Below are 144,179 nucleotides of genomic sequence, written 5' to 3' on the forward strand. Positions count from 1 at the left end.
ATAACTGCAGTTATGAGCAGGTCCGGCATCATTGCAGCGACCTGCTTCACAATGCCCATCGGCATGCTGCTGCAGTCCAGGGGGATCACCTTGCCACAGGGGGGTCCATGCCATCCATCCCTCCCGACATGTGTGGAGGTGCTCCTGGCCAGCCTCGTGGCACCTGCCTATCCTGAACACCATCAACCACTGAACCCCTTTGTGGAGGTGGGTGTTACCCACACAACAGCCATGGAGCATGCAGGTAAGGACACAGGGCACATCAGTAGACCACTGTTGTGTAAATATCCACAGTGATACAGATAGATTATGCATATCTGATATGTTATACAAATATTGTGCTGCTGCATTATAGTGATAAACAGATGTCCAGATGTGGTAGTATTGTGTGAATTTACAGTTGATGTATGGTAGTACTGCACCCAGCCTGTAGCAGTGCCACAGGTGTGGCCACTGACATTGCATCTCTCACCCACTTATGTAGGTCCCTCTGGGGTAACAGCAAGGCAGCAGCCTGAAGCTGGTGAGTATGTCTTATGTAGATGCATGCCAACACACCGGACATGTAATGGTGATGTAATATTCCATGCACACATCTAACACACCTACCCTGAATGCATGCTGTACATGTGCATGTATTTTTGCTGTGAAATGCATGGTCTCACAGGGGTGAACACGATGGGGTATTGAAAGGGTATGTCACACACCTGCATGACAACTAACATCCTGTCATTGCTGAATGTGTCCAGGGGGGGTCACATACTGTTGGTAGACATGGGAGTAGCAACATATTCTGGACAACACCCATATACAGTGCAACACCAGTGTACATACCTGTAGGGCAATGCCAACTGCTGCTGAGATACACTATGGTATACGGCATTACAGTAGTCCACATTATCAGCTGGGTCTAAGCTGCAACATGTGGTGTGCCGTATATGGGACACTGCAAGCTGACACATAAATGTAGGGCTTACCTGTCATGCATCTGCATAAATGCTGAGGGGGGATCTCAGCATGAAACACCAGTGCACTGCAGCAGGGATCCTAGTAGGAATGGCTCTATCTGCATATAGTCAGGTCCAGGACCTGTGGCAGCCATAACCCTACCCACACTGCAATAGTGATGGCATTGTGTGAACACCATGGGATGTGCACATGACTGGACCTTGCAATCATGCAGAATAGGGGAACATGTGTAGGGTAGGCTGAACATACATTGGCAATTGCAGAAGGCCCACAGTGGTATACCCCTGCCATGAGCAGTGACTGCTGTAGTACACACAACAAGAGGTGTGATAAACTGTAATGATAAGGGTGTGCACACACATCCCCACATGGTGTGTATGCATTGTGGTCAGCAACCTGTAGACACTCCATGTGAATGTACAGGACATATGTTACATACCGGGTGTGTGTACAGCTAAGATCTGCAGTGCTGTGGTCTCATGCCAGATCATGGATGTGTGTGTAAAAGCAAATAAAGGTGTGTACACCCCAATAACCATGGTATTCTCTGATGGTTGTCAGTGTAAGCATTTCTGCAGTGGTCATACATGGTCTGTTGATGCTGACAGCTGTACATCAGGCATCTGGGATTCACCAATGACAACAGTCCACATATCATCCCAGGTATGTGTTGCTGAAACACTTAGGGGCTGTGAGAGGTACAAATGGCATAATTGACACGGTACTACACATTCTGCAATGGGTTGAATGCCTGTGAGTTGTGGTGCACAGTGCATGGCAGGGTGCAGAACAGGTGCACAGCAATAATGTGTACATGGGTGCAGAGGTATCCAAGGGAAGGGGAATCACCTAGTCACAGTACATGCATTATACACATGCATACCACTGCTAGCATGGTGTGAGTATAGCTAAACTGCATGCTGTTCTGTACCATATGTTCTGCATGTTGGTAGATGGGTAATTGGAGGACTGTGTGTACGATCATTGTGCAACCTCACCTGTGTGTGTGTGTGTGTGTGTGTGTGTGTGTGTGTGTGTGTGTGTGTGCATCCTGGGGGTTAGTTTGCCTGCAGGGTCACTCTGGCAAAGTGGTGGGAGGTAGATGCATGCATGATGCTTGTGTGCATGTGTGTGTTTGTGTGTGTGGCCATGTATGCACATGTGTGATTGTGCAGTGTTCAAATGGCTGTACCCTCCTTTGGGACCATGCAGTACATGGACATGGAGTGCCACATTGCACACCAGGAATATCTGTCATGTACTCACAGGACAGCAAATAATATAATATGGCCTGTAGTCTGGATCAGGCATCCAGAGGGAAGGTAGACCCCAGGTACACAATTAATATTGCTGTCAGCAGAGAGGTCACCTACAGCCCACATATGCAGCTCTACAGATGCATTGGGGAAGTAATAGTCAACACCAGGGAGTATATCCACATATTACAGCTGACACTTGATGGGCCGACGGAGCAGCATATCCGGCATGTACTGAGCATTGCATACACATGACACACCAGTGGGAGCTATTATGGCTACAACATAGTAGCCCACACATATAGGGGCCATGAGCATCATTCTGGCCATACAAAGGGTGCATACCGAATGACAGCATTGAGGCCATGTTATTCCACTACACACAGGTCAGGCAGGTAATGTAGCAACAGGCCTTGTGTTGTGGCCGCTTGTGTGGGCATTTAGAGGACTGTGATGTTAATCAGTGGTAGCAATGTGTGCATGTTAACAAGTGTGATGCAGGATGGGGTAACACATGGACATATACGTGGGGCTGTCTGCAAAGGCATAGAAAGGTAGGTAGTATGGAGATGTGTGTGTGTGTGTATGTGTGTGTACTGTTAAGCAATGCTGTACAGTTTTTAAAGTGCAGTTATTGTTTTCTCCCACAAGTGGCAAGGTGGGTCAGGGTCTCTCCTGCATTCAATCTGATGTAGGTGTCCATATAGACACCGATGACGATGATGATGATAACGGTGAGGCACAGGTGGAGTTGTCAGGGGCAGACATTGTGCAAACATTTGACATCCCCCTTTCAGTCACCCCACTCCCACACACAGTTACAGTGCCTATACACACCCCAGCACCAGTGGTCACAGCAGAGGGACAGCTGGCATTCAGTGGCAGTGCACGAGAAAGTGTGGTAACCATGCCTACTGTGTCCAGTCGCAGCAGGCTTAGCCAGATGTCCAGCAGGCTGCCACATAGGCAGATGTCCCAGGGTGTTCATGGTAGGGCCAATGGACATCATGCCTCTGGCATAGGCAACATAGTTGCAACCAGCAGAAGCATGCAGGCATGTACTGAGCGTTACACCAGACAGGGCCTTAGGCTGCAGAGGGCTGCACTTGCTACTGTAGGTGACAACCTCCGTGAAGTGGCAGCTGCCATCCGTGCTTCTAATGAGCACGTGGATAGATGGCATGATGAGCTGATGGCCCTCATCAGCATGGTGTGTCCGTGCTTTGACATGTGGTGGGGATGCAGTGATGCCCACATGGACGTGGCCAAGCAACACCAACAGCTGACACTCATCATGGGAGTGCTAGGACACCAAGGGGCTCCTGTAGGGGCAGTAGCAGCCCCGGCAGTATGGGTGGTGTGCTGTCCACACCAAACCACAGCAGGCCACGTGCATGTGGTCTGGCCAGTCCCAGGAGGGATGTGTTACCAGCAGACAAATGTCATCAGCAGGTGAGAGTAGCACTTCAATGCCTGTAACTGCACATGCCCACGGAACCCCTGGCAGGCACAGTCCACATGTCCATGGCCAGAGGCAGTGAACTGCACACCCTGCCAGGTATGGTCTGCAGCTGTCCATAAAGACCTGTGTAGGGCAGCCACAAGGCAGAACTGTGTGGATGCATACCCACACACTATGCAAACACACCTAGGGCACCTCATACCTCCACACACCACATCACCTCAGCCAGCTCCCCAGAATACACTCCTCATCCACACATATGGTGTCAAATGTATGGCCCACCCTCAGCCTCTGGCAGACCAACACCACACCCTGTGCATATGATGATACTTGTACCCCATCCCTGTCATCCATACCATTGATGCAGGGACAGGCTGATATGGTTCTGATGCACACAGTGACTGTACACCAGTGTACCACAGTCCTACAGGGTAACATGTTGTAGGGTGTAGAGTGTGAGGCATAATTGGCAGGTAGTGTAGCCATCTGGCAATGATGCCATCTAGCTGTTAGTAACACTGCTTGGTTGTGGTCTTTAAACTGATATGCAAGTGTGTTGTAGGTGTACATGTGTCAGCATGAGGATGGTCTGCAGTCATATTGCACAACGGGGTATGTTACTTTGCTGACACCATGGCAGTGACATTTCTGGGGTACAATCGAACACATTTCACAGGTTACTATACCAGGTATTGTCTGTGCCACATGGACAGATGGCCCACTGAGGCATGTACACCCTGCAACCTGATGTAGACCCATCCACATACACGCACACTGTTACTTGCCAACACTGGGACTAGACATCTACCTAGCAATGTTGTGATACTGATGTGTGAGGCCTACATTGCACAAGCACTGCCTTAACCACTCTGTATCCAACAGACCTTGCTCTGGCCAGCAACAAAATGAGCAGCCCTTGCAGGTCATGAACTCAGGGCGCTTTACACTGAAGTCACAACACATGACCACTATGCCATGACCACTGTGGGGACAGCTGTTGTGTTACCAGTATAGCTGTCATTACCCAAATTAAATGGTATTGAACACTTGCCTTTACGTCCTAGATTGTGTAGTCCTTGCCATTAATATGACTGTTGCATCACATGTGTTGTTTTATCATAATGTACACATAGCAGATACATACGGTGGGATACATGTGGGAGGGTATACACAACCGTGATGTTTACTCAAGACAGGTATATGGTTGTATACATATAGGTGTATAGATGTCTACATGTACATACACAGGTATACACATACATATGTCTGTATACACATCTGTATAGTGCTACATATATATGGCCATGTATACACCTCTTCCTATGTACATATGTGTACATATCTACACATATATGTATCTATACATATGTGCATATATAGGTATACGTATAAGTACTTATAGATATATGTGTATATAGCTATATATGCATGCACATCCTATGTGTACAGATATGCGTAGTTATGTTGGTATATATAGATATAGATATCTATGACTATATGTGCATACATATCTATACCAATATACCTACTATTGTCGATATATCTGTAGATATCCATATGTTTATGTGCATATGTATTGCTATCTGTATATGTGTAGACATATATTGCTCTGTATATGTATATATCTGGGTGTGTATATGTATATCTATGTACATACACATACCCATATATATATATATATATATATATATATATATATATATATATATATATATATATATATATATATATATATGTCGATATGTATATGAGTAATCATACATATATATATCTGGATGATTATATGTACAGATGTTCTCACCATATGTCCTGGACACGGAGTGTAGACCAACCGCAGCCCCTATAGTCCCAACGTAGTAGTGCAAGTGGATGTCAGGTATGTATAGCAGGTATATTGGTAGACTATTGCTACTGTAATTGGGATTGTCTTCACAGGCATGGTGTGTGTGGGAGGTCACATCTGCTTTCCACATGTGTGCCATTGACTACTGACAGACATCCTAAGGACATTCTGGTAAAGTACCACTGCTAGCATGTAATGCCCCCGTGGACTGCAGCACAGATATTGGCCAATATATGTGGACATTCTGAAACACTCTTTACAGTCCGGAGGTATACATAGAACCCCTTAGTGCTAAACATGTGTAGCATGCATGACAATATGGATGTTAACAGCCATGTAGATGGGTATAACACATAATGACTGGTGTACATATGCAACCATAGGTTATGCATTCAAACACCTCTGTCTGGCCTGACACATAATAACCACCGGTACAGGGGGCCATGGCCACATACTACCCATTAGATAGTGACATACATCTGTACAGCATCCCACTGCTCTGTCTGACATACATGACTGTTAAGGGAGACCCGGCAGCAGTACATCCGGCAAGTATGTCCACATGACATCTCACTGGATAAGTACACTTAGCTGCTAGACATGTAACAATGCACTGTCAGGCTACAGGCAGACTGGCTCAATACTGGCCAACATCTCCTATGGGGGAATGCACATGTACCTGCATATATAGCAGGCACTGCAGGCATGTCACACCGCAGGATAAGATACACCTGTGTGAAGATGCATAACCACATCCAATGTGAACACAGCCACAGCCACATATGGTAAGCCAGCATAAAAGTACAATATATGGACTATCTGTTCAACACCATCCTCATATGTGCCACTCACAGACTAACCCTATATATACTGGGGTGCTACATGGTGTGGTCTGCTGTCTGTCTGTGGTATGGGACATGTATGTGTATGGCCCTACAAACATGTAAACCAGTACAGTAGCATACAGTGGAGCAGCATGTAACATCAGATAGGATGGGACCTATAACAATGACATCTACCACAGTCTGTACACAGGCTAAAGAACATGTTCACAATACACACACTGTCAACATTTACCATACTTACACAGACCTCAATACTGTACAAATGTCCACAGAATGTCCTGGTAATGTCATCAAATATTACCTATACTGTACATAACATGTGTAGCAGTCTGATATCTCCCTGGCTTGCTATCAGATATGATGACACTAATGATGGTGTACAGTACATATGCACCTCTTAATGCATGACATATGTACAAAGGTTGACAGAGTTGTGGATGGAAGCACATACACAGGGCCAATATTGACATGTTGCTGTGATAACCTCATACATGTACTACCTAACAGGAGTTGTTGCAACATGTGTCCTATAAAGGATATGAAGTCAGTAACTGTCATGGCTTTCATCATCTACAGACTGTAATCCTCACATTACCTTCTGCAGTTCACAGATACATGCTCTGTGGGTAACACATGACACCAAGGGCACAAAACACTGCTTAGTCTGCAGATGACCCTGCAGATGCGGATTCCTCATAAACATTACAATATGTAGGACAGCCATATCCACACACGCACACTGTTAAACCAACATTACTCCACATGCAGTATAGCAGCACTTACAGTCTGTAGTCAGGTCAGGCACATCCCCCTCCTGTATGTTGCTCTGTTTCCACAGTATAAGTTGTTAGAGGTGAATCTCCAATCCACCTGAGATGCTGTTCGCCAAATGACAGATCTAGTTCCTGCCCACAGTGGATGTAAAGGGCCAACACCAGAATGATATTCCTAGATATTGGAGTGTGTTTCCATGAAATTGGCTATGGGAATGTTACCACAGCTGTTCCACATGCATTCAGCTAGAGAAGGATTGCAATTGGTGCAGAGGCCATCAGCTGATTATGACCATCACTTACAAAACACAAGCTGCTGCCTAGCAAAGCAGGTGTACATCCCACATCCACCAAAGAGGGTGTGGGTGGGACAGACAGAGACAAAGTTTGTCAGGGAAGGTGTGGGTGAGTAAAACTTAAGCATGTTTGTGTCACACACCTACCAGTACAGAGTTTCAAACACCTGACTGACTATGCATAGCTATCACATGTGTATGCAGTTATTGCATGTGCCGCATAGCTTACATGTTGGTGAGCTGTCCAGATGTATATGTGCTGGTGAGTGACATCTGCAACACTGTTGCGATACAGTAGGTGTAGCACATGAGCCTGTCCACATGAACAGGTGTCAGCATCAAGGCAGCCACACTCTGTAAGGGACTCATACACATTGCCACACTTGGCAGGGTAATGAATACACTTCCTAATCAGTTACCTTGCCACAATACAGTAATGCATAGGTATCAGTTGGCCCACAGGGGTTATCCTGGGGTTCTGTGGTCAAAGGGTATGTGACGGTGTCTGACATTAGACAGCATGCTTCAGTATGCCAATGGGGGTGGTACTGGGTGTGAATGCGGTCGGAAATATCATACACCACGCACACAGACACAGGGTGCTAGTACCGGCGTGCATGTGTTTATTGCTTCACTGGTGTGTAGTGGTTGACAGTGCCAGACAGCTGTACAAGGCAAGGTGAGGGGTATACCTTGGCATCAGGCCACATAGGAATGGACTGCATTATGGCTAAGGGGTGGTGTCTGGAATGGCCTACACAGGTGGGCATAGTATTCACCATCCAGTCACCTGGGTTATTATTGTGTGTGGCCAGTGCTGTGCAATGCTTGGCATGTATGTGTTTTATACGCCATGACATGAACAGTGTTAGGGATGTGCACACATCCCACATTCATGTACAGTGGCATGTGGAAGTGTACCTGGTTTATCTAGCCCCTGTTGTGCACACAGAATGTTATCATCAGATGTGACAGTCCCGCCCTCATGTGGTGGCACCAGGTAATGGACAGCAGGCTGACCCTGCACCTACATTGATAGCATGCTACAGGTATTCCCTGGTGTCAGTGGCATCTGTCCATACAGGGCATGTATGTAAGGCATGGTATGTCTTTTGTGGATCACATTTGATGGAACCACAGTTGTTGCAGGCATCCAGTGAGAAACATACTGATGGTGCAGTGTCTGCAATTATGTGTCTATTGTACTGATGGACAGGGTGCCATGGCCTCTGTAGGCCACTGCATTCACACCATAGTTACTATCAGTCACCAACATGCAGTGTACTACACACATCTTGGCTGTTGCCTTGCCATGTGTGTATGTATGAGACATGGGTTGAGAGTGTGCTCTTGGTAATACTGGGGTTGCTAACTGTGATTGCCTGGCCTTGATGCCACATGTATGGGTAAGGATATGCATCCCAACCTCTCGACCATTTCACAGCTGTTTTGCCTGTACAGTGGACATTGTGATATGTACTAAGGCCACCATATAAGAAAATTGCAAAACCCGCTACACATTGGGCCCAGGTGTCACACACGCACACCCTCCTCCACACAGGATATGAAGTACAAGCACACACACACACACACACACACACACACACACACACACACACACACCCACACACCCACACACACACCCACACACACCCACACACACACACACCTGTCATGTCCGGGAGTAGAACCCCTACCTAACTAGTTTATTACACTACACCACTACACAGTTATAGTATGCACCATGGTGATTCCTGCAGTACTCCTTCCCCAAAGGTGTATACCACATTGGCTGACATCAGCAGGATTGCCAAAGTAGGGCATTTAACATGAGTGTGACTAGTCTAAAATGCATTGTTCCCTACGCAGACAGTGGAACACACAAAACATCCAGAACTGCCATGGGTGGGTATAGAACCCTATTAGAGTTCTAAATCACACTACAGCAGTACGCAGTTATGGCACATGCTACAGAGATTACTGGGCTACAACCTTCCCAGAGGTGTATTTCGGGGTGGATGACATCAGCAGCCTTACCAAGGTAGAGCATTTAAATTGTAGGGGGGGTGCCTACCCTAAAAAGCATTGCTTTCTACACAGACACACACACATACAGTTGCCAAGGCTGAGGTTAGACCTCCTACCTAACTAGTTTATCACACTACAGCAGTACACAGTTACAGCACGTGCCATGGAGATTACTGGACTAGCACTTCCCCAAAGGTGTATTTCACAGTTGATGACATCGGCACACTTGAAAAAAAAGTGGACCATAGGAGGTTGTAGTGTCTGTGAATGGACTCAAAAGCATTGCTCTCTACAATGACAAAGGAACACACACACAAACACACATACATCCACACTTGCCATGTCTGGGAATAAAACTCCTGCCTAACTAGTTTATCACACTACAGCAGTACACAGTTATAGGATGTGCTATTACTAGGTGGATGACATCAGCAGCCTTGCAAAGGTTGAGCATTTGAATTGTAGGGAGAGTGACTAGCCTAAAAAGCATTGCTCTCTACACAGACAGGCAGACACACACAGTTGCCATGTCTGAGATTAGAACAGCTACCTTACCACTTTATCATATGACAGCAGTACAGAGTTACAGGATGCGCTATAGAGATTGCTTGCCTACAACATTCCCAGAGGTGTGTTTCTAGGTGGATGATATCAGCAGCCTTGCAAAGGTTGAGCATTGGAATTGTAGGGAGTGTGACTATCCTAAAAAGCATTTCTCTCTACACAGACACACATACAAACAGTTGCCATGTCTAGGATTTACCTACCTAACTACTTCACCACACGACAGCAGTACGCAGTTACAGGACGCGCTATAGAGATTACTGGCCTACAGTCTTCCCAGAGGTGTATTTCTAGGTGGATGACATCAGCAGCCTTGCCAAGGTTGAACATTAAAATTGTAGGGAGTGTGACTAGCCTAAAAAGCATTGCTCTCTGCACACACACACACACACACACACACACACACACACACACACACACACACACACACACACACACACACACACACACACAGTTCCCATGTCTGGGATTAGAACACCTATCTAACTACTTCATCACACGACAACAGTACACAGTTACAGGATGCACTATAGAGATTACTGGGCTACTATCTTCCCAGTGGTATATTTCTAGGTGGATGACATCAGCAGCCTTGCCTAAATTGTGCATTTAAATTGTTGGGAATGTGACAACCCCTAAAAGCTTTGCTCTCTACACAGTAAGACAGACATGCACACAAACACACACACAGTTGCCAAGTCTGGGATTCGAAGTCTTATCTAACTAGCTTATCACACTACAGCAGTATACAGTTATGGGACATGCCACAGTGATTACTAGGCTACAATTCTCCAAAAGGTGTATTTCACATTGGATGACCTCAGCAGGCTTGTCATAGTAGGGCTATGGAGAGAGCAGTGTGTGTACATGGGCCATTGCCCATTCATTTAGAGGTGGACACGTCACATGCGGCCACACACAGGGTCATATTTCACAGGTACGTGTATACAGTTGCTAGATGACTACTTCCTTGTACGGTCATGTTGCACAGCTGGCACGTGCACCACATGGTCTGTAATGCTGACATATACTTGTGGCTAGTATCTGCAGTGAGTGACATCTGCACCTCATGTGTTTGGGGCCATTTGGCTGTGTGCTGGGTGGGACAGGCCTGGATGGCTCCTTGTCACAGTCACCCTCTTCCACACATCTATGTCCATCTACCTTTGGCTTATTATAGTGTGTTGTCCTTACATATATGTCTGTATTCCTATCCATTGTGTGTGCAAGGCATGAGTGATGCATACTGATGAGTGTCTGCACTAACAACTGCAACTGCCAGATATGTCTGGTCCACTGATGTTTGCAGACATGGCCTTCATGTGTTAAGTGTGTGAGCATGCCCAGTATGACCTTTCAGTATGTTGTTGTCTTACATTGTCCTCATTTCTCTAAGTGTATGAGCATGCCCAGTATGGCCGTCTGTATTGCATGCGTGGGTCAAGTCCAGGTAGTTTGTACTGCAGTGCTGACCTTTGTGTTGTACACCAACAGGTAGCATGCTGTTTCTGCAGGGTATCCATCGATCATTTGGCATTGACTGTTACTACAGTTCTGCATAGTGGGGGGGGGGGCACACCTGACTGTTTCTACATCTCTACACAGGACTGTGGGGCACACCTGACTGTTACTATTTTTCTATGTAGGTTGGGGGAAGGGCACACCTAACTATTTCTACACAGGATTGGGGGGCACACCTGACTGTTACTATATGTCTATGTAGGATGGGGGGGAACACCTGACACTAGTACACATTAGCTGGGACTGTACTGGTATGTTGGGTACTCCATTTCAGTTTGTAGTCTTACCTATCATGCTGGCTAGAGGCATACCAGTGTACTACAGATCGTGGCTTTGGTTACCCTACATATTATTGTCTGACTTCCTACCCTTCAGAACTAACATTCCACTGCCTGCCCTGCTGTGCTGAGGGGGGGAGTTAACCATAGCCATCATTCTGGGGCCATGGCACCTGCTCTGTTTGGGTTTGTCTGCACCTGTCCTGCTGGCTGACACTGTTGTTGGATATGTGAACCATCCTGACTGGCATGTGTGGGTCATATGGACACATATGTCGCTCAGCACATTTCCTGCAGTTGGTGTTGTCACCCAGTGTAGTACTGGCTACTATGGTGACTCCAGTATGTGTTACAGATGTCATGGTACCACTATGGGTGCCTACTGTCTACTGCCATAACACTCAGCCACCCAATTCCCTTGCATGCTCACATCCATACCATAGCTACAGGTAACGACACATTCTACTCCATTTGGCAATTGGTAGGTTGATTGACTTACCTTGTGGGTGTGCCAGACTTACGGATGGTGCTGGTGGGCTGCCTATGTCGGATACACATAGTACACTCCCTATACATGGTTGAGCACAGGTAGTGTCATGTTTTGCATCCCTTTTACTGTATGTGCGAGTCAGAGAGAGATGTCATTCCCTGGGTCCCTACTGTGTCAGTGCATGTGCTATGCATTGCCTCTTTGCCAAGGTCAGGGTATACTGGGCACACCTCCTTCTGCCTACTGGGGCAGGCTCAGGTTGTTCCTCCTCCAGGTCACTCTGTGCCTGTGCAGTTCTTGGCATTGGTGGGGGGCTGTGTGGCCCTGCCCCATGCTGTTCCTGCTGCAACTGGGATCATATTGTGTAGCATAGTATAAACCATAACAATTTGGGTACATGTAGCTGGTGAATACTGCAGGGCTCCACTGGATGTGTCCAGACACCGGAACTGTGACCTGAGCATTCCAAACACACGCTCTATTATATGTCTGGCCTGTGTGTGTGCCTTATTATGGCATTGTTGTTCAGGTGTGTGTGCATTTCTGATGGGTGTCATCAGCCATGGCTCTAGAGTGTACCCAGCATCCCCCACTAGGTGGCCGTAGGGGATGTCCCCATTGGCAAATCTCTGGTACAGCTGCATCAGATGCCATATGTGGGAATTGTCGTAGCTTCCAGGGCAGCCTGAACACACATTCATTATAAATCCCTGAGCATCACATATGACTTGGCAGTTGATGGAGGTGATGCCTCTGCTGTTGATGCAGGCCCTACCCTGCTCACCGGGTGGTGCTTTGATGCATATGTGCATGCAGTCTATAGCACCCACTACCCCAGGGTATTCTGCTATTTGGTGGAAGATATGCATATTGCTGGTCAACACCTCACGGGTGTTGAGGAAATATATGTGCTCAAAGGCATTTGCTGACATGGCATCCAGGAAATGGTGAAATACTCTGGATGCTGATGCCTATGAGATCCCCATGATATCCCCAGTTGTGCTTTGGGAGGTACCTGTGGCTAGTGTACTTAGGCCTACATATACCTTGGTATCCACTGGGATGGGTTTCCCTTGGTCAGTTTGGTGTGACAGGTGTGGCCAGCACAGCTCAACACATTGCTGTAGGAGGTCTCTGTCCACCCTATAGCGCTCCACTATCTCCAGCTCATGTAGGCCCTGGTAGGTTACCCTGGGGCTGTACACTCTTCTCCATCTCCTCACTGTGGGTTGTTCAGCAGCATTCACATCCTCACCACCCTCAGCCTCTTGCACATGTTGTTCTATGTTGCCTGCTGAAGCCCTTCTCATTTTGTAGGTTTGATAGTTAAAATTTCCCCGCTTGTATACACTGGTGGTGTAGAGTGTGGGGAAAACCAGAGGTGAAGGTGTTTGCATAGTTTATAGTAGTGTTCTGGGCTGGGCTGGTCTGTTGCCTATGTAACTGGCTGAGTCTGATACATTTCACCTGCCAGCTAAGCTAGTTCTCCTTGATTAACTTCCTACTGCTGTTTTCCCTTCTCATTGCCTTCCTGTTTAAGCCCATGTGCGTGCCACGCCGTGCAAACAGACAGCTTAAATGTGCACACTGCTGCTATTTCCTGGTTTAACCTCTTTTTCCTTCCTGTACAACCCAGTGCATGGCACGCACACCCACTTAGGCTTTGTAAAGACTGCTAGGCAGGTTTAGACACACACCCTTACTTAGCTGTGCTAAGCTTGGAGCAACCCTGAGCCACAGGGCTCCAATCCGCTTACAGTATGACTGACACACACTCCTATGATGTCACCTACCTCCTAGGCTTATACCAAGCTATTCCTATTCTTACACTGTTCGGACCTGCCTCACATCCTGGGGAAAACTGGCATTCACTATCCTTCCCCTCATTTGCATAGGATTGCCTGCTAATGCATAGTTACATGTCTCACACTGAGCCACCCCCTTTAGCAACTACTACTCACTGGCCAGGCTGTCTTCTGCCTGCTATTGACTTGCATGGCAGAATACTGATTTTAGTTAGAATGCGTAATTTAGGTTCATTTTGTTATTTTCCCCCGATCCCGTTTGCGCGTCGCTGCCCTACGCTTAAACAGCCAAGATCGGCTAATAAGAAATATAAGTTGATTTTTTTTTTTAATTTTTGTATTGTTTGCAATGCCAATGGCCTTATACATGGCCACTGGCATGCTTACTACATGATATGCAGCCTTTATTTGGGTGTGTCATAGCTCCGTTTTGGATTTTGCAGAAATGTACTCGGTTACTAACCGAGTACATTTCTGCTGATTGCACTAGTCCTGCATGGATGGTCGCAAGCTTCCTGGATCGCAAATTCACCTCATTTGCATGGATTTCTCCTGTAAATGGGGTGATTTGCATACAAGTGCTTCGTCCATGCAGGATTAGTGCAGGAGCTCTCGTGCACACCCCTGCAGGCTGTTCCTGGATCGCACGACAGACATATTGCCTGCTTGAGCTCCTGCACCGTGCAAGCTTTTGAGAATCCGGGGGAAAGTCTAGCCCAATTGTATGTGAAGCAGTGAATATTGTAATAGAAATGAATGAACTGCAAGTGGGAATCTTTAGAAAAGGGTAGGAGCAAATTACAGAGAATAAAATGGAAATTGTGGTAACAATACATGCAGAAAAATGTTTTGGAAGAGGAATGAAGTTTAAAGGAATGCAGGAATTGACCAACTTGTGTAATGTTGGATTAATTACATTGTAAACAAGAATATATGTGATGTATAACATTTGTAACTGTAAACGTTAATATGGGTTGTTTTCTTTTATATAAATGTAATGTTGCCTATAGCACAAGTGATAATTCAATAAAGATATTTAAAAAAGAGTTGCACAGGTAACTGGCGTGTTGGTCCCTAGCCATATCTAGGAAAGTGACAGTACTAGCTTGCTATGATGAAAACTGTGGGGAACTGAAGAATTCTACCAGCCATCCTGGGAGGTGTGTGTGTGTGTTTGTGAAAATAAGTTGTTTGAAAGGCAATTACTGTGAGTAAGGGGCACTAAAGCATATACAGTGGATATAAAACCTGATGGCAGGTGTGTACCCAAGAAGACTGAATGCTGTAAATAAATCAAAAGGAGCTTCAACAAAGTATTAGTTTAAGGGTGTGCACACACAACAACATGCTAGTTTAAGGGTGGGCACACTTAAGCAACACTTAAGCAACCAGCATATTATATGTTTTTTATTTTTTTATATTTTTCCCCTAACAGATTTGTTTGTTTTTAAATTGAATTGTACAGGTTATAGGTCACATTAAAGGAGGGAAAAGTTTTGAAATGATTTATTGTGGTCTCATTTGTTATATCACAAAAACCTGGCATTTTAACAAGGGTGTATAAACTTTTTATATCCACTGTACATATACAGACAGCGATAAGAAAGAGGCCAGGGATGCTAAGGCAAAGACTCTGCTCAGGAAATGGTCACTGTGTCATTCTTAGTCGCATGGCAGCAGTGAATACTCCCTGTATGCTGTTGAGGCCATGTTTTATTTGATGAATTGGTTAGGGAATCAGATTTGCAAGCACTTTGTTACCATTACCTATTGGGTATCAATGGTGTGAATTCAAGGACTATCCTTCATGTGACCGTTAGACCTAGTTGCAGCAGCAGAGCAGATCCATGGACCATAACCCCCTGCCCCTCACTTATCTGACATAATATTCATAGACTAAGCACAGAAGGATTTATCTCACAGTTAAACATTCCAAGATTCATAACATAATGATAACTTCAAACAATGACGTTCAGACACGTAGCAGCATACTGACCGTAGAAGATCAAAATATTGTGGGTTCCATTCTTACACTATACACTTTAGTCCAACTTTCTGATATTGCTTGGCAGCAACTCATGAGGGACCCACACTGCTCTTTAGGTGAGAAATTAAACAGTGCCCCTATCTGCTTGATACATGGCACTTCAAGTAGCTGTTAAAGAATTGTTGGATCTTTTTTGAAAAGCAGGAGAAACAGTCTATTCAAAAAGAAAACGCTGCTCTCTCTTGTGGTGTGTGATATGGTTACATGCCTCCTGTTCACTCTAACACATGAGGTTATTTAAGATTATACTGAGGTGGTGGTGCTGCGGTAGCATTGTCGCCTCATAGCAAGATGTCCGTTCGATTCTCAGCTAGAGCGTCTTCTGTGTGGAGGCATACGTGAATGGGGCGTGCCTTCGTTGAAGGTTGTGCATCAGGGCTGGTAACCCGGTATGTAAAAATCCACTACCAATCATTAGCGGACCGGAGTTCCACTGTGGCGACCCCTAACCGGGAAAAGCCGAAAGACACAAACAAACAAACTAATTGGTGATTGAGAAGAAAATTCAACAACACTGACAGGTATTGAATTTGGGAAGGAAGTAGCATTACAACAGAGATGCTAGCTGAAACAGCGACTGTGGAATAAGAAATGTGTGGTGGTGATGATAATCAAGAGGACGATCAGTCACTGCATCAGTACTCCATTGATTATTAAAAAATCAATCAAATGCTATGGAAATTACAATAGGTTTAAAAGAAGTTAATTTTTGGTACATACATGGATTTGTTGGAAGTATAATTTGAGGGCCTAGCAGTGCTTGAAGTTGACAACACTGAAATTTTACATGCCTACCAGCTTGCCATGATGTTTATTCAACAGCAAGTAGATGAAGTGTGAAGTAAGATGGAAATTTTGAGTGCCCAAGTGGAACATCTGCAATGCTGTCAGCTGGAAATGAATTGATGGTTCAAATAAAAATATGAGACTGACCGGAGTATTGGAAGAAGAGGAGGGATTATATTTAATGAATTCTGTAAAAACCAAGATGATGCAACGAATACGCTTTAGAAAATCATCACTTGGAACTAAGGGTGTGTTTAAGTTGCCATTTTCCATGTTGAAGATGTTGTATGGTAAATCCAGAGTGAGTTTGTTGCAATTTATGTCTTCATACTAAAAGTAAAAGGAAGTGTGACAATTATGGCAACTAGAAAGAGAATTTATGGCAGGAGAGTCAATGGTGTACATGGATCATGACTATCTGGATGCAACTTTACAGCAAAAGCTGCAGTTTATGTATACTACCAAGAGAGCAATAAACATAGATTACAATATAAGTGGACATTCTCAGCTGTGTGAAAGCCTATTTGGCAGAGGAAGTTATGACATTTATAGATGCTGAGTAGAGGAAGTTATGAAATTTACAGATGCTGAGTAAGCAGTGTCTAAGTTAAAGGAGTTTCCATTCAATTATTCTAACAGGCAATGTAGACCGAACACTTGGGAACTGAAAATCTGTGCGATTCTTCCAATATAGTTGAGTTGGAAGAGGGCTGGGAGGATATGGATGGGAAAATAATTTTTTTGTCCAATACATCTAGATAGAAATTATATCTGGGATTTCATTTAGCAGTTTGATTATATATGTTTATGGTAAGAAGTATTTTGAGAGTGCAACATTGCAATGAAACATGCTATGGAAATGGGCTACCACTGATGGATTTATATAACTGTTCTTGTAAGTAAGAAATATGCTGCTCACTAATATCACTGGAATAGAGGAGTATGTTAGTTGAAAGGAGGCTCCATACATGTTATTAAACATTTATATTACTGCTTTAAAAGATTGCTATCAGTATATCTCCACAAACACTTTTTTAATCTGACAAATGTGACAGTCTATACATACTAATCAATTATGTATATCTTTTTTATGGTGACGCAGTCTAATTGATGTACAAAATACATAGATTGCACCATTTTTTGGGAAGCATCAGTTTAAATGTTCTTAAAAATACAAATATTAGGCATTAGTATTATTATTATGACAAATACTCTGTTATTTAAGAACTATGCATACAATATTAAAAACAAAGCCCTGAGAGTACAAGCCTTGCTAAACAAGAATATAAGTACTAAATCTTCACATGTAGCAAACCAGCTTGTCATTACCTGCCTTAGGTCTACTTTAGAATATAATTCAATATTTTTGCATATTCCATGGTTGATTTGTCAATACCAAAAAGCATACAAAAAATAAAAAAAGGATTGCTGAACTTAAGGAACATTCCTATAATCAGTGCCTCATGCAGTTAGAACTACATTCCATACATTATATATGGTTGAGGGGAAGGTTGTGTTTAGTCTATACAGGCATTGTATAATGAACATCAAGCAATAGTAAACATAGACATATTTATAATGAATAAAAACTGAGGAATAATGATTTCAGTTACAAAAGTGGAAATTAGGAAAACTATATAAAGATCTAAGTTTATCACATATTCAGTTGGCAATGTCTTAGAAAAAAAGGTTCTCTGGTAATTAGAAAAAGTTCATCACTGTAAATGTTTAAAACTTATTTTTTATGAAGGTAAGTTTTTTCAGCAACTACAGGGTGTAGCAATGGGGGCTAGTTGTGCCCCCACATATACTAATATAATTTTGTCTTTTTGGGAAAATAAATATGTTTTGGGTTCAGAATTTGCTGGATGTTGGAATTTTGACTGACCTTTTTTTGATGACATTTGTATATTTTGGTTAGATACAGAGGAAATATTCCTTGATTTTTTTTAACTACATTTCTGGAGCCACTTCCTTCCTAAAGTTTACCTATAAGGTTGAGTATAAACAAATGAATTATTTGGATATTACCATTGCAAAGGATGAAGGTAATTTTGTTTCTAAGGTATATAGGAAGGAAACATTTTCCAACTACACAGCATCAATGGGACCGGATGGCATCCCCAGCTGTGTGCTACACGAACTCAATGAGGAACTAAACCCACATATAAGGCAGCTGTTTAGCCTTACCACAGGATACGTGCCCAAGGAGTGGCGTACAGCATCTGTGGTCCCACTCCACAAAGGCGGTGCCTCTACGGACCCTGGTAATTACTGCCCCATAAGCTTAACAAGCCCGGTCTGCAAAGCTATGGAGAAGATCATAATGGAACTCATAAACAAAGACATAGGGGACTTGCAGACATTGGACCCGACCCAGTTTGGCTTTGTCAAGGGCAGATCATGCCTTTTGAACTTGGTTGACTTCTTTGAAACAGTCACCAAGGCCATTGATGAGGGAAAGGCAGTCCATACAGCCTACCTTGACCTTGCAAAAGCTTTCGACACAATACCCCACTCGGGTATTATAGAGAAACTTACCAGCTTAAATGTAAACCCATATGTCACAAGATGGGTTGCAAACTGGCTAAAGGACAGAACCCACAGGGTTAGAGTTGCTGGCGCCATGTCAGACTCCAAGCCGGTCACAAGTGGTGTCCCACAGGGCTCAGTCCTTGGCCCCCTGTTGTTCGGCTTCTACTTCTCAGAAGTACAGGCAAACATAGGAGGACTATGGCTGACAAAGTTTGCAGATGACTGCAAACTGGGCACCATAGTAGAAAGTACATCGGACACAGATATCCTTCAGAGGGGTTTCACGGAAACTGATAACTGGTGCCAGAGCCATGGCCTGAAGTTAAATGCCAAAAAATGTATAGTCATACCCTTCGGGAAAAACAAGGTAACCCCAAGCTACCATATAGGTGGCAATCCATTAAGCACAGAAGAGGTTATCAGGGACCTGGGGACCCAGGTTGACAGTGGCCTTTCTTTTGACACTCACATTGCTAAAGTGGTTAGAAAGACCTTCTACATTGCCCACCTGATCATGAAGGGATTCACATCCAGATCAAGTGAGGTCATTGTTCCCCTGTACTCTTCACTTATCAGACCAATGATCGAGTACAATGCCCCATTTGGGATGTATCTCACCCGACACCTGCAGCAATTGGAGAGACCCCAAAAGTTCCTCACCAAAAGGATAAAGGGACTCCAAAATCTGTCATATGCTGCCAGACTGAAGAAACTCCAGCTCTATTCAGTCGCATACCGCCTGCTCAGAGGTGACCTGTGCCTGACATACAAGGCCATATCCAACCCGGAACTAATGGACATGCTCCACCTCAAAAAATCCAAATCTACCAGATCCACTAGAGCAAGCGACTTAAACCTTAGCACAGATATAAATAGGACATGCTGGAGGGATAGATTTGTCACCCAGAGACTCCCTATGCTGTGGAATAAAATCCCGGTCCATGTGAGGCAGAGCACCTCGCTGGCTCTGTTCAAGAGAAATCTTGACCGGTGGATGGGAGATCGTAGGTTTACCCCGGGAATCATCTCTGTGTCACTGCTGGACAGAGGCACAACAAACTAATGGGCACAGTATTTTTTAACATAAGGGGTGGCGTAAGCCACAAAACTTTGGGCTAGGCTTATAAATGTCTTAGGGCAGATAGCCTAGTATAAACCTATGAACCTATGAACTCATACCTTTTCTATACTAGCGCACACTCCCCTTATCAGAAAAGAGGCATAGTAAAAGGACAATTTGTATGTACTTGTAAAAATCACCAGTAAAGATCAAGATTTTTTAGAAGAATGTAAGCTTTTGGCTTTCATGTTCCTGGATAAGGGTTACCCTGATAGCTTAATAAAAGATGTTGAGCATGAAGTTCTTGGGGGAAGGAAAGGTAGATTTGAGCCCATTTTAGGGGCAGGGACACCCCATCTATGAGTAGGGAACCAAGATAAGATTTACAAACTAATGGCTTGGATGAAGCTTTTGTGGTAGATTTTAGTGATGACTCAGGAATAATAAGGGGCATTCTTGAGAAAGAATGGAATAGGTTTAAGAACATCTCTGACCTAGAAGGGATTTTTGATGAGCCTTTTAAATTAATTTATTGGAAAGGATGGAACATTAAAAACATTTTTAGAAAATGATACGAGTAAAGTTTTAAGTAAAGAAGGAAAGGTGGGCAATTTTAAATATGGTCGTTATTCACCACCAGTAATCTCATGTCTCTGACATAACATATGTGATTGTGATTGTGAGTGATCATAGATGGTTCTGCACAAATACACTTTTACAACTATTATATGATGTCAGCAATCTCTGAGGGTAATCAAGCACACAGTCTAGATGCTGCTATACCTGTATGTGACATTATGATCACTCCATGTGCATGGTATGTATATATATGTGTGTGTGTGTGTGTGTGTGTGTGTGTGTGTGTGTGTGTGTGTGTGTGTGTGTGTGTGTGTGTCTGTGTGTGTGCGTGTGTGTGTGTGTATGGCACAATTCACACTGTCATGAATGTAACTCATGCCATCAATGTTGTCAAACAGCTCTATATGTACTGTTTGCATCACCAGAACAGGTATCATACATGCATCTGGTATAACACCCTGATGGGGGTTCCGCAACATCAGACAGTAATATTTATACACAAAAAACATACCTGGGTATGGCCAATAAGGTGTGTGGGAGCTCACTGTGGCAAAGGTGGTACACTTGAGTTACACATCCCTGGAAGATGTGTAGGGAGGTACATGAGGAAGGGTGCATTGTACTCAGTTACTGATGTGATGAAGGCTGCGAACTGTGGAAGTATTATGGCCTTTGATGTGGATGTCCTACACATACTCAAGAGTTGTGTTACACACAAGGAATTAGTTACCACATTGGATACATACTGGTGGATGTTCTGCATACCATCTACTTTAGTACATAAGTCACATACCACATGGTCTGCTCATAGGGGTGTGATGTCTAAATTATCATTGGGTTGTGCATTTGTTTTCATAATGTAACAAATCCCCCATGTTTTTGTTTCATCTCATGTGTCTTCATGGCTGTGGCAGCAATCTTTGTTGTGTGTTGATACTGCCTGTATTATACTAATACCTCATTTAAATTCAATAATTGTCCATAATCTGCAGTCCTCCAGACAGCTGTTTGGACCCAGGATGTGTATGTCATTCTTGATGTCTATGACTTAAATAATGGACAGGAAAAGGCCTAGCACACAGCCCTGATGTATGGACCTGATGACTGGACTTGATATATAGGTCACTTCATGCACGTCACCATTTTTAGATGTCAAGTATGCAATCCAATGGTCTACCCACTTGATGATATACAGTAGGTGTTTATGGCCACTTGTAACAAAGTTGCAGTAATACCTCAGTGTGCATTTGTGTCAAATGCCTTGGCCTGGTTAAGTTCTGCAAAATGATAGTGTTGTCATCATGCATGCCCTTGATAACTTTCTTGAGGACATCTAACAGATGCAACAGACATGGATGTAGTATGAACAAATCACATGTCTTTCACACACAGCCAGGGATATTTCCGGTGTCTATTTAGAAAAGGTCCATAATAACATGCTGGTCTACCTCACAGATGAGGAGAGTCAGGATGTGTCTATACATGCATGCATCAGGTGCTGCCCCCGCACACACACTTAGATGGCTGCATGTTGATGTATACCCTTCTAACGGGAACATATTCTGTCTGGAGGCTGTGTTGAAGTGTGGATTCAACCATGTCAGGTAGGTCTATGTTTTAGGTCATGGTATAGGCAATCTCTGATGTTGTCATGATCCATTAATTCTGTGTTATTAGTTGTACAGAGCACACACTTCTTAGCATAGACGCTGAGTAATGTTTGCATGTATACTTTGGCTGATGAATTTGTGGTGACAGGGAGGGTGACTTGTGAGACAAACGGTCAGCAAGCGGATTGTTAATTTCCTCTGGTTGGGTTTGTCTGGTGGCATTCACATGCAGAACTGTTCTTAGTTGTGTATTCCATTTAAAATTTCAATTGTGCAGGAATAAATGATTTGTGTAAATACCTACAAATAGAACCGTGCTCATTCATCACATTCCACACACTGGTACTATGTACAGTCATACAACTGTAACAGTGTCATGCACTTACATTAACTGCACAGCATATGCCTATATGTGTTTCATGGGCAAGCTGTGTTTGAGTAGCCTGATGCCATTTCAGGACACATTAAAGATCAGTTCTATATGGCTCATGCAGAACATTTCCTGACAAAAATGGTAATAGTCACACAATGGTGATGCTGACCCCCCCCCTCAATAATCCTTGGTTCTAGCAACTCAACTGCATATACAATGAATTCCATAAAGTTGCAATTGTATCAAAACATGATACACTGTTGTGTATGTCACAGATTAACAACATATATATGAGACAAGACTTATGTAACAATGTGATCAATATGAATTTATATTGATGTGTGTCACAGAGTATTCAGTGATGGTATGTAAACACTTGCACACCTATGCCATACTGTAACTGTCACTGTGATTCTAGGAAGCGAACTGTGTTGATGGTTTATCTGCTCCACTACAACACATGTCCTAATATGGCAACAATATACATACAAGTGTATCATACCATGTCACTCACATCACTCAGCAGGTACCGTTATGACTTTGTCATAGTTCATGTTTGGGTGAATTACTTGAGACATACCTCTCTGGACGGGTCTATATTATTACCTCAAAACTGCATTTCTTCAAACACCTTAACGTCAACACTTAATCAGCAAAATCCGAAAAGCACAAACGGCCACTTCCGTGAATTTTTTCACAGGGAAAGAATTCACTTGGCCGAACAACAGGAAAACAAACTTTCAAACCCTAATCAAGTGGGGGGCTTCACCCCCCCCACACACACACAACCCCCGATGTAGGGAGCTGTGCCTCCCACACCCCCCCATAACTAAATATACCAACTTCGAGATTTCTCTACATTGGAGAAAAGGGCAAATTTCCAATAACAGCCAAGCAAATTATTTCCCTGTGAAAACATTTGCGCAAGTGGCCGTTCATGCTTTTCGGATTTTGCTGTTTAAGTGTCGACGTTTAGGTGTTCAAAGAAATGTAGTTTCAAAGTAATAATATAGACCCTCCCTATATAAAGATACAAATGACTGAACTCTCACATTATGTGTCCCAGGCAGGTATGACCCTAGTCCTAAGCAGCATTCTACCTTCATTCAGGATGATGCCACAATATAAACAAAAATGGTGGACTTCAACAATTGGCTTAGGTTCTGGTGTCAATCCAGGATGATCAAGTATCTCTCAGCCTGGGCTTACATGATCAACAAACCACTCTGATTTGCCAGAGATGGTCTGAACCTGTGTCCTTTAGGCTGTCAGATACTGACAAAGGAGATTGCCTCCCCCATAGTGCCTTTGTTAGGCAATGTGAAAGCAACAAAATTTCCAACATAACAACATCCTCTGGAGGCAAACATAAAGTTCTGCTGCTTAATGCTAGGAGTCTAAACATGAAACTGCAAGAGAGGAAACGGCCAACTTGCTAGCTGACAGATTTGGCACAAACTTCAACCCCCTGGCCCCATCGACCATAACCCAAAGTATACCTGACACCAGTCCACTGCCTATTATCACTAGACATCAGGTCATATCTGTACATTTATTAAAAAAAAAGAGAGGCAGAAACACAGCAAAGCTGTTTAATTTTCTTTTACTTTAACACACTGGTACCTCGGCCATTTGCCTTCAATGGACAAAATACAAATACAAACAACCAACTTTATATACATAGGTCCAAACCCCAATTAATCCAATTAAATATTAATTAAAAAATTGCAACTTATTTAAAATGCTACATACACATTTTTACTGCATATACATTTTTAAAGTGATACATACACATTTTATTTTATTATATCAAACACAGCCATCCTAAACATTTTAAATAACCTATTTAAATGATTCATTTAAATGCAATTAATTCAAAATTGATTAATGAACTATTCTACTAAACTTTTATTTATATATATATATATATATATATATCCTTTATATAAACCAAGAAAACATGACAATGCAAATTTCATTAATGCAAATATTTATAAATATGAAGGAAATACATTTACTAAAAATTTCATATATTAACCTCAAGATTGAGACCCCTAGGAAATAAGGTCCCATAATTGAGAATGAATTTACTTTCCAACTCATTCAACCTTCTCACCATATCACCCCCTCAACTAACACAGGTTGTGCCAGAATACTAAAGAAAAAGGAACTAGTGCTCCCCCCATGGATATTCACAAAGTGTTCAGCAGCTGGACTCTTAAAATTTCTATTACTGGTATCCCTCAAATGTTCCATGATCCTAACTTTTACTGCTCTTTTTGTTTGACCAATATACCATTTTACATTTGCACATCTACACCCCACAATATAAACTACACCACAAGAGTTACAACCAAAATTACCCCAACACGTAAATTTTCTACCATTTATAAATGTACCAGAAATGTTTTTAATAAAATTGCAAACCTTACAGCGTCTACAAGTAGAAACACCTACATCAGCACCTGGGCCTTTAGTTAAGGGCATATTCAATAATTCCTTTAAGTTGGCATATCTACCATATGAAAATCTAACATACTTTGGAAACAAATTACCAACTGTAGCATCTTCACAAACTATATACCAAAGGTCCAAAAACGCCCTTCTCATTGACTCTGAAAAAACAGAATATCAAGAAACAAAGAAGAGCATTTTATCATCACAGGCATTGGCAACTACTATCATTAGCTTCCCTTACAAATTTATTTTTAAACCTCACTTCAGAGGTGTTTCTGCAAATGTGCTTAAATTCCCCCAGGGGCAATGATTTTAACAAATGGGGAGGATGCATACTATCCGCATGCAGAAAATTGTTAACTGATGTATCCTTCCTGAATGGTCTATATTGAATTTTCCTCCAACTGTCCACATGCAGCACTACATCCAAAATTGAATGCAAGATTCACCTTTTTTTCATAGAAAACCTTAAACCATGACTATTTGCATTTAACTCATTAAAAAATTGATCAAATTTACTAGCATTACCCCTACACAAAAAAATAAGGTCATCTATGAACCACTTGTAAATCAATACATACTTCTTAATGAAATCAGTACTATAGATGAACAGTTTTTCAAAATATCCCATGTACAAAATTGCATAAGTTGGAGCATAAGAAGCCCCCATCGCTGTTCCCTTATGTTGCACAAACACATTACCATCAAATTTAAAATAATTGTGAGTAAGGCAAAATTCAAGCAACCGAATAACAAAACCAGTTTTAGGCCCACCCCCCATGATATTCCAAATGGCATCAAGACCCCATTTGGTCTGAATGTTAGTGTAAAGTGAATTTACATCAACAACAACCCAATAACAATCATCATACCATTCCACTGTATTAAATACCTTACATAATTCCACAGTATTTTTAACATGGGCAGGTACTTTACTTAAATATGTTTTCAATAAAGAATCCAAAAACAAACCTACATTTTGTAAGTACGAACCTACCCCAGAAATGATGGGCCTACCAGGTGGTTTGCTTAAGCTCTTAACATTTCCCTTGGTTAGAAAGCCCAAACGCTCTCCTCTTTTCAAAATCTCAAGCAATTCAGTATTATATTCATTCAATGGGTTGTGATTAAGTTTGATACAGTCTTCACTAACAGCCAATAAGTCACAAACCATTTTCTTATATTCTTGCTTATTCATGAGAACCCAATTACCCCCTTGTCTGCCTGCCTAAACACATAATCACTCAATTTTGTCCTTAACACATTCAAACTTTCCCACTCACATTTAGTGATGTTAAAGGTTTTTTTACCCTTAACAAACATTCGATAGTCATGTTCAATTCTCCTATAGAACATTTGCTCAAACAGAGTTACAGCAGATGAAAGCTTAGGTGGCATAAAATTACTTACATTGGGTAAATGGGGAACCAGCAATTTCTCATAGCCAATAGAAAAACCACCACCATCAGAAATAGAATCATCATTAAAAAAAACATCACAGTTCAAGTCAGGAACAAACATATTTTCTTCATCACCAGGGATATCATAAATAGAAACATTCAAAAGTGAATCATCCCCATTTAAGTTGACTTCATTATTAACAACATCTTTATCTTTACCAAAAAATACAGTAAAATGCAATTTTCTACAAAACTTTTTAGCTTCAATTAATACATCAGCCAATGAAGGCACCTTAAAAGGCACACATTTGTCCCCTTCATTAGCAAAGAAATAGCTGAGCTACATACCTGCATATCAGATAAATTAATTATTTTTAAATTATCTGGTTTTAGAAATGCACTTCCATTACTTACATTAATAAAAACAAAAGAGTTCAATTCAGCATCAGCTGCCGCTTCCACAGCAGCACTCTGTCCCTTATTACACAAATCAAAAGGTGAGCACAAAGTTCCTTCATTTAGACAGCTGGTATCATAATTACCAGATAAAAAGTTCAGCAATCCTTCTTCCCCTTGTAATGACTCTTTCTCAACTTTCCCTGCTGTTGAACATTTGTCCCAGCTGCCACATTCTCATTAACATGTGATTGCGAGGAATCCAGCACAATTTTGCCATCAATATTTTCAAAGGAAACACTTTTTTTAGATGAAATGTCTAGTGACGAGGCTGAAGAATCATGAAATGTTGACATCTGACCAACTTTCTTCCTATTTTTCAACGACCAAGAATTACGCTGCCAGCCAAAGACCAAACCATTATCAAAGTCATTTAAATCATGTCGGAGCTTCTTTTTCTTTCTATCAGTTACCTCTGACTCATAATCGCCCAATTTGCTATTCAGCTTATTTATTTTCTTAGAAAAAGACTCACCAGAAATGGAGGCACGCAATTTCTGCTGCAGATCGACTATTTGTTGTTGAAGCTTCTCACTATTTTTATTATTCCTTTTTATCAGCACACAAATCCACCCTAAGATGCAGTCATAGGTTCATAGGTTCATACTAGGCTATCTGCCCAAGGGCATTTATAAGACTAGCCCATAGCTATGTGACTTTCGACACCCCTTTAGTTTGAAGAAAACTATGCCTATTATTTTGCTGTGCCTCTGTCAAGCAGTGACACTGAAGTAATCCCTGGGGTATATCTGCGATCTCCCATCCATTGGTCAAGATTCCTCTTGAACAAGGCCAGCAAGGTGCTCTGCCTCACATGTACCAGGATTTTGTTCCACAGCATAGGGAGTCTCTGGGTGATGAATCTGTCCCTCCAGCACGTTCTATTAATAACCGTGTCAAGGTTTAAGTCTCCCACCCTTGTGGTTCTGAGGGATCTAGATTTTCTGAGGTGAAGCATATTCATCAAATCTGGGTTTGACATGGCCTTATATGTCAGGCACAGGTCACCTCTGAGCAAGCGGTATGCGACTGAATAGAGCTGGAGTTCTTTCAGTCGGGCAGCATAAGACATATTTTTGAGACCCTTTATCCTTTTTGTGAGGAACTTTTGGGGCCTTTCCAGCTGCTGCAGGTGTCGGGTCAGATACATTCCGAATGGGGCATTGTACTCAATCATAGGTCTAATGAGTGATGAGTACAGGGGGATGATGACCTCCCTTGATCTAGATGTGAATCCCTTCATGATCAGGTGGGCAATGTAGAAGGTTTTCCTAACTACTTTGGCAACATGAGTGTCAAACGAAAGGTTACTGTCAACCTGAGTCCCCGGATCCCTGATGACTTCTTCTGTGCTCAGTGGATTGCCACCTATATGGTAGCTAGGGGTAACCTTGTTTTTCCCGAAGGGTATGACTATGCATTTCTTGGCATTTAACTTTAGGCCATGGCTCTGGCACCAGTTATCCATTTCTGTGAGGCCCTTCTGAAGGATATCTGTGTCAGATGTGTTTTCGACTATGGCGCCCAGTTTGCAGTCATCTGCAAACTTTGTTAGCCATAACCCTATTGTGTTTGCTTGTACTTCAGAAAAGTAGATGCCGAACAAGAGTGGTCCCAGGACTGAGCCCTGTGGGACACCACTTGTGACAGGCTTTGAGTCTGACATGGCGCCAGCAACTCTGACCCTGTGGGTTCTGTCACTTAGCCAGTTTGCAACCCATCTTGTGATGTGTGGGTTAACATTCAAGCTGATGAGTTTTTCGATGATACCTGAGTGGGGTATTGTGTCGAAGGTCTTTGCCAGGTCGAGGTAGGCTGTATGGACTGCCTTATCCTCATCAATGGCCTTGGTGACTGTTTCGAAAAAGTCAACCAAGTTTAAAAGGCATGATCTGCCTTTGACAAAGCCAAACTGGGTTGGATCCAAAGTCTGCAAGTTCCCTATGTCTTTATTTATGAGTTCCATTATGATCCTCTCCATGGCTTTGCAGATAAGGCTTGTCAAGCTAATGGGACGGTAATTTCCAGGGTCGGTGGAGGCACCGCCCTTGTGAAGTGGGACCACAGTCGCCGTGCGCCACTCCTTGGGTACGTATCCTGAGGTGAGGCTAAGATTAAACAGCTGCCCTAACTGCGGGTTTAATTCCTCATTGAGTTCGTGGAGCACACAGCCGAGGACACCATCCGGTCCCATGGATGCTGTGTTTTTTGCCTTGGAGAGAGCAGTTCTCACCTGGGCGTTGGAGATGTTTGTGGGGCTACAATCCTCTGGTATAGATATCTCTCCTTTTGGGGGGGGGGGAGAAGTTTGCACTGAACATGTCAGCCAGTATGTTGGCAATGTGTGTAGGTTCAGTAATCTTCACATCATTTTGAACTAATTCTGAGCATATCTGGGGGTTTCCTCCTAGGTTTCTAACATAGCTAAAGAAGGCCTTATGACTGTCTTTTGAGTCCTTGGCGATTTTCCTCTCAAAATTTGCCTTGGATGATTTTATGAGAGCTCTTAGTTTTTTACTTATAATGATCAAAGGTGTCTTACCTTTCAAGGATTTTGCTCTATCTTGTAGTAGCTTCCTCCTTTTGTTGTAGAGCTTGTTTATGGCTGGGGTCCACCAGACTGGACGCTTGCCTTTGGTACAAAGAGTCTTAGTTTTGTTTGGGATTGCCTGATCCATGCAGTCCTGTAGGTGCTGGTAGAAGGCATTTGTAAGTGATTCAGCGGTTTGAGTAATGTTTACCACTGGCTCAGGGGCTTTAAAGGAGACCACACTAGTTTTTAGAAGTGTGAAGTCGGCTTTTGAGAAGTTTTTGAAGTCAGTTGAAATTTGCTTTCATTCATGCAAAAGATCCTGCTCATCTTCTGTGAAGTTACCAGCCAGCAGCTTATCAATTCTTAAACATCTCGGTGTCACTTTCATACCTATATACTTTTCAAGTAGCTTGGTATCATAGTAAAGGTTCAGTTCTTTAATCATCAGACGCTCAAGTTGAATAAATTGAAAGTTACAGTCCATCTCACCAGATGCTTGCCAAAAGTCATAATTTGCAAGTTTTGCTTCTCGTTCCTTAATCAATTCAGCAAACAATAGCTTATTAATATCTGTTGGGGTTTGAAATACCCCAGGAACTGCATTTGCCACATCCAAAGACATTGCAAAATAAAGTATACTTCACAACTCCACCACTTCACCAAAACATATATTAAAAAAAACAAAAAAAAAAAAAGAGAGGCAGAAATACAGCAAAACTGTTTAATTTCTTTTACTTTGACACACTGGTACCTCAGCCATTCATCTTCAATGGACAAAATACAAATATAAACAACCAATTTTATATACATAGTTCCAAACCCCAATTAATCCAATTAAATATTAATTGAAAAATTGCAACTTATTTAAAATGCTACATACACATTTTTACTGCATATTTTTTTAATATATGTTTCAGTGAAGTGGTGGAGTTGTGAAGTATACTTTATTTTGCCATATCTGTACATTTCAAAGCTAAAAACACTCCATCAGTGGTACCAGATAACATCCCAGGTTGCTTACTAAGCAATCTAAAACAGGACCTAGTGGACCAAATTAGCATCCTATTTAACCATAACCTGAGAGTTGGCTTTGTTCCAGCAGAGTAGAAAAGAGCAGCCAGTAATCCCTTTGCACAAAGGGGGGCTATCAACTGACCCTGGGAATTATAGACCTATAAGTCTAACCAGTCTCATCTACAAGGCAATGGAAAGAAACATCATACACCTTATCAACAAGGACATAGTTGACCTTCATACTCAAGACCCAACCCAATTTGGATTCATTAAGGGTAGATCATGCTTATTAAATATATTATATTTCTTTGAGAAAGTCACCAAAGGCCTGGATGAAGGTAAGAAAGTGCATACGTCCTATTTTGATCTAGCCATGGGTTTTGACATGGCCCCCAACTCAGGTATCATTGAGCAACTCCCCCAGCTGGGGATTAATCCTTACATCACTAGATGGTTACCTAGTTGTCTCATCGACAGAGCATATATTGTGAAAGGTTGGTGAATCAACCTCTACCAGTAGAGCTGGCACCAGTAGCGTACCACAACTATCTGTGATGGACCATTTACTGTTTGGCTTACCATGTTTGCTGATGATTGCAAAATGGGTGCACTTATTGAGTCAACCAAAGATGTTAGCATATTACAGGAGGGACTAACACAGACAAATGATTGGTGCCAAAGCCACACGGTCTAAAAATAAATGCAAAAATGTGCCATTATTTTTTGCCTTTTGCAAAGTGAAATTCCCCACTAATTACAGCATTGATAACACCCCCCAAACCCAGTAGTGAATGATCTGGGAACACAAGTAGATAGCAATACAAACTTTAACCACCAACTTTCCACAATGGTAAGGGAAAGCCTATGTCATGCACCTAATAAGTCAGGCCATGTTAACCAGGTCTGAGGATGTTATAACACCAGTGTACTCAGCCCTCATCAAAACACTAATAGAGTACAATGCATGAACCTCACCAGATAATGACAGCAGCTGTAGAGACCACAGGGGTTTCTCACCCAAACAATACAGGCCCTATGAACCATGCCATTACATATGTGGATAGACTGAAAGCTTTGTCACTATAATCTGTACTGTATAGGATGAGGTGACTTGTGCCTGGTCTATAGGCCAGTCTTTGACCCTGCCCTGATGGAAATGCTGCAAATCCAGAAATCAGCTATAGCTGATAACATCAGCAGAGTCTGGTAAGAGGAAGATGGTAATAGGAGTGTCCAGTATGCTGGTGTAAAATGTTCTCTCTAATATCAAGCAAGTGCACAAACACCAGTTGACTTCAGTGATAACAGAGCCTCTACCTAAGTACACAAACTAAAGAATTCAATACTTTACACAAGCACCACAGCACAAGTCTGACTTTTATAAGGCCACAGGACAATTTATAGTGTATACACAATTATGCTGTTCTGACAAGATAGACACACACATAACACCAGTTGACTGCAGTGAGATTAGAATCCCTACCTAACTAATTACATGGATGGATAACTCAGCTATTTACGCAATCACCACTGTACAAGTCTGACTTTTATAAGGCTGCAGGACAATTTATAGTAAATGGCATCATTGATGGATGTTTGAAAGAAGATGTTGGGAGGTCTGCTTGAAATGGATGTGTAGGCATGTCCAACTGTCACAATATTGGTATTCCGTGGGATTGTAGTTGTACCTGCAGGATACACAATTATACTCTTCTGAAAACACACACACACACACACACACACACACACACACACACACACACACACACACACACACACACACACACACACACACACACACACACACACACACACACACACACACACACACACACACACACACACACACACTTGCTAAGATCTGCTGCAGCTCCTGGAAGTCATAAAACAATTTCAAACCTCCACCCTTCCAGAGTAGCAATAAGTTCACCCCAATGACAATGCAGGCAGCTTCTTAGTACAGACTTTTTGTCACTGGCTGCATTGAGAAATGTAAGATACAACCTTTATGGCCTAAACTCAATAATTTATTTATTTATTTTATTTATTTAACATTTGCTAGCCAGGATAGTCTGAATGGATAACAAGTGTCCATTTTCAGCAGAGTCCTAGGGAGAAAAGTCCATACAATTACAAAGTAAAATCATACAAATTACAGAAGTATGTAATTACAAAATGATTGCAGTAGAAATTAAGAGTGAGAAATATAACTTGGTTACAGAGAATGGTAGTCAAAGTTTCAGCAGTTAATATACAGTATGAGAACATTGCCCATTTTGGGATGAACAGACAAATAATATAATGTACACTATATACAATTAGCATAGATAGAGAACATAGGTAGTGTTGTGAGGTATTTCCCTAGTGTAAAAGAGTATATAGCAAGTATATATAGAGGCTTTGGTAGAGCACTTTGCTTGTGTTGACCAGGGACAGAAGGGAATATACCACTACATGTGGATGTGGCATCAAGGCTTCCATTACAGTTGCATAGATGGTTGGTGTAGAGGTATGTTTTGAGTAGGTTCTTGAAAGAAGGTGTATAGATTTGTAGTCGGAGGTCAGAAGGATGGTTGTTCCATATTTTAGCAATTTCTTGGGTAAGGAGAGATTCCTCAGAATTGTTTTTACACAGCATGGTTCTAATTAAGGCTTTGTTGCTGGACCGTGGCTGTCTATTAGAATTGTAGAAGTTTAGAATGCCAATCAGGGCAGGGTTTTTTTCGGGCTAGTACAGTATTTGGAGAGGAAGGTTGAGGTACCTTAGTAGGTTAGGGAATTCTAGCCAGTGTAAAGAATGTAGGGAATGGCAATGTTGGGAGCGTTATTTGGCATTGGTAGCAAATCTAGCAATTTTGTTGTAGCTGTTGAAAAATTTATTCAAGTCAGTTTTATATAGATTTGTTAGAACTGGGGATGCATAGAGTAGATAAGAGGTGGGTTTTGGCTATGGCAATAAGAGATTTGGAGGTTAGATACCTTTTGCATTGATAGAGGGAGCTAACATTTTGTAGACTTTAGAGATGGTTGTTGATATGTGTTTGTTGAAATTGAGTTGCTGGCCAATGGTAAGTCTTAGGAGTTTAGCCTCTGAGACAGGGGTGATTTGGGTCTTGTTTGTGGAGAATATGGAGAAGGTGAGGTCATTAGTGTTAGCTGGGTGGAACAGTGTTAGGTGTGTTTTCTTGCAATTCAATATCAGTTGTGAGTTATTAAGCCAATTCTCTATTTCAAAGAAGGCTTCTTGGGCTTTTTGTTGGAGAAATTGGATATTGGATGCAGAGCATATGAGGGTTGTGTCATCGGCATATTGGACTTTATTGACTTTAGTGAAGATATTAAAAAGAAGATGGAGATGGCTTAGTGGTTAAGGTCTTTGCCTCCCTATAAGGTTCGATTCTGACCTCAGACCAATGCCTGTTTGGAGTTTGCATGTCCTCTCTGTGTCTCCATGGGGTTTCTCCCATGTCTGAAAAACTTCCTGAGTGTTTCCATCTCAAACTCAACAACAAATGGAGCTGTGGGCAGCAGCGCAGACTCTACATGGTGCCCTATAGGGGAAAGAGTTGTGGGGAAGACTTGTACAGATCAACCAGTTTGGGCATCTACTGTGGTGCACAGTATCCTCAAGATAGAACACAGATCACAGACTGCATGCCGTGGCAGGGCTACCCACTCGATGGTGTAAAATACGGCTGTAGGTGATTTGGTCATGTTGACTAATGTTGCCAAAAATGGGTAGTTACCAGTGGTAAGTGGGTTGAGGGCCTTACTCTGACCAATGACCAGTGGTAACAGTGTAACAGTGGGTGTATGTGCCCCTATTGGCATAGGCTACTAGGCTGGCCAAAGTCTATAGCTCTGCTGAGCAAAAGCTGGACGTAAAACCAACCTTAATGTAAAGCCTCTTGGGATCCAGAGTTTACTATTCAGGTGGAGGGCAGGCTAAAAATAAATAGTGGTAAGAGAGAGGCTTCAGAAGGCAGTAAGGGATATCATGACTTATGGCAGTCAGACTCCAGTGTAATGATAGGGCAGTATTAATAATCTCAGCCTATGCAGGGTGCATTCAGACAGCAGTTGCAGGACATACTAGCTAAAGCAGGACAACAATTGGTTGATAATGGGTGACTTGAATGCATATATCTAGACAGACATAACAGGATATGAGGACTGCCTGGGTCCACATGGGTGGGGCAACAAGAATAAAGAAGAAGAAGCCATTCTAGATGTCTGTCTGGCAAATGACTTGATAGTAGCCAACACATGGTTCAGAAAGAGAGAGAGAGTCACAAGAGTAGTCAACATGCAACAGGTAGACTTCCTCCATGAAAAGGCACTGGGGCACAATCCATAATTACTAATTGCCACAATCAGCTGCAAGCAGTGGTCAGAGAAGGCTCTAAAGTCAACAGAGACCAGACTGAAGACCTGGAATTTGACTGGATGGAAAGTACAACAGTTCATGGAATTACTCAGGGCTCTATCACCTCAAGAACAGAGCTGAAGAAGAACAGCATGTGTTAGGACTGATATGTGGCCGAGCCAGGTATGGAAATAAGGTACATAAGGAAAGCTGATGCAGAAGTCCAGGAAGTCATCAAATGACCAGGCTAAGAATGACTACTGGTTGGCTAACAAAGAAGCTAAGCAAGAAGTTGCAATAGCAAAGAATAGGGCATTGGAGGCACTGTACCAACTTCTGGAAAGTGACTCAGTAAGGGGCACAAAAAACTATGTCAGATTGCAAGGCAAAGACAGAAAGATAAAGAAGATGGTCAGGAACCCTTCATAAGGGATGCCAGCAACAACCTGCTCACCAGCCCAGAGGACATGAAAGGCAGATAGAAGGAGTATTTTCAGCAGCTTCTGAATGAAGAAGAACAGCACTAAGGAAGATGAAATCAGGGAAAGCAGCAAGCTCAGATGAGGTCACAGCAGATATGATAAAGATTCCGGGTTAGATAGGGGAGAAATGGCTCCTGAGGGTACTAATAGCAGTGTGGAGAGAAAGGTGTATCCCAGATTACTGGAGAATAAGCATACTCATGCCAGTGTACAAAACAAAGGGGACATCCACAACTGTGGGCAGTACAGAGGCATCAAACTCCTATCACACTGAATGAAATGTCTGGAGAAGGTGACTGATAAACAGATATGCAGAGTAGTAGAATGTAAGATAGAAGATGAGCAGTTTGGATTCAGATCAGGATGCAGCACAACTGACCCGATGTTTGCATTGAGACAGATACTTGAGAAGAAGCTAGAGATGAGGAGAGAGTCCAACTGGGCATTCCTAGAATTGGAGAAAGCATATGACAAGGTCCCAAGAGTGCTGATCTGGGCAGTACTGCAGTGGTTTAAAGTCCCAGAAACATTGGTAGAATTAGTGCAGGCTATGTACAAGGGCCCAATGACTCAAGTACAGACCATGTTCAGCCTCACAGAGGGGTTCCCAGTGGGTGTGGGTGTATATCAGGGTTCAGCTCTGAGCCCACTGCTTTTCATACTGGTGATGGACTACATTAGCTAACAGGTTAGAGAGGATGGATCAACAAAGCTGCTGTATGCAAACAATGTGGCAGTACAGGCAGACTCTGAGCTAGAACTTCAGCAAAGGATAGGAGAATGGAATGCAAATCTGAAGGCAAATGGTCTGAAACTAAGCACAGATAAAATGGTGGTAATGGCAGCAAATTGGGGAAATCAGAAGAAGCTGAGAACAGAGATAGAAGGCAAGATAGTGGAACAGGTAAACAGCTTCAAGTATCTGGGAAGAGTAGCTGAGGAGAAGGGTAGTCTGAATGAAGAGGTCAAAGCTAGAATCAGAGGGGCTGCAGCCAACTGGCACAGAGTATCAGGTGTAGTCTATGGCAGAAGAATGCCAAAGAAGCTGAAAAGTAAGGTATACAAGACAGTGGTGTGACCAGTACTACTGTATGGTACAGAAACCTGGGCAGGAAAGGCAGAACAGTTGAAGAAGCTAGAGGTGATGGAAATGAAGTGCCTGAGAAAGGTGATAGGATGCACATTGCAGGACAGATGAAGAAATGAGGACATAAGAGCAGAAGTCAAAGTAGCTCCAATTACAGAAAAGATCAAAGGGAACAGATTATGGTGGTTTGGGCACATGTGTAGAAAAGCAGAAGACAATCTGGTGAGGAAGATTTGGGGCAGATAGGAAGAAGGTAAGAGGAAACGAGGACATCCGCAAAGAGGTGGATGGATTGTGTGAAAGAAGATCTGCAACAGTCAGGCATGAGTGTTGAAGAAAGCAGGAGTGTGGCACTGAATTGAGAGTTGGCAACAGTTAACACAATATCCTGACCCCATGTAGAAAAATGGGAAAAGGGGGGGGCTGAATATGATAATGATGATAATGATGATGATTAAAAAGAAGGAGGCTAAGAAATGAACCTTGTGGAACACGTAGGGTGACTGGGAGTTGGGGAGGAATAGGAAATTAAGCCATTTGATGGACAGGTGGCAGTTGTCTAAGTACCTTTTGAACCAAAGTAGAGTTGGGTTGTTAATGGTGAGATCAGAGAGGCAGGATTGTAGTTTATTATATCAAATGCTTTGGATAAGTCTAAGAAGTTAGCTGAGACTAGTTTACCTTGGTGCTTACTTGGAGTTTATAGTATTGCTGAACTTGAGTAGGGCAGTGGTGGTGCTATGGGATGGGTAGAAACCATGTTGGGTTGTGGAGAGAAGGTTATTGGAGAGGAGGTAGAAGAGGAACCGGTGATGAATGCACCTTTCTAGGATCTTTGAGAGGGGTGAAAGGATTGCAATTGGTCAGTAGTTGGAAAGGTCTAGAGAAGGGTCACCTTTGTCGAGGGAGAATGATGTATGAGGTTTTCCACAAGGATGGAATGGTATGTTCAGTAATGGATCTATTAATTAGTAGTGAAATCGGGTAGGCTATAGCTGTAGATGCAAGTTGGCGGTATTCAGCGAGAAGGTTATATGCAGCAAGGGTGGTTGCTTTGAGTTTAGCTAAGAGTTTCTGGATAGTGGATGTTGGCACAGTCTTTAGTGAAAAGGGGATGGTGTTTATTTGGGCCTTAGGGGGTTGTGGGGTATTGCTGGGAGAAGTCTTGTTTAAGAGTTTAAGTACTGAGGAGGTGAAATAGTTATTAAAGCTGGAGCCTATGTCTAAATCTGTGGCTGTTATATCGGGGGATGTAGTGGATTTGCTGGACTGGAGGATGTTATTTATTGTTGCCCAGAATTTTAATTTCAACCTATTTTCAAAGCTTGAGATTAACCTCCTCTCTTCCAATATCCTCTGTTAAAATGTATATGTTTAATCAGTTACAATACAGTACAGTCTGATATGCATGTATATTTTGCTTCTGTCCAGCAGGACTCACTGTTGATGCATTCTTAACACAAGCAACTTTACAAATACATTTTTCAACACAAGCATCTGTACAAATCAGTTTGATATACAAATGACATATAATTCTTTACAAAATTCCAGCTAGCTGTGCTGGCATATGTTACACTTCCACTGCCCTACTTCTCCTGTCATATCTGGCACTGCCCCACATTGTCACATTTCTCCCCCCTTTGAAAACGCAAGCTAGTTTTTCAGGTGACCCTTGAGAGGAATGAGCCTATCTGGGAATATATTAACCCATACCCTGTCTTGAGAGCCCATTTGCATTGGCATTGCTAACCCCCTACCATGCTGTACTGTCATATCATATGCTTGCAACCCTAGGCTCCACCTTAGTAACTTGGCATTTTGCTGGCTGGCTCAATGTAGCCATGTTAAGGGGTTGGAGTCTGTAACTACAGTGAATTTCCTTCCATACAAATAGGTTTGAAATTTCTAAAGTGCCCATACTGTGGCAAGACATTCTTTTTCTACTGCTGCATAACATTCCTCCTTAGGTAGGAATATATGGCTGAGATACACCACTGGGTGTTCTTCTTCTGCTGAGGAAACCTAGCTGAGTACAGCCCCGACCCCATGGTTCAAAACATCCATCTGAACAACAAATTCTTTGCTGTAATCTGGATGGGCTAACACAGGGGGTCCTCCCAAAGCCCCTTTAAGTTTTTGGAATGCCTGCTCACAGACTGGGGTCCATACTATCTTGTCTGGCCTGTTTTTCCTCATCAGGTCTGTGAGGGGAGCAGCTATTGTACTATAATAGGGAACAAACTTTCTATAGCCCCCCACTGTCCTCAAGAATGCCCTCACCTGCTTATTGGTAACAGGGGCATGCCACACCTGAATGGGCTTCCACTTTGGTAGATTCTGACTTGATCTTACCACCCCTTACTCTGTGTCCCAGGTAGGAGACCTCTGCCATACCTACCTGACACTTACTGGGCTTAATGGTCAACCCTGAACTTTACAGTCTGCCCAGGACCTCCCTGACATGCTGAAGGTGCTCATGCCATGAATGGCTTTAAATGGCAATATCAACCAGGGAAGCAAGGGCATAATCTCTGGTTCCTGCTAGGATATGACCTACCAGCCCCTGGAAGGTTGCTGGGGCATTTTTCATCCCAAGGGGTGTTTTTGTGTACTCATATAATACAAAAGGAGTCACAAAGGCTGACCTCTATCTAGAGGTGGGAGTCAAGGACACCTGCCAGTAGCCATTAGTCAGATCAATAGTGGTCAGATACTTAGCCCTACCTAGCTGCTATAAGGCTTCATCTGTCCTAGGCATGGGGTAAACATCTCTGTCTGTGTGACTATTTAGTTTCCTGTAGTCGACACAGAACCCGATGCTGCCATCTTTCTTTTGCTTCCAGCTCCAATAGGGAGGCCCAGGGGCTGCTGTACAGTTCCAACATTTCCTGCATCTTTTTCTTCAGAGTCTATAACTCACTCAGGCACCCTAAGGGTAAGGGACCTACATGATAGGCCTTTGGTGCCCTGTATCCACATGGTGCTGCACCAGCTGGGTGCACCCAGGTTTCCCAAGTGAACATGCCTCCAAACACCTGTAACACTGCCTGGATTTCTTGAACGTGGGTAGAGGATAGCCACTGAGACATTGGTACCCTTTACACTGAGGTGTCAGTCTGAGCCTCACTGAGGAGATCATTCACCAGATCCCCCTCAAACCCCACCTCCCATCCACTGCAAATACACAGCACCAGGGCCTCCCTAACATAGTAAGGTTTCATCATGTTACCATGGTACAATTTGTGCCCCTGCCTCCTGCCTAGCAGATCTGCCATGTAGTTAACATCACTGATCTCCCTTACCACTTTGAACGGTCCATCCCAAGCTGCCTGCAGCATATTGTGTCTGACAGGAATGAGAACTATAACCTGCTGTCTCACAGCATACTCTCAGGCTCAAGCATTCCTATCATACCAGATCTTTTTCTACTGTTGTGCTCCTGCTAGGTTCTCCTGGGCCAAACTTTAGGACATATGCCATAACAGACTCCTTGTGGGATTCACACTCACACTCCCACTCCCACTCATTACAAATCAAATCTAAAGGCCTCCTCACCCTATGCCCATACAACAACTCAAAGGTGAAAAACCTGTAGATTGCTGGGGTACCTCTCTGTATGCAGACATCACATGGGGCAAATATTTGTCCTGCTGTCTCTTAAACTGGTCAGCAAATGGCCGTAGCATGGTTCTTAGTGTAGAGTTTAACCTCTCCACAAGACCATTAGTCTGGGGATCATAGGGGGTGGCCTTTAGGTGTTTCATCCCACAGTGCTTCCACAGATAAGCCAGCAGGTCTGACATGAAAATAGCACCTCTGTCAATCAATATTTCTCTTGGGAATCCTACCCTGCTAAAAACCTCTGACAAAATATTTGCCACCTCCTCTGCCTCAATGGAGAGAGCCACTGCCTCAGGGTATGTAGTAACATAATCTACTACCACCAGGATATACGTCTTCTCTCTGGGACTTGGGGTACTCAGAAGCCCCACAATATCCATAGCTGCCCTCTAAAATGCTTCTTCAATCACAGGCAAAGGCATCAAAGGAGCTTTGACCTAGTCTTCTGCCTTGCCAACTTTTTCGCACTGCACACAGGTCCTGCTGTACTTTGTTACATCTCTTAAAATCCCGGGCCAGTAAAACTTCTGCATAATACATCTCTTGGCAAGCTTTATGCCCATATCAGCTGCAAAAGGGAATGTCATGGGCTATGGCTAGAAGTGCCAGATGGTAGGCTCTAGGCACTAATAAATGGTGTACATCACCCTGTAGCCCTCCCTCAGGAGTCCACTCTCTATACAGTAAACCTTTGTTCCAGTATACAGACTCTCCTTTTCCATGAGAATCAGGTGCCTCCCTAGCTACCTCTCTCAAGCCTCTTAGTTTAGGGTCCGAGAACTGAGTCTGTCTCAAGTCTATCTTTATAACTCTTCCCAGCTCCCCTTCCACAGAAAGTCTAGTATCCTCTCACAGCGGTGCCTCATTGTCAGCCTGGGTACTACCACCCACCTCTGACCTTGCAGTCACCCTGTCCAAGGGAACACCAGCAAATACAAGCAATTGTGGCTCACCTTCTGGCTCAGTGCTACAGTGTAGCTCCCTCCCTGAAATAGCCACCTCACCAGCCCTCGCTTCAGGTGTGAAGTCTATCTGGTTCTCCCCCAGGCTACCAGACCCACATGCCTGTCTCCAACCCTGTCTGTGTGTAACTGCATGTACACAAGTTACTGCATCATCAAAATAATTCCCTATCAAGACATCTGCAGGGATATACTCAAACACAATATACTTCACAACTCCGCCACTTCACCGAAATATATATTAAAAAACAAAAAAAAAGAGGCAGAAACACAGCAAAATTGTTTGCTTTTCTTTTACTTTAACACACTGGTACCTCGAACATCTGCCTTCAACAAACAAAATACAAGTATAAATAACCAGCTTTATATACATAGGTCCTAACCCCAATTAATCCAATTAAATATTAATTGAAAAATCACAACTTATTTAAAATGCTAGATACACATTTTATCTGCATATACATTTTTAAAGTAATACATGCACATTTTCTTTTATTATATCAAACACAGCCATCCTAAACATTTTAAATAACTTGTTATAAATAATGCATTTAAATATAGTTAATTCAAAATTGATTAATTAACTATTCTACCAAACTGTTGTATATAAAATACACATATATATATATATATATATATATATATATATATATATATATATATATATATAAATGTATGTATATAACATTTATGTAAATCCAGAAAACATGACAATGCAAATTTCATTAATACAAATATTTATAAATAAGAATAAAAGTAAACTTACTAAAAATTATTTTCCTATATTAACCTCAAGATTGAGACCCCTAGGAAATAAGGTCCCATAATTGAGAATTTATTTACTTCCCAACTCATTCAACCTTCTCACCATATCACCACCCCAGCTAACACAGGTTGTGCCAGAATACTAAAGAAAAAGGAACTAGTGCTCCCCCCATGGATATTCACAAAGTGTTCAGCAACTGGACTCTTAAAATTTCTATTACTGATATCCCTCAAATGTTCCATGATCCTAACTTTTACTGCTCTTTTTGTTTGACCAATATACCATTTTACATTTGCATATCTACACCCCACAATATAAACTACACCACAAGAGTTACAACCAAAATTACCCCTACACGTAAATTTTCTACCATTTATAAATGTGCCAGAGATGTTTTTGATAAAACTGCAAACCTTACAGCGTCTACAAGCACCCAGGTTTCCCAAGTGAACATGCCTCCAAACTCCTGTAACACTGCCTGGATTTCTTGAACATTGGTAGGGGATAGCCACTGAGACATTGGTACCCTTTACACTGAGATGTCAGTCTAAGCCTCACTGAGGAGATCATTCACTAGATCCCCCTCAAACCCCACCTCCCATCCACTGCAAATACACAGCACCAGGGCCTCCCTAACATGGTAAGGTTTCATCATGTTACCATGGTACAATTTGTGCCCCTGCCTCCTGCCTAGCAGTTCTGCCATGTAGTTAACATCACTGATCTCCCTTACCACTTTGAAGGGTCCATCCCAAAATGCCTGCAGCATATTGTGTCTGACAGGAATGAGAACTATAACCTGCTGTCTCACAGCATACTCTCAGGCTCAAGCATTCCTATCATACCAGATCTTTTTCTACTGTTGGCCTCCTGCTAGGTTCTCCTGGGCCAAGCCCATGAGCTCCCTAAGCCTTATCCTGAGGTTTAGGACATATGCCATAACAGACTCCTTGTGGGATTCACACTCACACTCCCACTCATTACAAATCAAATCTAAAGGCCCCCTCACCCTATGCCCATACAACAACTCAAAGGTGAAAAAATTGTAGATTGCTGGGATACCTCTTTGTATGCAGACATCAGATGGGGCAAATATTTGTCCTGCTCTCTCTTAAACTGGTCAGCAAATGGCCGTAGCATGGTTCTTAGTGTAGAGTTTAACCTCTCCACAAGACCATTAGTCTGGGGATCATAGGGGGTGGCCTTTAGGTGTTTCACCCCACAGTGCTTCCACAGATAAGCCAGCATGTCTGACATGAAAATGGTACCTCTGTCAGTCAATATTTCTCTTGGGAATCCTACCCTGCTAAAAACCTCTGACAAAATATTCGCCACCTCCTCTGCCTCAATGGAGAGAGCCACTGCCTCAGGGTATGTAGTAACATAATCTACTACCACCAGGATATACGTCTTCTCTCTGGGACTTGGGGTACTCAGAAGCCCTACAATATCCATAGCTGCCCTCTGAAATGCTTCCTCAATCACAGGCAAAGGCATCAAAGGAACTTGAGCTTGTCTTCTGCCTTGCCAACTTTTTAGCAATGCGCACATGTACTGCTGTACTTTGTTACATCCCTTACAATCCTAGGCCAGTAAAACTTCTGCATAATACATCTCTTGGCAAGCTTTATGCCCATATCAGCTGCAAAAGGGAATGTCATGGGCTATGGCTAGAAGTGCCAGATGGTAGGCTCTAGGCACTACTAAATGGTGTACATCACCCTGTAGCCCTCCCTCAGGAGTCCACTCTCTATACAGTAAACCTTTGTTCCAGTATACATACTCTCCTTTTCCATGAGAATCAGGCGCCTCCCTAGCTACCTCTCTCAAGCCTCTTAGTTTAGGGTCCGAGAACTGAGTCTGTCTCAAGTCTATCTTTATAACTCTTCCCAGCTCCCCTTCCACAGAAAGTCTGGTATCCTCTCACAGAGGTGCCTCATTGTCAGCCTGGGTACTACCAGCCACCTCTGACCTTGCAGTCACCCTGTCCAAGGGAACACCAGCAAATACAAGCAATTGTGGCTCACCTTCAGTCTCAGTGCTACAGTGTAGCTCCCTCCCTGAAATAGCCACCTCATCAGCCCTGGCTTCAGGTGTGAGGTCTATCTGGCTCTCCCCCAGGCTACCAGACCCACATGCCTGTCTCCAACCCTGTCTGTGTGTAACTGCATGTACACAAGTTACTGCATCATCAAAATAATTCCCTATCAAGACATCTGTAGGGATATACTCAAACACAATATACTTCACAACTCCGCCACTTCACCGAAATATATATTAAAAAACAAAAAAAAAGAGGCAGAAACACAGCAAAACTGTTTGATTTTCTTTTACTTTAACACACTGGTACCTCGGCCATTCGCCTTCAACAAACAAAATACAAGTACAAATAACCAACTTTATATACATAGGTCCAAACCCCAATTAATCCAATTAAATATTAATTGAAAAATCACAACTTATTTAAAATGCTAGATACACATTTTATCTGCATATACATTTTTAACGTAATACATGCACATTTTTTTTCTTATATCAAACACAGCCATCCTAAACATTTTAAATAACTTGTTATAAATAATGCATTTAAATATAGTTAATTCAAAATTGATTAATTAACTATTCTACCAATCTTTTGTATATAAAATACACACATATATATATATATATATATATATATATATATATATATATATATATATATAAATAACATTTATGTAAATCCAGAAAACATGACAATGCAAATTTTATTAATACAAATATTTATAAATAAGAAGAAAAGCAAACTTACTAAAAATTATTTTCCTATATTAACCTCAAGATTGAGACCCCTAGGAAATAAGGTCCCATAACTGAGAATGAATTTACTTTCCAACTCATTTAACCTTCTCACCATATCACCCCCCCCAACTAACACAGGTTGTGCCAGAATACTAAAGAAAAAGGAACTAATGCTCCCCCCATGGGTATTCACAAAGTGTTCAGCAACTGGACTCTTAAAATTTCTATTACTGGTATCCCTTAAATGTTCCATGATCCTAACTTTTACTGCTCTTTTTGTTTGACCAATATACCATTTTACATTTGTACATCTACACCCACAATATAAACTACACCACAAGACTTACAACCAAAATTACCCCTACACGTAAATTTTCTACCATTTATAAATGTGCCAGAGATGTTTTTGATAAAACTGCAAACCTTACAGCGTCTACAAGCAGAAACACCCACATCAGCATCTGGGCCTTTAGTTAAAGGCATATTCAGTAATTCCTTTAAGTTGGCATATCTCCCATATGAAAATCTAACATACTTTGGAAACAAATTACCAACTGTAGCATCTTCACAAACTATGTAGCAAAGGTCCAAAAGCACCCTTCTCATTGCCTCTGAAAAACCAGAATATCGAGAAACAAAGAAGAGCATTTTATCATCACTGGCATTGGCAACCAAATCCTTATTCATAACTACATTATAGCTACTCATAGCTTTTTTACCAGATTTAATTTCCAATGCCTCATTTAACGCCTGATTTAAATGCTCAACCTTGTAACCTCACTTAACCAGTCTGTCATTAGCTTCCCTTACAAATTTCTTTTTAAACCTCACTTCAGAGGTGTTTCTGCAAATGCCCTCAAATTCCCCCAAGGGAATGATTTTAGCAAGTGGGGAGGATGCATACTATCCGCATGCAGAAAATTGTTATCTGATGTATCCTTCCTGAACGGTCTATATTGAATTTTTCTCCAACTGTCCACATACAGTACTATATCCAAAAATTGAATGCAAGAATCAACTTTTTTCATTAGAAAACCTTACACCATGACTATTCGAATTTAACTCATTAAAAAAATGATCAAATTCACTGACATTACCCCTACACAGAAAAATAAGGTCATCTATAAATCGCTTGTAAATCAATACATACTTCTTAAAGAAATCAGTACTATAGATGAACAATTTTTCAAAATATCCCATATACAAAATTGCATACGTTGGAGCATAAGAAGCCCACATCGCTGTACCCTTATGTTGCAAAAACACATCACCATCAAATTTAAAATAATTGTGAGTAAGGCAAAATTCAAACAACCAAATGACAAAACCAGGTTTAGGTCCATCCCCTATGATATTCCAAATGGCATCAAGACCCCATTTAGTCTGAATGTTGGTGTAAAGTGAATTTACATCAACAACCCTATAACAGTCATCATACCGTTCCTCTGTATTAAATAACTTACATAATTCCTCAGTATTTTTAACATGGGCGAGTACTTTACTTAAATATGTTTTCAATAAAGAATCCAAAAACAGGCCTACATTTTGTAAGTACGAACCTACCCCAGAAATGATGGGCCTACCAGGTGGTTTGCTTAAGCTCTTATGTATTTTAGGCAGCGCATAACAAATTGGATCAACAGGCTTTACAATATACAATTTTTTTTAACATTTTCCTTAGTTAGAAAGCCCAGACTCTCTCCTCTTTCCAAAATCTCAAGCAATTCAGCATTATATTCAGTCACTGGGTTGTGATTAAGTTTGATATAGTCTTCACTAACATCCAATAAACCACAAACCATTTTCTTATATTCTTGCTTATTCATAAGAACCCAATTACCCCCCTTGTCTGCCTGCCTAAACACATAATCACTCAATTTTGCCCTCAACACATTCAAACTTTCCCCCTCACATTTAATGATGTTAAAGTTTTTTTTACCTTTAACAAACATTCGATAGTCATGTTCAATTCTCCTATAAAACATTTGCTCAAATAGAGTTGCAGCAGATGAAAGCATAGGTGGCATGAAATTACTTACATTAGGTAAATGGGGAACCAGCAATTTCTCACAGCCAATAGAAAAACCACCACCATCAGAAACAGAATCATCATTTAAAGAAACGTTACAGTTCAAGTCATGAACAAACATATTTTCGTCATCACCAGGGTTACCATAAATAGAAACATTCAGAAGCGAATCATCCCCATTCAAGTTAGCTTCATTATTAACATCTTTATCTTTTCCAAAAAATATAGTAAGATGCAATTTTCTACAAAACTTTTTAGCTTCAATTAATACATCAGCCAATGAAGGCACCTTAAAAGGCATAAATTTTGTCCTCTTCATTAGCAAAGAAATAGCTGAGCTACATAATTGCATATCAGATAAATTAACTATTTTTAAAGCATCTGGTTCCTGACACACTTCCATTACTTAAATTAGTAAAAACAAAAGAGTCCAGTTCAGTATCAGCTGCCGCTTCCGCAGCAGCACTCTGTCCCTCATTACACAAACCAAAAGGCCAAAGTTCCTTCATTTAGACAACTGGTAACATAATTTCCACATAACAAGCTCAGCGATCCTTCTTCCCCTTGTAGCGACTCTTTCTCAACTTTCCCTGCTATTGAACATTTGTCCCAGCTGCCACATTCTCAATATTTTCAAAGGAAACACTTTTTTTAGAGGAAATGTCTAGTGATGAGGCTGAAGAATCACAAAATGTTGACATATGACCACCTTTCTTCCTATTTTTCAATGACCGAGAATTACGCTGCCAGCCGAAGACCAAACCATTGTCAAAGTCATTTAAATCATGTAGGAGCTTCTTTTTCTTTCTATCAGTCACCTCTGACTCATAATCGCCCAATTTGCTATTCAGATGATTTATTTTCTTAGAAAAAGACTCACCAAAATGGCCGAGGTACCAGTGTGTTAAAGTAAAAAGAAAATCAAAGAGTTTTGCTGTGTTTCTGCCTCTTTTTTTTTTTTTTTAATATACTCAAACACACCTACTTGCTTGCCTTCTTTTCCACCCTCCCAGTCAAGATGAACCCTGGCCAAAGGCATTTGTAATGGGGTCCCTACTAAAGTTCTAACTGGAGTGGACTGCCCAAGCAAGTACTGCTCCTCATTAACCACTGCAGGTTTCACAATGGTTATGTTAGTAGCTGTGTATCTCTTAGCAATGGCCTGTTTTCTATCCACTAAGCTAGAATATAACCTCTGGTGATAGTTTGGTACCCCTGTTGTCTCCAGACAACTTACCACTGGCATACTGTTATTCCCACTTGCTGGCTCCCCCGTATTTTGTTCCTCACTTTGCCTCTGTGGACATCTACATGATACATGGTGCCACTGGTTACATTTAAAACATTTAACCCTTGATCCTGACCATGTATCTGAACTAGTGCCTTCCCCATTTACTGGAGGACTCTCTTGGAGTGAGTTAGGTTGCCCACTATGGGTTCCCTTGTATCCATGTGCAGCACTGGGTATATTCTTCCTGTGCAGTGATGCCCTGCTTGCTAATTAAAGATCCTCCCTTTTCCCCAGCTCATCTGCAGAGTTACACTCTTGGTCTGCCAACAAAATTCTCATGTCTTCAGACAAAATGCTAAGAGCTTGTTGCTTCACCAAAAGGTCTGCCAGCCCTTCAAAAGTGGTGACCTGACACCCATTCACCCATCTATGAAAATAGGTGCTTAACTCAGCAATATAATCACAGACACTTTCATCTGCCTTGTGTCTATGCCCATGAAACCTTCTTCTGTAAGCTTCAGGCATTAACTTAAAACATCCAAAAAACACAGAAAAATTCCAACTACTACAATGCAGGAACCAAACTGATATCAAGGAAAAACTGGTCACAGAAATTTTATTCTGGTACCTCAACCTTTCACCTTTTTTGTGCTTTTCACTGCTGATGTATTTAACATAATTAATTGGTTAATGATGTAAGTAGTTTTGGCTGAGTATCTGGTGCATAAAGGGATGTGTTTTAGTCACAAATTATTCCTTGAAGATGAAAGGCCGAGGTACCAGAATAAAATTTCTGTGACCAGTTTTTCCTTGTTGTCAGTTTGGTTCCTGCATTGTGGTGGCTGGAATTTTTCTGTGTTTTTTTGTATTTTCCATTGGTGTTTCTTGTTGTTAACTTAAAACATTTAAGTAAACATTTCTTTATTTATCATAGTTTAAGCAATCAATATCAGACAATTTAGAAACAGGAGCTACAGCTTTACCATGGAGTAAGAGGGTCAGGAACCATAACCAGAGCCCTTGGTCAATATTATACTGTTTACATACTCTTTCAAATATATGAATAAAATTATCACCCTCAGTAAATTGTAGAAGAAATTTACTGACCTTTATTTCTTCTGGGGTTTGATTATTCCCTTCCCCATTACCTCCATGACACTGGCGAAGAGTCAACATCTCCCATTCATCTTGATGTTGCTTCTCATTTTCTTCAGCCTCCAAATCGTGCAGCACTAATTACATATTCATGTTGTCTACCACACTTAAACATAAATAAGCGTGGTTTCATGGCCAGCAACATTGGAACATTGGAAACCATGTAAAATAACAATAATAGCAAACTTGAACACAGGGAAACAAAAAAGGTGAAACATCGTAATGTACTGCAGATGAGGGCATCTTAATGGAAGACAGTTGTAGCAGGAACACTAATCACATATCGACATGGTACAGTACGGACTTCACAGTGAAAATGTATATTATGTGACTGTCAGACAAGGTAACATAACAATGGAGAAGATTTCTTTGTGAGATAAGCATCCTGACATGAACAATAGAGAGGACATCTATCAGGGATGTTATATACAGTTGGTGTTAGGTGCATATTGTGAAACTGTGCAAACTTATTTGCCTGAATATTAATGTAATGTCAGCAGAGGTCTCCAACACGTGGAACACAGTTACAGGCTCATGCACAACAGTAAAAGAAGCATGTATAATCATGGACAATATCAGAATACTACCAATAATCCCATTCTCTGACACAACGTACATGATCCTGAGTGATCATAGGTGGTTCTGCCTGAACACACTTGTACAACTATTATGACATATCAGCAATCTATGAGGGTAATCAAGCACACCGTCCTGACACTGTAACATCTGCTGGAGGTGTTAAGAAGAGGGACACTGCTATATATGTATGTAATACTATGATCAGTACAGGCTAGCTGACAGGTGTGTGTGTGTGTGTGTGTGTGTGTGTGTGTGTGTGTGTGTGTGTGTGTGTGTGTGTGTGTATATATATATATATATATATGGGTCTACTTCATTTGATCGAAAGACCATTTGACCTAAACCCATTTGATTGAAATTTCATTTGATCAAAAACCAGTATTCAAGGCATAAAACTGGGATTTGTCCCCCTCCCCAATGTCGTGCGACCCTGGAGTTGTTTCATAGAGTTAGGGGGTATGTGGGGGGGGGGGGCTAGTTTCCTTTAAAAGAAGAAAATAAAACAAAAAGTACAGATTTTTAACGAAATTAGGTGGGGGCTGCACTCCCCACCCCCCTAACTATAAATACCAACTCCAGGGTCGCATGCCATTGGGGAGGGGGACAAATCCCTGTTATTTGCCTTGAATACTGATTTTCGATCAAATGAAATTTCGATCAAATGGGTTTAGATCAAATGGTCTCTCAATCAAATGAAGAAGACCTATATATATATATATATATATATATATATATATATATATATATATATATATATATATATATATATAGCACAATCCGCACTGTCATGAATGTAACCTATGCCATCAATGTTGTCAAACAGATATGTATGTACTGTGTGCATCACCTGAAGTATCACACATGCATCTGGTGTAACATCTTGATGGGTGTTCCGCACCATCAGACAGTAATGTTTATGCAATAAAAAAAATACTTAGGTAAGGCCAAAAGGATATGTGATAGCTCACTGTGGCAAAGGTGTTACACTTTATTTACACATCAGTGGAAGATGTGAAGGGAGTTATATGAAGAGGGGTGCATAGCACTCAGTTACTGGTGTGATGAAGGCTTTGAACTATGGAGGTATTATGTTCTTAGATGTGGATGCCCTGCACATACTCAGAAGTTGTGCTACATACAAGGGAGTACTCACCTCTGTGGCCACATGCCGGTGGACATTCAACATGCCATTTACCCAAGGACACAGGTCACATAACAATTGGTCTATTTATAGGGTGTGATGTCTACATTATCCTTGGGTTTTGCATTTGTTTCCATAATGTAACAAATCCCCCCCCCCATGTTTTTGTTTCATCTCATGTGTTGTTATGGCTGTGGCAGCAATGTTTGTTAACATTAATTAAGGTCCTTAAAGCATTAACATTAATTAAGCTTTTAATTGTTTTATTGAATGTTGTGATGTCACTACCTGTTTTTTGTATAAAGGGAGGGGGTTTTATACTGCATTTATATCTGATGAAGCGTTGAGAAGCAACGCGAAAGCGCTTATACCACTGCAGTCTGTTTATCTGTTGTTCAATAAAGCGTGGACTTTTGGTTTTACCTGAAGATTTTGGAGTTTTATTCGGTTTGGCTTACATGGTGCACTCTTTATTGTTATTTCACAATGTTTGTTGTGTGTTGGTACTGTCTGAATTATATTAATATCACAGCTGGAGTCAATGATTGCCCAAAATCTGTCATCCTTCAGACAGTTGTTTTGTCACAGTATGTGTATGTCACTCTTGATGTCTGTGACTTAAATAATAGACAGGAAAGGGCCCATCAGATAGCCTGATGTACAGACCTGATCACTGGACCAGAGATATACATAACTTCACACATTTCAACATATTTATATGCCACGTATGTGATCCAGTGGTCTACCAACTTGGGGATACAGGTTTTCATGGCCACATCTGACAGTGTTGAGTGAGCACATCATTGAAGATTTGGGTCAAATGCCTTGATCTGGTCAAGTTCCACAGAATGATAATGTTGTTATCATGCATGACCTCTTTCAGAATATCTAACAGATGTAAAGTACATGGATGTAGCATTAACAACTCATACATGTCTGTTGCACACAGCCGGGGCATTACTAGTGTCCATATAGAAAAGGTCCATGATTTCTCACCAAGAAAATACAAACCCTACAAACCATGCCATGATGTATGTGGATAGACTGAAAGCCATGTCACTGTAATCTGTATAGTACAGGGCAAGGGTATTTGTATCTGGCCTATAAGCCAGTCCCTGATCCCGCACTGATGGAAATACAGCACATAAGCAGTGTTTGGTGAAAAGAAAATGCTAATAGCAGTATCCTACATGCTGGTGTAAAATGCTCTCTGTAATGTCAGACAAGTGCACAAACACACACACACTCCCAGTTGACTGCAGTGGGAACAGAACCCCTACCTATCTAAGTACACCATCTAGAGAACTCTGCATTTAAGGCAAGTGCCACAGCTCAAATTGGACTTGGAGAGTGTCAGACAACAGTTTATAAGTAATGACATCAGCAGTGTCTGATGAGGAGAAAATGCTAATAGCAGTGCCCCACATCCTGGTGTAAAATGCTCTCTGTAATGTCAAGCAAGTGCACAAACACACACAACACACACCCTCCAGTTGTCTGCAGTGAGAACAGAAGCATAGCACCTCTTTGGCCCTCTTCAAAAGGAACCTTGATGATTGGATGGGAGATAGGAAATTCACCCCGGGGATCATGTCAGTCGCCCTGTTAGACAGGGGTTCAGGGAAGTAAATACTGTGGGAAGAAATAGTGAGGGAATTGTTATGGCTAGGCTTGTATAGGCCATAGGGCCAATAGCCTAGTACCAGCCTATGAACCTTACCTAACTTTACAACCTAAAGAACTCAGTACTTTACAGAAGCACCACTGCACAAGTCTGACATTTACAAGGGTGCAGGACAACTTATAGTGGATAACATCAGCACTAGATGCTGGAGAGAAGATGTTGGGAGGCCTGTATGACATGGATTTGGAGGCATGTGCAAGCGTCACTCCATGAGATTGGAGTAGTAACTGCTGGACACACACACACAGAAACACACACACACTGACACACACACACACGGACATGGACACACACACACACACACACACACACACACACACACATGGACACACACACACACACACACACACACACACACACACACACACACACACACACACACACACACACACACACCTCCCAGTTGACAGCAGTGAGAACAGAACCCCTATCTAAGTACACAAACTAGAGAGCTCAGTACTTTATGCAAGTGCCACAGCACAAGTGTGACTTTTACAAGGCTGCAGGACAACTTATGCTGGATGACATCAGCACTGGATGTTGGAGAGAAGATGTTGGGAGGTCTGCATGAAGTGGATGTGTAGGCATGTTCAACAGTCAAGATACTTCCAAGTTCTGCATGTTGCCAGATTGAAGAGTATGCAATGTATGTGGTGGTTGTGTTCTAATGTGCAGGTATACTTTAAGAAACAGCTTTACAAGCCATATGCAAACAGGTATCCACATTACCACAAGTATTAGAAAATCTAAATTTAAATCGTCATTCTAAAGATTTGCATGGTATATAATACATTTGCTATTAATTTATGTAGTGTAGTTGAGAACTAGTACTTAGAGACCAGGGTTAAAGTGCATGGGGGGAGGTATCAGATGGCTGCATTGTAAATATTTGACACTTTCTTAGATAGGACCTTCATTTTTATGTTTCCACATGTAGTTTCATAGCATGAAGACTAAATGAGCAGTAAACAAAAGTAATACATGCTATTATTTACTTTGCATAGAACAACGGCGAGCAGCAGGCTTGCATGATGGTTGGCAAACTGCACATATGAGATACATATTTTTACTGCTTTCATGTTTGTGCAAGGCTCATTGCTACAATTATGAGAGTTAGTACTGAGTGTATAAAACACACCTGTTGCTTACCTGACACTGTGGCAGCAGGTGCAAATGCACTGACGGATTTATTTTTGAGTTCCGATGATATAGTTTTGAATCCAGGTGTATATAATACGTTTATATAAGTAGTGATAATGCAGTGAAATCATGCTTTACACTACCTTCACTGTGTGTTACCATGTGCTGATGTAGCGTAAGCATGTTTAAGTGGCATTGAGCAGAGGTAACCTCACCAAGAAAGAGCCATTCACCATTGCTTGGCAGTGATGCACAATGCCAAACTCCATGCAAACATACAGGCCAAAAAATGAAGGAGCCCATTGCTTTTTTGGTACTTATGTGTGTTGTGTGGGATTCTATTTTTATGACCAGATTATAGTTGTTAAAATGGGGTAGATAGGAAAGTGATGAAATGGGGGGCAAGCAGCAGGAAGTTCAAAGGGAAAGCAATATAGGAATGTGTAGGAGGAAGGTAGGAAAGAACCATAGCTATCCATTTCTTTAACAGTGAAAATTCAAAATATGTATAGAATATTAGTTGAATGTGGACTGTCACCTCCACAAAGAGGGGTGACAACCAACACAATCATGTTGTATAGCCAACTGGATCAAATCAAGTGTGTGAAGAAGACACGTGTGCGAAATGGAGAGCTATGTATGGGATTTTATATATATATATATATATATATATATATATATTTTTTTTTTTGTGTAGGACAGGTGCACAGTTTTGCTTTTTTACTTCAGTGAGAGAGGACTGCTGGGTAACAGACGCTGTTTTCTGGGTCAGTTAAGTTGAGCAGGTGAGGAAGCAAATGCAAACAAACAGGACAGACAAGAAACTGGGAAAGTGATGGACACAAAATGTTGGGGGGACACAATGATAAGGTTGAGGAAGGGGACAACACAAGCTCATGTCAGTCAAACATGGGGACAGTGAGAATCTAGTCCTCACCCACAGGACTGTCATCACTGTTCCCTTACTTCTCTGGCTGCTGGAGTGCTTGATGTCTTCTCTTCCTATGGACCATGAGGGAGAGAAGCCTCTCCATCCAATGCAGACATACACCAATGCTGCTGTGCATGACCCTAACACCAACACTGGCATCTCCTGGTGGGTGATGAAATCCCCACCTCTGCCAGTACTCCCAGAGGGCAGCACAGCACCAGCTGCCAGGGTAGTGCTACCTGAGGGTATAGGTAGTGCAGGGGCAGCAGATACAGTACTGCCAGGTTGGGTTCCAGATGTGCTGGACATCAGTGTTGGAGCTAGTGGAATGGGGGCAGGCTGACCCATCGAGGCTGGCCTACCTCACTGTGCTGTAAAGCATTTAGTCATTTGTTACAGATAGATGACATGGAGACATTTTGACTACACATAATAGAAAATAAAAAAAAAAGATAAAGATTGGGGTGAGAAAACAAAAGAGATATAATTAGTACCATCATATATGACATACAATGCATTATCACAACAATTTTTATCTGAGCTATTATATTTAAGTATACATCCTAACAACTACAAACTATAATTACGGAATGCTCAAAGTAATCCTTGCAATGTGCATATATTGCACATCTGCTTGTTCCAATTTTACAGACTACAGTTAACAGCAGGGCATTGATGCCACTTGCATAGAGTTTAATTTATGTAACAGTAATAAAACAAATACAGTATTGTATAGTTGTTACTCATGGTATTTGAACTCACAACCTCCGATTACAGTCTTACACTTGACTCCTAAAGCTGGGTTGTGCTACAGACTTATGCATCTACATATGCCTTTACACTTAGGATATGCATGCTCACTTTGCTACTACTGTATAGAAAACAAAAAAAAATCTATCTACCCTCAGTCTTTCCAGACAATCAGCATGAGCCTGCTTATGCAACTCAATTTCAGGATTAGCTGTAAAAAGAAAAGAATAGAATAGTATTATACATACCAGTCTTACCTATATTTAGCTTTTTATGTATTATAAATTCTCTTTATTAACATACTTACACAAGTGTGGGATGCCACTGGTTTGAAACCACTGGTTGAGTGTATCCCTCTTGCATCTTTTTAGGTCATTGAAGTGGTGCTGACACTGTTCTCCAGTGCATTGGATGCCAGTCACACTGGATACAGTCTTGGTCAGACTATTTCAAGACTCAGACTTGCACTAGGTGCCAGAATAGTCTCCCTGCAGAAGCCTTTAGCTGTGGAGTTTTACCAGGAGTCCAATAAAAATTCTGGACTCCTGAACACTCCACCTTTGTGCCCTAAATTGGTTACCTCCCCTCTAATGCCAGACATGTCTAATCCCAAAAGTAGAGTAATGGCAAATAATGATATCCCACCAATTCTTGTTATTGCATTTAGTGGTAGTGCGTAAACCTGAGCAATGATGTCAACCACATTTGTCTAGTCAAGATAAAATAGATGAGTCTTTGTGGGTTCTGTTCAAGCAGCCTTATTATGTACAAACACATCAGGACTGAGGCTTAATAAATTTAACTTAGATAAACTTATAAACAAGCTAGCTATTACACTCATACATGATCACTCTCTGGCTGCTCTCATGAAATGAAACTGAAGCTAGCACATGCTGGCTATTTATATACATGTGCCAACCTTGAAACACTTCTTAAAGCTACAACAGTATTTTGCAGCATATCAATGATGTTAGGCTAAGGGCAAAGCATAATGCTTTAGCTCAGCATATTTATGTTGAATCCTGGACATACGTTTTTATTTATGACACTACAAGTACAATTTGGGAGCAGAAGGGGTGGTGATATTAAACATCAGACAGAACTGAGTGAATTAAAATGGATAGCTGATGTGCAGGCAGACCAGCCATCAGGCCTAAATGGATATATGCCTTTAAAACCCTTATTAAGGGGAGGTAGGTTTCAATGGTGATTTTTATTGGCTCTTAGTTATTTTAAAATTGATGCTGACTGCATTGTTTTATAGTATCTGAAGAAGGGCAGTGGCTTGAAAGTGCTTATCCTTTGTGTTATTAATAAAAGTTTGTATTTTATTTGCTGGGGTGGCTCCAGTGGGTTTTTGTATATTTAAACTGGAACTAATAGGCAATGTTGTTCTGGTTTGCCTGAATAGAAGTCTCTGAGCAGGTGAGCCAAGCATATCATCATGGTGTATGTTTCTGTGATTAAGTAAATTCAAAAAGACATCAGTATTATCAAGCTTTGACCTCTCAAGTAATTGCATTGCACTCTGTATTGCATGTTCAGCTAGTCTATTTGACTTTGGATATTCTGGACTACTAGGAATATGTACAAAGTCCCATTCTTTTGCAAATTTCTGAAACAACTGACTGGTAAATTGGGTACCATTATCAGGAATAACTTTGTGTGGACTACCATTGACTGAGAAATGGCATTTCAACTTCGTGATAACAGCAGTGGATGTTAGGTTAGGTAGTAAATCAATCTCAAACCAATTTGAATAAGAGTCTATCAACACTAAGTAATGCTGATTGTTCCACTCGAATATATCAGTGGCTACTGTTGACCAAGGTAGTTCAGGAACTTGACTTAGCTGAAGTGGTTCTTTTTGCAAATGTGGTTTCGTACAATTGCAAACTGAACAAGAAGAAAGTGCTTTATCAATGTATTTTATTAGAGAAGGCCAAAATACTAGCTCTCTTGGTCTTTATTGGTAGATTCGTAACCTGGGTGACCACGATGCAAAATCTGGATATATTCATGTTGTAAGGAAGCAAGAACAACAATTTTAGCACCTTTGAAAATAATGCCGTCTTCCATCAACATCTTGTCTCTGTAAGGAAAATAAGTTTGTGCTTCAGGTGGTACACTAGACTACTTTGATGGCCATCGAACATTAATGTAGTGGTTGAGCTTTTGCAAAATTGGATCTGTCTTTGTATGATTTTTTAGCTCATCAAGTCTTGTGGTAGAAAAATTACACCCTTACATGACGTCAAAGTCAAAATTCTTTCCATGAAGCTGTTCTGCTGTATTTCTGGGCGATTTGGATAAGGTATCAGCCAGATAAAGAAGTTTGCCTTTGTATAGACCATTTTGAAGTTGTACTTTTACAATTTGAGCATCATTCTTTGTAATCTTGCTGGAGCTGAATGCATAGGCTTCTTCAGAATAGTAATTAGAAGTTGGTGATTGGTTTCAATCTGAACAGCTCGACCATAAATATAATCATGAAACTTTGAACATGCAGATACTATTGCCAAGAGTTCTTTCTCAATTTGAGCATATTGCATTTCAGTTTGGGTAAGAGTTCTAGATGCATAAGCTACTGGTCTGTCTTCCTGAAGAATAACTGCACCAAGACCAAATTTTGAAGCATCACATGAAAGAGTTACAAGTTTTTTGACATCATAGTATCGTAATGTAGGTGGGGTGGCAATTTTCTGTTTAAGGTTTTCAAATGCCTTCTGGTGCTATTTCAACCAAGCCCACGTAACATTTTTGCTTGTCAGCTCCCTCAAAGGTACTATCAGCTCACTGAAATCTGGTATAAACTTGCTTAAATAGTTGACCATACTAAGAAAATATCATACAGCCTGAACATTTTCTGGTGCTGACATCTCAAGAATGGCTGCTTGCTTGGATGGATCTGGTCTCAAGTCAGTGCTAGTAAATAAACGACTTACAGATGTAATAAAATAAAATACTTATAGGCAAAATGAAGTACAGTGAGCATATAAAACCAAATCATACTTTATTCAGATAAGCGCTTTCATCACATCAGTGTGGCTTCTTCAGATCTTAATAACACACACCAATAAAAAATACACTTATAAAACACTTCAAATTTAAAGCATCCATTCATATGCATCGTCCCTCCCATGCCTCAATGACATCATTCTCCATGTTCCTTTAAAGACATATAACACTTTGTTAAATGTATAGCAAATATGCAGTCCCTGCTCTAGTTAATGCAAACTCATATGTGCACAAATCACCTGGGCAAATCACTAGCTTTTAATATAGGTTTAATAGAGACCACTTCATTAAGTCCAGTTCCCTTATCAGCCCTAAGTTTCAAAATCCACCTTAACTCGGCCTCTTCTGTTTTATTTTCAATATTCCCCCTTCTGGCCATTTCATATATAACTTCAATTACTCAAAATTTAAAATCATGTTTAAGTCTAGTGTTCAAAACATACTTAGCTATAGCATTATTCCTATTTCCATTCTTAACACTATATAAGTGTTCTCTCACACACGTTCTTTGAGAGTACAATCTGTCTTCCCTGTATAAAACTTTGAGCAGCATATGCATCTCGCTTATATAAACTGTGTGTTTAGTATTACAATTGGCCCTCACATTAAACTTATACAACTTCCCAGTGTCTGGATGTAGGAAAATGCAAGGATTCTGGGTCTATATATTCCCAGTATTTACATTTACCACATGGATGTGTCCCTTCACATATTTTACTCATATCCTTACCCCTATCAGGATAACAAAGTAGTTTATTCATAGATTGACAATTCTTGTAACAATAACTTGGGTTAGTACCCACTAGTTTAGCAATTTTCTCATCTGTTAGGACAATAGGCCAATTCCTCTCAACAACCTGCTTAATACTATTAGCATTGCTAGTATAACACATTGTATACATTACTTGCCCACATCCCTCTTTCGTAAACTTAGTCACACCTGTTTCCTCTGTGTATATTTGCCTAAAATATGGTTTCGCCCTTCCTTCTCTCATATCCTTCACTTCATTCAATATTTGCCTAGTCTCATTAGTTTTATATCCCCTTGCTCCAAAGATGTTTCACAGTTGTTCTATTCCTTCCTGAAATCCCTCACCCTTATGCTGTAATCTCGACATATGCATGCCCTGTCCTTTAACCACATTTTTAAAAGTCCTTCTAGGGTGCATACTGTCTCTATGTAAAATATGATTCCTATAACATTCTTTCATATAGAGACTAGTAGTAAAGGATAAATCCTGTTCCCTAACAACCATAACATCTAGAAACTCAACCATGTCCGATGAAAACTTGATAGTAAATTTAAGGAAGTCAGATGTAGTATGCAGAAACTCCACAAAACTATTTAACTGTTGTTCGGTCCCTTCCCAAATCAAAAAAAGTAATCTACAAAACGACGATACAATTTAACAAATTTAGTGAAAATTTCAGTACAGAACACATTCTCAGTTTCCCATTGTGCCACAACTGAGTTTGCATAACTATTTGCACAGCTAGTACCCATGGCTACCCCATGTTGCAAATAATATTGACCCTCAAAGACAAAAACATTATTTTTCAATACTATTTCCATAAAACTACATATTAATCTGATTTGTTTATCATCATAACTGCTACTCTGTCTCAAATACCTTCTCATGAACTCAATACCTTGTTCATTGGGTATAACTGTAAAGAATAACACTACGTCCATAGTTACTAACAAAACAGATTTACTTAAAACATTTATACTGGTATATTTATACATATCCTGTAGAAAATGTTTGGTGTCTCTTAATATAATGTCATATTTGTCTAAGACAGGTCTCACTTGTTTCTCTATAAAAAATTGAAAATGGTTCGGTTGCCCACCCTCTACCTGCCACAATAGGCCTAAAGGATGGGTCAACAAAAATTTTGTGCACCTTTGGTGATGCTTGCAACATGTGTATAGTTGGGTACTCCACTGTAAGAAACTGCATCAACTCTATAGTAATAGAATAATTTCAGGAAAGAATAGAACTGTGAAACATCTTTGGAGCTAGGGGATATAAAACTAATGAGACTAGGCAAATATTGAATGAAGTGAAGGATATGAGAGAAGGAAGGGTGAAACCATATTTTAGGCAAATATACACAGAGGAAACAGGTGTGACTAAGTTTACAAAAGGGGGATGTGGGCAAGTAAAGTACATAATGTGTTATACTAGCAATGTTAATAGTATTAAGCAGGCTGTTGAAAGGAATTGGCCTATTGTCCTAACAGATAAAAAGATTGCTAAACTAGTGGGTACTAACCCAAGTTATTGTTACAAGAATTGTCAATCTATGAATAAACTACTTTGTTATCCTGATAGGGGTAAGGATATGAGTAAAATATGTGAAGGGACACATCCATGTGGTAAATGTAAATACTGAGAATATATAGACCCAGAATCCTTGCATTTTCTACATCCGGACACTGGGAAGTTGTATAAGTTTAATGTGAGAGACAATTGTAATACTAAACACACAGTTTATATGGTGAGATGCATATGCTGCTTAAAGTTTTATATAAGGAAGACAGATCGTACTCTCAAAGAACATGTGAGAGAACACTTATATAGTGTTAAGAATGGAAATAGGAATAATGCTATAGCTAAGTATGTTTTGAACACTAGACTTGAACATGATTTTAAATTTAGAGTAACTGAAGTTATATATGAAACGGCCAGAGAGGGGAATATTGAAAATAAAACAGAAGAGACAGAGTTAAGATGGATTTTGAAACTTAGGGCTGATAAGGGAGCTGGACTTAATAAAGTGGTCTCTATTAAACCTATATTAAAAGCTAGGTGTTTGCCCAGGTGATTTGTGCACATATGAGTTTGCATTAACTAGAGTAGGGACTGCATACTTGCTATACATTTAACAAAATGTTATATGTCTTTAAAGGAACATGGAGAATGATGTCATTGATGCATGGGAGGGACAATGCATAGGAATGGATAGGAATGGATGCTTTAAATTTGAAGTGTTTGAGAAGTGTATGTTTTATTGGTGTGTATTATTAAGGTCTGAAGAAGCCACATTGATGTGGTGAAAGCGCTTACCTGAATAAAGTACAATTTGGTTTTATATGTTCACTGCACTTCGTTTTGCCTATAAGTATTTTATTTCATTGTGCCTTGGTATATTTTATGACGGCAATACGTTTACCTGTGGACTGCTTTTGCTTGGTTACGCCTTACAGATGTAACTTACGGTAGTCTGAATTTGTACTTCAGAGGATTGAGCTTTAAGTTCACTTCATGTGCTCTGTCTAGAACTTTCTTATGGTTTCTATCATGCTCTGCTTCACTATTGCCTCCAACCAATAAATCATCTACTATTACGGCACAAGGATAACCTGAAAAAATTTGCTCCACTGCACGCTTGAAGACTTTACTTGCAGAATTTATTCCAAATAGTATCCTGAGAAATCTATATCTGCCAAATGGGATACTGAAAGTCATCAGTAATGAGAATTTGTGATCAAGCATCACTTATCAAAATGAACTTTTTGCATCTAAGACAGAAAAAACAGTGGTATTTAGTATTAGGGGTGCAATTTCCTCAACTTTACGCATTGGATGAGATGGTCTTTTTAATGCTTTGTTCAAATATCTTGGGTCAATACATATTCTGATTTAATTTTAGCCTTTTTTGTGTGCTGCTACCATGGATGACACCCATTCAGTTGGTTCTGTAACTGAACAAATTACACCTTGCTGCACCATTTTATCCAACTGACCTTTGACTTTATTCTGCATAGCTATCAGAACTTTTCTTGCTGGTCTACCTACTGGACTGACCTCTGGGTCTAACTTCATGGAATACACAACAGGAAGTTTGCCCAATTTGTCATCAAAAACATCAGCATACTCTGACAAAATAGCTTCAGTAAAATTGGAACTAGGATATGTGCTTATATGATGAACTTCTTTGGTAAAAGAAAGCAAATTCATTCCCAGACTGTCTTTGAGACCAAATAATGACTGCACAGGTCTTCAGACTACATAGAATAACAAGCTGCAATAGTTCCTAGCCAAATAGCATGAAAGCACTACTGAGCCTTCTGCTTGACTTTCTTCACCTCCATAAGCAACAAGTTTCACACAACTATTCACATTGAGTTGTTCACCAGTTCTCACCTTAGCAAATGAGCAAATGCATCTACTGACATAACATTACACTTTAAGCCAGTGTCTACTTAAGCTTGGTGGATATACCATTGATCCGGACAGTACAAAAAACCTCATTCTTTGCCAGCAAATGAACAGCATCAACCTTCTCACCAATCACTGATACACCATCTATGTAGAAAGTAGAATTGCAGCTCTCTATATGATCAACTTGCTTTTTTTGAGTGATCCTTCTTTATAAATGTGTGGTTTACTTCATTTGCAAAACTTTTGAAAATGGTTCAATTTTTTACACTTGTAGCATTGCTGACCAATTGCTAAGCATGTTTCTCTTTTAGACTCATGACTGGCACCACAGTTGTGACAGTTAACAATAAAGTTGGATTTGGGTTTTGCTAACTCACTCTTGTACTGCACTGCACATGCCCTTTTCTTAGAACTTGCTGGAAAATTACATGATTTCTCAGGTAAGCCTATAGGGGTTGCAGCTACCATGTGCTTAGGCCTGCTTCTGCTAGCCACGTGTTGCATGCTGTCTGCATTTGCTCTGGAGCCTTCTGAAACCAGGCTTTTATCACTTGCAAGCATACTTGTGTGCCTTTCTGCAATTTCATGGATTTGACAAATCTCAGTAGCTTTGCTCACATTAAATCACTGTCATGAACCAAAATATTTCTCACTGCAGCACTATTAATACCACACACAAGCATGTCCTTTATCAACTCATCTTTTAAATCACCTAACAGAAACATTTTAGCTTTGTTTCCCAAGCTGTGAGTTTCCCATGTTTTTTGATCTCTTGTGTAAAACAAATGCCTCTCTAATGTAATATTTGGGGGTTACACATTTCCTTGAATTTATGCTTCAAACACTCGGGGTCTTCCCCTGATTCAGCCTGTACAACAATATGATGGTTTTCACCTTCTCCCTCCTATACTGCTAGTGCATACACAAATGAACGCTCTCTTTCACTGGCCTCTGACCCAGCTAGGTTTAGCAAAATGAATGCCCTGCTGCATGCATCTTTTTCAGAATAAGCTGTTTGTATAAAAGTATCATACTCTTTCTCAAATATTAGAACAAAAAGTAAAGGACTCCTTCCACTAAAAGTACTGCCAAAAAATCCAAATAGTAAATCCAAAAGTAAGGCAAGTATACTTGCCTTACTTTTGGATTTGCTTTCTCAAATATTCTCCAGTTTTCTGCAATATTCTGACCAAACACCAATTGTGATGGTTTTTGAAATCCATCTGCCATATTAACACATACCAGTGAAGGCTTTTGCAAGTATGTATGAACATACACACATATACATATGTCAGAAGTTTATGCCAGTATTTGTAACTATGCCCAATAGCACAACAAGCCTCTGAATAACTGAACTTTGTGAAATGTCTCTCAGGCACTTTAATACTCTGTATTGTAAGAAATCACCTCTTATCAGTGTAAGAAACACTTCAAAGTAACTGCATTTTGCGAATAAACAGTAAACAACACACTGAAACATCCCCAAAATGTCTGTTTGCTAATAACTCTTTACAGTGCAAGAAACATTCTGTAATGGTGGTACTTTGTGAATAGACACACCCAGCACAAGAAACTTTTCGAAACTGACTGTACTTTACAAAACAGTTGCACTTTATACACAAATAAATTCTTTGGAATAAATGCACAGTAATAATCACAAACTGTAAACACTTTTACGTACTTTGAGGTACTTTGAATAACTCTAGTTATGCCTTGAATATAATGCAAAATAGTAGTTATGCCAAAACAAAGGACTTTGCCAAAAAACATGCAGTTCCCTTGCTTTATTTATGCTTAATGTGACAATTTTGCCCTTTATTATATTTGTTTTGCTCATTTAATCTTTTTCCATGCCCATTATACTTTTCTTGTGCTCATTTTGCTCTAAACATGCCCATTTTGCTTTAAATATGCTCGTTTTGCAATTCTGAGGTAATTCCTACCCCCTTGTGTGCTTTTCTGATAATTGTTTTATCAAGTATCTTAATTTTAAACATTAAGTTTAAATAATAAACTCTTTGTGCCCCTCGCTTGTTTAATAATTCTGTTTGTGCTCTTGTAATGCTCCGTTTTTTCTTTTTTATAAACTAAATCATTTGTGCAAGATTTCATTACCTTTGGTTAGTTTCTGGCCATTTTTCATGCTTGTTTACTTAGTCTACCTTCACTGTTAACTCTGCACCTTGCTGCTTTGAAAAGCAGTTTCTGGAATCCCACTTCTGACGCCATGTTACTCATCTAGTCAGGATAAAATAGACGAGTCTTTGTGGGTTCTGTTCAAGCAGCTGTATTATGTACAAACACATAAGGCTTAATAACTTTAACTTAGATAAACTTATAAACAAACTAGGTATTACACTCATACATGCTCAGTCTCTGGCTGCACACATGAAATGGCACTGAAGCCAGCACATGCTGGCTATTTATATGCATGTGCCAACCTTGAAGCACTTCTTAAAGGTGCAATATACACACACTATTTTACACCATCCAAGACCAGATAGCAGAATTATAGTTACAGAAACATAGTGTATCCTCAGTCATACATATGAACCTTCAAAACACAGTAAGAGTGTCTTATCCCTCATGCATATAATTCATATCAGCAAACCAAAGACCAGGAAGGAACCGGATCACAAAACGTATAAGCTTTCCTTCATTTAATAAAACACCATGAACTTCGTCAGAATAAATACAAAAAATTGACACCACCCTTTAAATACAACACACGGCACAAAAACTGATAAAAACAAAGTAAGGCAAACCAGCTCGTTGACTCGGAAAAGTAGTTTAATCCACAAGGTAGCACCAAAAACAAGTAAAGTCCACAAATAAGCACCAAGTAAAATCCAAACAAAGTAACACAGTAGATAAAGTGCTTTTCGTTTGTCTAATTGCAAACTTCCTCAGAACATAAACAATTGATCAATGAACAAGTCCTTTTAAATAAAAAAATGCGGGAACTCTAATTAACAAATTAAAGCTGTATACACTTAAACAATCACTATGTAAATTTACTAAAAGGTTAAATAAATTATTACATAGTTCTAACAAAGAATAATACATACATACACCATAAAAGTAATTGTAGAAAAACTGGATAAACTTATTAATTCAAAATACAATAAAATCTATTCATCTACGTAAACTATTCAGTTTAAGAATACAGGCTAAGGAACAAGCCTCATTCAACCCTGGATAGTTAAAGGCATTGAGTCTAATCTGCCATAACAATTCAAGTTCTTCCAGTTTGAATGAGGCCGGGCCACCTCTAACGTCCTGTACGTACTGGTCAATAATTAAAAATTTAAATTTATGACCAGAAAATGACTGAAGATGCTTAGCTAAAGCATTGTCCAGTTTATTATGAGACATTGCATATTGGTGCTCATAAACCCTGTCTCTCAAACGGCGCTCGGTCTTGCCTACGTAAAATGCATGGCAATCTGAACATGTAGCTAAATAAACAACAAATTTACTATTACAGTTAAATTTAGATTTTAACTTGTAACAATAACCGTTAATCATAAACTGGTTAGTACAATTGACATGTCGACACTGATTACAATTTTCGCACTTATACATACCTATAAGCCTAGAAGAAGGTTTGTGGCTACTCTCAAGATAGTTCTTGATGTTCCTACCTTTACTAAAAACCACACGAGGCTTAGTACCTAAAGTGTCGAAAATGAAAAGGTTGTTCTTAAATAAGCCCCAATTTTTTGATAAAATTTCAATGATGAATTTTGACTGTGCATTAAATACCGTTATAAATGAACGTAAAAATGTTTTTTCTGGAACTAGGCTGAAATCATCCTGACGTGGAGGACTTTCCACTACTATAGATGTTTCATCTTGTACAGGTGAACTAGAATACAACAGGGGTTGGAAATGCTTTGACTCTCTCTTCCTTCTGACCTCGTCAATTAACAGGTCAACTAAACTTTCAGGATAGCCACGGTGAAGAAACATGTGTTTTAAAGTGTCACATTCATTATTGAAATCAGAATCAAGACTACAAATACGTGAAGCCCTAACGAGTTGTCCTTTTACGACAGATCTTTTCTGATGGAATGGGTGGCAACTTGAAAAATGCAAAAAAGAGTTGGAATATGTTGGTTTCCTATAAACTTGAGCAGTGAAACAAGATGAAGAAAAATCCTTAACCAACAAAATATCCAGATAGGCTATAGATTGAGTATTAAATGAAAAAGTAAACTTCAAAAAATTAGTGGAAGAATTGAAAGTATTAATAATATCTACTGCCAAATTCTCGTCACCTTTAAAAAAAATAAAGATGTCATCCAAAAAACGAGTATAAAAAAATCATGACATCAAATAAAGGAGACGAAAGTACAAATTGAGATTCCCAACGTGCCATGACTAAGTTAGCCACACTGGCCCCGCATGGTGAACCCATGGCTAAACCTATCTTCTGTAAATAAAATTTATTGTCAAACATAAAAAAATTATTAGTTAAAACCAAATCCAACAAATCTGATGTAAGAGAAATATCAGATGGAAGAGCACCATGTTTTTTCATGATGTCAGCCACCCATTCCAACGCAATGTCGTGAGGGATGCAAGTATAAAGATCTTTGACATCTATTGTCAAAAAATTGTATCCACTATCAAAAGGTAACTCGTTGATTTTAGATAAAAAGGACCATGAGTCTTTACAAATCTGGGACTCTAGGGCCACGTATTTCTGTAAAATATCATTTACCACTTTAGAGATGGCGTAGGTTGGTGAACCTCGGCCGTCAATAAGCGGTCGCATAGGAGGATTTTTTATATCCTTGTGGATTTTAGGTATTCCGAATAGTGTTGGAAATCTCGGAAACAATGTACATGTGTAGTCTAACAGAATTTGGTCAATATGACCTTCAATAAAAAGGTCGTATAAACAAGATTTTATAAGGCTGTAAGCCTTATTTGTTTCAGACCTGGAACTGGCTTGATACGCCTCATTGTCAAGCAAGACCAACATCCGGGCTATGTAGTCTTCTTTATCAAAAACCACAAGTCCGCCCCCTTTGTCTGGTTTACAAACTCTAACATTCTGAGTTTGTATAAAGTCCAAAAAATCTTTTTCTGAACCTGAGAAGTTACCCTTAATAGCTTTTTTAGTATACACCAAGTTCCTCATGTCGAGTTCACATATTTGCTCGAACATTTGGTGAAGAGGATGCAAAGGTGGGTTAAATGTACTTGCTATATGGTATTGACTTTTCTCAGAAAATTCATTATTGCCCTTAAAAAAGATACCTAAATTCAATTTTCTAGTATAAACCTTAAGCTCTAAGATAGTTCTAGAAATATCCATATTGAACCAAGGTACATAAGTATGACCTTTGGAAAGAAAATCCACAAGGTCAGTTGACATAATACTATCAGAAAAATTGTAAATCTTAAAATCATTGTCACTATTAAATATTATATCAGGACTCTCAGAAGTAGAACCAACAGCATAGAATTCATCAGAGTCATGAGTAGCATCAATGTCACTTCTTAAATCTAGACTGTCCGTGCTAGATACATCAGATGTCAAATGAGTAAGTGTAAAATCACCCGATGAAATAGGTGACATACAAAGATATGCAAAAGTTGGTGAAAACAAAGGTGGATTAAGACCTTCCAGGTCCTCGGTAACAGGAGCCTCAGCATTCAAGGGGGTTTGCATCACCTTGGTGGTTTCTGAACCTTCTGAAACTTTGGCCTTGCTCCCATTGAGTTGTAATTGCGAAAATCCCATTGGGGATAATTAGACCGATCTGCTGTATCATGTTGGAACTGGCCACCTTGGTTATGTTGCCTAGAATTATAATTGTAATTAACTCTGGAGGTGTTCATAAGTCTTTCACTCCTCCGTGGTAGATCCTGGCAAGGTTCATAAACCGGAGTTGGAGTGCTCCCTGAACACAAAACATTGTCAGGTTGCTGTCCAACCTGGCCATTAATGTGGATCCCTGCCTGCTCAACAGGTGAAGATTCTAACCCAAACTTTAGTTGTAACTCATTAGGAGTCATATCGACCAGAGAAAACCCCAATTGCCATATTTGTGCTGGTGGAGGAGGTGGATAAGCAAGACCTTTTTTGTAAGCTAAACTATCACGCTCTAATTTTTTGACCTTATTACTATTCAATTTAGAGAGATGCTGGTTTATGCTTGAAAATGTCCTGTTATAGTCAAACTTGTATCTCTCACATTGAATGTCATTAGTCACTTTATTGTCGATATCTTGCACAACACCCAGGATTTTATCTGACATAATGGCATAGTGTTTGATCATGACCTCCATCAATTCAAACCCATGCTTGTCGAAAAGATTAATTCAACATGAAAAGCAGAGTCCTTAACGAGGCCAGTAGGGTACTGCACCTTACGCAGGCCTTTAGGAATGACTTTAAGCTGCAAACATTCTTTCAAATATGCAACTTCAAGTTGCGTTTTCTTGTATTTAAGAAGTAGATTATCCAACAATTTAAGATTAGCGACTATGTCAGTTTCAGCCGCATTGTCAGCATATTGATTACCAGTCTGCAAGTGTGTATTTTGTTCACATCCAAAGTTAAAACCTTTATTCAACCACGCCGAAATCGAAAAACTAGTTTCATCTTTGTTTTGCAAACAGCTAGTTACTGACCTTGCATTTTGAGAGACAGCCGCAGTTACATGCTGATTACTTCCACCGGATGGTGTAGTTTGAAAAATAGATGGAATACCCTCTAGGAATTCCAACTATTCCAACTCTTTTTTGCATTTTTCAAGTTGCCACCCATTCCATCAGAAAAGATCTGTCGTAAAAGGACAACTCGTTAGGGCTTCACGTATTTGTAGTCTTGATTCTGATTTCAATAATGAATGTGACACTTTAAAACAAATTTCTTCACCGTGGCTATCCTGAAAGTTTAGTTGACCTGTTAATTGACGAGGTCAGAAGGAAGAGAGAGTCAAAGCATTTCCAACCCCTGTTGTATTCTAGTTCACCTGTACAAGATGAAACATCTATAGTAGTGGAAAGTCCTCCACGTCAGGATGATTTCAGCCTAGTTCCAGAAAAAACATTTTTACGTTCATTTATAATGGTATTTAATGCACAGTCAAAATTCATCATTGAAATTTTATCAAAAAATTGGGGCTTATTTAAGAACAACCCTTTCATTTTCGACACTTTAGGTACTAAGCCACGCGTGTTTTTAGTAAAGGTAGGAACATCAAGAACTATCTTGAGAGTAGCCACAAACCTTCTTCTAGGCTTATAGGTATGTATAAGTGCTAAAATTGTAATCAGTGTCGACATGTCAATTGTACTAACCAGTTTATGATTAACGGTTATTGTTACAAGTTAAAATCTAAATTTAACTGTAATAGTAAATTTGTTGTTTATTTAGCTACATGTTCAGATTGCCATGCATTTTACGTAGGCAAGACCAAGTGCCGTTTGAGAGACAGGGTTTATGAGCACCAATATGCAATGTCTCATAATAAACTGGACAATGCTTTAGCTAAGCATCTTCAGTCATTTTCTGGTCATAAATTTAAATTTTTAATTATTGACCAGTACGTACAGGACATTAGAGGTGGCCCGGCCTCATTCAAACTGGAAGAACTTGAATTGTTATGGCAGATTAGACTCAATGCCTTTAACTATCCAGGGTTGAATGAGGCTTGTTCCATAGCCTGTATTCTTAAACTGAATAGTTTACGTAGATGAATAGATTTTATTGTATTTTAAATTAATAAGTTTATCCAGTTTTTCTACAATTACTTTTATGGTGCATGTATGTATTATTCTTTGTTAGAACTATGTAATAATTTATTTAACCTTTTCTATTGCATATTAGATAGAAGTAAATTTACATAGTGATTGTTTAAGTGTATACAGCTTTAATTTGTTAATTAGAGTTCCCGCATTTTTTTATTTAAAAGGACTTGTTCATTGATCAATTGTTTATGTTCTGAGGAAGTTTGCAATTAGACAAACGAAAAGCGCTTTATCTACTGTGTTACTTTGTTTGGATTTTACTTGGTGCTTATTTGTGGACTTTATTTGTTTTTGGTGCTACCTTGTGGATTAAACTCCTTTTCCAAGTCAACGAGCTGGTTTGCCTGACTTTGTTTTTACCACCCTTTAAATACTTGTCTTGTGAAAAAAATCATCCAGTGACAAAATGCTTCAAATAAATTCCTAAAATAGCCACTATGATGTCATGAAAATTTAAAAATACACTACAAATTTTTTAACATTGCATATGTATAAAAACATGAAAATATATGTTTATAATAGTCAACAATAACAAACTACTACAGTGTTTCATCAAATAAAGCCCATTTTGTGAACAGCTTGCCTCACTACATCAAAGCCTTTGTAACTGAAAACACTTGATGTTAATAGTTTCATTTAGTCCTGGAGGGTAGTCTGCTCTTAAAGCTATCTGCCATTTAGTTTCCCTACATTCTAATAAGGCTTTAAAATTACCCACCAAAGGACCACAAGCTACTTTGTCTAAAACAAAGAATGTACAATCTGAAGTTGTTAATCTTCCTATTCATCACTTATGGGTTCAGTTCTGAGCCCTTGGAACAGAGTCGGCCTTATACCAAGCTTGCATGCACCAAAAACTCTCGAGCTAAGCTGCTACCCACAATGCCCCATGCTCAGTTACCTCAGATCTCATTTGCCGGCCAGCCATATAGCAGGCTTCACCAAGCTCTCCAGCTAAGTGATTTTTCTGATATATTTACGAGTTTTTATAAAACTTTTTTCCTCTTTATAATCTGTTCTTGATATCTATATTGTTTCAGCTCTACTCACAGGTGTATCTCTTTCTTACCATTCTTGGTATTTTCTAACTTTCTACCCTTGTGGTATCTTGTTACCATTGTTGGTATTTCCTCTCTTTCTTCTTCATTTCCTCACTTTCCTCATGCTTTCCCTTTTGTGTGAGAGCGTGTTCTGGGATGTCTGAAAAGAAGGGAACTACAGGGTTTAAACACTGCTCTTCTTGCAGTGGTAAACTTTCAAATAGTGACCTCCATGAAGAGTGTGTGTACGGTTTGGGGGTTCTGCATTTGTCGGTGAAACCCCTGAGTGATATTTGTGCTAGTTTCAGTCAGTGGACGCTGAATGGACGTTGTAACACACTGATTTTGAAGGGCCTACTTGCTTCACCTTTTTCGGAGGTTATTTCTGCCATACAGGTCTCATCCCCTCCTTCTATGGACAAGAAACATCCTCGCTCGGAGCCCTCTTCACTGGCCTGTGACAGAGGTAAAAGTCACAAACACAAGGACCATAAGTCCTCATCAGAGCACAGTTCTGCCTCATCGGTTCCAACTACTACATCGGCTCCGAGCTTGGCTCCAATAAAGCTTACTGAGGTCGCCTTTTTGGCACCTACCCCGGCACCGATGAATACAGCACCATCTACTGCCTTGGTTCCGACCAGCTTATCGATTTCTGTCTCAGCACCATCGCCTATTTCTGCTCTGATATTGGTTCCAACAACTACCTCGGAACCATTTTTGTCATCCACCCCTATTGTAACCTTGGCTCTGAGCCCGTTCACAGCTCCAACCATACTGTTGTTGCCAGTTTCAAAATTGGAATTGTCGGTGCCATTCTGTGATACACCACAGACCCAATACTCATCTACTTTGGACCCATTTGCCAGACAAGCCTGCAGCCCCTTTTTGGACTTTGCACCCATGCATGCGAATACTTTTATGGGTATGTTAGAAAAAGAATGCATATATACACATGCCTTTGTGAAGCAACATGTTATATATTTTTTCAGATTTATAGATGATTTGATTTTTCTATGCAAGGGTGGCAAAGAAGAGAGTAATAACTTTATTCAAGATGTTCAAAATAACAGATTCAACATAAAATTTGATGGGATTCAATGTGGCAATACTGTTTCTTTTTTAGATATTAATCTAAAAGGAATAGTGGGTGAACACATAGTGACAGGTATACACAGAAAGTTTGATAGTATCAATCAATTTTTGATGGGAAATAGCTGTCATCCAAAGCATGTTATGAAAGCAATACCATATGGTGAATTATTGAGAATTTCTAGAATATGCAATAACGATGAAGAATTTATTAAAGAGATAAATAAGACATGTGACATGTTCAAAAATAGAAATTATGATAGTCAGTTGATCGATATGAGTAAAAATAAGGTATTTAATAACAGATATCATAGATGCCTTAGTGATTATAATAGGAATGAGTTTGAGTTAAATAGAAATGACAATAATAGTATCTATATGGTATCTGTATATAATATACTGAGTGAAGATATGAGAAGATGTATTTCTCATTTTTGGAAATATTTACGAAATTTTAAAGAATTAAAAAATATTCATGATAAAATGTTAAAATTTAGTTATAGAAGAGGGAGAAATGTAAAAGATATAGTAGTACATACAAAATTTGAGCTACCTATGCAGAAATTGGTTAAATCTGTATGAAATATAGGTACAGGGGCATGTGGAAAATGCAAAATTTGTATCTATATAGAGAATTATTTTCCTGTTATTAATGGAATTCATTATGTCCCAAAGAGAAACTTTTGTTGTACTACAGAAAAAGTGATCTACATTATTAAATGTGGATGTGAAAAATATTATGTGGGCCAAACAAAAAGGATGTTAAAAATAAGAATTATGGAGCACTTGAGAGATATAAAAAACAAAAAAATAGAAAGTCCTTTAGCACAACATTTTACTGAGCATCATAACTCTGAATTCAATAGCATCAGTGTATCTGTTTTAGAACAAATTATGTTGCAAGAAGTTAGTGAAGATAAATTGAGATATGAATTGTTGAAAAAGGAATTAATTTTTATTTTGAAATATCAGACCTTAATTCCTACAGGTCTGAATACTGAATGCTGCTGGAAGAGTGTGATTTGAATGCATAATTGTTTGGTACATTGTTAGTATGTAATTGTTTTATTTAATTGATTAATGACTTAATTAAGGTGTGTATAAAAGTTACTTGTTTTTTACTGTGAGATACTCCTTGAAGGCTTTTTGAAGTCGAGGCGCTAGAGAGAGAGAAGCAAGTGGAATAAATGGTTGGATTTACTGGCAGTTGTCTTTTTTCCTGTTGGATTTATACTTCTTTTGGTGCTTGTGTTGTTTTCACCTTTTTGGACTGGCCTGATTCCCCCTCAGAGGCATCAGTGAGATCCACTAGGAGCCTTTCAGAATTGGATGTGGTGCGCCTTTTTGACCAGCTGCTGATCACCAGGGGAATTTTAAATCCGCGTAGACCCTATCCCACATGAGGGTTTGGGTCTATTTCTCCAGCAACTCCGACTTACTCTCCTCCCTTGGATTCCTCGGTTCCAAGGCTCATTTATCCAACTTTTACTAAAGGACTCCCTTCCTTGGTGCTGAAAATGATACTGTCGGAGTCCCCAAGACCCCTTTGTGTGTTGGTTCTGTTGGAACCCACCCTTCCTCAATCTCATGCTTGGGGAGTGGAACCTCCGGTTCCAGTCTCGGTTCCGACAGTTTGTCGGTCCCGACTTCGGATCCGAGGGTAACTAATGCTCTGAGTCTGCTTGAGGCTCCTTCTCCGGGGGCAGACCTTCTGGAGTGGGGTGTGACCCCGGTTCCGATTTTGCCTTCTTCGGTTCCGGGCTCCCACTCCTCTTTGGGTGGGCCCACTTTCCGGGTGATGGAGAGGGTACTTGCTGCTAGCAATTCTCCTCTGCTGGTTATTCCCCCAGTTCCTTCTGAGCCACAGCTGTCAAAGGCCACCCCTCAGGATCCCGAGAGCACAAGGCCCAGGAAACCCCTGTCCAGGTTATTTCCCTTTCTGAGTCTGCTCCCACCAAAGAACCCACTCAGAAATGGCTGTGTAAGAGGAGTCCCTCATGGGAAGATATGGACTACAATGATGGGGAAGAGTCCCCATGGTCACGCCCTGATAATGTCTCCTTCGGAGACATCATGGAAATCTTGAAACAGAATGGTGACTGGAAGTCCTCCAACCCTTCCTTGGAGGAATCCGTATTCCTGCAGGCCTTTTGCTCTTGGCCCTCTACTTCTTGGGTGACCCTCCCTGCCGATGAGTTGGTTAAACTCATTGTGCAACAGGCATGGAAGTGCTCTGACTCCATTGAGGCCACCCCCAGGAGATCAGACAAGGTAGGCTCCCCTCCAGAGGATCAACTCCATTGGTCTAGAGGTTTGCCAGTGGATGCTCTGGTGGTTGCGGCAGCCATGAAAAAGAACCTTGCAGAAAAGAGTCCTGCAGTTCACCCACCTAACAGAGAGTCCCAGGCAATGGACAGGTTAGTGAAGAGAGTCTTTGTGTTAGCAACCTTTGCAATTAGGTCTCTGAACTTTCTGGCACATTTTACAAGGCTCCAGAGAGATCTTATCTCTAAACTCTCCAGAACCCTTGCGGGCCAAGTATCGGATGGAGCATGAAATAAAGTTGCTTCCCAACTTGCCACCCTAGAATCAATATCTAATTCATCCATGAGGTTGCTGTCACAGGCAACCAAAGGAGCAGCTAGAGCTGCAGGTGCAGGCGTAGTCATGAGACGCCATGCCTGGATGCGCATTTGAGACCTCGCGGATTCCTTCAGGTCTTCCTTTCTAAATGCCATCTGTTCTGTTCAGTGCTAAGGTCAAGGATACATTAGCCAGGTGCGAGCAAGATGGGAAGACCTTGTCTGCCATTGGCCTATGTTTTTCCAAACCTCAGCGTTCCTTCTCCAGGAATCAGACAAGTGGAAAGATGTGGCACAAGAAGTCTCAAGGTCCTTTCTGAGACGCATGTGGTGAGGACTCCTCCAGAGGCAGAGGGGGTTCCAATAATGGAAGACGTCCCTTTTGGGGCAGTGGGGGTCCCAAGAACCAGGGCTCCAGAGATTCCTTCTCGGGTAGACCGTATCAGCGCTCCTGAGGCGCTGCCTGATTGCTTTTCTCTGGAAGCAGTCGGGGCGCATTTTTCTCTGCACCAAGCTGCCTGCCTCTCCATTGCGAATGATCAGTGGGTGCAGAAAATCATTACCAGAGGCTTCCATATTCCCCTAATAACTTATCCAAGACCTCCGAAATCCCTTCTCGATGTTCCACCCAGTCAAAGGGAGGAGGCAGCTTCCGAAATATGAAAGCTATGTCAAAAATGAGCCATCCAACAGGTCCCCCCAGATCAGTGTGGATCAGGGTTCTACTCAAGATTATTTTTGGTGCCAAAGAAAACAGGGACTGGAGGCCCATTCTGGATCTCAGCCAACTAAACAAATCGGTAGTTCAGACCAAATTCCACATGGCCACGATTCAAACCATCCTCCCCTTTCTGCAGGAGAGTGTGTGGATGTGGTCATTAGATCTCCGGGATGCATATTACCATATCAAGATGGACAAGTGCTCCAGGAGCCTCCTTCACTTCTGGTTGGTAGCCAATCACTACCAGTTCAGAGCCCTGCCTTTCGGTATCTCGACGGCCCCCAGAGCGTTCACAAAATGTCTTGCAGTGGTAACAGCTCATCTGAGACTTCAGGAATTCCAGGTGTTTCCATACCTAGATGATTGGCTCGTGTCCACCCCCACCAAGCGTCTTCTGGTCAGGGCCCTCCGTGACACCCTGGCTCTAGCGGAGTCACTAGGCATCACCATACATTGGGAGAAATCAAACCTTCAACCATCACAACTGGAATTCATAGGAGCAATATTAAACACCCAGTCAAGCCTGATTTCACTTCTTCTCCACAGGCTTCAGAGACGAAGGGCACAAGTTCAAGTGATACTCTGTCGAAGAAAGGTGCCTGCAAGGGAAGTCCTCCAAGCCTTGAGATCTATGGCTGCAGCCATCCCCATAGTTCCCTTAGCCAGACTACATATGAGATTACTACAATGGCTCCTTCAGGCCCAGTGGATACCCAATCTTCACCCACTGAGCTCAAAGATTCTCATCACCAACATTTGCAAACAAGATCTCTGGTGGATGAGTACAGATGAAAATCTTTGGTGTCACCCCTTCCAGGTTCCACAGCCCAGCACCATGGTGACCATGGATGCTTCCCTGATGGGGTGGTGGGGCCACTTCCAGGGAAAGTCAGTCTAAGGCATGTGGTCTAATGCAGAGGTCAATTTGCATATCAATGTCCTGGAGTTAAGAGCAGTGCTACTGGCATTGCAAGCTTTTCATCCACTCCTTCCATCTGGAACAATTGCTGTCCAGTCGGACAACATGTCCGTGGTCTGGTACATAAACAGGGAGGGACCAAATCTTACCCCTTAGGTCACGAAGCCATGCGAATCTGGCAGTGGGCGATTGCTTCCAACTGCTTTCTGATCGCAACGCATATCCTGGGGAGCTCCAACGTGATTGCGGACAGGCTGAGCAGATGCATTCTTCATCCTCATGAGTGGTCTCTCAACCAGAGTGTGATGGTGGAAATTTTCAGATGTTGGGGCCAGCCATGCTGCGACCTTTTCCCCTCCCCTTCAAACACAAAATGCAGCAGTTACTTTGCCCTCTTTCCCCCTCTCGGGGAGTTACCAAGAGATGCTTTAATCCACGATTGGCTCATGGGTCTCCTTTATGCTTATCCTCCAATTCCTCTAATTACCCTTGTTCTAAAGAAAGTTATTTAGTTGAGAAGCAAAGTGATCCTTATTGCCCCGTTCTGGCCTCGTCAAGTGTGGTTTCCCTTCCTTCGACCTCATCTGTTACAACCTCCTTGGATCCTAGACACTCATTAGGACCTCATATCTCACTCACAAGGGCTGACTCCCCGAATCTGTCCACTCTCAAGCTGACAGCTTGGTTTCTCCATTTCTGTTACTTGCCAGGCAGGAAACCCTCTCCTCACCAGTCCTTGATATTATCTTGGCCTCTCATAAACCATCCACCAGGAAACTTTACAGGGACAAATGGAAAAGATTCTCCATTTGGTCATGTAATCAGAAGTTAGACCCGTTCGCAGCCCCCATAGCCACTATTCTTCATTATCTGGCTGAACTGTTTGACAAGGTGGCCTCAGCTTCCACCATTCAAGTCCATCTAGCAGCTGTTTCCAACTTCCATAATAGGCCTGATGGAGTGCCACTTATTTCCTCTTGCCTTTGCAAGACCTTTCTCAAGGGTATTTTCCACAGCAGGCCTCCCATCAGACAGCTGGGGAAGGCAAGGAATCTGCCCTGGGTTCTGCAGTCTCTCTCTCTGCCCCCTTTTGAGCAGGCTGCGACATGTGATCTAAAATTCCTGTCATGGAAATCCTTATTTCTGGTGGCTATAACTTCAGCCAGAAGAATTTCTGTATTACAAACATTATGTATCAAGAGCCCTTATCTGATCTTTCATAAGGACAGAGTATCACTTCGTACTAACCCATCCTTTCTCCCCAAAGTGGTTTCTGATTTTTCAATTAACCAGTCCATTGAGCTCCCTGTGTTCTTCCCAAATTACTCTAACAAGGGAGAATACTGCCTACATTCCTTGGATGTTCATAGACAATTACGTTTCTATCTGGACAGAACTAAATCCTTTTGCAAGTTGGAACAGCTTTTCATTTCCTTTGCGGGTCCTAGAATGGGAGGTGCAGTATCGAAATTTACTTTGTCTAAATGGCTCAGGGATTGCATTGCCTTCTCATATTCGCTTATGGATGGACCTAAACCTGGCAAAATCAAATCTCACTCAACTAGGGCTATTGCAGCATCTGTTGCCTTCCACTCTAGGGCCTCCTTGGATGACATTTGTGTAGCTGCCATTTGGGCTAAGCCCCACACTTTTATCAAGCATTACAAATTGGATCTTATCTCCAGGGTAAGAGCGGCGTTTGGTTATATGGTTCTCAGGAATGCTCTTCCATAAGGCCACCCAGGTTCTTCAAGTAGCTGGGGACTCGGTCCCATCAGTGATGAATAGGAAGATGATTAACAACTTCAGATAAAGACGTTATGTCTTACCGTAGCATTCCATCCGAGTTGTTGATCTTCTTCCAGTCATCACACTCTCCCACCAACCCCCTCCTAAGGTTCCTGGTGGATCTTCTGGGTCTTTATGGTGTATTAGGGTTTCTGCGCAGAGATGACCTCTGACTTATTCTTCTTCTATATGTTGCATGCAAACTCGATCTGAGGTAACTGAGCAAAGGGCATTGTGGGTAGCAGCTTAGCTCGAGAGTTTTTGGTGCATGCAAGCTTGGTATAAGGTCGACTCGGTTCTGTGGGCTTGGAACCGAACCCTTCAGTGATGACTGGAAAAAGATCAACAACTCAGATGGAACGTTATGGTAAGACATAACTTCTTTTTTCTTAAAATTGTTACATAATATAACATGTTGTGCCAGTGCATTATTCCTGTCTTTGTTTCTCACTGCCGACACATGTTCATAAATCCTTCTACTTGGTGACCTGATAGTCTTGCCAACATAAAAACTGGTACAAGAATTACTTACTGCAAAATAAACAATGCCCACAGAATCACATGTAAACCTGTCTTTTGCCCAAATAACTTTCTTGAAATGTTTCAACTCAACAGAACCTGAATTGGCTATATATCTGCATTGCCTGCAATGACCACAAGCAAAAGTCCCAACAGGGTCATTGACCCCATTGTGTGAGGTTTTAGAAGTACTTTCAAGTATACTTCTTATGTTACATACCTTTTTATAATTGAACAAAGGTTCATTGCCCAGAACTTTCACCAATTCAGAATGTTCAAGCAACACCTTCCAATTTTCCTTAATAATATGCCCAATAATGTCCATTCCATCTGAAATGGGCAATGGGAAGGCAAGCTGAAACACCTTGTTTTGATTCACCCTACTTGCTACACTGAAATTGTCTCTGAGCTAGCTAAACTGTCTCTGAGAGTTATAACTTCAGCAACAATGTTATGTAAACAAAACAAATATCCCCTGGCTGTAAAAAATCCAGTTAGTTTGTTAACCTCACCATCAAAGCCAGAATCTTCACTAGTCAAATGGCTCAACCTTATAAGTTGTCCCTGGACAACCCCTCTTTTCATATGTTGGGGGTGAAGACTGTCCCTGTGCAAGTACTGATTGACAAAGGTAGATTTGCTGTGGATACTACTACTGAATCTAAAACTGTCATCAAGTAGTTCCAAATGAATATCCAGGAAGTATATTGTTTTCCCAAACACTTCCAAGGTAAAGTTAAAAAAAACTGGTGGAACAATTCAGGTCTTGCAAAAATAACTGGAAATTGTCAAGGTTCCCTTACCACAAAAAAAAAAAAAAAAAAAATCATCAATTTAATGCCTGTACAATAAAATGTTCTTAGCCAAAGGATGTGTCACAAGAAATTTCATCTCCCACATAACCATAACTAGATTAGCAAAAGAGGGAGCCACTCTAGAACCCATGGCCACACCAGAGATTTGCTGAAAAATACTAGTTCCAAACTTAAAAACATTGCTTTCCAAAATCATTACCATCAAAGTACACAAAGTGTTTATCTTAACATTGTCAAAGTCAGTATAACTCCAGAACGAAACAGGCCAATAAGCAAAAGTAACAGCAAACCTTGAGCCCAGGAATTTCTCAATATAGCCTTTAATGTTCAAAACCATGAACAACCAGACGAACAGGACAAAATGTTCCACAAAATCAATACTAAGTGCTTTCACCCACACACAGGGGGCATCATCAGAGTACAACATTTGTTACAAAGTCATCCCTTTATATAGTACATACAAATAAAATGAACTGACAATTAATCAATTAAATAATTCAAACTTTCAATGCAATTGTTCCTTGTCTTAAAGGAGAAATACAATTATATTAAGAATTAAAATAAATAATTGTTTCAACTCAACCAATACATTTGAAAATTATTTATGATAACATAAATTTCACTTTCAACTATAATATCAAAAATATACAGTTGAATTATACAGAACAATTAAAATATTTAAATATTTAAATGAATATAATATGATATCGAATATTGTAGGTAAGACCTAAAGAAGTGTGTTGAATGGAATAAATTTGATTGATACAAAAGTGAAATAAAAAATGTATAAAATACACTTGGAGTTACTTATAAAATATATTATATATAAAATATATTATATATAAAATATATATATATATATATATGAAATGTAAATAGTATGAATATATTTATATAAAAGATTAACATGTAATAAATAAATAATATTAATTATATATTTATTAATATAATTAATATAAATAATTATAAACTGTGTATAATAAATATGAATATAAATAACATTAATATAAAATAGTGTAATAAAATGTATTAATAAAAGTATATAAATACAATGAATGTTAATCTAAAATTGCATGAATAAATCCAAGAAAATAAATATAAAATTAAAATTATACACATATAGTACTAGATTCATATAAATTGTGATCTTAATTTTAGAATGCTGGACATGGCCACGTGTTCATTAAGACCTGGCCATTTACAGGCATTAAGCCTGAGTTGCCATTAACATTCTTTGGCTTCTAGTAGTGTTTTGTCATCTCCACCTTTGTGTATATTAAGTGGTATCTGGTCTATAACAAAAAACAAAAATCTTTTAAAATTACCGCAATTTGTAGTGTGGTTGAATAGCATGTTTGTAGATATATGCCTTTTAATGTCACTAAGATGTTCTGTAACACATGTTTTTAATTTTCTAATGGTTTTCCCCTATATAAAAGGCTTCACATGCTGTGCATTTTGCAACATAAACAACCATACTAGTGTTGCAGTTACAATGACCAGGACATTTTAAAGTTTTACCATAATTGTGTATAGAAATATATGGACCATCATAAATCTACACACGTGGCATGTGCCACATTTGCTCATCTTAGAGTGTCTCTGGTAATTGTTGTTGGAACTGTTTTCAAATAAATTTTTAAAATTTTTGCCTTTGCTATATGTAAATTTCAGTAACACTCCTAAAATCCCACAAAGTTCCTCATTTGTGTCTACAGTACTAGCCCATAATTCTTGGACACAGTCAACTATCTCTTGTGTTCTATTGTTGAAAGGAATTATAAACCTATCATTACTAAAAGTAGCAGTATGTGAAATAATTCCTTCTGATGTTTCATATTTAATGATAGGTTTGTATTTAGTCAACCTCATGACTGTCACTTCTTTACTAATGTTGACAACCAAATCATGAGGATATCCTCTATCTAAAAACATGTTAATAAGTAAATCCAGCTCATTTTTAAACATTTGATTGTCACTTGTTAATCTGGACAGTCTCACCATCTGGCCATTGACCAAATTCTTTTTTTGGTGGAATGGGTGACAACTATCAAAATGTAGGAATGAGTTCGAATATGTTTTTTTCCTGAATATAGTTGATTCAATTTTATTGTTCATAACTGTAAGTTTGATGTCCAAGAATTCCACGTTATTATCACAAATGTGACTAGTAAATTTTAAAAAACTTGTAGATTCTCCTAAAAAGATGATAAATTCATTAAAATCTTCCTTATTTCCCCCCCAAAAAATTAAAATGTCATCCAAGTAGTGCAAATATAATAAAATCTTGTTCCAAAATCTACTAGTAAAAACACAATCAGTTTCCCATTGTGATAAAACTAAATTTGCATAAATGGGGGCACATCTTGCCCCCATAGCAACACCATTTTTCTGTATGTAGTAATTATGATTAAAAAACACAAAATTGTTTTCTAGAACTAATTCAAGCATACTGGTAAGCAAACGGTTATTAGTAGAATTAGTTCTATTATATTTGTTGAGACAATCTTCAAACATCTCCATCCCTGTATCATGTGGGATAATGGAGAAAAGATTGACCACGTCTATTGTGGCCATGAAGAATTTGGACTTGAAATCAAAGTTTTATGAAAATTCTCTGACCAATTCTAAACAGTGCCAAGAGTCTCTCAAAATGTGTGGTATATTTTTCATAAACTCTTTACTTTTAAAGTCTACATATGCTGCTAATGCTTCAGTTTTTGAACCTTTTGCAGAAACAATAGGTCTAAAAGGGGGGGGGGGTGTATATCTTTGTGAATTTTTGGAATCACACAAATTGAAGTTGTAATGGGGAATTCCACTGATAAAAATTTGAATGTATCATGGTCAATTCTGTCATCAATCAAATAGTCATAAATCAACCAGTCAATTGTAGTGTAAGCTTTGTTGACTTCAAACCTGGTAACTTTTTTATAAGTGTCATTGTCTTCAAGTAAGTTAGTCAGTATAACCAAATATTCCCTAAATAAGTCAATTCCAAATTCTTGATCTATACTTGTATAAAGGGAAGTGGCATCAAGTGTTACAAAAAATATAGCTGACATATCAACATTTTTCAAATTAAATTCACATAACTCAGATGCCATGAATCTTTTAAATAAAACCTTGAAATTTGAACAATAGGGTTCAAAAATGTATCTAACCAAATAGAAATTGGTTCAGTCTTAGAGTATGCTGCTGACATTATGGGTCTAAAAGGGGAAGGGTGCTTCTGCATTTGTGGACTTTAGGAATACCAAAGAAAACTGCTAACTTCAGATGTTCAACCTGTAAGAACATGTGTACTGAGTGTCCAATATTAGCTTGACAAAATAAATCAAATAAAGTGTCAATATGCTTGAAACACAAAAAAACTTCATTTATATTGACCTGTTTATAGTTTCTATGGTCACTCAAATGTTGCAGCATAGCATTTTCATAGTCCACAGTATGCATAATGATTAGGACCCCACCCTTATCTGCCTTCATTACTCTCAGATTCTTCATAGGTTCATACTAGACTATCTGCCCTAGGGCATTTATAAGCCCAGCCAGAGTGTGCATGGCTTTTACCACCCCTTAGGATGAGAATACTATGCCCATTTAGGGTTTAGTTTACTGTGCCTCTGTCTAGTAGTGACACAGAGATGACACCCGGGGTAAACCTACGATCTCCCATCCACTTGTCAAGATTTCTCTTGAAGAGAGTTAGTGAGGGGCTCTGCCTAACATGGACTGGGATTCTGTTCCAGTGTGTAGGGAGCCTCTGAGTTATGAATCTGTCCCTCCAGCACGTCCTATTTATTTCTGTGTTGAGGTTCAAATCTCTTGCTCTCATGGCTCTGATGGATTTGGATTTTCTGAGGTGGAGCATGTCCATTAATTCTGGATTGGACATGGCTTGTACGTCAGGCATAGATCACCTCTGAGTAGGAGGTATGCGACTGAATAGAGCTGCAGTTTCTTCAGCTGGGCAGCATATGACATATGTTTGAGACCCTTCATCCTCTTGGTGAGGAACTTTTGGGGTCTTTCCAACTGCTGCAGGTGTCGGGTAAGATACATCCCAAACGGGGCATTGTACTCAATCATGGGCCTGATAAGAGAAGAGTACAGGGGCACAATAACCTCTCTTGATCTAGATGTGAATCCCTTCATGATAAAGTGGGCAATATAGAAGGTCTTCCTAACCACTTTGACAATGTGAGTGTCAAATGAGAGGTTACTGTCAACTTGGGTCCCTAGGTCCCTGATTACCTCTTCCATACTTAATGGATTACCACCTATGTGGTAATTTGTGGGTACCTTGTTTTTCCCAAAGGGTATGACTATACATTTTTTGGCGTTCAGTTTAAGGCCATGGCTCCGGCACCAATTATCCATTTCTATGAGGCCTCTCTGAAGGATGCTTGTGTCCACTGGAGTATCAATTATGGCACCCAGTTTGCAGTCATCCACGAACTTTGTCAGCCACAATCCTCCTAAGTTTGCTTTCACCTCGGAAAAATAAATGCCGAACAAGAGGGGTCCCAGGACTGAGCCCTGTGGGACACCGCTTGTGACTGGCTTAGAGTCTGATATGGCTCCAGCAATTCTGACCTTGTGGGTTCTGTCCTTGAGCCAATTTGCAACCCATCTTGTGACATATGGGTTTACATCCAAGCTGGTGAGTTTGTCTATGATACCTGAGTGGGGTATTGTGTCGAAGGCTTTTGCAAGGTCAAGGTAGGCTGTGTGAACTGCCTTACCCTCATCAATGGCCTTAGTGACTGTTTCAAAAAAGTCGACCAAGTTCAAAAGGCAGGATCTGCCCTTGACAAAGCCAAACTGGGTAGGATCCAATGTCTGTAGGTCCCCAATGTCTTTGTTTATGAGTTCCATAATGATCCTTTCCATAGCTTTGCAGACCAGGCTCGTCAAGCTTATGGGGCGGTAATTTCCAGGGTCTGTGTTAGTAGCTAAGTCAATTAATGCTTTCCTCTCTCCCTGAGTAAAATTATCAGTACTGTGGGACCATCTACTAATGTCCCTGAAATATTGTTCACACAGTGTACCAAAAACTTGTAAGGAAGATCAACAAATTGTGTACTTTGATGGAAATGATTTTGGAAAGGAATTTTTTTAAGTTTGGAACTAGTATTTTTCAGCAAATCTCTGGTGTGGCCATGGGTTCTAGAGTGGCTCCCTCTTTTGTTAATGTAGTTATGGCTATGTAGGAGATGAAATTTCTTGTGACACATCATTTGGCTAAGAACATTTTATTTTACAGGCGTTACATTGATGATTTTTTTTTTTTTTTTTTTTTTTTTTTTTGTGGCAAGGGAACCTTGACAGTTTCCAGTTATTTTTGCAAGACCTGAATTGTTCCACCAGTTTTTTTGAACTTTACCTTGGGAGGGTTTGGGAAAACAATATACTTCCTGGATATTCATTTTGAACTACTTGATAACAGTTTTAGTTTCAGTAGTAGTATCAGTAGTAGTAGTAGTAGTAGTAAATTGGAAGGTGTTGCTTGGACATTTTGAATTGGTGAACGTTCTGGGCAATGAACCTTTACTCACTTATAAAAAAGTATGTAACATAAGAAGTATACTTGAAAGTACTACTAAGACATTATACAATGGGGTCAAAAACCCTGTTGGGACTTTTGCTTGTGGTCATTACAGGCAATGTAGATATATATCCAATTTAGGTTCTGTTGAGTTGAAACATTTCAAGAAAGTTATTTGGGCAAATGACAGGTTTACATGTGATTCTGTGGGCATTATTTATCTCGCAGTATGTAATTCTTGTACCAGTTTTTATGTTGGCAAGGCCAAGGATTTATGAACATGTGTTGGCAGTGAGAAACAAAGACAGGAATAATGCACTGGCATGATATGTTTTATTATGTAAGAATTTTAAGAAATTTACATTCTTTGTTTTAGACAAAGTAGTTTGTGGTCCTTTGGTGAGTAACTTTAAAGCCTTATTAGAATGTAGGGAAAATAAATGGCAGATATTTTTAGGGCAGACTACCCTCCAGGACTAAACAAAACTATTAACATCAAGTGTTTTTTTCAGTTACAAAGGCTTTGATGTAGTGAGCCAAGCTGTTCACAAAATGGACTTTATTTGATGAAACACTGTGTAGTAGTTTATTATTATTGACAGATATATACATACATTTTCACGTTTTTATACATATGCAATGTTAAAAAATTTGTAGTGTATTTTTAAATTTTCATGACATTACAGTGGCTATTTTAATAATTTATTTGAAGCATTTTGTCACTGGATGATTTTTTTGCACATGAGAAGTATTTAAAGGGTGGTTTCAAGTTTTTGTATTTATTCTGATGAAGTTCATGGTGTTTTATTAAATGAATGAAAGCTTATAAATTTTGTGGACCGGTTCCTTCCTGGTCTTTGGTTTGCTACTCTTTCATTTTTACTTTGTTCTTTGGAGTTGTTTAGCTTTTTTTTTTTTTTTTTTTTTTTTATATATATATAATTCATATCAGCTCCACTATTTATGATTATATCTAAAGTACTGCAAGTGAGAATGAATATAATGTGAAATAGAAGAGTAAAATGTCTGAAATTTCCTGTAGTAGAACCCTGGACCATGTGCATTGCAGCCCTAAACCTGTTACCATAGAAATAGTGAACACTTGGATATTTTCCTGTTCACTACTATAAACTGGACTGTCACAATACTAAAAATATGTTGCATTTCCTCTAATAAAACCTAGGACCATCTGTATTACAGTCCTAAACTTACACTTGCTGCCACAGGAATAGTTAATGACAGTTGCATAATTCCCTAGCCATTCTTAAGTTCTGTGTGTTAACTCCTGTGCAACACTGCTTAGTATGTTTGCATGGTGTCCAACAGAATTAATATAATGTATCCATTTTAAATGGTCGACTGTCTGTAGGTGTTTGATGGCTGCAGATGTTGGGGAAACTTGCTAACTGTTGAGCAATGTAGCTTAACAGTGTTGTGCAATGGAAAGCAAAAGCTGTAACAATGTATCCTTTTTGACATTTACACTATTTGCAGGTGTCCTGTCTGTTTCCTGTGTGGGCCACTAGTCCATGTTTGTGCACTGCTAAGCATCACATAAATGAGATAAGCACAGCTAAACCTGACAGTCATTGTGTTTCTCTGTTCCCCTTTTTTGTGCTAAGCTGCACACTGTGCAAACACTGGCATAAAAAAACACAAAAGGGAAAATGAGGTGAAATGAAGAAAAGTAAGCTATTAAATAAACATTACAAAATTTATGTGGGTACACATGAAATATTTTCACACAGGTTTGGATTTGAACTCTTACTCCAACGGACCTTCAAAACACAATAAGGGTGGCTTATCCCTCTTTGCTACACAAACAGCTTTGCAGCAGAGAACTAAAATCATTGTGCATACAACCAACTGCAACATCATCCACAGTACTAACAAAACATATGACAGTTGTTTCCACATGCATTAATTTCAGTTTTCCACATGCATTAATTTAAGAAGTAGTGCACTGAATGATCACACAACCATTTATGACTATTGCTTGCATAAATGCAGCTCTGTCTTATCTCTCTGTGTTTGTTGCCCATTCTTGTCTTATCTCACCAGTAATCTGAGACATGCAGTCTGTAAAGCATTTTGTATCCTTGTCCTTAAAATGTGTAAGGATATTAAATGGCACTAATATACATTTCTCAAGAAATGAAGGGGAGGTTGGATGTTACTAAACAGAAACTGTGAAATGTCTGCTGCTTACTTACATTTAAAACCTTGATACAATTACTACTACATTTTGTAAATTTAAAGTGTCTGACATACCCACTGTAGGTACTCGAGTCTGAATTGCTGTTGTGTTTTCCTTCTCCCTACCAGTAATCATTCATAGTTGCAATCCATTAGCAACAAACTCTGAAGGAGTGCCTGCAGTATGTTTATATCTGCATCCCAGAGCCAAGTATTTAGGAATCAGCAATTCTAATGAGTTCATACCTCATTTGCATCTTCACTGTGCTCAAAGCCCTGCTATATAAAGGGAACTGTGTAGCTCAGAACTTGAAGGTGAGGAGACTTGTTTATGTGGATAACACAGAATACATTAGTTTGGGATTTATCTGCACAGAAGATTATTGATCTTGATATGGTATGTTTGCATTTTTCAGTTATATACTGCATATGCTGAAATATCAGTACGAAAAATCTGTTTATATATATATATATATATATATATATATATATATATATATATATATATATATGTATTAGCAAATACAACTTTCATCTGTATGCATTTCTTAGAAGTGTATTAATGGCATAGGCATGTTTGTCAGGGCAGTTTAGATTCTCAGATGCACAGCCTTATTAACTGTCATCACAAGTGCTAATGTTACTTTTTTTCTGTACACTCTTCTATTATTTCTGTGAAATGTAAATGTCCTATATTGTCAATGACACAGGGATGCTAGCCTTCTAAGGTGAACCATACACACCTCTAGGAAAGTGCTGCCCACAGATAGACATGACTGGCAGTTGCTTAAAATGGGAATGTTCTGTGGTAAATCTGTACATGTTTCAGGGACAGTTTATTTGATAGCACGTTTAGCATTTCACTGATGGTTTGTTAGCAAAATGTGTCATTTGCTTGTTGTTTTGGGGGTAGCAATTTCTGTTTTGGAACAAACAAGATTTTGATATTGTTATTCTCCTTGATTTTGATCCAGTCTTGCTTTGTGTGTGATTGTAATATGTTACAGCCATACAATTCCTTTTTTTATTTTTGAATATCTTGACTGTTTTATGTTTCTCCAGAAGGTAATAGTGAAATACTACCTTTTGTGTGTTATACTGAAGCAGGACTTTTATTTATGTGATGCTTATGTGTATTAGCTTTCTTTTGTGTTTTATGTAACCTAGGACTATGGCACCCAAAACCTCCCCTTCAGTGACCCAGCAGGAAGTCATTGTGAAAGCATTTAGGCATCACTTTGCCTTTCTGCTTGAGAGGGAAAGTGGGGACATGTTTGGCAGAATGCAAATTTGGGAGCAAATAGTTGCTGATGTGAATGCAGTACATGACCAGAGCAGGACATATGATCAGGTGCGCCATAGGTCCTCTGACATGATTTCATCAGCCCAGAGGAGAGCAGCTGCAGTGGCCCATGAATGAATGGCTACCGGGGGGGCCTGCTACAGAGCCACCACTGACACCAAATGAAGAGTTATTGTCCACTGTCAGGCATCCAGACAGCTCACTGGAAAGTGCATAACAGCATGTCATTGACATTGGTGCTACTGTTTCATGGAGAACAAGTATGTCTCAGGATGAGCTACCAGGTAGGCTTACCTAACTCACTTGTTAAATACTTCTTGTATAGTAAAATATTGGCAGCAATACTTAAAGTTCCTTTTAACATTAAATTTGTTTGAGGGGATTGTTGTAGACTGATACAGTTAACCACACATTCTGGTTGACTACACATGGGTTTGTTGTGGATGTGTCATACAAAACACACTGAACAACAGGAGAAATGGCCACTATCCATCTTTACTGTGTTCATAGTACTTCGGCATCAAGCCTTCCAGGGTGGATGTGTCATCCAAGTTCTTGTTAAAAGTATCGTTAATGTACATATAAAGGGCAACACATTTTAACACGTGTTACTGTTCATTCTGATGATGGAGTCCTTACCTTTTGCTTAACTTCTTCCAGGACCATCCAGCATAGGGAGCTTACAATCATCTGAAAATGGTAAGCCAAACATTTTTATGTCAGAACTGATGTGCAGTTTAAAGAATATTTAGTTTGTGATGTGGAGTGTCAGGACTGTAGTGTGCGATGCTGTAATATTTGTAACAGTGGCACCACTGTTCATTTGTTAGCATACATTAGTCTATAGTAGTGTAGGTATTAATTGTTTTCCTGTGTTTGTTGCATATTATCACAGGTGGTCCTGACAGTGGAAGTTTGGGATTCCTACCACCTGATGTCAGAGTATCACCAGACTCATATGTCTCAGTCCACTTGAAGATATCCTGTTAACTATTGGTCCATCATCTACTTTGATGTATTTCTAGCTCTACATCATTTGCAGTTGTGCATCTTGCAGCTGTGAACTGTTTTTGATGGCTGGTCGCAGTGCTAAGATATACCAATTGATGCTGTCTTAGTCATGCCACTGTTCTCTGCATTACTGACAGATGCAACTCTGAAACATCTGGCATACTTTTTGCTTTTTACTCAGAAGCAACTACATGTACTTCTCATCTGATTAACATAAATCATTACTTTGTTGTTTATCTGCATCTCATTATGCACTCAGACTCTGGTTTTTCATTTGCATGTCACATTGAACACTTCTTTTTAGCTTGTACTGCAACAGACTTTTATGAATTGTTAACTAGCCACACATTCTTGCTTTTCATACAAGACCAAACTGCATACTATGCAAACTGAATACCATCATAAATCAACTAAGTACAGCAACTTTGAAACTGCTGGTGAACCTGGAACTGTGCAGTTTTAGATAAGGGTGCATCCACTATTTATGGTGGTGATAAAATTTATTTTTTGCTAAAGACGAAGTACAATTGTGTAAGAACTTAACCATAACAGTAGATGTCCCACTGATCAATGTAGCAGTATTCCAAACTGGTAGGTTATCTCACTAAATAACCTGGATATCCAGCCAGGTTACCAAACCAAAATCTCCATGCAGCCATAAGTGTGATGCATGACCTTAGCCTGCAAAGGTAAGGGTACATAAGCAGACACATGAGCATAAAACCTTAGACTATCTCTAAGCTAGGAAGCCCACAGAAAACTGAGATATTAAAGTAATAGGTCAGCTAAGAGGGGAGAAGACAGACAATGGCTTTCCCTTGGTCCATGAAAGGGGAAAACAAATTTAAAGACAGGGGATGGCAGGGTGGGAAGGCATATTGCAACAGTGATCAGTAGGACATCTGCTGCTATGGCAAGTTCTTGCACAACTGTACTATGTCCTTCTTTAGATCACTGTTAGAGTGCTCCAAACTGTTAGGCAATTCCAAAAGCTGAAGTGGTGTAAAACATGGTTAGATGAGGTACAGGAGAGGTGTCAAGCAGTCCAGAGAGGACTGACCTGGTGAAGGCAGCTCTGGATTTGGAAAAGGCATTTACTCTGTAATGTTTGGTAAATGTATGCATAGAGGGCTAGTTAGCTGCCTCAAGGATAGCTCTCAAATCTACCCCCCTGTAAAAGGCTCCAGAAGAAGCCATTGCTCTGGCAGAATGTGCGTTTGCTGATGAAGGTAAAGGCTTATCATGGTGAGTATAAGAGAAGGAGATTGATTTAGAAATCCAGTTAACAATAGTTTGTTTTGAAATTGGTCTACTGAGTTTGGTGTCTTGGAAGAAGACAAACTGGTCAGTCTTGTGGATTGACTTTGTCTTGTCTAAGAAGAAGCTGAGGTGCCTATGCACATCCAATTAATGCAGGAGTCTCTCTCACTTATTTTGTGGTTAGGAAAGAAGGTCAAGAGAAGTGGAGCCTGCTGACTCAATAGGTGGAACAGTAAGCTTTTCCAGAACAAGGTTAAGGTCCCAGGATAGTGCAATAGCATTCCTAGGTGGTTTTAGGTGAAGTACACCCTTCACAACTGTTTTACCTCTAGTCTGGACATAAAAAGGAGGGTTTAGAGGTAAGCAGGCAGAAATGGCTGAAATATGTGCCTTAATTAAGAAGTAAGCCAAACTATAAGATAGGACAATGTGAATACCCATTTTATAGGGTCCTGTTTATAAGCATGACATAAAACAGAACATCCTTTCCATTTGGCTATGTAAGATTTCTGGGTTCATAGGTTGGTACTAGGCTATCAGCCCTAGGGCCTATACGACTCTAGCCATAACAATTCCTGGCTATTTCTTCCCACACTATTTACTTCCCTGGACCCCTGTCTAGCAGGGTGACTGACGTGATCCCCGGGGTGAATTTCCTTTCTTCCATCCAATCGTCAAGGTTCCTTTTGAAGATGACCAAAGAGGTGCTCTGCTTGACATGTATGGGCAGTCTAGTCCAGAGTCTGGGGAGTCTCTGGGTCAGGAACCTATCCCTCTAGCATGTTTTGTTTATTGTGATGACAAGGTTTAGATCCCTGGAGTGTGTGGCTCTGAGGGATTGGGATTTCTTTAAGTCTAGCATATCCAACAGCTCTGGGTTTGACATGGCCTTGTATGTTAAGCAGAGATCACCTCTGAGTAGACGATATGTGACATAGTACAGCTGGAGTTTTTTAAGGTGGTCAGCAAAGGGCATCTGCTTTAGGCCTGTGATTCTTTTAGTGAGGTATTTGTGGTTATCGAAGATGAGACCACTGTCCACCTGTGTTTCTAAGTCTCTTATCACACTTTCGGTGTTTAGTATATTGCCACTTATGTGGTAATTCACGGGTACATGTCTTTTCCCAAAGGGGATAACTATACATTTCTTGGCATTGAGCTTGAGCCCATGGCTCTGGCACAAAGCATCTGTTTCTGTAAGGCCCTTTTGTGGAATATCCACATCATTTGGGGATTCAGTAATGGCTCCTAGTTTGCAGTCATCTGCAAACTTTGTTAGCCAGAGTCCCTTAGTGTTGTCATGTACTTCAGAGAAGTAGATCCCAAACAAGAGTGGACCCAGGACTGAACCCTGAGGTACTCCACTTGTCAATTTTCTGGAGATGGATTTGGAGTCAGCTACTTTTACAGTTGGGTAGTTGGTTTCCTTGCCTCCTGGAGAAACTGAAGCACATCCTCAAACAAATTGGTGTCTGAAGCATCTGCTGCGACTCCTGTTGTGGTGCCTACAGTTTGAAATGTAGGCCTGGGTTGAGATTTGTGTGAGATATCCAACACTGGATTTCTTTCTTTAAGCAGGGAAGAAGAGGAATGAACTTGTCTGGCAAATGAACGGGTGTGCTGAGACCAAATGGATTTCCGGTACCACTGGATCTTTCTCAGATGGACCCTGGCAAGGGGACCATCAGTATGGCTATAGCCATGAATCCCCATGTTTTGCGTATTTCTCTTGTAGTGCAAGTCTGAAGGGGTAGGACAGACAAGAAGTAACTGGAGAGACTCTGTACCTTGTCTGGTGGTAAGAAGGTCTGCATGAGTTTGGTGTCCAGTCTGCAGCCCAAGACTAGGTCTTGAATTAGTTCCAGAGTGAATTTACTTGTTGATAGTGAACCCTACACTTTGGTGTAAGGGATATGATGAAGTTGAGGTGGTGCAACAGAGATTGTAGAGAGGCTGCATTTATTTACAGGTCATACAAGTAAGGTAATCTTTAAAATTCCTGAGTCTTGCACAAAGTTATGACTGGAGCCAGACATTTTGTGAAGACCCTGGGGGCTACAGAAAGGAAAAATGGCAAAGCAGAGAACTGGAAGTATTTACAGTAAGCAGAAAACCTCAGAAATTTCCTCAAAGAAGGGTGGAATGGATCCTTTAGTCCAAGGACACCACAAATGCTTGTGGAAGAATGAAGGGCAGGAGAGTTTGGAGGGACAGTATCATGAAAGATGGGATCTCGAGAAAGGTGTTGAGAGTAGACAGATCCAACATAGGTCTCATTTTAATCCTTTTCTTAGAACAAGGAAAAGTCTTGAATTGAATCCATTTAATGTTGTGGCACAACTCTGTAGTGCCTTGGTCAAGTAAGGATTGGATGATAGGAAGGAGTAACTTTACCTAACTGTGAGGTGCAAGACGGAGGGACCTCTTTCTAAGGCATTCTGTAACAAAAGTAATAATGCAGACTACCCATTTGTCTGTGATAATGAGTTGTCAATTTCCCATAGAAGAGTTGAATTTTTGGAAGGGGGAAGACTGGGACCAAAGGGGGGTGGTAGTACAAAGGATAGTCAGGCTCTCTAATCTGGATAGAGAGGCCTCGAAGATTTAGAATCCCTGTCTAGTTTGTCTTTGAATTCTTTCTTAGGTATTTTCTTGGCCTTTTGTGAGGAGAATGACTCTGTGCAGGCAAAGGAAGTGAGCTTTTCAGACTAATTTCTCTGGTATCTGGAAACCAAAGTATGGGAAAATTTGTCTTCAATCCATCATTTTCCCTTTTCTTGTAAGGTTTAAAGTAAAATGGCTGCATTGTGGCAAAACAACAAATCCCTATTCAAAGAAGAATCTAGAAACAGCTTTAATGTCCTCAGATAGTGACTGAGAGTGCAGCCATAGATACCTTCTAATAATAGAAACTGTAGTCACTGCTCTGTAGGAAGCTTCTCCTGCATAACTGAATTTGATGCTATGCCTAGCCGCTTGTGAAGCCTGAGCTACTGGCTGTTCCTCACTTTATCTAAGGGAAGGGTGTTAGCAGTAGTTAGGAGGCTTGTCTGCAGTTATAGGAAACACAGAAGGATCTGTCAAAGGATTCTTGTAGATAAACTTTCAATCTCCAGGACTTACAGAATCTATAAGGCCTTTTAGGAGATGGTGGCTGTGAGTTAGGTACAGGTAGTGGAAGCAGATACAAAAGCATCAAGAAAGGCCTCCAGAACAGGAAGTACAGGGGCAGGAGTGCCTACTTCTAAAAAAAGGTTATATATTTTTTGCACATCACAAATCTGATTTGATAACCATTCAAAGTGTTTCATCATGTTACAGATGGCTTCCCTTGTGATGATATGAGGTAGCACCATCTGTGCCAGGGAGAGTAGTGCACAGCTAGCTGGAGGGTTGTAAATAATTTTATGTCACTTGGCTATCACACTGATTTGTAGAAACTTGTGTTAAAAATATATTTGTAAAGTTGCTTGTGTTAAAAATGCAACAGTGGGTCCTGCTAGACAGAAAAAAACATACATGTACATCAGACAGTATTATTATAACTGATTAAATATATACATTTTAACAGGGAATTCTAGAAGGGAAAAGATTAATCTTAGTCCAACTAATTTTAAAAACTAGATTGAAAATTAAATGGGTTGGTTTAGGCCATATAGATTTTATCTTACAGGTCTGATTGCAGCCAGAGACAAAAATGTCTCAGAAAACCAGGACTAGGAATCTTGCTAAACTGTCATTAGGGATGAACTAATTGCTACCCTGGAAGGGTAGATGTTTTGAAATAATTTTATAGCTTTTAGATACTGCAATAGATCATAACAAATTTCTGGGTATGTATTGTACCAGAGTCATGTGACTAGATGTGATGTCATTTTATAACCAGCACTGAAATGATTCTTTAGAGATTCATGAGAGATATGATAGAACTCTTACAGCAGCACTTTGTTCTTCAGAACCTGACAGGAAAGATCTCTCACAGATATCTCATACACCCTCACACCTCATCTTGCCTTGCTGTAGTAAGCAACCCAACACTCATCATCTTGCCTTGCTGTAGTAAGTAACTTAAGTAGGGAACAGTAATTCTTTAGTCAGTCAAGAAAATATAGTGAGATTAGTTAAGTATTGTTTTTCTGCATCTGTATGAATCTATACAACTGTGTTTTTTATATCTTCTGTGATTGAAACTCTGGTGTCTATTGTAACTAGATATTCAGTTTTCTCATTTTTTCTATTTTATTGATTATTAAATATTTCTATACTTTTCATTGTGGTTGGTCTTTTAGAAAATACTTTTAACATTTTGAGAGTACTTATCCTTCTTTTAGTGACACTGTGGCCGCTCCTGAAAGCCTGGTTGCATTGGTCAAATTCTTTCATTTACATTAGTATTACTTTTACTTAGTAAATTGGGTACTCTTGTAAATAGCTGACTGGTGGCAGCATAATTACCTTATAGTCTAGGCAGAGGGGCACAGCTGGTAAATCTGTGCCAGCCTTTCCCAGTTGTGGGTGTATGTGAAGATCAAATATCCAATTGTGTGTGTTAGCTATTTGGAATAGGGACACACATATTTAAATATTTGTGGCTGATATTTGTGAGACATATTTAAGCTGTTAGAGTACTTGCATATCTATTTGGTGAAATTGTATAGACCGCTCCTACATAGCCTTGCTTTTGGTCAGACTATCATTTGGTTTAATAACATAACACAGTAGGCTTGGACACCCTTTGTAAGGATCTTATAGTAGCTGATAAGTAGGGTTTTGTTGGCAGTGATAACTACCTTATAGTCTTGGCAGAAGGGGGCATAGCTAGTAAACCTGTGCCAGCCTTCCCCAGGTGTGTGTGTGTGTGTGTCAGCTACTTGGGCAGGGACATGAAGCACTGGTTGGACAGAGAGTGTTGGAGGACTTGGCTTGGATCCCTGGCTAAGGACTCAACTCTATAGCTGTGCCAGTGGGGAGTCTTATGGGGGATTTGGTGAAAGAGGGAGAAACCAGCCCCAGACTGACTGTGATCTCTGTGTGCTCTTAAGGGAAACTGCACTTTACTGTGTACTTGTAATCCTATATTTTTGTATATGCCTATGTTTTTTATTAAATTATTCAGTGTTGTGAAGTGCACTTTTTTATACATTTTGACTTGTTTGATTTACTTCATTTTACCACATTGCTCACTTTTTTCTTGACTTTTGTACTTGTAATCCTCCCATTGTGTATGTCCCTCACTGTGGCCAGTGGTGAGGATTGCGGATCCTTGATTACTGGGCCAGTGCAGGGGTGTCACATATTAAATGGTTAGCAGTGAGTTAGCTACATAACATATTAATTGACTTGTAGTGGTGTGGATATTGAATTCCTGTAGTCTGTGTGCAGTGGTTGCTGAAGGTGTTTGTGCTCTCAGTCAGCCACACAGTAAACATTCAGAGTTCATATCACAATTGTTTTGTTTTGTTAGCTTAATTAGTCTGGGGAGAGCAGGCAAGCATATCTGCAGAGGTGTATGGCAAGCTGACAAGGAGCCAGTTGGCTGAGATGTGCCAGGCTAAATGACTGGTGCATGCCAACCTATCTAAAGCAGACATGACTGCAGCTTTAGTCACAGTTGCATCGCAGAATAGCAACCTGGAGGACAATCAGACTGGCCTTGGATATGTACAACTATCAGAAAATGGACAGCTCAACCTTTCCACAGAGGACTTAAAATCCTTCTGGAATTAAATGGACTTGAGCTGGAGGCCAAGTGTTTGGAAACAGAGGCAGCAGAGAGACTAAGACATCTAGAGACTGAGGAAAATGAGAAACTGCAACATCTGAAGGCTGAGTAAAATGAGAATCTGTGATGCCTGGAAGCTGAGAAGAAGGACAGGAAGAGGCAATATGAAAAGGAGATGCTGACTCTTCACCAGAGTCATGGAGGTAATGAGGAAGGGAGTAACTGAACCCCAGAAGCAACAAAGGTCATTACATTTCTTCCACAATTTACAGAGGGGGATAATTCTGATAGTTCCATTTATATGTTTGACAGGGTATATAAACAGTATAATGTTGACCAAGGGCTCTGGGTATGGTTCTTGTCCCCTTTACTCCATGGTAAAGCTGTAACCGCTATTTCTAAACTGTCTGATAGTGATTGTTCAAATTATAATGTTGCAAAAACTGTCCTTTAGAATGTTTTAACACCTAAGGCTTATAGGAAAAAGTTTCATGAGCATAGACGCACGGCAGATTAAAGTGTTCGTGAATATGTTACTGAAGTAAGCACTTATTTTCATAGGTGGGTGAGTGGATGTCAGGTCACCACTTTTGAAGGGCTGCAGACCTTTTGGTGAGGGAACAAGCCTTTAGCACTTTGTCTGAGGACATGAGAATCTGGTTAGCTGATAGACAATGCAATACTGCAGATGAGTTGTGGAAGTAGGGACAACTATACTTAGTAAGTAGGACATCAGTGCACAGGAAAGGGACACCCAGTGCTGCTCATGAGTCTAAGGGAACCCATGGTGGGCAGCCCAGACAGCCCCAGCAGAGTCTGGCAGTAGCAGGGGAAGCCACTAGTCCAGGTACATGTCCAGGACCAAGGGTTAAATGTTTCAAATGCAACCAGTGGGACCATGTGGCATATAGATGTCCATGGAGGCAAGGTAGGGAACAAAACATGGGAGAGCCAGTAAGTGGAAATGACAAAATGTCAGCAGCAAGTTGTCTCAAGACAACAAGCATACCAAACTACCACAATATGTTATATCCTATCATAGTGAATGGGAAAGAGGACATTGCTAAGAGACACAGCCTCTTACCTAACCATTGTGAAGTCTGCAATGGTTAAAGAGGAGCACTACTTGCTTGGGCAATCTATGCCAGTCAGAGCTTTAGAAGGGTCCCTATTCCAAATACCTTTGGCTAGGGTTCACCTTGACTAGGAGGGTAGAAAAGGAAGCCAGCAAATATGTGTATTTAAGGATATCCCTGCAGATGTCCTGATAGGGAATGTATTTTTTGATAATGCAATACTGTGTGTGCATGCAGTTACATGTAGTCAGGCATGGAGACAAGCATGTGGGTCTGGTAGCCCGGGGTAGATCCAGACAGACTGCACACTTGCAGCCAGGACTGGTGAAGTGGTTACTTCAGGGAGGGAGCTACCCTGTAGCAGTGAGACTGAAGAGTAGCCACAGCTTCCTGTGGGTACTGATGTTCCCTTGGACAGTGTGACTGCAAGGGCAGAGGCGAGTAGTAGTAGTACCAAGGTTGATAGTGAGGTACCACTGTCAGAGGATAATAGACGTCCAGTGGAAAAGGAGCTGGGAATGGTTACAAAGAGAGAGTTGAGACAAGCTCAGCTCTCAGACCTTACATTACAAGGCCTGAGGGACATAGCTAGTGAGACACCGAAGGAGGAATTTGTATACTGGGACAAAGAAGGTTACTGTATAGAGAGTGGACCCCTAAAGGAGGGCTAGAGAGTGAGAGAATATAGCAGTTGGTAGTACCCAGAGACTACCATCTGACACTTCTAGCCACAGCCCATGATATTCCCTTTGCAGGTCATATGGGCATAAAATGTACAAAGAGACATATTATGCAGAACTTTTAATGGCCTGGGATTTCCAGAGATGTAACAGGGTACTGCAGAACCTGTGAGCAGTGCCAAAAGGTAGGCAAGGTGAAAGCTCCTTTGATGCCTTTGCCTGTGACTGAGGAGCCATTTCAGAGGGTAGCTATGGATACTGTGGGGCCTCTGAGTATACTAAGTTCCACAAGGAAAAGTATATCCTAGTGGTAGTAGATTATGCCACCTGATACCCTAAGGCAGTGGCTCTGTCATCCACTGAGGCAGACAAGGTGGCAAATGTTTTGTTAGAGATTTTCATCAGGGTAGGTTTTCCAAAAGAAATACTGACTGACAGAGGTGCCAATTTCATGTCAGACCTGCTGGTTGTCTGTGGAAGCAATGTGGGGTGAAGCACCTAAAGACCACCCCCCCATCATCTCCAGACTAATGGTCTTGTTGACAGGTTAAACTCTACACTCAAGATGATGTTACAGGCATTTGCAGACCAGTTTAAGAGGGAGTGGGACAAATATTTGCCCATCTGTTTGCTTACAGGGAGGTGCCCCAGGAATCCACAGGTTTTTCACCCTTTGAGTTGCTGTATGGGCACAGGGTGAGGGGATCTCTAGATTTGATTTGAGATGAGTGAGAGGGTGAGTGTAAATCCCACAAGCAGTCTGTTGTGGCATATGTCCTAAACCTCAGGACAAGGCTCAGGGAACTCATAGGCTTGGCCCAGGAGAACCTGGCAGAAAAAGGTCTCATATGACAGGAATGTTCAAGCAAGAGAGTATGCTGTAGGGCAGCAGGTAACGGTTCTCATTCCCGTCAGATACAACAAGCTGCAGGCGGCTTGAGAAGGACCCTACAAGGTGATAAGGAAGGTCAGTGATGCTAACTACATGATAGAACTGCTAGGTAGGAGGCAGAGGCACAAAATGTACCATCTTAACATGATGAAACCTTACCATGACAGGGAGACCCTTGTGCTAAGTATTTGCAGTACATAGCAGGAGTCCGAGGGGGATTTGGTGACTGATCTCCTCAGTGAGGCTCAGACTGATACCTCAGTGGAAGGGGTAGCACTGTCCCCAGGAGTTATCCCCTACCCAGGCTTGATAAATCCGAGCAGTGTTACAGGAGTTTGGGGACATGTTCACTGGGAAACCAGGGTGCACCTGCCTAATGCAGCACCATGTGGATACAGGACCCAAAAGGCCTATTAAACAGGCCCCTTATAGGGTGCCTGCAACAGTCAAACAGACTCTGAGGGAGGACACACAGGAAATGTTGGAACTAGGGGTAATTCAGGAGTCCAGCAGTCCCTAGGCCTCCCCAGTGGTGCTGGTACCAAAGATAGATGGCAGCACCAGGTTCTGTGTGGACTACAGGAAATTAAATAGTCACACAGAGTCAGATGCTTACCCCTTGCCTAGGACAGATGAAGTCCTAGTGCAGTTGGGTGGGACTAAGTATCTTACCACCACTGATCTTACCAAGGGTTACTGGCAGGTGCCCTTGACTCCCAGTGCTAGACAGAGGTCAGCCTTTGTGACTCCTTTTGGCTTGTATGAGTTCACAAAGATGCCCTTTGGGATGAAAAATGCCCCAGCAACTTTCCAGAGGCTGGTAGATAATATCCTAACAGGAGCAGGAGATTTTGCCCTTGCTTACCTAGATGATATTGCTATCTGCAACCATTCTTGGCAAGAGCACCTTCAGCATGTTATGGAGGTTATGGGCAGACTACAGAGGGCAGAGCTGACCATTAAGCCCAGCAAATGTCATGTGGGTATGGCAGAGGTCTCCTACCTGGGACATAGAGTGGAGAGTGTTACGATCAGGCCAGAACCTGCCAAAATGGAAGCCATTCAGGCATGGCCTGCACCTGTTACCAAAAAGCGGGTGATAGCATTCTTGGGGACAGCAAGGTACTACAGAAAGTTTGTCCCCAATTATAGTACCACAGCTGCTCCCCTCATAGACCTGACAAGGAAAAACAGGCCAGATAAGGTAGTGTGGACCCCAGCATGTGAGCAGGCATTCCAAAAGCTTAAAGGAGCTTTGGGAGGACCCCTTGTGTTAACCAGTCCAGATTACAGCAAAGAATTTGTTGTGGAGGTGGATGCTTCAAACCATGGGGTGGGGGCTGTACTTAGCCAGGTTTTCTCAGAGGAAGAAGAGTACCCAGTGGTATCTCTCAGTCATAGGCTCCAACCCAGGGAGGAAAGCTATGCAGCTGTACAAAAGGAATGCCTAGCCATAGTGTGGGCACTGCAGAAACTTCAACTTTATCTGTATAGAAGGAAATTCACTGTAGTTACAGACCACAATCCCTTAACATGGCTACATCGAGCCAGCCAGCAAAATGCCAAGTTACTAAGGTGGAGCCTAGGGTTGCAAGCACATGATATGACAGTGCAGCACCACAGTGGGGTTAGCAATGCCAACACAGATGGGATCTCAAAACAGAGTATGGGATAGCATATTCCCAGATAGGTTCACACTCTCAAGCAACGTTTCTCAAGGGTCACTTGAAAAACTAGCTTGAGTTTTCGAGGAGTGGGGGAAGAAATGTGACACTGCCATCCCAGCTATCTGGAATTTTGTAAACAATTCTGTCTCATTTGTGAATAGTGATATTTATACAGAAGTGTATGTTATGTTCTGAACTTCAAGAATATAACCTCAGAATATCTTGCTGAAACATATAAGATTAACTTACAAAACTTAAAGAAAATAAGTTGAAATTAAGTGCTTTATAATGTGCTATAAAATTTACTTTCAGTGCAGCAAACAGAGACAATGTCTACAGCTAGAAGTTTTTCTATTGTCTGGTAAGAAAAGTAATTACTAGATTTAAAATGTAATGTGTTTGATTGTTTTATGACTTCCGAGGAGCTAAACAGTTCTGAGCACACATCTGAGAGATACGTATTTTTAACACTGATATGTTACAATTCGTAGTTTCTGTTTTAGCCTAGGAACTGAAGTCAGGTGACAGAGTGATGTCATCCAAGCTAGCCCAGCAGTAACATTTGATATTAATTTGGGAACTCTCTCAGAGACAGACAGGGCATTTCGTATTTTGCCTTTGATCTGGAAACATCCATCATTTGCACTTGCCTTGTAATAGTAAGTAACCAGAGTAAAGTAATTTCTTTTAGATATAGATAGGAATATAGTAAAGCTTAGTTTAGATGTTTTTTGTATTTATTTGAGACTATCCTACAATGAAATTGTTTTCTTCCTTGCTGCTGACTCCTTAACTGCATTCCTTCAGCTTGCTCTCTATCGGTCAAGTCTGTCTTTTTCATTTCCATACTGACAGCGTACTGTTAAAAGTCCTGCATGCTGTATTAAACGGTTGCAATGGAACTCGCTCATCACACAGCTCTGTTCACTTACCTTGCAGTATCTCCTTATCTGCAAACTATCTGCCAAGTCTGTCTTCTTCACCTCCATACTGACAGCATACTGTTAAACATGCTACATGCTGCATTAAACGGTTGCAACGGAACTCGCTCATCACACAGCTCTGTTCTCTTACCTTGCAGTATCTCCTTATCTGCAAAGTATGTTGGCTTAGATTTTACATTTTACATTATACTTATTTAAGGCATTATCTACTGTACTCTCCAGCAAATTGGTATGCTGTAAAGTAGCTTGGCAGCAAGGACCCCCCAATTTCTCCCATTTCTTAATAGAATGCCTGTTAGTTTCAACAAACTTATGTCTATTACTTGCTGGACTCTAGCCTGTGTTAAGATATTTTTTACCCAGCCTGTTTTAAGTTATTTCTTACCTGATAGTACTACACAACAAAACATCTTATTCTTACTATGAACAGTACATAGCCTTATTCTGTTAGTTTTTAGTGATTGTGCTTGACTCTAGCCATACCTACTTAAACTGCCGTAAACTCTCATAACACCCATCCCACCAATTAGACCTCTGCAGGAGGTGATATTACCTACTGGGACTCCAGGGCCAATTTTCAAACTGTTTTCTTCCTTGCTGCTGACTCCTTAACTGCGTTCCCTCAGCTTGCTCTGTAAGTTATTTTACTTGTCATATTTTAGTGACTACAGCTACTTTAGACTTGTTGACTACAGGCCTGCTCTGTGTTTTAAAACTCACTAATGTAAATGCTAATGTAAATGCTGCAGTGTATATTTTATGCCTGGTTCAACTAATTTTGTGATTACAACTATTTAGAATTGTTAACTAGATGCCTGTTCTGTGTTTTAGAACTCACTAATATAAATGCTGCCCTGTATACATTGTCTGATTCAACTACAGCTACTAAGATTTGTTGAGTAGCTGCCTGCTCTGTTTTAAAACTCACTTACTATAAATGCTGCACTGTATACTTTCATGCCTGGTTCATCCACAGTATTTTTAGCTGTCTTACTATGGACCCAAGCTATCTTGCTGTGCGTTTTATCCATTGGTTAATGCATTTGTTTGCTTACTGTTTTCCCTGCTTTAGTAACAACTTTTTACTTGTCATACATTTCATATATGTTGTAGTTATATAATGCTCACTGCAACAGGTGTAATAGCCTGCTGTCTAGCTGTGACTGTGTGTTCTGCTATGTTCAGAGGAATGTATCACTTTTTCACCCTGATTACACATCTGTATTAACTTTTTTCCTAAGTATATTTATTAACTGTAGCAGTGTTTTAAAGCTAAATGTTGTGTAGCATTGCATTTGTACTACTGTGCTAGAGTGAATGCAGATGTGGTAGTCTGAACAGTTTGTGTTTATATTGTTTGACTTTCTCTTTCTGTCCTCTCTAAAATACCTCCATCTATCTTTTGTGTGCTAAACCCCATATTTGGTATCAATTTTTATTTTTTTCTCTATTCAGCTATCAGTCAAGTCTGTCTTTTTCATCTCCATACTGACAGCGTACTGTTAAAAGTCCTGCATGCAGCATTAAATGGTTGCAACGGAACTCGCTCATCACACAGCTCTGTTCTCTTACCTTGCAGTATCTCCTTATCTGCAAAGTATGTTGGCTTAGTTTTTACATTTTACAATATACTTATTTAAGGCATTATCTACTGTACTCTCTAGCAAATTGGTATGCTGTAAAGTAGCTTGGCAGCAAGGACCCCCCAATTTCTCCCATTTCTTAATAGACTGCCTGTTAGTTTCAACAAACTTATGTCTATTACATGCTGGACTCTAGCCTGTGTTAAGATATTTCTTACCCAGCCTGTTTTAAGTTATTTCTTACCTGACAGTACTACACAACAAAACCTCTTATTCTTACTATGAACAGTACATAGCCTTATTCTGTTACAGTTTTTAGTGATTGTGCTTGACTCTGGGCTTGGCTCTAGCCACACCTAGAGCCAAGCCCATCCCACCAATTAGACTTCTGCAGGAGGTGATATTACCTACTGGGACTCCAGGCCCCATTTTCAAACTGTTTTCTTCTTTGCTGCTGACTCCTTAACTGCGTTCCCTCACCTTTCTCTGTAAGTTATTGTTTACCTGTATTGTTCTGCTCTTCTCTCTACAGCTGCATGTGTAATCAACCCTTCCCACTATGGCCCAGGAAATAATCCATAAAGGACTTCCATTACGGGACACTACCACAACCTTCTAATGAACTTCCAAACTATAGCCCCATCAGGATAAAATATAAAGTGTATGTACTGCAATCTTTTACTAGTGCTCACCACCATGGTGCCTGTGCTTTACCCCACGCTTGCTAAGCAGCCTGCAGCGGGGTCCTTACCTCCCTTACCTCCTATGCTACCTCATATATTTTTTTACCACTAGGTGGCACTGCTCTCCCACTTACTGATTTAAGATCTCCTAAATCTATTTTCCTTCTCTCCCAAGCTATCTCCCACTCCCATTCATACTTGCCCCACTGGCCTGCTTTGACTTGACTTGAGCTGTATTTCACCACCTTACTCCCCTCAGCCTCATTTTCCCCTGCTGTCCCTGTACTTTATTCACAAAGCACACTTTTCTGCTTAAGCTGGCTGATTGGTTTCAGCCAGCCACCTTCTCTTTAATTCTTCCCACTCCATTCACTCTGCGGGCTCACTCCGCTCCCCTACCCTGCCCCCAATTTCTACCCACCCCCAGTACTTCTACCTTTATTGAAACCCTAAACTCCTCAATCTCTCTATCAACCAATCACCTCCTCCACAGCCCCACTCCCCTTTTCTCTCTATTAACCAATCACCTCCTCTACAGCCCCAGGCCTCTATTCCTCCACCTGCCTGTCTCAGTCAGTCCTCCTCTCCCACCTAACTTCCTAATTCATCTCCCACTACTATATCTTTACCCTTTTCCACCATGCCTGGACGCCTACCTCAAACCATTCCCACCCCAACTATCTACATTTTAGTTTTACTACCTTTATATCTCACTACCTCCTACTCCACCCACCCTTTCTATCCTATTCCCCCACTCCCAACCTCCTTTCTTATCACTCAAAAACACACATCCACAACATATCCACTTCACTAGTTCAACCCAGCCCACTCCACTACTTCAAAATAAAATTATTTCTCCCTTCAACTAAGTACTACACTCCTAAGCTAATACTTTACTTCCCACAACTACTAAACACCAAATCAAAAATACTACTACCATTCCTCAACTACCTCTGCTTAGCTGGAGACATACATCTAAATCCTGGATCAAACACTACCTGTACTGCTAATCTCCCCACCTCAAACTATAAAGCTAACCATAAATACCTCAAATTCTTCACCATTAATGCACAAAGTTTAAGAAATAAAGCAACCCAATTCAATGCTTGGTTGAACTACAACCAAACTGACATTGTAGCCATTTCAGAAACATGGCTAAAACCTCACATTAGTGACTCTGAAATCTTTCCTCCTGGATTCCAATCCCTCAGACATGACTGCCCAAACAGAAAAGGTGGTGAATAGTCTTAATATACTCTAACCTACTATCCATCACTCCATACCCTAATCCTATCTCCACATTCAATAATGCATAACTAGCAACAGGCCTGCTAAAAGTAAATAACCACAAATGTATTTGTATCATTGCTCTCTATATCCCCCCTGGTAAAATACTGCTACTCTAGAGGACATACTCCTCTGGACCTCAACCAATATTAAGCAGGAGACCTATACACTTGGAGACGTAAACATTGATTGGAATAAAATCAATAACCCCAATCCCACCATATCCATCAATCTATTTAATTATACACAAATTACTAACTCCATCACCAGGCCGATAAAACAAACCCCCTAGGTACCTAGCTTCCCATCCCAATAAAATCTTAAACTCTGGCAACACACCCGACCCTATAGGAGACCACTTGCCAGCATTTATCTACCAAGCTACCCACTCCTCTCCTTAGCTTCACCAAGTAATCCACATATGTAACCTAACAAACGCTGACCCAACTACCTTCTCTAACTCCCTGAAACAAACAAATTGGAACCCACTAAAAACCCTTTCACTAGATAATGCCGTAGAATTTTGCAACTCCTCCTCCTTAAACATCCTCAACTCCCTAGTGCCACCAAGAACAAAAAGAGTAAAAACCAAATCCACCCCTTGGCTAATCAAAAATACCAAAAAACTTATCATACAAAGAGACAAATTCTGGAAAACATACCATCAAAACAAGCAGCCTGAACCTTTTCTTAAATATAAACAACTCTGCAAACTTGCTAAAAAACAAATCACCAGGGACAAAGAAGTCCTACTATATTAAACTCCGATCTAATCAATCTAAAAGCCCAAATCAATTCTGGAACTCCATTAATTCTCTTCTCAACCCAAGTACCAAAAGCCCTACCCTGACACCAGGAAATCTGACCCTGAAATAGCCTATTTAACTCCTTCTTCACTAACACCATAGCTGAACTGACCAAAACATTCTCTAATAATAACCCCTCCCCTCAATCCACCCTTTCATCACCACCGCCACCTACAACACCCTCTGCCCCAACCCTCCACCTATATTCAACCTTAAACCCATCTCAACATCCTATATAAAAAAATTACTCTCCAAATTAAAACCTTGCTCCAATGCCCCTGACAATATCCCATCCTCCTTCCTAAAAATATCCGCAGATGGTATAGCTCTTCCAATTAGCATCCTGATCAATAGATCCATGCTGGAATCTTATGTTCCCAAACTATGGCACACTGCCTTCATTCTACCTCTCCATAAAGGAGGCAAAAACAATAATATCTCCAACTTCCGCCCCATAGCCATCCTCTCCCCAATTTCCAAACTACTAGAAAAATGCATTCACATTCAGTTCATGCCATTCTTAGCCAATAACCAGCTAATCACTCCAACCCAACACGGCTTCCGTCCAGGCCATAGTACAACCACTGCACTTCTCTCCTTCCTAGAGACAATAAATTTTAACCGGGACTCTGGAAAAATAGTTTCTACTGTTCTTCTAGATCTGTCCAAAGCATTCAATACCATCTCCACACCCATCTCCTAAACCATCTCTCCAACCTTAGTCTCTCCCAGAATACCTTATCCTGGTTCTCTAGCTACCTCTCCAATAGATCTCAAGCTGTAAAATGGGGGACAGGCACCTCAACCTTCCTTCCCACCCACACTGGGGTTCCCCAGGGATCCATACTCGGTCCAATGCTGTTTAACATCTTTATTAACAATTTCCACAAAGCCATACCCAATACCAAAATTGTACAATATGCAGATGATTCCACATTAATCTGCAGTGCCACCAACCTCCCAGAGCTTCAGACACTGACCCAAGCTGCTTTCTCCACCACTGAAAATTGGATGCTTCAGAATCACCTCTCATTAAATGCCAATAAATCCAAAATACTATTATTCTCTCCCTCAAAAGCTTCCCCTCTTGATAAAAACTCATTCCAAATCATTAATCAGAACAACTCCACTACAGAGGTTGTTCCCTTTGCCAAACTACTTGGGGTCACTATTGATGAACACTTGAAATTCGACACTCATATCCAGCAAAACATTAAGAAAACCCATATAAAACTTGGTATGCTATACAGGAACATCCAATTTCTCTCTCCTTCCACCAAATGCTTGCCACTACCTATCTACTCCCCTCAGTAATGTATGGCGCTCCTCTATTAACTAACTTATCTGCCACACTCACTTCAAAATTGGAAGTCTGTTATAATAAGATTTCTAAATTTGTCGCCAAAGCCAAATACTCCTCCCATCACTGTACTGCCCTTAATGTGTTACATTGGCTTGAACTCTCCATCTAAACTATCTTCAGATTGCCATAGCCCACAAACTAATCTTTCAACCCTCTAAGTGTCCTGCTCTATGCAACATCCTTCTCCCCTACACCCCTCAGAGAACTCTCAGATCTACTCACCAAAACCTAATCAGTGTCTGAAAACCCAATCGCCCTGCTGGTCAACTCCTGCTATCCTTTTCCTTAGCAAAAAAATGGAATTCTCTTCCTTCCTCTCTAAGGACCTGTGCAACCTTTGACAACTTTAAATCTCAGTTAGATTCCTACCTTTATTCTACCAGAAAATGCAACTGCATTCTCCCCACCTAGTCCTATAATTCTCTCTCCACCTCTAAATCCCTCTCCAGCTATGATTACTAGCCTCTCTAGCTATGATCTATAGGCTACCACACATATGTACATATTGTAAATATCAAATCTGTACCATGTACCTAAGAATTTACACCTGCTCTCTAGCATGAAATGTAACTGTAAATTGTTCATTAATAATATTGTGTCTGTACCTAAAGGTAACATGTACCTAAGAAATTACACCTGCTCTCTAGCATGAAACATAATTGTAAATAGTTCTTCTTTTCTATATTGTGTTTGTAAACTTTGTAACATGGAGCTTTTCTCCCCGGGCCTACACTGAAAATGGGCTCTCTAAGGACAGTGGACACCCCTGGTCATCAAACTGGAAATAAATAATAAATAACTAAATGTTGTTTTAAAATATTTCCTGTGATTTTGAACTCTGAAGCTACTGTGTTAACTGGCTGAGTATTATCTTGTTCTTTTATTTATTATTCAATATATTTAAACTTATCTTTGTGGCAGATATTTTTGAGACATATTTAAGCTCTTAGAGTACTTGCATATCTATTTGGTGACACTGTACAGGCCACTCCTAAATAGCCTTGCTCTTGGTCAGACTACCATTTAGATTAATAGTAACATTACACAGTAGGACTGGACACCCTTCATAAGGGCCTTATAGTAGCTTAAAAGTAGGGGTTATGGTGGCAGTGATAACTACCATATAGTCTGGGCAGAAGGCGACATAGCTAGTAAACCTACGCCAGCCTTCCCCAGTGTGTGTGTGTGTGTGTGTGTGTGTGTGTGTGTGTGTGTGTGTAAATCAAATCTCAAGAGTGTGTGTGTGTGTGTGTGTGTGTGTGTGTGTGTGTGTGTGTGCAAAACAAATCTCAAGTGAGTGTGTGTCAGGTACTCGGACAGGGACACAAAGCACCGGCTGGACAGAGAGAGTGTTGGAGGACTTGGCTTGGAACCCTGGCTAAGGACTCAACTCTATAGCTGTGCCAGTGGGGAGTCTTACTGGGGATCTGGAGAACGAGGACGAAACCAGCCCCAGACTGACTGTGTTCTTTGTGTGCTCTTAAGGGAAATTGCACTTTATTGTGTGTGTCCTTATCATCCTCCCATTGTGTACGTCCCTCACTGTTGACAGTGGTGAGGATTGAGGCTCCTTGATTACTGGGTCAGTGCAGGGGCATCACAATATATCGTGTTTAAGTAATATATATATATATATATATATATATATATATATATATATACATATATTTTATATATATCTATATATAGATATATAGATATATATATAAACACACACACACACAGATATATATATATATATATATATATATATATATATATATACATATATACATACATACATACACACTCACACACACACACACACACACACACACACACACACACACACACACACACACTCATCTAGTAACATTGTTTGATGGTGCTACTGGGAAGAAATACCCAGCGGATGGTACAAGATCAATTAGTATACTACAGCAAAATAAAGTGAATATCAGAAACCAGAGAACAGGATTTGAGAATGGGAGATGCATATAAGCAGGGATGCTGGCCATAGCTCTCAACTGTTCAGATTATAGCATAGTATCCAAATTTTTGCCTGATATTTTTGGTCCATTCCTCATAATATTTGTGGTTTTCTGTCAAATCACTGAAGATTGAAGTCACTAAATAATGACATACATTTGAGTTTCTGACTTTATATCCTTCAGAAAATGCATTCTAACATAAAGTCTGTTATTCTAATAACTTTCTAAGCTTATAAAATCATCACTGTCATCAACCCCCTTTTTCCCATTTTCTTACATGGGGTCAGGGTGTGATGCTAACTGTCGCCATCTTTCTCTCAATTCAATGCCACACTCCTGCCTTCTTCAAGACTCATCCTCAACTGCCGCAGATCTTATCTCACATAATCCATCCACCTCTTTGATGGATGTCCTTGTTTCCTCTTACCTTCTTCCTATCTGTCCCAAATCTACTTCACCAGATTGTCTTCTGCTTTTCTGCATGTGTCCAAACCACTGTAATCTTATCTCTTTGATCTTTTCTGCAATTGGATCTACTTTGACTTCTGCTCTTATGTTTTCATTTCTTCATCCCACAGTGTGCGTCCTACCACCCTTTTCAGGCACTTCATTTCCATTACTTGCTTCCTCATCTGCTCTGCCTTTACTGCCCAGGTTTCTGTACCATATAATAGTACTGGTCAAACCACTGTTTTGCACATCTTACTTTTCAGCTTCTTTGACATTCTTCTGTTATTCACTACACCTGAGAATCTATGCCAGTTGGCTGCAGCCCCTCTGATTCTAGCTTTGATCTCTTCAATCAGAATTCCCTTCTCCTCAACCACCCCTGCCAGACACCTGAAGCTATTAACCTGTTCCATTAACTTCCCTGCTATCTCAATTCTCAGTGTCTTCTGATTTCCCCAATTTGCTGCCATTACCACTGTTTTATATGTGCTTGGTTTCATCCCATGTGCTTTCAGTTTTGCATTTTATTCCCCTATCCTTTGCTGAAGTTCTTGCTCAGAGTCTGCCTGTAATTCCATATTAGATAAAAGCACACTGGTTCCACATGGCTGAATAAAAGTCACAAGATAATTTATTCCAAGGAAAACAAGTAAGCGCTTTCACAGATATCACCTGCTTCATCAGACTAGAGTAAGAAGTGACATTAAAAACTTGCTTATATACATTCAAATAAGCCAATCAAATAGGCTGATAACTTAATTGCATACTTAACCTCTAAAATGCTGTAACACAGTAAAAAACTGGCTCTTAGTATACAGTGTTAATACATTAAAATAGTAATAGCAGCACAGATAAGAATTAAGCTAAACTTCAGTAGGATTATAGCAGCAAATTATTAATAAAGAATATGTATAAATATATAATAAATTATTTAATAAATTGTTTAATAAATTAGTAGAATTGCTAAAATAATACACTATCTGACCTCTCAATGACAGAAACAATTCATTAGCAAAAATCAATGTTTAAGAGCTCTAGCCTTGAGAAACGGCTTCAAAGAAACTTTACTATTCAGGCCAGGTGGTTTGTCTGCCTGAAACCTTATAATCCATTTCTGTTCATTTGATTCTGTTCTATTTACCAAATCACCTCCTCTCATAGTACTATACATAATTTCTAACACCAAAAACTTAAAGCTATGCCTTTGTCCTTCTTTAGCTACATGCATAGCTAAAGCACTGATTTCCTTGCCATTTTTAATATCTCTCAGGTGTTCCAATATCCTATCTTTAAATATTCTATTGGTCTTACCTACATAAAATGCAGGACATGTAGTGCAGTAACAAAAATAAACTACATTTTTTGTTCTGCAATCAGCATAGAAAGCACTTTCAATCCTAAATCCTAGTGACAGATGCATAAATTGTCCACCTATATATATATATATATATATATATATATATATATATATATATATATATGAGTATAGGCTAAACATCTCCTACTGATATATGTGCCAGTTCTCTCTGGTAAAATCTGCAAAGGCATGGAATTAAATCTGTAACATAGTTGCTTCTTAAGTGACCTATTGTTCCTAAATACAAAATGTGGCTGCTCTTCTATTACTCCTTTTAATTCCTGTACTGTGGAAATAATGTCCCAATTATTCCTAATAACATCACAGACTATGTGAATGTCACTCGCATGGGTCAAAGGCATCCTTATCTTACCCATAGTATCATTACCTCCTGTAATCATGGGACTGATTGTAGCAGGTGTATTTATGGCTACATCACCAGGGGAGTCGTTCAAAAAATAATAAGGTTTGCATCTCCCTTTCCTTTCACACCAGGCTTCAGCAATCTGAGAATCAATCATATTATGGTTGTAGCTTCTCTCTATAAATTCATGTTTGAGGGTTAGTAGGGCCTCTGTCAGTCTACTGTCATCATTATGCAATTGCATGACACAGAAAATCTGTCCCCTAAGAACATTTAACTTAGTATGTTTAGGGTGCATGCTGCTATGATGAAGACTATTATTATTTCTGACATTTTTCCAATACATAGCAGTGGACACAGTACATAAATGTTTTAAATACTTAATTGTTTTAGTGATGTCATCTAATTAGGTATACTATAAAGATTGATGTCTAATAGGATGTAATGTTTCTGATGAAGTCTCTATTTTAGAGATGAAAGCGCTAAAACATTTTTTGTCATTAAAGATGGAGTGGTTTTAATAGCATTCAGCGTCCTGGATTCATGGTTCTCCCTTGGTATATTTCAGGACACAGTACATAGGTCATATTTGATTACTTTAACATCTAAAAAGTCTATCTCCACCTCTGAGTATTTGTATGTAAATCTTAAAAAAATCATTAAGCTGATTCAAATAAACAAAAAAATCATTCAGTTGCTGCTCTGTGCCTTGCCATAGCAAAATAATGTCATCCACAAAACGCTTGTACCATTTAATGCAATTACAATAAATATTGTTGGAAAGCACATGATAGATCTCCCAGTTAGCCAAGGATAAATTGGCATAGCTATTGGCACGAGCTGTGCCCATAGCCACGCCAATTTTCTGTATGTAATAATCATTCCCAAAAATAAAGACACTGTGTTTGAGGATAATCTCAAGCAATGTACATATAAGGTTCACTTTGTTGGTCGTCACATTGTTCCTACACAGTAATTCCCTCACATTGTCTATACCCCATTCAATGGGGATAACAGTGAAGAGAGACTCTATATCTAACGTGGTGAAGAAACAAGGGCCCTTTATAACTTCAGTATACTCTTTCTACTCATTCAAGAAACTCTTAGTGTCTTTCAATATAGTATGACACTCATTTAAAACAATGTGTAGGTTTTTTTCAACAAAAATGGAGAGGGGCTCGGTTACCCAGCCTCTGCTCTAAACTATCGGTCTCATTGGAGGATTTAAAGTGTTCTTATGTACCTTAGGAAGGCCATAGACTATGGGTACAACAGGATATGTTTTACTTATCACATTATTTGGTTCCCTAGTCAATTTTAGAGGCCTTTTGTTTTTGTAATGCCACATTGTCTGCATACAGCAATTTTGTTGATCTGTCCCCACCGACCTGTTTGCTATTGTAGTTCATCACCAGTATGAACAGCAGTGGGCTCAGAGCTGAACCATGGTGCACATCCACTCCCACTGGGAACCCTTCTGTGAGACCGAACGATATTTGTACTTCAGTAATTGGGTCCTTGTACATAGCCTAACTCTGCCAGTGTTTCAGGGATTTTGAACCATCTAAGTACTGCCAATATCAACTTTCTTGGGACCTCATCATATGCTTTCTCCAAGTCTAGAAATACCCAGTTGGACTCCTTTCTCTTCTCTAGCTTCTTCTCAACTATCTGTCTCACTGCAAACATTGAGTCAGTTGTGCTGCATCCTGATCTGAATTCAAACTGCTCATCTCCCATCTTACCTTCTACCACTCTGTGTATCCAGTTATCAATTACCCTTTTCAGAACTGTCATGCAATGGGACAGGACTTTGATGCCTCTGTATTGCCCACAGTTGTGGATGTTCCCTTTGTTCTTGTACACTGGCACAAGTATGCTTATTCTCCAGTCATCTGGGATATGTCTTTCTCTCCCCAATGCTGAGTACCCTTAGGAGTCATTTCTCCCTTATCTCACCCAGTATCTTTATCATATCTACTGTGACCTCATCTGAGTCTGCTGCTTTCCCTGACTTCATATTCCTTAGTGCTATTCTTACTTCTTCTAGGGTAGGCTCCTCTTCTCTCATTGTAGGCTGTGTCTGGGGCAGTACAGCTTCTGTGGGGTTTTCTTCATTCAGAAGCTGCAGGAAGTATTCCTTCCATCTGCCTTTGATGTCTTGTGGAGTGGCCTATCTCCTTTATCTTTCCACCTTTGCTTTGCAACCTGATATAGTTTCTTTGTGCCACCTACCGAGTCATTTTCCAGAAGCTGATAGAGTGCCTTCAATGCCCTATTTGCTATTGCAACCCCTTTCTTATCATCTTTGTTAACCAATCAGCATTCCTTACTAGCCTGCTCAGTCTTTTCTATCTCTCACTTCTTCCTGCACTTGTTTCTTTTGATGACTTCCTGGACTACTGCACTCCACCACCAGCTTTCCTTATGTACCTTATTTTTGGTTCAGGCACCTAACCAGCATGACATTTCCCTGTGGTACATTTAGTTGGGGACACATGGCTGAAATGACATTCAGCTACAGAGAAATATGGCTGTTGTGAATTCCCTGTGGGAAAACAGAGGAATACAGTGCCATGCCCACAACTTCAATAACCAAATGCACAGGGGGGAAATAATGTCCATGGCCTACAAGGCAATGTGAGACAGCAGGCAGTATGGCAGGCATCTGCAGCTTGCTGGCCAGTGGGCATATCAGTGGCAGTAAAAATGAAGTGCACAATTGGCAGCACTTTTATAAGTGGTGCATGTGAACCACCTCCCCCTTTCACAGTATCTAGAGAACATTACCTAAAATGCACAATGGAGCCTAAACATGACTACACTAGCATGCAGAACATTCTCCATGCTGTAGCATACTTGTACATGTTGTAGATACATAAATATGTACTGTACACTGAGCACAACACTCATTAGTTCCTCTGCCCCCATGCATTTGGTTAATAAAGTTGTAGGCAAGGCAGTGTATGCTTCTGTTTGCCCACAGGGAATTCACAAAAAGCCATATTTCTCTGCAGCTAAATGTAACTTCAGCCATGTGACCCCAACCAAATGTACCACAGGGAAATGTCTTGCTGCCTAGGTGCCTGAACCCCCTTATGGTAGGCACCTGAATCCCCTTATGGGCTGTCTCAGTCACATATCTGTTCTGTAGTCCTCACACATGCTGTTTTTGAGGTGCTGGTATTCGTCTTCACCTCCACCTATTTCCTCCCCTTCTTGGGGTTTCCTCCTCTTCTATCAACTTCCAGGTTTTCAGCCTGGTCTCTGTTGATTTTGGAGCCTTCTCTGACCACTGCTTGAAGCTGACTGTGGCAACAAGTGGTTTATGCTGGGGTGTATATTACATTATCGACCTTTTAAAAGTTCGAATGTCATATGGTCTAAGACATATGATCGAACTTTTAAAAGTTCTAAAAGCTAAAAAAAAAAAAAAAACAACAGAAAAAACCTACCTGACTGTGTTAAAATGGGGGAAGCCCCCTGCACCCCAACACTCCCCACTCTTTAAATATACCAACTCCACGATCGCACTACAGTGTAGGAAAGGGAAATTGCACACTGTACACAGATCTCAGTTGAAACATTCGAAATTTCAAAAAATTCCGATTATATGGTGTCGGACCATATGACGTTCGAACTTTTAAAAGCTTGATAATGTACTATACACCCTTTATGCTGTAGGCTGACTGTTTCACTGGGGATGACTGCAATCACTGATTCTATATCAGTGCCCTTTCCTTACTAGGAGGGAGTCTTCCGGAGTTGCATATTGGCCACTCTTATATGTGATCTTGTGACAATCGCTCTTTCTGAACCATGTGTTGGCTACTATCAAGCCATTTGCCTGACAAAAGTCTACAATGGCCTCTTTTATTCCTGTGCCTCACCCATGTAGACCCAGGCAGTCCTCATATCCTGTTCTGTGCATCCCTATATGCACATTCAAGTTGCCCATTATCAACACCAATTCATGTTGTCCTGCTTTATCTAGTAGGTCCTGCAACTGCTGCCTGAATGCACTCTTTTTCTCCTTATCACAACCCAAATTTAGGGTATAGGCTGAGATTATGAATACTACCCTATCATTACCTTGAGTTTGTCACTGAAATCTGATGACATCCCTCGTTGCCTTCTGAAGCCTTTCTCCCAGCATAATTCCCACACCATTTCTAGCCTGTCTTCTTCCTGAGTAGTAGACTCTGGCTCACAAGCCATGTGGCTTTGCTGCACTGCTCTTCCATCTGTTCTCTTGGATACACAGGATGTCCAGCCTCCTCCTCCTCCATACCATCATGTCATCCACTTCCAAGCTGTGTCCTGTCAGTGAACCTACATTGAGTGCAAGCTTATAAAAGCAATATTTTCAATCTGTCCCTATTTTGGGCCCCCCCCCCATTATTTTCATGCTTTGCCCAGATTTCTTGCTCTAAGAGGGTGAGAGGTAAGGTGCTTGCATCTTATGCAGGTGGTAATTTCACACTATGGCTGAGTGTCTGTTAAGTTCATACTATGCAGAAGATAAAAGAGTCCAAATGGTCTTGAGGGTTTTCTGTAAATGAGAGATGCACTGAGCCTAGAGCAAACAGCTTTGAAACAGAAGTTCTGATTTGGCGTTTTTGACTACTGTTAGCAGAAGTCCTAGTGTTTGGGATGCAGAGTTGTATCACAACTGGTTTGTGAGACAGAGACCTTTGGTTCATTTAACCAACAAGTTGTCATTTAAGAGAATTTTATTTGTGTGCCAGAGACTGTGTTTGCCCCAGAGATTTTGGTGCTTTGGGTAGCATTCAAAAGACATGCATGAGTAAATGGGTCTGCCTTCATTGAAGGTTGGGTGTTGAGCTGGCACCTCAATGTTTCATAAAAATCTACTGCCAATCATTAGCGGACTGAAATTCCGCTGTGGCGACCCCTTACCGGGAAAAAGCCAAAAGACAAACAATTCTTGTAAAAATGTGCTATCTACAGAGACAGGCATTTGTGTGCATAAGACTTGCTTGTTTGAAAGTCTTATCCCTACTAAAGAACATTGCCTACTGCCAGACAGCCGTTATGATAAATTACTGTGGTTTGCTTTACATAAGACTGTTACATAAGCAATGCTATGTGTAAAAATGCATTTGGGACTGTTAGCACCTTTATGATAGCAGCTGTTATGCTGAAACAAAGTTTTCATGCTGAAGCTGTTTTACTAATTAAATCATTTTGTTTTTACACCTGTCACTACCCACTGTCGAAGTCTGCATGACTTTACATTTGTTTACATCAAACCACTATTTTTTAAGAACTTTGGAGTGTTTGCTGCCTGAACCTTTTAATACATGTGACTATTACATGTTCTGTATTTGGAATTATAGTAGAGTGGGGTGAAGGGGGCAGCCACCCCATGTGCAAAGTGTTAGGGAGTATAAGTGAGAAGTGCAGGTCCTGTATTATTTTCTCTACTGGCATTTCAGCACTGTGTGTGTGTGTGTGTGTGTGAAGTTGTAGCAAGCCAATATATTTTTGTTTTTACTCTTCAGTCGAGAGCTGAGGGGCTGGGGGCTGGCATTGGGCACTAGGTGAGCCAGCTACGACTCTGTGAATTTGACAATAATGTGCATTTCAGTCCACACTATATCTTTCATTATTTAAAAACTTCACTGTAAAATCCCAAATGACTTAACAGTATAGTCAAAAATAAATATGAACAGTACACACACATCCTATTAAGGATCATTGGATGAATACTGAAGAACAAGAACATGTAATTTTTTTTTATCAGAAATACTAGCTGTACCCGGCCACGCGTTGCTGTGCCTCAGTCTGGTTAAATGGAAAAGAAAGAAAAGAGAAAGCGCACATTTCTAATATGTTTAATTTCACAATGCTTGTGGGTATACAATATTTTTTGTTGTTCCATTGTCTGTGCAGATACAGAGATTGTCTGTTTTGCTGACTCTAGAACACGCAACATATAATTGTCCATGTGAGAAGCAATCCATGTGTAGATCTAACCCGCACAATTCTAAAGATTGGCCCTGAGCTTTGTTGATGGTGACTGCAAACGCCAATCGAATTGGGAATTGCAATCTCTTAAATTGAAATGGCATATCTGTTGGAATCATAGGAATGCGAGGAATGAGGACATCTTCACCTTTGAAAGGTCCTGTCAAAATTGTTGCTTCTATGATGTTGCTCATTAATTTTTTTACTGCAAGCCGTGTGCCGTTGCAAAGCTTTGGCTGGTTGATATTTCGCAACATGATAAATGGCACGCCAATTTTCAATTGCAGTACGTGCAGTGGCATCCCTGGCAGATCGAGTGAATTCAAAAATTCTGTTGGAAAATTAACCGCTTCATCTGCTTCCACAACAGTGTCGACGGACTTTTATGTGACTGCCTCGCTTTGAATGTTAGACTGAATAATATTGTTAAGTTCGTAGACGTCTTTGTTCTTGGCCACAAGAATAGCTCGTTTTGTCAACCAATCATGATTCTTATAATTGGTTTGAATATTGGGAAATACTTTTTCAACCAATTCTTCTTCTGACATCACTAAATTGCAGAAGTTATGAGGCAATGAAATTCGTCCTGAGGTCAGATCAACCAGCACCTTTCCGTTCCCAGTTTCCAGCAATTGATGTGAGAATATCTCAGTTGATCGATCGTTTTGCAGCTGGACATGCATATTTGTAGTTAATTTTAACATCTTTACATGTCACCACAAAGTAGAGTATTTCAGGCAAGCATTTATTTTGTCCGCTGGTGTTGACTGATGAGAACAAAGCAGATCTGAAGCTGCAGAACGCGATCGCCGTGCTCGCAACCGTGCATCCTCAAGTCTGGCTGCACGTCGCTCTGCTGCTTCCTCGGCACGTATTTGAGCCATTCTTTGTCTGTTTCGCTCGTTCTCTGATGCCCGTTCTTCCTCAGTTTGATTTGCAATTACTCTTCACACTGCTTCCACTCCATGAGTACGATGGCCTACGTTTGATCTTCTGCGAGGCATTATTTGGATGAACTAAAGCAGATCGATTGCACTGAAAAAGAAGTAAGAAAGTTGTAACAAAAACATATAAAATTGCATATTTGTATACAAATATATAGAATCCATAGTAGGTATATAAAAACACGCGCATATTCGAAAGCAACGTGTGACATCTATATAATAGTAGGTATATAAAAACATGCGCGTATTCAAATGCAACATTGTGTGAAAATTTCAAAGCAATCGGTGAAGAACTTTCGGAGATTTAAGATTTTACATTTTTATTTATATAGATTAAAAAAATAAGTCACAAGAAAGTAAAATGTAAAATATTTTGTTTCAAACATTAAAAGCACTACTTGGGGAAGGGGTAGAGAATGGCTGTTCCTTTGCTTTTAATAGTCTTAGTAACAATGCAGTTTTGAAAACTAATTCTTAAAAGCAACATATATTCTTACTGTATAAAATTCTCTATGAGAGAAGCCTACTTGATAGATCCTTGATGAGCACTTTCTTGCCACCAATGACAAAATTATATTTTTTCTGTAAAATTCCACATTCAGGATCATCCGCACTGCTATAAATAGTGATATAATCCGCTTGCTATGCAAGCATGCATGTTCATAGGTGTTTACTAGGCTAACGACCACAAGGGCCTTTTTAAGCCTAGCCATGCATCCCAAATCTCTAACAAGTTCCGACACCCTTAATAAGTGTTAACAGGGGCTTGGGAGATGAAAGATTTACAAGCAGGGCCTGGGAAATGAAACACTGTTCATGAACCATGCTCAAAGAGTCCAGCAGTTTGATCCCATTCCACCATTCAGCACCTTTCCACAAATTTAGAAATAATCCACATTTGGCACTACATTATTACCTTATATAAGAAAATGAACCCACTGCAGAGGGAGAAGTTAAAATGAAAGAAAAAATTTTACTGTTTGTATTTTAAATACGTTTTCATTTCATGATGGCTTCTTGGTTGTTTTAGTCTGTTTCTGATGATTTATTTCCTGCCAACATAACAAACGTAGAAGGTTCTTTCTTGGAATTCAAAACATATACTTAATATGTAAAGGTACAAACACAGAATCAGCAGATCTTAGTAAAAACAATGCTGTACTGTTCCTTTTTACTTGGTTAGTAGCTGTATTATAACTGTAACAATAATGAAGCATTTTATCAGAAATAGTATATTAAACAGCTCAAGGAGACGGGACCTTAATTTTCTAATCCTCACATATGTTTACTCTTTGCAATAAATTGGTTTATTGTTCTCTGCTGAACTGCATTGTGTGAAAGTTATTTTGCACCTTAAACAGTTTAGTGATGTGAGATCTCAGATCTTTAAAGGCATTTGTGTGTTGCTGCACATAAACTGTCAATGGGCCCACTGTAATAGGTTTTGTCAGGCAAGTTTCTGTTGTGTCAGTACATAATTTTATGTTTATCACCTTCAGCAGAGTTTGTAGCCTCAAAGGTCAGCTTTACTAATAATCTTTACACTAGACATAAGTGTTTGTGAGCTGGTAAATTGAAAGAACCTGGAACACTGCATGTAAGATTAATCAGTTAAACTAATATTGCATGTTTTTTTAACTGTGTTTATCAAGGTTGCAATCAACAAATAAGGACAGAGTATCCTTGTCAGGAGGACTGTGTATCCTTCTCACGGATGAGTCTGGGTTCTAATCTAAAGAAAAAGGAACAGAGAGAACTCCTTATTAGTATGACAGTAAATTTCTAACTATAGTCGCATATCTTGCCCTTTGGTATGACTGTGGATTTACAATGGGTGCCAGTGCAGGTACTTTAAAAGAACCAGAATATGGGACTCTGGCCAGGCATATATTTAATAAGTATGGTAGAGACAACTGTAATTACTTGGTAAAATGGTCTGAGCTCACTAAAAATGATAGCACTTTACAATTTCTGGAAAAAGGGACTTGACAAGAACAGTTTGGAAAATCTTAAAAATAAGTTGAAACAAAAAGGAAATAAAGTGCCACCTCTTGTTGGTCTGCATCTAATGACTGGCAAGAGGAATCTAAAAATAAGGAAAAAAATCTGTAGGCAAGAGTTTAAAATATAAATCAGCTAGATTAAAGTCACAGCTGCAGGCAGCTAATAAGACGGGTAAATTCGCTACAAAAATGTGCAGGTGAAAAAACTCATTCCATGGATATATATCTTTTAAAGGAATTAGAAAAATTAGCAGTAACAAAACCAGAATCACCATCAGACAACTGGTCTCAACTGGCCTCAAAAAAAACAAGTAAATGTTAAAAATAATAACAAAAAACAGCTTTCCGTATCCTTTGCTTCCTCTGACGGTCATGGTTTAACCACAGATTCAGATACTGATTTTCCACCTCTTCCAGCTGCTAATGATTCATTAGGGCATCAACAGCGTTTTCGGAGTGATGGCAACAATTTCAGACGAGGATACAAAAAGAAAGACTTTGCTACGGGTTCTTCTCCGGGTGAAGGGCAATCTAGACAAACATTTAAGAGGGGTAGATGGACTTGATTTTTCTAGCCCTGTCTTACTGAGTGATAATAATGTTGTTAATATTTCTGGCTGTAATATCTCTAATGAAGAACAAACTGTATTACATTATGGTCTTAAATTTGTTCCCACTGTCTTTCCTAGACACCATATATTGAAACAGGAGTTTTTTAAATTTGTTAGAAAACTTCATTTGAGATATTTTTTTTCAAATGATAAAAAAATCTCTACTTATGATGAGCCTGTTTCTAATATGTTATATGGTGATACTGATGGTGATTCTAGTATAGATAGCTATTATTCCTGTCTTTCTGATGAATCTTTGCCTTCCTTATATTCTTCAGCTTATTCTACGCTTAACACTGAAGGTATTAATTTTCATAGCAAGTTTATTCCTCCATATAATAATTGTAACATTATTCATTTCTCTGAAATGATTCATTTTTCATTACAAGAAATGTTGAATGTATGTAGGAATGATCAAAAACTATGTAATATGACTAAAAATGAATGGATGGCTATGAAAAATCTCTCTAGTAGACATGATATTGTCATTAAAAAATCTGATAAGGGCAATAAAATTGTTATATTGAATAATAAGCAATATTTAGACATGTGTATGGAACATTTAAATGGTTCATCAACTTATGAAATTAGTGATTATGATAAGTATATGACAGCCTTAAAAGAATGCTCTATTTTATTAGATAAGGGGGTAAGATTGGGATATATTTCCAAGGACGACTTTGACAAAAAATTCTGTTTGGAAAATTGTAATTTAGCCACTTTCTATTGTCTTCCCAAGCTTCATAAAAACATGAATAATCCACCTGGACGTCCTATTGTTTCTGCTAGTAATTATTTTTGTCAAAATATAGGTATAGTTGTCCATAATTACCTGTCATCTTATGTATTTAAATTAGAATCCTATATTAGAGATTCTTTTGACTTTATTGATAAACTACGACATATTATTTGGACAGATAATATGTTCTGGGTTAGTGTAGATGTTGTTAGTCTCTACACTAACATTCATCATTCTGATGGTTTGCAGGCATTATTTTATTTTTTGGGGGATAATCCTACCACCCACTACATAATGGACTTAACTTCTTTCTGCCTTTCTAATAATTTTTTTAGTTTTAATCAATCTATTTACCATCAACTAAAAGGTACTGCTATGGGGGCATCCTTTACCCCTATGTATGCAAACCTTTTTATGGGTAAATTTGAGTTGGAATATGTATATACTAATAAATTTTATGAAAATCATGTTCTGTGTTACTACCGCTACATAGATGATTTAATCTTTCTTTGTAGTGGTGGTATTGAATATGTTTATGAGTTTTTCTCAGACCTTAACAATAATAAATATAATTTACGTTTTGATGGTTTACAATTTGGCAGTAAAGTCCATTATTTAGATATTATGTTAACTGGTGTATTGGGTGATCAGGTTCACACTACAATATATCGTAAGTTTATGGATGGTCATCAGTTTCTTTATGGAACTAGTTGCCCCCCCCCCCACACTTTATCTGCTATTCCTTATGGAGAAATTATAAGATTATCTAGACTATGTAATAATGAATTTGATTTAGAACAAAATATCTATGATAGTATTATTATGTTTTTGAAAAGAGGATATAGCTTGGATATATTAGATTTCTGCATTAACAAACTAATGGATAAAACTAATCTTCCTAAAGGCAATAAATTGATCATTAATAATTATATAGAAGTAAGTAATTTTCTGCCCTTTATGAATGAGGCTAGTTTTGTTAGCAGGAATAATAAATGCTTAAGGAGTTCTTTACATGAAGTACTAGATATCTATTTTGTCACTATTTACAATTTGTATAGTGACAAAATTTGGAATATTATTAAATATTTTTGGAAATTTTTAATTTCAGATAAAAATCTTTATAAAATTTTTCCTATTGTTCCTAAAATATCTTTCAAAAGAGGTCAAAATTTATCTGACAAATTAATTAATACTTATTATATTTCTCCAGCAGATAATATATATAAAAATTTGGTTATAGTAGGTACTAATGCTTGCGGCCAGTGTAATATATGTAAATTTATTAAGCCTTATTTTGATAATATTAATGGAATTCGATTTACTCCTAATAAGAATTTTTCATGTAACTCTGTAGGGGTTATTTATTGTGTTAGATGTCCATGTAAATTATACTATATTGGTGAGACAAAAAGAAAATTCAAAACTAGAATGCAAGAACATGTTAGAGATATTAAAAAAAGAGTATTAACTAGTCCCATTGCTGTACACTTTATGGAATGTCATAATAGTAATGTAGAAATGTTTGAATGTTGTGTTTTAGAAAATATTTTTATTAAAAAAGGTGATGATAAATTAATTAAAAATATTTTGTTATTTAAAGAAACTATTTATATTTTGAAATATAATACTATGTTTCCTAATGGTTTAAATCAAGAAGTAAATTTGAAATGTTTATTATAAGCTTTATATGATTATTATTGTTATTTTTCTTCCATATTGGATATTTCTCCTTTAAATGTTATTTTATTTCTTTATTGATTAATTTATGTAATTGTTTGATTAATTGTGATATATATTAGAGTGGGTGTGTGTTAGTAACTTGTACTCATTGAAGGCTATTATGCCGAGGCGCTAAGTTGTAATAAATTTCATTCATGAACTGGCGTTGTTTTTCAGGCTGTTGCCTTTCCTTTTTCGTTGTTTTCGAAACTGGTCTCAACTTCTTTCTATCCCACCTCCACCTTATGACCAATCTGCTTCATATGAAGCTGATAGTGCTCCCTCTCTGAGAGGGTGGGTGGAGGTACATTTTGCTGAAACACCTACTACTTCCTCAGACAAAGCGCAAGTTACTTATAGTACACCTTCTGCTCATAACTATGGGTCAAAGTACAATATAAGACTTAGACAGCAGCGACAATATATCAAATGTTAATAAGAATAGCTAATAAAGGAATACAGTTATACCAAAAACACACAGACAATACAAAGCATGTAGAAAAATTAAAATGATTTGCTAATAAAAGTGCTCCACCAAAACTAACACCCTGAAAAAGATCAAACAAATCATGAAGCAGTTTCTAGTAGTTATTGATGGAGAGAAATGTCAGTGAACAAGATGCAGAGGAAGAAACAGTCTCTGATTCTTCTTCTTCTGACACTGAAACATCAAATGCACAAATACACCCCTTAAGAAAGGCAGCTAATCCTGCAGCTGCTCAGTATAGTGAAAGTGAACTATCTACCACAGTTGTACCTGTGGACTGCAGTAGATTTTCAAACTATTGTAGATTCTCTCCTTCCAATTCACACACATTCTGCTAAATATGCTAAAACACTAGGAGATACACAGTTAGAAAATCCAACCACTAAACACCTGAGAACAGTTTTGAAATCCTCAACATCCCCTGACAATTTTAGAAAAATATGGGAAAAATATAATTTAGGCAACAATATTCCAAAACACACAGATTCCTTGCTACTAGGAATAACTTATTAAAAGCGGACTACATCATACCCCACAACACATAAGTGAACAAGAATCAAATGCATTGTACAAAATGAAAATGAATACATTGATGTGTACTTACAAAATATGTTAAGTTAGAACTTACAGAAGGGACAGCAGCCACTGCGTTGTCAGCTGCTTTTGTAGCTGGATTATTACTACCAATTCAAGAACAAATAAAAAAAAAAAATACTTAAAAACTAGCCAAGTTTAGGTCTCCATAAAATTGTTAATCAAGCACAATATGTAGCAGATAACATTCTCTTAGAAGAAAAAGAGCAGGTTAAAAAATCTGTAGAAGTTCTACTCCCAACAGTTCAATATCAACATACAGGGAAGGGGAAGAAGGAAATGCAAAGGAAGAAGTAGATTTTGAACCTTCAAGTCAAAGGATAATATTAACTAAGCTATCACCCTTCTATGCCACCACAGTCCCCACAAGGAAATCAAGGATGCTTCATGCTGACCAAATGATTTATAAAAATCAGTGCATACCAATATTATATATTCCCCGTTCTGAAGGAGGGATGGACCTCCTTGAAAATGATTACATGTATAGATCTGAAATCGTGGGACTCCACACATACCTGCTGACCTCACAAGACCCAAACGTAGTGAAAGTTTTGAAAAATGAGGAGAATAAATTTAATATGACTTCTCTGCTTAATCTAGCAAAAACATATCAGCATCAAGCAGGAATGGAAATCAAATCAGAAGTAGATAAAAATCAGGCATCAACTGAATGTGCCAAAAAAAAAGCAAAAGAAAGAATATAAGGTGAAGGACCTGATGAGAAGGCAAGAAATGTAGAAAATGCATAAATATAGGTTGCAAGTATAGAAAACGTCTGGAAGAACCTCATGTTGATGAGGAACGAATGCAGGAATGATTAAGGAAAGGCTAATTCAAACCAAAAGATGAAAGGTTAACATTGGTGGCCCAAGACAGTGGGCTACGTACACATTGATTTATAAAGTCCATTGAACATGTGGGAGAAATAGACAAATGTAGGTTTTGTAAAACTGAACTGGAAACAGTCGCACACCTGATTGCCGGCTGTGACGTGCAGATGGACTGTATACTGAAAGGCATAATAATGTAGCAAGACTGCTGCACTGGGGATTGTGGAAACATTATGGTATTTAAGTGGCTGAAAACCGCTGGAAACATGAGCCACAAAGCATCATAGAAAATTATGAAGTTTACATCACAAGGGATCATCCACTACCAACAGTTCAAAAGACAGATGTTAGAAAACCAGATATAGTGGTCCATGAAAAGAAGACAAAAGTAGCACTGATCACTAAAATTGCCATGCCCAGTGACTACAGTGTCTTATATACAGAGAGATACAAAGTCATAAAATATCAGGATTTGCAGGCAGAAACGAGAGCAATGTGGAAGAAAGATACCCAGGCAGTTCCAATAGTAGTAGGAGCAACGGGTCTTATAAAAATAAATCTACAATCGTATTTAGATATGTTACCAATACATGTAACCCCATACGAATTGCAGGAGTCATTACTGGGCACATTGCAGGTGCTGCGAAGAGGACTTCTTGCTGACATCAGGGACTAAAATAATACTAATTTCATGAACTTTAATCACACTTTGACTTGGAAAGGGGTCCATTCCCATCATGGTATTAGAAACCCACAGGTTTTGGAGAATTAAAAAAGGGATGAACCGCATTTAACTGTTTCAATTGTGGTAGTTTGGACATTGGCAAAATGAATGTACAATGTCTCTACAACAAAAAAATTGCCAAATGTCCAGACTCCACAGTAAGAAGAAAGACACCGTACTGTGTGGACTATCACCTGGCAGCCACCATTTTGGCAGTAATCTCATTAGGACAGCCATGAACAGGAACCACAGCTACTTCCTTTGACAGCAGTTGACCAAGAAGGTCCTTTTGTCACTGTTACAGCACAAAATTTATCTCTTCCATTTACTGTCAACGCATGGGCAACTAGATCTAAGATTACTTTAGCAAATGATGAAAATCTCCCACTTTTCCACTTTCCACCAAAACAGTCAACTAAGTGGGTGTATACAGAGTTCCTTTAGATTACCCAGAAACAAAACCTGTCCCTATTAAAACTGGTCCATTAACAGAACAATATGATTTTATTCTAGGAAATGCTGTACCTTTAAATCTTTTTGGTACAGACTTATTATGTAAAATGAGATGTACTGTTCATTGTACACAGATGGTATTTTCCTTACTATCCCAAATGAACCTATAGCAGTGTATTTAAGTAATATCTTTACAGATAAATATGCCCTTTTTATTGTTTTAACATCAAATCAGACTCCAGGCACTGCTGATTTGGAAGGAGTAGTAGTAATCCCTCCACAGCGTTGGACTACATATGAAAAGGAGGCTTGACTCATAAAAGATGCAGAGCCTGTTCAAATAACTTTAAAACTTTGTGAGGGCCTGCCTATGGTAGCCCAATAGCCTTTTTCAGCTGAAGCAGAGAAGGGAATCAAACCTGTCATTTCTGCCTTACTACAAGGTATAATAATCCCAACTTGAAGCCCATGTAATAAACCCATCTTACCAGCCAAGAAGCCAGGAATAAAACACTTATTTATACAAAATTTATAAGCAGTTAATGTGGTGCTAATATCAACTTTCCCTGTAGTCCCTAACCCTGCTATGATACCAAGTTTCATTCTGCCAACTGCTACCTCCTCAGTAACCAATATTTCTTCAGCTTTCTTTTCTGTTCCTTTACACCCAGATAGCCAGTACCTGTTTTCATTTACATACAGAGGACAACAATACACCTGAAGTAGATTACCGCAAGATATATCAAATCTCCTACTCTTTTCTCTAGGGAGATTAAAAAACAGCTAGACACAACTGAATTCCCATGAGGTTCTACTTTAGTTCAGTATGTAGATAATTTACTTTTAGCATCATTTTTTCTCAATTGTAAGCGGGATACTATCTTTCTTTAAACTAAGCTAGTAGAATTAGGATTTAATGTTAATAATGACAAAATTGCAGTTGTAGAAACCTCAAGTTCAAAACTTGGGACAACTTATTTCAGTAGGTTCTAGACAGATTTTGGTTTCACTACAAACTGCACCACACCCTAGTATACTAAGGTTTGGTGCCATGGGCTTTCCTGGGACTGACAGGTTATTTCAGATTATAGATTTCTAATTTTAAAGTAGTAGTAAAACTCTTACTAGACTAGTTAAAGAAAGATACTCCTGAATTTTTACCCTGGGAAGACCATCATGACCAAGCTTTTGTTCAACTATAAACCCTACTTTCAAATCCTCCTGTAATTGGATTACCAAATTATTCTAAAAAGATTTGTTCTGTTGTGAACGAAATTAAAATTAGGCTTATTTGCATAATGTAGAAATGATGTTTTTTAGACCTTATTGCTTATTTCAGCACAAATCATGATCCAGTAGCAGCAGCCCTCACCACTGCCTTAGGGCAGTGGACATGATGGCATGCTTAGTAGAAAAGGTGGCTGCCCTAACTCTCATGCATGAGACCTATGTAGGAGTTTTATATTTTGTAGAAGCATTGTTACTAAAATAGACACAGTGCTTATCTGCAGCATGATTATCTAAATAGCAATTGCCTTTCCTTAATAGTCTATCTTTACAGAGTGTTCTATGTCCACCACTTAAACCTGCTTCTTTAATCCCTACAGAGGATGAAGGAGAACCAGATAACTGTGCTGCTGTTAACTCTGTACCACACCTCCCATTTGTACAGATCTTCACAGAATGTCCAGATGTTTGCCTCATTCTCATATTTTTGGTCCGTTTTTCATAAAATTGTGGTTTTCTGGAAAATTAGTGGCAAATCATTAAAAACTGAAGTTAGAAAATAATGACAAACATTTGAGGTATATACCCTTCAGAAAATTCATGCTAATGCAAAACCTGTTATTCTATCAACTTTCTAAAATTTGTAAGAGCAATATTTAAAAATTGTCCCTATTTTTGGGCCTTTGTCCCACTTTTATTTATGGCTTTGCCAGATTTCTTGCTCTAAGAGGTTGACAGGTATGCTGTGCTTCCTCCTTGATTAGATCTCAAAGGTACTCTGTTACAGTTTCTAGAACTGCTTCTTTTATGTGATGGTTACTGTGTTCAAACAGAAGATGGAGTGTTTGTAACATCCTTTCCAATATTTTATTAACCAGACAGTTAAATGGTATTGTGTCTGCTAAAATAGCTGAACTTCTGGCTATTACTGAAGCCTGTAAAACTGCCAAAGATGTGTCAGTTACTGTACAGTCAGATACTGTTATATCTGTGGAGGTCAAGCATATTCCTGGTTACCAACAGGCTGGTCAGGTTGTTGCTATATAGGCCATGTTATCCTAGCTATATGATATACATGCTACCTAATGGAAAGATCAATAATGCTTGATGCAGGAGAGATAACAAGGAAATTCTGAATCCAGTTGGAAAAACAGATGTTTCTTCTCTTTGTCATCAAGATGTTCAAAAGACTGCTTTTAAAAGACTGGCTTACATGGATTTAGTGACGGTATTATTTCTGGATCAAGAATTTATACCTGCTTATGGGGCTTGCGAGTCTAGGGGTATGACTCTCACTTTGGTTATGAGGGGTCCCCAGATAAAATCATGCACAAGCCCAGTATCTGTGGTTTGTTGGTCTAGGGGTATGATTCTCACTTTGGGTGTGAGAAGTCTGGACAGTAGTGTGAAAGATCAAGGTCTTACTCTATGAATGAGCTGCTTCCTGAATTTGAGTTTGATGTCCTCATTGTCGACTTCTCTGCTGTGAAACTTGACCCACTTGAGTTCCTTGGTGTAGTTGAGAAATAGTGAAAAGCTTCATGATGATCTCCTCAGTCACATTCCTAGTAATTTCTTATAAACAAAGTCCATCTGGGATCTTTGTAAATTATCTAAGCTTTCAGAAATATTGACTAAAGCAACTGAGTCTACTATTCTGATTACTCAAGAACTGACTGTTATGTGCAGTGTGGTGCTACAGAACAGAATGGCACCTGACTTTACACTTGCTTCTAAAAGAGGGGGTATGTGTGCACTCATCAAAACAAAATGCTGCTCGTTTATTCCAGGTAACATTGGTGCCATTTGTATTCACCTTGAAATTATTCAGAAAGTTACTGAACTGACTCATGCCAAAGATGCTGACAATTCTCAGTGGGGATGGTTAACCAATCTCTTTTCTGGTTGGGAAGGAGGGATTTTAAAATTCTTCATGTTAGTGGCTAGTGTAATCTTATTTTTAGGACTTATTTTTATTGTTGATTAAAGCTCTGATTTTGAAACTTACTGAATACAGAAAGAACATCATATTACAAAGTATAAAGATTAATAAACATGAATCATTGTCACTGACCACATCAGTTAGAAGTTATAGTGAAGAAAACACTGCAGACAAAATGTTACAAGATTTTAGTAAATTGTACAATAATTTATAGGTGGGGGAATGTACAACTGAAAGTTATTCAAGATGCTTTTTCATTCCATCAAGACAAAGACATTTTTATTGCTAATAAGACCATATTTTTAAAACAAATATATAAGCATTGTGCATGCCATGGACAGAAAGAAATTATAATACAATTTCATTTCAAGATGGCTTCTTGATTGTTTTAGTCTGCTTTTGATGATTTATTTCCTGCCAACACAAAAGTGCCAACAAGGCAAGTGTAGAAAATTATTTTTTAGAATTTGGAACCTGAACCTAATATGGAAAGGTACAGAGAGTCAGGAGATCTTAGCAAAAACAATGCTGTACTGTTCATTTTTAACTGGTCAGTGGCTGCATTATGATTGTAACAATAATGCTGCATTTAATCAGAAATAGTATATATTATTTTACATAGCTCGAGGAGACAGGACCTTGATTTCCTAGTCTCCCATGATAGCGTGTTCTTTGCAATAAATAGGATTATTATTCTCTGCTTAACTGTGTTGTGCAAAAGTTATTTTGTACCTTAACACCACCCAGTTTACAGGGCATTCCAACAGCTGAATCAGCTGGAAAGCCAGTTTTCTGCATGGACACAGAGCAAGAGTATTCCTAACCTAACACTGACTGCCCTCTTACAGATAATCGATGAGGTGAGATTTTACCTTTTATCATTCACAACATTCTCGGCTGGTTGTTTGAGAGGATGAACCCCTGGCAGTATCTACCAAGGTGGAATGTGCACAAGTAATGCATAGGTGTAGAAATAAGAAAGCTTGGTCATAAGAATTAACTTTCCAAATGAGGCACTTCTCCCACAGTTACAACTGAGACAATCATAATAGCACTAGAGTCAGCCACTACACCAATGAAATGAGCTCTGACTGCTACTGGGCGGTCAACCATCTGGTAATGATAGATAATGAAGTTGACAAATCATTTAAAATGTTTCTCTTCGGTGACGGAAGACCATCCCTCCATGGAGCAAAGGATATTAATGACTTGCTAATGTTTATGGAGTCTCACAAATTAGTTAAGGTAAAATAACAACTGATGAATGATCATCCAGAGTGTAAAGAGCTTTCTCTCCTGTAGTACAGATGAATGGGATACTTCAGGGAAACATTCAGAATGAAAAATGGGTCTGTCCTACAAGAAACCTAAACTTTGTGAATGACCAGATACAGTTCCTTGTGCATGAGGGCCCGAAAGCTCCAAGATGTTGCAGATTGAAGTGATGGCCAATGGGAAAACAATCTTATATGACATAAACTTCAATACTGCCAAGCTAGAAGCTCAAAAAATAACAGGTAAGCCTGACAACCATGAAGTTTAGATTCTCTGAAAAAGTAGGTTTCTCTAATGGATGACAGAAATTAAAGCACTACTTTAAGTGACTGTCTGACCACCTGGTGCTGGGCCACAAGCTTGTCCTCTGCAGTTCATAACACACATAAACAGATTACACATCCACTTTGACTGTGGAATAACTGAGGCCCAAATCTCAGCTGCCTAAGATATGTCAACTCCATCTACAAGCTGGCCCACCATGATGATATCATGTACTGCTACTCCCAAATTCAGATCTGCCTCTAACTGAAAGCAAAAAGACTTTCTAGCAGCTTCAATCACTATTTAGACCCTAGCCAGTAAACCCAGTAGAATAGTGGGTGTACATAAGAATCCTATTCCTAAGGTGGAGCCAAACGTCACTTCAAATGTGAAGGACTGGACAGATTTTTTGTACTGCTACCAATCCCAAAGCCTAACAGTGCTCTCTTCTCAGCCATCAAGGGGCAAGGAAAATGAGTTTTTTTTCTTCCTGAACATTGCAATGACATGCTGAGTCAGTGGGAATCTTTCTTACCTGAACTGTGTGATGTTGCACTGATTTAGTGGGAATGCCAGGAAAGCCTCCTTTAATCCCTGTACCAGAAACATAATGTGACCACTGTTACTTCCACCCTTGTGTTACTATGCTGAGCAAACAGGAGGGTAGAATCTCATTCTTGAAAGGTAAAAAGGTAAATCACTACAGTGCCTCAATTCCAAAGTGCCTGACTAGACATGGCCTTTGAACCATGAATTACAGAAGTAATTTGCAGACCTGGCTTATAGCATCCTAAAGCCTCCTCACTTCCATGAAGATGTGATTGTTAAAACAGTGATGCCCCTATCTAATGTCCAATTCCAGATAAGTATCACCTTCATACAGATGGAATATGATCTTGTGCTATATTACCTGTTTAGTTACCACATGATTAAATGCCTGTCTGACTAGATGCAGAGAGGCCTCAGAAGCAACTGTTCCTCCAAGGCCTTCATAGGTTCATAGGTAGGTACTAGGCTATTGGCCCTAGGGTCTATATAAGCCTAACCAAAAAATGTACCCTGGCTATTGCCACCCAAGAAAATTTTTTCCTGTGCCCCTGTCAAGCAGAGCCACAGTAGTGATCCCTGGGGTAAATTTCCCATCCAATCATCAAGATTTTTCTTGAAGAGTGCTAATGAGGAGCTCTGTTTGACATAGATAGTTAGTCTGTTCCAGAGTATGGGAAGTCTCTGGGACAGGAATCTATCCCTCCAGCCTGTTCTGTTTATTGTGGTGACAAGGTTTAGGTCCCTAGAGCGTGTAACTCGGAGGGATTGGGATTTCTTTAAGTGGAGCATGTCCAACAGCTCAGGGTTTGACATAGCTTTGTATGTTAGGCACAGATCGCCCCTGAGTAGGCGATATGCGATAGAGTAAAGCTGTAGTTTTTTGAGACGGTCTGCGTAGGGCATCTGTTTGAGGCCAGTAATCCTCTTTGTGAGGTATTTCTGTGGTCTTTCCAGTTGTTGTAGATGTCTTGTGAGGTACATACCAAAAGGGGTGCTGTACTCTATAATGGGTCTAATGAGCGATGAGTAGAGGAGAACAATGACCTCTTTTTTTCTGGATGAGAATCCTTTTGTGATGAGATGAGCCATGTAGAAGGATTTCCTGACCACTGTGGCGATGTTATTATCAAAGGAGAGACTACTGTCCACCTGTGTCCCAAGGTCTCTTATCACATTTTCGGCATTAAGTAGACTACCAGGTATGTGGTAGTTCATGGGTACAGAGATTTTGCCAAAGGGGATGACAATACTCTTTTTGGCACTGAGCTTCAGGCCATGGCTTTGACACCAGGTATCTGTCTCAGTGAGGCCCTTTTGTAGTTTGTCCACATTGTTTCGATTATGGCTCCTAGTTTGCAGTCATCTGCAAACTTTGTTAGCCAAAGACCTTCTGTGTTAGCCTGCATTTCAGAGAAGTAGATACCAAACAGGAGAGGACCCAGGACTGAACCCTGTGGTACTCCACTTGTCACTGGTCTGAAGTTGGATTTGGAATCCGCTAATTTCACAGTGTGGGTTCTGTCCGTGAGCCAGTTGACAACCCATCTTGTGACATAGGGATTTATACCTAGTTTAGTGAGCTTATCTATAATTCCAGAGTGGGGGATGGTGTCGAAAGCCTTGGTGAGATCTAGATAAGCTGTGTGAACCATTTTACCCTCATCTATGGCTTTGGTGACTGCTTCAAAGAAGTCAAACAGGTTTAGGAGACATGATCTGCCTTTTACAAATCCAAACTGGGTAGGGTCCAGAGTTTGTAGATTACCAATGTCTTTGTTTATGAGTTCAACTCCCCTTGAGTACCTTGTTCCCCACTGGCCCTTTTTTTCAATTATAAAGGAATTCCCAATACTATTCTAGCATGTCCAAAGGTCAGTTGTCAATCTCCTCTCTGGTCCAGCTGGTGAACCTGGGAATCATTAGGCAATGTTACAACTGCCTCATGTACACAGACAACCCTCTCCTCCTCCCAACAAATTCCAACACATGTGAGAGATGCAACCATATAGCCAAACTGGAGGCTAAGCTCTCTCAACTCAGTACTGGTGTAACCAGTCAGGAGGAGAAGGAAACCACACTCACTACAATTCCAGTCTCACATAGACCTACCACGACAACAAACCAAACACATAAACACACAAAAACATACTCGGGGGCTCTAAATAAAAATCTGCCTAAGCAGCAGAGACCTCCAAAGCAGACACCCAAGCAACCGCTACCCCAAAACAAAACACGTGCAACACATAGCTCACAAAGCCAGTGTGCCGAACAGTCACAGCCCTTAAGGCTAAACAACACACCTGATACACTTGTAATAGGTGACTCTATCGTCAGGCACACTGACGTCCCGCTCACCAGGCTGAACAAGGAAAAGGTCATGGTGAGCTGCCTGTCGGGCGCTAGGATCCGCCACATAACACAAGCACTCAGGTCACTCCAAGGCAAGTACAAATATGACTCAGTCATTGTCCATGCTGGTGTGAATGACCTGAGACGTACCTCCCTGGACTACATAAAAAGAGAGAGAAAACAGGGTAAATTATTAAGAGACAGGGAACAGTACAAAAAAGGTAAAAGTTACCCCCTTCCATTTCAGAAAGTTTGGAAAAACACAGGGAATTACACCAGCAAAAACGACAGGTTTATTTACAATCAGAATGAACCAGGGAGAACCAAGAGGGTGGAATTTCATGAGGGATTAGAACATGGAAAACCCTTTGAGAGGAGAAATGGTTACCTAGACGAATTAGATTCCTTCCAAGAACCTACTGAAACTTTTTTAGGGCCCAGGAGATCGGAGAGATTGGCCAGCAAGCAGAAAATTCCCTCAGATCCAGGACCGCAGGAACAGTCGGGTGGGAGCGGTTTTGCCTGGAAAAACAGAGGCAGGAGAGGGAGATAGATGAAATTAAACAAGAAGACAATGGTATTACTTTTCAATACAAAGGTTTCAAAATACACAATTATACAAATTTAAAATTTAAAATTGGAAAAGTCACATTTTGAATTATTTTCTAGAGGTTTTAAATTTGTTAAAACTACTTGTGGTGATTTAGCTAATATATTGCTAGAATTTAAATTATATCTTAGAAAATTGAATTTGAGAATTATGAATCACCACAGAAAACCAGTTAACAACAATCTACAAGGAAACAACATGGAAGGAAATACAATGGAAACATCTAGAATTTTAACTAGAAGAAGCATTTATAATCCACCTTTACATCCGGTTATTAATACCTTCGAAGCTATAGTAACTAATGATATATACGAAACATACAGACAGTTAAAGGGAGGTATTATTGAAAACAATTTAAAGAAAGAGGAGGAAATATTATTGGAAAATTTAAGGAAAGAGGTAAATTTAAGATTTATGCAACCTGACAAAGGTGGGGGGGGTGGTTATTTTTCATCAGGAGGCTTACAATGATGTTTTAACTTCTTTGCTGACTGATGAGAAAATTTATACTTCTGTTTCACACAATGAAGTTCAAATAGCTTATAGTAGAATAGATTCCCTTTTGGAAGAATATCTTATAGAAAACAGAATTGAAGGTGAAACGTATAATTTTTTGAAGCAAAAGTATCCATGTGTACCACATTTTTTTGGAATACCAAAGATACACAAAAACATCTTGAAACCTCCTTTCCGCCCAATAGTTTCAGCGAAAAAGTCTAAAACCCACCCATTGGCAGTATATATTGACCAAAAATTAAAAGGAATTGTCAAGAAGCAAAAACACTTAGTACAGGATTCCTGGGACTTTCTGGGTAAAGTCAACAACAACCTGTGGTCAGAAACCTGTAAAATGGTCACCATAGATGTTAAAGATCTATTCACCTGTATACCCAGAGATTTGGGGTTTGATTATTTTGAGAGTTGTGTTAACAAACATCTTGATTTATCACCAGACAACAAAAGATTGATATTAGAACTGACCGAGGTTGTCTTGGACAACAATTTCATTTCAAGGAGAATACTATAAACAAGTGACAGGGGTGGCTATGGGGGCAGCGTGCGCCCCCATATACGCAAACCTAGTTCTCCTTGGCTGGGAAGAACAATATATTTTTCCCAGTGATTTTATGAACAACATTAAAATTTACCTCAGGTTTTTAGATGACATTTTTCTTGTTTGGGAAGAAGACCAGAAGGGCCAATTGGAAAAATTTATGAAATATATAAATGAAACCACAACCTATTTGTCATTTACTTATGAAATACAGAATCATAGTATAAATTACTTGGACATTACTCTTAGCAAAAAGGTTCAAGGTTTCAAGTCTAATATTTTTCGAAAAAGTACTTGGTGTAACAGCTATCTCCATTTCAACAGCCTGCATCCCTTTCATCAAAAGAAAAGCATCATTAAGGGACAGGCTGTTAGAATAGCAAGGATGACTTCTGAATATAATGACCTACAGGGTGAATTTGCCTTTCTGATGGAAAAATTTTTAGAAAGGGATTACCCAAAACAGTTAGTGGGTGAAATTTTGGAAGAAGTATATTTAGGGTGGGGGATTAGGTACAAACCCTTGTTAGGTGAAAAGTTGGCACCCAATGACAACAGGACGAATGACATTAAAGACTTTTCGAGTGCCTGTATAGTTGAATACAATGGATTTTCTGATTGTTTTACCAAAATTTTGGAAAGTAATTGGTCTATTCTGAAAACAAGCAAGGAAATATACGAAATAGTTGGTAATAAACCCATGTTTTCATACAAGACGGGTAAAAATTTCAAAAGATTGTTTGAAATAGAAAAAACAACCATTAACAAAAAGAAAGGAACAACTAAGTGTGGTTGTTGTAAACAGTGTGTATATATTAATTTGGTGGAAGATATAAATCTTAAAAATGGATTGAATAGTAAGGTTTCATTTTGCAAAGGCAATTGTCGTAGCAGAATGTTAGTTTATTTGGCCACTTGTACAAAATGCCCCTCCTTCTATGTGGGCAAAACCGAGAGAACACTTAGAGAGAGAATATATGAACACACAAATGACATCAAAGTGAAGAAAGATACCAGTGCTCTCTATTAGCATTCCACCATGTGTGATGGCTTTACAGATTTCAGGTTTGGCATTTTGGACTTGATAAAAGAAAATAATAGGGGAGGGGACATTAAAAATCTTTTACTACTAAGGGAGATAAAGTGGCAGTTGAGACTTAGGTCTAATTATTCTCCAGGCCTCAACAAATATATCAATATTAAAGCAATATTGATTGATAAAGCAGCGTTAGTTTAATTATTTATTGTATTTTAATCAAATATTTATTTATTATTCAATGAGTATATTTTAGTGACAACATGTATATTTATATATATAACATATATTTTTTACATATTTACCATTCTCTACTATGTATTAACCACCTTACTTACAACATTATTAACTATCATTATTTTCATCAAAAACACTCATGGTTTGAGACACACACTATACACACCCCAGTACTACAGAACAGTTGTACACAATATTTTTCACCCACCATTCGTAGGGTGGGGAATTTTTCAGTTTTAGGGGGAACAGTTCCTTTTTGAGACACTATTTAGGACACTCTATTACCCTTGTTCACATGGGGTTTCAGGTCTAACTTATTGTACCTATACTACATTCCTTTAGTTGTAGGTTTGAATTGTATACATTAACAACAACATTTATTATTTCTAGAAAACTTTTTAACATAAAATTTGTGTTGACAGTGTTTTTAATTTAATATAGTTATTAAGATTTTTTTAGTATTAATGTATTTATATAGGGCGTTATGTTCAGTATATATTAAAAAATGTTTAAACCACAAAGAGTTAAGGCATGAGAGACAATTTAATCAAAATTAGTTTCTCACCTTAAAATCAATTTTGATTGTTTAATTATCAATATTGATTAATTGCACTTGAACAAGATTGTATAAAAAACAGAGGCACCACAGGTTTATTATTCTGAAGAAGTCTGCCTTGTGCAGACGAAAGCGCTCAATATTTGTTGGATTTGTGAATAAAAGACTTTTTTGTCTGTCAGTACGGAACTTTTTACTAATCATTAGGCAATGTTACAACTGCCTCATGTACACAGACAACCCTCTCCTCCTCCCAACAAATTCCAACACATGTGAGAGATGCAACCATATAGCCAAACTGGAGGCTAAGCTCTCTCAACTCAGTACTGGCATAACCAGTCAGGAGGAGAAGGAAACCACACTCACTACAATTCCAGTCTCACATAGACCTACCACGACAACAAACCAAACACATAAACACACAAAAACATACTCGGGGGCTCTAAATAAAAATCTGCCTAAGCAGCAGAGACCTCCAAAGCAGACACCCAAGCAACTGCTATCCCAAAACAAAACACATGCAACACATAGCTCACAAAGCCAGTGTGCCGAACAGTCACAGCCCTTAAGGCTAAACAACACACCTGATACACTTGTAATAGGTGACTCTATCGTCAGGCACACTGACGTCCCGCTCACCAGGCTGAACAAGGAAAAGGTCATGGTGAGCTGCCTGTCGGGCGCTAGGATCCGCCACATAACACAAGCACTCCGGTCATTCCAAGGCAAGTACAAATATGACTCAGTCATTGTCCATGCTGGTGTGAATGACCTGAGACGTACCTCCCTGGACTACATGAAAAGAGACATAGAGGAGCTCTCTGAGCATGTAGCCCAGGCCGGTATGACCCTGACCTTGAGTAGCATCTTACCCTCACCAAGAATAATGCCACAATATGAAGACAAGATGATCAATTTCAACAATTGGCTTAAGTGTTGGTGTCATACAAAGGGGATCCAATGCCTGTCAGCCTGGGATGACATGCTCGACAAGCCACGATGCTTCGCTAGGGACGGCTTGCACCTGTCACCCCTGGGCTTTTGGATATTGGCAAAGGCTCTTGCTACCCCCATAGTGCCTTTTTTAGGCAAGGCTCAAAAGACAAACCCACCTCCATAGGTATCACAAGGGATAAGAAACTAAGAGTAATCCTACTCAACGCCAGAAGTCTAAACCTCAAGATGCACGCACTCGAAACTCTACTTAGCATGGAGAACATCGATATCTGTGCAGTAACAGAAACCTGGTTCAAGGCTCCCGAGAGCACCCCAGCACTACCAGGTTATACCTCATACCATGCTTTTCAGCCCCAAAACTTGGACCGAACCACAAAAGGAGGGGGAGTATCAATATTCGTCAAAGATACCCACACCTCCAGGTTGGTGGCACAGCACGAAGCATCAGAGACTATCCATGTGCAACTAACTGTGGGTAAAACTGCCTTCCAGTTTATAGCCTGCTACAGACCACCCTCCCAAACACAGGAACCCCACTTGGCCTTCCTGAGAATACTGGAAAATATGAAGGTCTCTCCAAACACCATTATATTGGGCGACTTCAACTACCCAAACATAAACTGGGAGCATTACTCTAGCTCCAACACCCTAGTCCAAAGGTTCCTAGAATTTATAAACTCAAATGCTAAAGAACAACTTGTTACCACTCCCACAAGTGGGGAAAACATACTGGACCTGATCATCACCAACATGGGGACACTATGCTCCAGACCAGAAGTGTATCCCTCACTGATAAGATCAGACCATAAACTAATCTCACTGGATATTCACATCCCGACCCCACCCCCTGCCCAGAAAACCACAGTGAAAAACTTCTCTAAAGCAAATTTCACACGCCTCAAAACCGAGGCGAAATCCTTCAAAGCCCCCGGGCCTGTGGAAAATATGGCCCAGACCGCAGAATCCTTTATAAACGCATTCTATGAACACCTTCAGGAATGCATGGATCATGCAATCCCAAATAAAACCAAGACCCAATCCTCCAAAGGCAGACGTCCTGTCTGGTGGACCCCAGCCATAAACAAACTATACAATAGAAGGAGGAAGCTACTACATGATAGAGCAAAATCCCAAAAAGGGAAGGCATCTCTGATCAGTATTAGCAAAAAACTACGGGCACTCATAAAATCGTCTAAGGCCAGCTTCGAGAGACAAATTGCACAGGACACTAAGGATAATCACAAGGCTTTCTTTAGTTATGTTAGGAACCTGGGTGGGAATTCCCAGATATGCTAGGAATTAGTCCAAAATGACAAAAAATACACCAAGCCCACAGACATTGCCAACATCCTAGCTGACAGGTTCAGTGCAAACTTCTCCCCCCTTTCCCCACCAAAAGGGCAAATATCTATCCCAACTGAGTGCTGCCCCCCCTGACATCTTAGATGCTCAGGTAAGAGCCGCCCTCTCCAAAGCAAAAAACACAGCATCAATGGGACCAGATGGTGTTCCAGGCCGCGTCCTACATGAACTCCAAGAAGAGCTAAACCCAAACATAAAACTACTGTTCAATCTTAGCCTTACTACAGGATATGTACCCAAAGAGTGGCGTACAGCAACAGTGGTCCCTCTCCACAAAGGTGGTGCCTCAACGGATCCTGGAAACTATCGCCCCATAAGCCTGACTAGCTTGCTCTGCAAAGCTATGGAAAGGATCATCATGGACCTCATAAATAAAGATATTGGGGACCTACAGACACTGGATCCTACCCAGTTTGGCTTTGTTAAGGGCAGATCCTGCCTCTTAAACCTGGTCGATTTCTTTGAAACAGTCACCAAGGCCATTGACGAGGGGAAGGTGGTCCACACAGCCTACCTGGACCTCGCAAAAGCCTTCGATACAATACCCATCCGGGCATTATAGATAAGCTCACCAGCTTAAATATAAACCCCTATGTCACTAGATGGGTTGCAAACTGGCTCAAGGACAGAACCCACATGGTTAGAATTGCTGGAGCCATGTCAGACTCCAAACCAGTTACAAGTGGCATCCCACAAGGCTCAGTCCTGGGACCTCTCTTGTTCGGTATATATTTCTCGGCGGTACAGGCCAACACGGAAGGACTGTGGCTGACCAAGTTCGTAGATGACTGCAAACTGGGCGCCATAATCAACTCTCCAGCCGACACAAGCATCCTCCAAAAGGGTCTCATAGAAACAGACAACTGGTGCCAGAGCCATGGCCTCAAGCTAAACGCCAAAAAGTGTATAGTCATCCCCTTTGGCAAAAACAAAGTGCCCACAAATTACCACATAGGTGGTAATCCATTAAGTACAGAAGAAGTAATTAGGGACCTGGGGACCCAAGTTGATAGCAATCTCTCATTTGACAACCACGTGGCCAAAGTGGTTAGAAAAACATTTTATATAGCCCACCTAATCATGAAGGGATTGACATCTAGATCAGGGGAGGTCATCGTGCCTCTTTACTCATCCCTCATCAGGCCCATAATTGAGTACAATGCCCCTTTTGGGATGTACCTTAACAGACACCTGCAGCAACTGGAAAGACCCCAAAAGTACCTCACCAAGAGGATCAAAGGGCTCAAACAGATGCCATATGCTGCCCGGTTAAAGAAACTCCAGCTCTACTCAGTGGCATACTGCCTGCTCAGAGGCAATCTGTGCCTGACGTATAAAGCCATGTCCAACTCGGAATTAATGGACATGCTGCACCTCAGAAAATCCAAATCCCATCGAGCTACACGCCGAGACTTGAACCTCAGCACTGAAATAAATAGGACATGCTGGAGGGACAGATTCATAACCCAGAGGCTCCCTTCACTCTGGAATAAAATCACAGTCCAGGTTAGGCAGAGTCCCACATTGACTCTCTTCAAGAGGAATCTTGATGAGTGGATGGGAGATCGTAGGTTTACCCCGGCTATCACTTCTGTGTCACTGTTAGACAGAGGCACAGTATACTAACCTCAAAAAAAAGGCATAGCAAAATTAATTTAAAATGGGTGGCGAAAGCCAAACACACTCTGGCTAGGCTTATAAATGCCCTAGGGCAGATAGCCTAGTATGAACCTATGAACCTATATGTTCCATGGCCTTGTAGACCAGGCTTGTCAGGCTAATGGGGCGGTAGTTCCCGGGGTCCATCATGGCTCCCCCTTTGTGGAGTGGGATAACCGTCACGGTGCGCCATTCAGTGGGTACAAAGTCAGAGGTGAGGCTATGATTGAACATGGTACTTAGGTAGGGTGCCAGTTCATTCTGTAGTTCGTGTAGACTGCAGCCTGGGATATTGTCAGGTCCCATGGATGCTGCGTTCTTGGCTTTGGAGAGTGTATTTTTTACCTGTGCAGCCATGATTATAGGAACTTTGCATTCTTCCGGTATAGAGATGGGCCCTCTAGGGGGTGAGAGGGGGGTAAAGTTAGCACTGAACCTATCTGCTAGGATGTTGGCAATATCAGTTGGTTCTGTATATTTAGTGCCATGTGCTGTAACGCAGAGCAGATCTGAGTGTTCCTATTGAGATTCTTGACATACCTATAGAATGCTTTGCGGTTGTCTTTAGAGTCAGTGGCAATTTTTTCGTAACTAGCATTGGAGGATTTTATGAGGGATCTCACCTTCTTACTCAGGTTGACCAGGGAGTTCCTCCAGTCATGGGATTTTACTCTTTTTTGCAACAGTTTCTTTCTTCTGTTGTAGAGTTTGTTTATGGCAGAGGACCACCAGATTGGCTTCCTTTTTTTGGAGGATAACATCTATTAGGGATAGCATGATCCATAGACTTGTGTAAGTGCTTATAAAGTGCATTTGTGTAGGATTCAGCAGTCATACCTCTATTGTCCGTCTGCATGGGTGTCATGAAGTTTGCCACTTCTGTCTTAAGAAGTGTGAAGTTGGCTTTGGAGAAGTTTTTTATGATGGTTTCCCTAACTGGGGGTGGGGGTGGGATGTGGATGTCTAGGCTGATTAGTTTGTGGTCGGATTTGACCAACGAGGAATTGACCTCTGGTGTGGAACACCGGTTTCCCATGTTGGTAATGACCAGGTCTAGGATATTGCTGCCCCTGGTGGGGGTGTCAATAAGTTGATCCAAGGCGTTGGAATTTATGAATTCTAGAAAACGTTGAGCAAAAGAGTTGGTACATGAGTAGTTTTCCCAGTTAATGGTGGGGTAGTTGAAATTGCCCATTATTAGGGTGTTAGGTTGTACCCTAATACTTTCCAGTGTATCAAGAAATGAGGAGTGGGAATACTGGGGTATGGTGGGGGGGTCTGTAGCAAGCTACAATTTGGATTGCGGTCTTGCCCAGAGTTAGTTGCACTTGGATAATCTCGGATGCATTATGCTGTGCAACTAGCCTGGAGGTGTGGATTTCCTTAATGAATATGGACACGCCTCCACCTTTAGTGCTTCGTTCTGGGTTAGGTGGCCGAAAGGTGTGGTATGAATTGTAGCCTGGTAATGCAGGGGTGCTCTCTGGAGCTTTGAACCAGGTCTCTGTCACTGCACAGATGTCAATGTTCTCCATTTTAAGGAGTGCCTCGAGTGAGTGCATTTTGAGGTTTAGACTTCTAGCATTGAGTAGCATTACCCTCAGATTTTGCTTGCTTGTACCTGTTATGGTGGTGAATTTGTCATTTGAACCTTGCCTAAAAAAGGTACTATAAGGGTGGCAAGAGCCTTGGCCAGTATCTGGAATCCTAAGGGCGACAGGTGC

This window comes from Protopterus annectens, chromosome 17.part0, assembly GCF_019279795.1.
Source record: "Protopterus annectens isolate FY-2018-M chromosome 17.part0, PAN1.0, whole genome shotgun sequence".
NCBI lineage: Eukaryota > Metazoa > Chordata > Ceratodontiformes > Protopteridae > Protopterus > Protopterus annectens.